At 47.0% G+C, this 141,141-nt stretch overlaps 5 protein-coding genes and 2 long non-coding RNA genes across 11 annotated transcripts; 1 reads left to right on the top strand and 6 right to left on the bottom strand.

The window, feature by feature from the left end:
* Positions 1–9,970: 9,970 nt before the first annotated feature.
* Positions 9,971–13,230, bottom strand: DIRAS3 (DIRAS family GTPase 3). Of its 3 annotated transcripts, none has more exons than XM_072867344.1 (2): positions 13,216–13,230; positions 9,971–11,450 (listed from the first exon to the last, which is right to left on the bottom strand). In XM_072867344.1, the coding sequence occupies exon 2, from the start codon at positions 11,364–11,366 to the stop codon at positions 10,770–10,772; it is 597 nt and encodes a 198-aa protein (XP_072723445.1). In that variant the 5' UTR covers positions 11,367–11,450; positions 13,216–13,230; the 3' UTR covers positions 9,971–10,769. The 3 variants fall into 3 exon arrangements, with proteins under 3 accessions (XP_072723445.1, XP_072723444.1, XP_072723443.1); XM_072867343.1 differs by lacking the exon at positions 13,216–13,230 and adding an exon at positions 12,261–12,343; XM_072867342.1 differs by lacking the exon at positions 13,216–13,230 and adding an exon at positions 11,675–11,772.
* Positions 13,231–24,801: 11,571 nt separating this feature from the next.
* On the bottom strand, positions 24,802–67,595 carry WLS (Wnt ligand secretion mediator). Its single transcript, XM_072867774.1, has 12 exons — positions 67,389–67,595; positions 50,698–50,970; positions 37,630–37,754; positions 36,274–36,435; positions 35,112–35,248; positions 34,554–34,722; positions 34,264–34,361; positions 33,835–33,898; positions 32,823–32,966; positions 31,049–31,132; positions 28,831–28,984; positions 24,802–28,295 (listed from the first exon to the last, which is right to left on the bottom strand). The coding sequence occupies exons 1-12, from the start codon at positions 67,492–67,494 to the stop codon at positions 28,186–28,188; spliced, it is 1,626 nt and encodes a 541-aa protein (XP_072723875.1). The 5' UTR covers positions 67,495–67,595; the 3' UTR covers positions 24,802–28,185.
* LOC140654630 (uncharacterized) lies at positions 56,717–58,123 on the bottom strand. Its single transcript, XR_012043471.1, has 3 exons — positions 58,079–58,123; positions 57,626–57,716; positions 56,717–56,905 (listed from the first exon to the last, which is right to left on the bottom strand). It is a non-coding gene; the product is annotated as an uncharacterized lncRNA (long non-coding RNA).
* Positions 67,596–73,239: 5,644 nt separating the features above from the next.
* Positions 73,240–79,406, bottom strand: LOC140654471 (uncharacterized). Its single transcript, XR_012043424.1, has 4 exons — positions 78,509–79,406; positions 77,942–78,125; positions 77,684–77,831; positions 73,240–73,999 (listed from the first exon to the last, which is right to left on the bottom strand). It is a non-coding gene; the product is annotated as an uncharacterized lncRNA (long non-coding RNA).
* Positions 79,407–94,656: 15,250 nt separating this feature from the next.
* On the top strand, positions 94,657–108,553 carry LOC140654615 (biotin-dependent 3-methylcrotonyl-coenzyme A carboxylase beta1 subunit-like). Its single transcript, XM_072868107.1, has 13 exons — positions 94,657–94,869; positions 95,324–95,654; positions 97,317–97,513; positions 98,650–98,828; positions 99,778–99,858; positions 100,296–100,474; positions 102,028–102,220; positions 103,247–103,338; positions 104,247–104,403; positions 105,167–105,289; positions 105,936–106,084; positions 106,553–106,634; positions 108,357–108,553. Exons 2-13 carry the CDS (start codon positions 95,335–95,337, stop codon positions 108,438–108,440), a joined length of 1,836 nt encoding a protein of 611 aa, XP_072724208.1. The 5' UTR covers positions 94,657–94,869; positions 95,324–95,334; the 3' UTR covers positions 108,441–108,553.
* A 1,427-nt stretch (positions 108,554–109,980) lies between these two features.
* On the bottom strand, positions 109,981–117,837 carry RPE65 (retinoid isomerohydrolase RPE65). Its single transcript, XM_072867241.1, has 13 exons — positions 117,753–117,837; positions 117,226–117,376; positions 116,528–116,635; positions 116,296–116,437; positions 115,474–115,621; positions 115,104–115,185; positions 114,563–114,695; positions 114,301–114,440; positions 113,543–113,672; positions 112,574–112,688; positions 112,374–112,468; positions 112,156–112,267; positions 109,981–110,693 (listed from the first exon to the last, which is right to left on the bottom strand). The coding sequence occupies exons 3-13, from the start codon at positions 116,602–116,604 to the stop codon at positions 110,542–110,544; spliced, it is 1,326 nt and encodes a 441-aa protein (XP_072723342.1). The 5' UTR covers positions 116,605–116,635; positions 117,226–117,376; positions 117,753–117,837; the 3' UTR covers positions 109,981–110,541.
* Positions 117,838–124,713: 6,876 nt separating this feature from the next.
* On the bottom strand, positions 124,714–139,177 carry DEPDC1 (DEP domain containing 1). 3 transcript variants are annotated; one of them, XM_072868429.1, is made up of 12 exons: positions 139,002–139,177; positions 137,838–138,103; positions 137,021–137,165; positions 135,636–135,754; positions 135,067–135,197; positions 134,693–134,740; positions 131,219–131,359; positions 129,860–130,732; positions 129,069–129,241; positions 127,906–128,082; positions 127,446–127,631; positions 124,714–125,415 (listed from the first exon to the last, which is right to left on the bottom strand). In XM_072868429.1, the coding sequence occupies exons 1-12, from the start codon at positions 139,047–139,049 to the stop codon at positions 125,275–125,277; spliced, it is 2,448 nt and encodes an 815-aa protein (XP_072724530.1). In that variant the 5' UTR covers positions 139,050–139,177; the 3' UTR covers positions 124,714–125,274. The 3 variants fall into 3 exon arrangements, with proteins under 3 accessions (XP_072724530.1, XP_072724531.1, XP_072724532.1); XM_072868430.1 differs by having other exon boundaries at positions 129,860–130,705; XM_072868431.1 differs by lacking the exon at positions 129,860–130,732 and having other exon boundaries at positions 124,716–125,415.
* Between the last annotated feature and the right edge of the window lie 1,964 nt (positions 139,178–141,141).

Raw genomic sequence — 141,141 nt, 5'->3', positions numbered from 1 at the left:
ACACTTTTTATGATGCATTTTGACTTTAAGCATTCATCATTTCGTAACAAACCCTCATTTTGTCAGAAAAACATCAGCCGGGTGCCTCGCTCCAACACTACCACAAGCAAAGATGCTTTCCTGAACCTGCGCCTCAAAGCGAGGTGCTGGACAGGCTAGCAGTAGTCAGCAAAAATGAAACACCGATACCCTGCATAAATTGCCCACTTCTTTTGCAAGATGCCCAAAGAAGTCAGCACGGGGGCCCAAACGGGCCGGGCTGGCAGGGGCTGCAGCTGGGCCCCCAGGCCTGGCCATTGCCCTTCTCCTGGCAGGGAGGATGGAGCAGGCAGGAGCCAGGCAAGAGCAGGCAGAGCAGAAAAACTCAGTTCTTAGCTTTTTCCCCTCCTTAGGAAATCCTCAAAACTATGTCATGTTCCCCACCCCCCAAAACCCAGTGATTTTTCCCCAGGATCTGTGCAGAACGGGAATTTTGACTTGGTGGCTCTGCTGAGCGTGTACTTAACTAGAAATGCACAGAAAAATGATCCTGAAAATAGCTGAGAGCAGGCTAGAGCTGGCTCCTGGTTAGGTGCTGGCACGGAGCGGAGGTGGTTGTCAGGTCTTTTGGGGGGTGGGGTGGTCCCCGCTACCCTGTGGGTTCAGCTCACTGGGCACGGGGTCCAGAGTAATAGTTACAGAAAGGTTCTTTATAAATAAACCAGACAGATGTGCACAGCCAGCGGTCAAGAAAGGTTTTCTCTAGAGCAGAAGAATAATCAAATTCCGCATAGACATGCAGGGAAGGCGAACCGGAGGTAGAGGAGACAGCGCAATGTAATTTGCAGGGCAGCCATCCCTCATCGCCTCTCTGTGCAGGAGCCAGAGCCCGCGCCTGTGACCGTGGTCCCCGGCCAAGAGCGGTCCCTGCTCCCCCATCACCGCCCCTGCCCCGTTAACAGCCGGTGTTGGGCCCCGTTAACAGCCGGTGTCCCCTCCCGTGACGGTCCCCGTTAACAGCCGGTGTCCCCTCCCGTGACGGTCCCCGTTAACAGCCGGTGTCCCCTCCCGTGATGGTCCCTGTGCCCTGCTGAGCTGCGGGACACCCGCGCTGCCGCCAGCCGGCTCCGTCCCAGCCGCCCCGGCACTGCGTTTTCTTGCATTCGCAGAGCAAAGCCTGAATTAATGAGCCAAAAAATAATAATAAAAAAAATCAATATCTTGGCTGTTTTGTTGAATAGACTCTGCTAAAGGAGAAAGACCAAGGGAGAAATATTGCAGTTCACCTCTCCCAGCCAGCTCCAGCACAGAAAAGGGCAGGGGTTCGGCCCGCGGGGAGATCTCCAGGGAGGGCCAGCCCGGGGAGCGGGCACCAGGACGTGCGGTGCTCGGGGAAGGGGGTCAGAGAGGCTCCCAGTCCCTTCTGGCAGCAGCAAACGGATAAAGGGGCAAGATGCAGCAGCCGGCTACGGTGTTGTCGGAGAAGAAGCCAGAGCCCGGGCTCCCCTGGCTTTGCTACCTCTGCTTGCCCACCCATGTGCCGAGGAGCCAGCCCCCAGCAATACAGTCTGAACCCTCCTTATGCTTATTTTCCCTTACTATTTATCATGTATTTCTTTCACAAATGAAGGAGTATCTCACTTAAATCCTCATCGCCGGGCGGGTGGACCCAGCCTTCCCTGGAAAAGGCTGTCCAAAAGGAGCATGTGTGATAAATTACCATGTCCCATGCGAAAACCACACCGTTTTACATCGTACGTATTACAAGAGCAACCGGCACCGCACCGCAGACTGAAACCACGCAACGGCCAAGAATTGCCTGATAGGGCTGTAACCTTCCCATGCTCCATCTCACCGAAATCCTCCAACTGCAACGTCGCATGTAAAGAAAATGCAGGCCTGTTAAGATTTCCCCAGACGTTCACAATTTGATAGAATAGCTGAATATATTTCAAATCGCACTGCTTTCCTTTAAGGGTGTATTGCAGTACCCACAGCACTGGCAGGCACACCACGGAGATGGCTCTGGGCCGGCTGCTTCTCACCCCATCCGTGTCCCACGGGCTGAATCCAGCCGGGACCCACAGCCCTGCCCCGGCTGCTGCTGGGGGGGGCCGTGGAAGGAAGGGCTGTGCCAGGCGGCCCCCTGGGCCGTGCTAAGGCTGTTTCGAGCAGCAATGAATGCAACAAAAAATATTAAACACCAAATATCCTTCTGTTACGCATGACTCGCATAATGGACAAACACCAGCTACACTTCAGCATCCTCTTTCTTGTGCGTAAAGACTGTTTTTTCACCTAAAAAAGAGCGTAACAAATCAATGCCTGGAATTATGCCCGTGGAAGAGAGTAATTTCTTACAGTCAATAGAAATATTTTCCATTTTTGAGCCACATTCTGGCTAATCTTTCCAGATAATCAAGAAATCAGCCAATCTCCCTGTTCCAGCTCGTCCAGCTGGTAAAGCATCTGACAGCAGAAATAGCTGAAACAATTTCAGCACAAACATCCCCTTATTTATTAATTGTCTTCCCCTTTCCTTTTGCAGGCTTACTTTGTAGAAATGAAGTGTCAGGACTGCACAGGGACAGACCTGCGTCTTGCAGCTCTGGTGTGCTGCTCCTCGGAGGCAGGGGGAGCAGATTCAGTTACCCCCTCCCCTCCATATTCATTTCAGCAAGCCTATATGCCCCTATATAGGGCTGAGCATTTTACAGAGGTAGGTTTTATCTGCTGGCTGGGGTCTGCTCCATCCCCTGACTGCCTGGGATGCTCCGAGCCGGCGGCAGCGGCAACGGCAGCACTGCAGCCAAGAGCTGTCTGCTCAACAGCAGCAGGACGTGGGCAGCCAACGGTGGCTGAAGAAGCCTTTTCATCGCTCCCTTCTCAGACGAGACCCCGGTCTTGGACCAGGGACTCCACCGGATGGACGGATTTTTCTCTCCAAGGAGGGATTTTCACTGCTTGGGTGCGAGCTGCTCGTCCCTCGCCTGCCGGGAGCCCACGGGCAGCCTGAGGCAGATAATGGGATGCAGAGGTTGGAGAAAACCATGCAGGAACAAAGGAGAAGCGACAACGTAGGAGAGAGAAGTCTTCATACGTCCATCCTTAAATATTTTTAGCCTGAAAAGCATAAATGCATCACTGAGATATAAAAAGAAAGCTCCCTGCTGCTCCCCATGCTGGAGAGTTCGGTGCGGTGCTCTGCCCGCTTCCCACCCCGGCCAGACGCTCACCCTACGGCAGGGTGGGAGCAGGGGCTCTCGGGGGTGGAAGGGAGCCCAGTGAGGAAAGGAACAGCCCGCGCTCGCCCGCCCGCCAGCCCAGCACAGCCCCCTCCGCGCGGGGAGAGGGCAGGCGATCCTGCTGGGGGAACAGCCGGGATGCTGGCAGCACGCAGCAGCACGTTCAACCATCCCTTCTTTGCGGGCAACAGAAACCTTGTATTGACGCACGGGCACAACGCAGCGTTCGTGCATAAGCTTTTCCGATACTGATCCTTGGACAAAAAAAACCCAACAGTAGAATTACGCAGCATAAATCTGTCAGATATGACTGATTTCCTCTTACCTTTATCTGGGCGGGAAAACAGGATGCATTTTTAAAAGGAGAGTCTTCATCAAGATACATTACATCCTTGCCCATGCTGTCATTCTGAGTAAAAAGGAGCAACTTTTTCTGTTCTCCACTGGGAGGAGAAAGATTTTGATTTCTTCTGGCCAGCTCTCCCCATCCGGCTGTGCTGTCTTTTGGTGTCACGGATGTGATCGGGCCACGGCGCCGTGTCACACCGCCGCATACCCTGAACCCGCCCGACCCTCCTCTCTCCTGTAGAAGGGGCTGCAGGAGGTGCTTGTGGGCACCTACAGCCCGCTCCCGCGCTGCTGCAGACTCGGCCGCAGGAGGCACGGCCTGGGTAAAGCTCGCCCAAAAGCTGTGCTGAGCAGTCGAGGTTGCCGTTTGCTGGATTCTGCGTATTTTTGGTTGACAAACTGCAAACCCAACACCCGTGCCTCTCCTGGGTAACCCGGTGCACCGCTGCACCCTCAGGTTGCTGAGCCTTGGCTATCGCAATGACGTTGATGTGTTTTATTTTAGTCTCACCTCTGGGTACGACCAGCTGTCGCCTCAGAAGTGCCTTTCCTGAAAAGCAGAGGTGAAACAAGACGACTCCTGCTGACGCTCAAGATGCCGGGCTTTTACTTCTGTGCTGCCCAGGGGTTTTAGCACCGGGGCAGCATTCACAGGCGTAGGAAAACCATCTCCCTGCAGCTGGAGGAGACATCGTGGGCTCAGCTGGTGAGATGCAGGGGTCTTGTCATGGGTGTGTTAATAATACAGCGTTACCAGTAAAATGTTTTAAATTGCCGTCATTAAAAATAGATCCAACACCTTCCAGGAGGAGACAGTTTCCAACCGGGAAACACAGGTACTTTGCTCTGGAGTTAGCACTGTATTTACTTACACCATCAGTGAGGTTACCTCTGCCTACAGCTGCTCTTGGAGGATCAAATGTTCCTTCATTGATTTGTCTAGATCCACATCTGCCGTCTTAAGAAGCAGCTCAAACAGAAAAGCTGCAGACCTGCCTGGCCATTTGGTCTGGAGGAGCAGCCTAGAAGAGCAGGCCAAATTAATCCTGTGTGTGAAGGATGGTACGAGTGCTACGCCGGCAAACGATGCAGGCTGTGCAGTGCCTTATTCCCTCGGACCTCCTAAAGCCAAAGGGACTGGGCTCTTAAGTCACTTCAGCACTTCTGGGGAAAACTGTGCACAAGGAGAAGTGAGTTTTGGTCGGCTTCAGCTTCTGACTCTTTTGCCAGCACTTGCCCAAGTGCTTAATTTTCACCGGAGCTAAATCGGAGTCAGTCTCCAACCGATACAGATCACTGCATTTACCAGAGCTAAATAAATACATGTACAGAATTGACCCTGAGCAGCTTGAGAAAACCCAGCTTCCTCCTGCAGCGGAGTCTCTGCAGGCTCAGCCCAGGACACCGGGGCTCTGCCTGTCCCTAGAAGCGCTGTCAGCGACGCCTGCCACGTGCCAGGCTGCTGCTTCCAGGGCTCAGCCTCCTGCTGCAGCGGGAAGAGACTCATAATCCCATACCCCTTATCCTCGCCAGCAGAGCTCACGGGAGGGTTCACAGAGAAGCTGTCTTACAGCAGATCAACTGCATTTGCCATCTCCTCAAGAGGCAAGGTCCCAGCACAGGCTGCCGGGAAGTGATGGGCCGTGGTGGTCCCCCCACGCCCACCTTCTCCACCCAGCTGAGGACCGAGAGACAACAGCAGGGTTGCAGGAGCAGGTAGGGATGGTTGGGTTGGAAGACTGGCTCTGTGCTAAGCCAGGAAACACAATCTCTTTGCCCCATTCCTTTCCCCTCTGATTTTCAGACTTGCTAAAAATCTGGAAAGAACTAACAGCAACAAATCGGACTGGACGAAGCAGAGCAAGCCAGACCCCGTGCCTGCTGCGGCTGCGCCAGCGCCGAGCCGTGCCAGCGAGGCTCAGCCGTGCCAGCGAGGGACATCGGGACCTCGCGCAGAAGAAGAGCGACCATGCCAAGGCAGTGCTGGTACTTGGGTCTTTCCCTCCTTCCTCTGCTCCTCCTGTCCTTTTGCATTATTAGATGTATGTTCAAAAAGGGGAAAAAAGGAAACAATTAGGGGTAGCAGTGCTAGCCTAGCATGCGGCAATATCCATTAACTAGGAGGCTGCTATGCTGCAATTAGTTTTAAGTGGTCTTTAGCATTTTCATTAGCTCTTAGATGCTTTTGATGTACTTAATATACGCCACAGAAGCTGTAGACGATGGCAGTCGATGATTAAGAATGTGCTTTTACTCTTCTAGAGTGCACAGAGTACCTTGTAGCTACGGACCATGCATATAAAGCAATATTGCTTATTATTCAGAGCTGTTTGTTACATTAATCATGTGCCTGCTTTGCTCTGGGAAGAGGAATTAGAATATAGCAATATTCTGGCTGCTTGTTTTTAAAATATATGTGTGGGTGGACACTCCAGCTACTGCTCACATTTTTCTCTTGCAAGTTGCAGAAGAGCTGTTCGTGATTCTCCTCCCTGGTATTTTCTCTTGACATTAATTTTGTTGGCCAGACTCAGGAAGAAAGCTGCCTCAAGCCAGTCGACAAGTGTTGCATAGAAATAATAAGTATTACTAATTGAGAAATGTTTGAATTTCTGGATGGCAGAGAGGAAAACTGGGAACAGCTTTAAAATGAAAGGTGCCATAATAATCTTTCCTCCAGCAAAGAAACAGAAGGCCTGCAGTGCTATTATCTTTGCCCATTAAACCTCTTCTGATTTGACACCTTCTAGTCTGAATATTGCTTAGCAAGCCCTCGGGAATAAACTGTGATGCTGTTTCTGAAAATTATTTAAGAGCTCTACAGTAGTAGAAAGCAAGGAACTGATTTTTCAGAGCAAAATTTGAGCCAAGCTTTAAAGCAAGCTTGAGATTCTGAAACACAGATCTAAGGAAAACCTGTATTAATGCTCCACTCATTCCATGTTGCTTCCACCTTAAAGCAGCTGATGGTGGAGAAACTGAGACAGGGTTAAATTAGTGCTGGAAATATGTACCTTGCTGGTCAAAGCCGTCCTCATTAAGTCCTGAGACAGAGGGTAGCGAGCAAACGCAGTGACTTGGCCTGAAATGTCTCAGCCTTCATCCAGCCACCCAGGCTACTGACAGGTCTCATGATTCATTCAAGACGTCGCACAGAGAGTTTTTACAGTCAACCGTGTTCACCTTGTGATCCTGGAAAGACGTTATGGAGGCATTAATAGCAACTCAACAAGTTGTATCAGCGTCTTCCATGACTTTGTCTCACCACCTCTGAACTCATGAAGAACGTTTCAGAAAAACAGCAAGTTCTGAAATTGAAAGAAGTTTAAATGAGAAAAATTAAAAAAAAAAAAAAGAGAGAGAAAAACAACCAACTTGAGAAATAGTGAGTTACCATTCTGCTTGCCAGATATGAACAGCGTGTCAAGGCATGTCTCCAAGCTGAAGAGTTTACAGGATGCATAAATAGCTCCATAAAAAACATGTTGTCACTGCCTCATGAAAAAGCGTGCTGTTGGCAAACAGCAGTTAAGGACAAAGCCTGTAATGTAACACAGGAGCTGTACCAGAGATCAGAACTGCTTGTTTACTCCAGACAAACGATTCTACCTGAATATCTTTCATCAGAATATCTTCTGCTTTTTTTTTTTTTAAAAACAGACCTGTTCACTTTCTTAAACTGCATTTATTCAAAAAAGACTAAAGCATTTACTTCCAACATATACTCCATATGCTACAAAACTCTTTAATCCTTAAAGAAAAATCGTTATTCCTTTAATTCAGCAAAATGCTCCTACACGAGAAATAAAACTTAAGCATGCGTGCAATAAACTCCTCAGATGCTATCTGCAGGAGGCACATATTCCTTCAAGTACGGTTTTAGCAAAAACTTACCCATCAGTGCCTAAAAACGATGGATCTTCAGCTATTCTCCAGAGTTAGTCTGAGGGCCATAATGCTACAGCTACGCCGTCGCTCCAGAATAACGACGTTAGCCCAAGGCTACTGGTTATCAGAGCACAAGTGGAACGATGCCACCGGCTGTCCCAGCACACGCAAACCCACCAGATCCTGGGTATGAGGAAGCAGGTCCAAATACAAGGTTTATGAAGTAACATTCATTTACAAATGGAATGTGGCCGCTGTTTTGTAACGATTAACGAGCATCCCCAAGCAATATGGTATTTTTCACTCTGTTACTAACTATAGTCATTCTCTACATAGCTCCCTGGAAGATCGTGAAGATACTGCCCTTTAATTTAGATTTGTGTGGAACTTTTAATAGCCCACATCTTGACAGGCTTCAATTAAATTCAATTAAAATAAATGTCCCTTCTAATAAGAATGATAGATTACACACACACAAAAATCAGACTAGTTCAGTTTATATGGAAACAAATGTAATTATACAATTTATTTATGAATACAGTTTTAATTTACAATACAATCGATCTACCACACCCAAAACCTAGATGATTTACACAGCATGAAAGGCAGCCACGCCAGGCGTCACTCGTTCCCAGTCTGCTCTAGGCTGCTAGTCTGGGACTTGGGGTGCTGACACCCCCACCCCACCATCCTGCATCGCCACGAGCACCCAAGCATCTCCATCGCCCACGCAGTCCCGTGGGGCTTCCTCCCGCAGCACCGAAGGCAGCCTGGGGGATCTGGCAGGGCTTCTGCCAGGTGCGGGAGGGATTGAGCCTGTTTTGTTCATGTTAGCTGTGCCTTCTGCTCTGCCGGACCCCAGTCCTCCGTGATCTCCACCCCCCGTACAGGGAAAACACCGCAGTGATAATGATACATTACAGAACATCTCGGCTGTGTGAATAATCGCAGATACACGCTGCCCTGCCTTCGCACAGACATCTCCATGAAGGCAGTGGGAGTTGTACAGACGCTATTAGGTCTCATGACATTTTAAAAAGGCTTAAATATAAAGTGTCTTATAGGGGTTTCAAAGGCTGGAATGGAACTGCAATAGTCTTCGCAATAATAATTGCCAGATGCTAAAAACGACCCACAGAGAAGCATTGCATAACTGCTTGGAAATGAAAGAACAGAGAGATCAAAATCCATGCACAAAGTTAGAGAGGAAAAAGCAAGAGTTATTTTCAAGCAAAGCCATTATGGCTGCTTCTACAGCCGCCCTTCAGCCTGACTCACCCCGGACTGCAAGAGAAGCGAAGGTTACACGCAGCAGCGGCACAGAGGACTACACCAGCCAGCACCACCGGTCCAGCACAGGAAGCTCGCGGGACCTGCGGGATATCATCTCCAAGAAGAAAAATCAGGTGTAGAGCCTTTGTTATCAGCTTGGCAAACCCACACTATTTTGGGCAGTAAGGATAACATTTCAGTCAGCACCAAACACTCATGCAGAACTTGCTTGGGTTTCCAAAATCGTAATGAGTGAGATTTTCTGCTGAATCAAATGGCCTGAGGGCTCCAGCTGCAACTGGGGCAAACTCCTCTGGCACACAGGGAGCCAACCAACCCCTGACGTTTGTGTAGGAACAGCCTGAGGAGATGGAAAAGCAGCTCACGGACAGTCATAGGAGACAATGGAGCACCAGGAGCCAGCATGGATTGTAAGAGCTGTTCAAATATGTGAGATAAAGGGACACAAACCTCATGGCTTTGTGTATTAGTCTGCAACACATGAAGAAATAATGGCTGAGAGAACAGGCCCTTCTCTAGCATCTTACATAGAAAACCAGCAGTTATTAATAGACACTAGTGCTTTCAAACTAAGAAAGGGTATGCACTTTCCAGCATCTCCTGTTCCATATTTTGTTCATCTTCAACAATAAAATCATTTCACTAGAGAAGTGCTATAAAAAGAAGCAACTCCTCTCTCCCATGTCTCTTGCGTCAAGACCATGTTGCTGTATAAAGATCAAATCTCCAGTGCAATACTGAGGTCCTCACAGTCTTCTGCTTGGACTGACACATATACAAAGTAGATCTACAGCATAGGCCGATAGCAAACACTTGGGCTTATTTTCTTGAAATCTTTCTCAACCATGCACTGCAGATGAGGCTTATCATGCTCATCTCTTGTTAACAATAGCCAGAAAAAAAAAAAAGAGACAGAGGGGGAGACAAGAGATAGACTAAGCTCATGTCTCCAGTCCTTTGATTTGTGGGAAGCGTCTGCTAAAAGTTTGCATCAGAGAGGAGTTTGCTTTAAACACGCAGCTGCCAGGTTTAGGTGTTTCTTCCTGAAGCAGCGTTACCTGAACTGACTTGTCATAAGCCTCGACTAAAACCTGGGTAACTTGGCTGAAATAAGGGGGGGGGGGGGGGAAATAAAATCTAAGGCAACTCCAGGAAGACTGCAAAAGTAGCTTCTGCCACATGCAAAACCAGCCTGACAGTTGAGAAAGGAAAGGCGAATTGCCAGGATAACCAACCACGACATCAACTGGTACTTACACCAGCCTAGTGACCTTCAGGAAGGAGGCAGCTCTTGCTTAAGGACGCCAGGAATCACCCCTGGATTTGGGGCCAGAGGATGTGGAACCTCCTACCTCGGCAAACAGGGGAAGTCAGAGTAAAGGGAGGAAAAAAGCAAACAGTCTGATTACATGCAGGTATAGCTTTAATCACTCACAGAACTGCAGAAGTCTCAGGAATTGCACAGCACACAGGAAAACTTAACTTTGATCAGGAAAAAAAAAGCGTCTTTGGTAGGCAAGCCAGTCTGTCTGCCAGAAATGTACGCATTGGGACGCAATGTACATATCCGTTCATTTGCAGTGCAAATGCCTAGCTTTGTTAAAGATTTGCTCTGGTCAGTAGATTCCTGGAAACAACTTCTGAAGTATAAACATTATAGATACTGTCATTTCTTTCAAGCTAATAGGCTGGAAATAGTTAAAAACTAGCATGTACTCACAGGAATAGAGATGTTTATTTCTGACTGACATTTTTTTCTTCTGTAAACTTCTTGCATTAAAAACTTCTAGTCACATGTAATTGCTAACATTTAACGTTTATTATTTTAAAAAAATAAACATGCAGAAAGCCATCCTCTTTAAAACCAACACATAGAATAATCCAGCAGAGGTTCTGGAGAAAAGCAATAGCCCTATGAGGCATGGATTTGTCTGAAACCTCCAGCAGAAATGTATTTTCTGTGGGAGTCCGTGCTCCGATTACACCATGCAGTGGTGCGAGTCCAGCCAAAGTCAATCACATAACAGAGCACTTGCCTTGCAGTTTATCTTTCTTTTTCTGCTGCTTGGATTTCTTTCCATCCACCTGGAGACTGACAGTTCTCCTCTTCTCTAGATTCAAGAGCTCCTGGAAGAGCTCCTGCACGTTGTAGTTCATTTTGGCTGATGTCTCCATGAAGGAGCACTTCCACTTGCTGGCTAACGCTTGCCCCTCGCTGGCATCCAGCTCCCTCTGGGTCTCGTCGCTTTTGTTACCCACCAACATTATTGGGATTTTTTGGACGTCCCCTTTAATCTGACAGATCTGTTCAAAGATGGGCTGAAGATCTTCCATGGACTGCCTGCTGGTGACAGAGTACACCAAGATGAAAGCATGCCCTTTGGAGATAGACAGCCTCTGCATAGCAGGGAACTGATGGCTTCCCGTGGTGTCTGTAATCTGCAGGGTGCAGATGCTCTTATCACAGCTGATTACCTGCCGGTACGTATCTTCGATTGTGGGGATATAGGTTTCCCTGAAAGTTCCCCTTACAAAACGGAGGACCAAGGAGCTTTTGCCAACCCCTGCTGCTCCAAACACTACCACCCTGTAATCATTGCTTTGTTCAGGCATGTTTGCCGTGCTGCGATGCAAGTGAAGATTTTAACTGAAAAAGCCCGCGTTCTTCAAGTTTACACACCCCTGTACAGAGGTGGCCTGCGGAGAAGGGAGGGGGCAAAAGGGAAAGAGAGGAGCAGGGGGAGAGAAAGAAATCGTTCACACCATCTCGGTAATATTACGGTACGTTATTGAAACAAGCCATGAACTAAGTCACTCCCTTCCCATCCTTTTTTCTTGCGTTAAAGAGAAATAAACCACTATCCCCCCCAGGCATACATCCCATGCACGCTTAACGTTATGAGAAGTCAAAACGAATTCACCTGTAGCCATCAGCTCCACCATCCAGCGAAACGAGACTAAAATCGCCTACCAGCAGCGGGGAAGCTCTGCCGCCTCCGGCCGGAGCCCCGGCGCTGCGGGGAGGGGAGGGAGGGAACGGAGGGGAGGGGAGGGGAGGGGAGGCTCCGTGCCTGCCCCCGCCGCCTCCCTCCTCCCTCTCCTCCTTCCCCCGGCCTGCGGGGAGCTCCCCCGCTCCCGCGGGCAGGCAGCGGTCCCAGGGCCGTTGCCTTTCTCTCTCTTCCCATGCGCTCCATCCACCCACCGCCTGCGCGGCCCCCGAAAGCGGCAGGAGCTGCCGGGCTGGGAGCGCCGGGCGCTGCGGCGTCCCTGGCGATGGGTGGCAGCTCCCGCAGCGGGCTCTGCCACCTCCCCGGCCGCAGCTCCGCAAAGCGGCCGGGCGGGACGCGGCTCCGGGCGGGACGCGGCTCCGGGCGGGACGCGGCTCCGGGGCTGCCCCTCCGCGCCCTCCCACCCGCTGCGGGCACGGGGAGCCTATGCCTCAAAAGCACCCCAAAATCCAACCTTCCCCATAAAAGCCCCGTAAAAATAAACAAACAGCACAAGCACCTGAATCTGGTGGTTAAAGCCGTTGGAGCCGTTTTGGTGCTCTATCCTCCGTGCACAAATAAACGCCAGTCTCTTTCCCTCCATCGCTCCCCCGCACCTCCCTCGGCCCCTGCACCACAGACCCCCCGGCGCTGACAGGCCTTGCCGGCTTCCACCCAGCCTGCCCGCTCCCCAGCTCACGTTCGGGGCTGATTTTGCTTCAACACATAAAATACGGGGCAGCTTTCCGCCCCCGCTGCCATTAAAAGCGGCAGGGACGGCCTGAGGTACTCCTGCAGCCCTCCCCCAGGGAAGCCGCCAACCCTTCCGGCCTATGGCCGCTAAGGCCCACTGCTTTGATTTGGCTCCATCACACTGGCAAATAAAAGAAAGAGTTGTATTTCATAGTCACAGGTCGTATTTCTCCTCATCGATGAGAAATTTCCCCAAAACACCGTCTCTCCACACACACTCTCTCTTGAGGCAGATCGGATCAGCAGTCCGGATAAGCCAGTCCCTGACAGGAGAAGGCGCCCATGTCCCCCCCGCTACGCCTCCGCAACGGCGCGGGGCCGGCAGAGCCGGGTTCACAGCGGCCGCTCCCGCCGCCCTCAGCGCCCCGCTCCGCCCGAGCCGCCTCCCTGGCCGCCACCGCCGCCATGGCGGGCGGGAGAGGGCGCCCCGCGCTCCGCTGCCGCCTCACAGCCCCGCGGCGGGTGGCGGCCGAGCGCAGCCCCAGCCCCAGCCCCATCCCCATCCCCGGCCCCGCCGCCCGCCCGCCCGCAGGGCCTGCCCCGCCGCGGAGCCCCGCTGAGGCGCAGCCCGGACCCTCCCTCACGCCCCAAAATGGCCGGCCCCCATGGGGGGAAGCTCAGCACCGACGATCCCCGGGCTCAGGGCAGCCACCCCCAGTCAGACCCCGGCAAGGAGCCTGGCTCCTGGCAGAGCCCAAAGCCCCTTCTCCAGAGCCACCCACCTGCACCCCGAGAAGAGCCACGCCGGCCTCCAGCCCAGGGGCTAGGCCTGGCCCATTAGCGGGTTAATATGGACATCTTAATTGGCCAGCTGGCGACGGCAAACCCCCACAGGAGCACCGCAGTGCTGGCCTGCCTTCGCCGGGCAGGCTGGCGGGGCTCGGCTCTCCTCTCCTCCCCGGCTGCCGGCCTCAGAGAGCGGGAGGGCTGGAGGGCACCAGCCTTGGAGCAGAGGATCAACGTTTGTCACGTTGACAGGCATGATTTATGTAGCCCTGATTCCTGGGGAAGCCAATCTCAGCTTGTACTAACAGCAACATCTCCCACCGTGACAATTAAAACCATCCCTGTGTCTGGCTGTGGCTGGGAGGGGGGTGCTGCGTTGCCTGGATGAGAATTCTTCTCTTTTTTTCTCTAGAATGGGTTTTTTTTCTGAGAGCAACCTCGGGCTTGGACGAGAGCTTCCCATCTGGAAGTCCGCAAAAAGCCGTGGGTCCCTGGGCGGTCGTCGGGCAGTCGACAGCACGGAGCTGAGCTGCTGCGGGGGGAGAGGACGGTCCCCGGCCAGCGCGCTCAGACAAGGCCAGGCCCTGGGAAAGCTGCAGCCAGGGCTGGGAAACGAGGAATACGCCAGTTTTAAAACGTGACTAAAGGGCTTTTGTGGTGCTCCGCTGCCGGGACATTCAGCAGGAAGAGAGCACGGGGGACAAATGTCCCTGTTAAGAGCTCAGCTCCCACAGGGAGACTTGAAAATAGGGGTACCCTTGGCCAAGGGGTGTCTTCAGGGTCTGGCTATCTTGTCTGTAACTCTTGTGCTGCCCAAGATGGGGGTGTTTGAGAAACCCTTTTGCAAAGCTTCACTCTTTTATTGGTGGTGTTACAGTTAAACTACAGCAGGACAAACTCCGCAGCCGAAGGGGCCGGTACACCTGCATGGGGACCTCCCTGTACCGCCGACCTCAGGAGGGGACGGTCCAAAGCTCTTTCCCCCTCACAGAAGCTGTAACTGAAAACGTGGTTAAAGACGGTGCCATAGATGTTTCCCCTGATTCTGTGGGCCGTAGGGCCTGGAAGGGGAATAACAGCTCTAAAAGGGGCAAATCAAATACTTCTGGAAGTCTACAGGAACGTGGTTCTCCTCAGCTTCTCCTGCAGACCACCTGCCCTGCCCTGGCCTCCCGTCCAGCCCAGCCACACACGTTTCTGCATGGCCCTTTGGTGGCACGTCTCGGACAGCAAGCTTGCCCGCTCCGGTCCCCTGCTCCTCCTGTGCTCCCCATGCAGATGGGCAGTGACCATTTCTTTCACAGGCTAAACTCCCTAAGAAATAATTGCTCATCCCAACACGTGATGCTTAATAACCCGTGGTTTCAAAAGCCATAATTACATCCTCGTCACAGAAGGGCGATGCTGCTGCTTGTGGTCTGGGATGAGTACGCAAGCTTCTGGCTGGGGCACGCTCAGGTCTGTAAGCCGAAGAGTTAAATCTCTTTGGGGGCATTTGTCACAGCCCTTCCTAGAAAGCTTGGAGCCGGGGAAGTGAAGGATCACGTTGCTCTGCCACATTGACACTAAGGGATCCGGGGCAGCCAGAAGCAGCCGTAAAAGCCAAGTGGAGGAGGTTAAGGTAGCCTGGATTTGAATCCTGCTGATCACTTACAGAGTCATGAAATTAATGCAGTAACTGAAAGAGGAAAGACACACGTAGCCTAGATACTGAGGCAGGTTGTAGAATAATTACAAAGAAGAGTTCGGCAGTGGTGGGAGCCCGTTTTCCCCAGCGAGGACATAGACAAGGAGCTGTGCCGTTGCCCGCGTGGACCGAAGGCGAGTGGCATTATTTGAAGTCTGAGGCTTGATCCCTTGGCTGCTCCCCAGCGGTCTCCCCCCGAGGCTCCCTGCTTCCCTGCAGCCTCTCCAGCGCCAGGGTTGCCTTCGGAGGGCAGGCAGCCATAGGGCGTACTGTGCACGGCACGGTGGGAGAGGGAGGGAAGACCTCCACGACAGAGGACGATCTTGGGAATGCAATTGCAGGTGCCTGGCAAGTTAAAAGCTCTATAAATCTCCTGCTTGCACCTGTGCAGGAGCTGGAGAGCAATATGCTTGTAGGTGGTCTCAGATGAATCCTGGAACAGAGGGAGTGTGCCCAAAAAGGAGAAAATGCTGACAAAAGCACAATTTCCATTGCTAAAATTAATTTTCCCTTATCCCAAAATCCAGTTTCTGCAAGTGTCCAACACACCTGACCCACTGGCCCAGCTTTGGCCATGCCACTGGGAGCAGACCCGGCAAAATCCCTTTTGCTGGGATTTATGAACAGATTGATTTTGCTCAGGGCCAACTGGCTGTGCAAAAGCCTCTTTAAGGCAATAGCCCCCCTTTTCACTTCTCCCCAGAAACCCTATCCTACTTTACCGTGGTAGTTTATTTCCGTGATCACTGTAGGCAATAGACTTCTGCCAGTTTATGCCTGTTGAGGCTCTGGCCTTAAACTAAAGCCTTGGACCTGGCTGAGTGGATAGCCAGCGGCAGACTCTGCAACCTCTTCCTTGGCACGAGGGAGGGCAGCCGGCAGGAGCTTGGGTCTTGGTGCCAAGATGCTGCAAAGCGCTGGAGTGTTTCCCGGAGCTACCACCTCCCCTTCCCGCAGGGCAGCAACCGGCACCAGCCCTTGCACCACCCCACACGGGAATTATTTCTGCAGCTGCTCAGCTGGTGCCAGGGTTTGGTTGGGTTCTTTCCCATCAGCCAAAGGCTGGGCAGAAACAGAAGGATCGCACCGTTCAGAAGCTATGGATGGGTTTCATTCTGGTACCTAGTTCCCATCTGAAGGGATGCTAAAGAGGCTGCGCTGCAGAGGAAAGGCAGGCTCCCATGTCCAAGGGAAGCCGGGCAGGGCTGCTTCTTGCAGCTTCTGCTTCTCCGCTGCTTCTTGCGGAGAAATGTGTTGGTGTGAGCGCAGCCGTGTGTGCAACAGGAGCTCGCCCTTTTCTCGAGGCCTGTGAATAGTTGTCATCCTTCCTGATGCTGGAGGAAGCTTTTGCCCACACCAGTGCCTGCCTTATTGGACGTGTGCCCATCTTTGTTCTGAGCAGCGACTCGGGAAGAGCAGATCTGTGCCAGGAACAGAACTGGCTTTGCATGAGGAGGTGGTTAGCGTTGTGACACCCTTCCCCGTCAGTGCAGCAGCAGCTGCAATTCCCCCCACGGCCTAGGTGCTGCTGAGAAACTACGGAATAACAACTGAGCATCTGCAGATAAGACAGAGACACGTCGGTACTGCTGCTAGTTAGCCACCCACAGCAGGGCTGTGCCATCCCACATCGCCGTCAGGGTAGTATCTGGTAAGTCCAGAATCCGTCGGGACAGGCATGTCCTTGTGTCAGGCCCTGAGACTGCTGCTCATGTATTAGCAAGTGAATTTCTGACAGCTGAAGAGGCAATGCTTCCCCTTCCGGGTAGTCTCTCCTTGCTTTGAGGAGAAAAATACAGTGGAAGGGTCCTGATGGTGCTGAGAAGCTTCCCTGCCTGTCTCTCCTGCCCCGTTTGCCCTCATTGCGCTTCCACGTCTTCCTGCTGTCACATCTCTTGTCTTCCTGCTGTACGTTTTTAGCCTACTGAAAATGAATGCATTTCCTGAACCATTTATGCCTGGGGTCGTATCTGGGTTATATACAACCTCGTCACATCCCGACTTCTGGTGGCCCCAGTTCTTTCCCACTGCACATGGATACTTTGATAGAAAAATTACTGCCTGGCCCAGCCCCAGTATTGTAGCATCTCTTCCCATCTGCTGTGCGGAAGGCTACTGCAGCGGTATCCTTCCTATTTATGTTTCTATCTCTTAGTTAAGCACTTAAGCAATTCCTCTCTGTAGCCAAATCTCACTTCGGGAGGTACAGCAGCACCTAAAGTGTTAGTGAGCACTTGTGGAGGAAACATTTCTCAGTCCTTCCCCAAGCTTATTCTTCCAAAACCATTCGTGGTTTTCCAGGTTATCGTTTCTTATTTCTCTGATACTTGCTGCCTCACCGACTCCATGGTATTCTCCCATCTATTTTGAGTCCACTTCTATCCTTACCGAGCAGCCTTGTAATGCCTGCCTCCTATCCCAGACTGAAAAAAAAAAAGTCTTTGGACCTATTTCGTACTGCTCTGGATTTTTTGTCCAACACAAAAAGCCCAGAGCGTTTTCTCAAGGAGCTTCAATCTTAACATGAGGCCCTGTCAAGTCCTGTCATCATTCACTGCATTATTTACTAGGGGAAAATGAAAGCAGATGCTCAATTTTGGGCCAGCTGTTTGAGACGCAGAAGCAAGCTATCTCCAAGTCAGCTGCTGATAAAGATTAGGGCTGATTCCCAGCTCAGCTGCGTAGCATGTAAGCAGAACACCCAACTTTTACAAGGTACTCCAAAACACCCAGGGTAGAACTTGGATCAAAAGCCATCCAAAAGTAAGGGGAACTATAACTGAGACCTTCAAAAAAGAGCCTCTAAAGCCAGTAAGGTGCCCAGTTGCACTGAGCTACTTTGAAAGTTCCTGTCTGAAAGAATAATAATGATAGACTAATAATGAAGAGAATGAAAATAGGGGAATAAAACAGATCTCTTTAACAGTACACTAATCAACATTGCTTCATGCTTAATACAAAAGGATGGAAATTAGTTCTAATAAACTGTACTTCTGTTACATTAGAGAATTATTAATGCTGTAATCACAGCTGCTGAATCACAACTGTGTGGAGAGCCGATGCTATTCAGGAGATTTCCTCCTGTTGTTAATTAGTCACCTCAATAAGCTCAGCTCCGTAGGTGTAAATACAAGGGGTTGCCCACTGGGTAACCACATAAGATTACGTGTGTTAGACTATGAGCAAAACCGAATGCCTCCTGTAGTGAAACGTCAGGAGGGGCACTGCGGCGGTGGCAAGGTGCCCAGAAGAAGCGCAGAGGACACGCGTGGTCCTGCTTGGCGACGCACGACGTGGGTGCCCGGAGGCCCGTGCGTGCTGGCAGCAGCGTGCTCCCGTGCAGATATTGCTGCACAGGAACTCGTGGAGATCTGCCTGGTCAGGCCAGCAGCAATTTTCTACAGGCTTTCATTCAGCACGCCTTTTCTCTTTGCTTTGTTAAGGCCTCTGCAGTCCCAAAACATCTTAGTTTTAAAATCCAGATGTAATCCTAAAACATCCCACTTCAAGGTATCTGGCACCATCAGCTGACCCGTGCCCATTTCTCTCTTGGCTCTCCCCACCTCCTCTCAAATATTCTCTCTTTAAAGTCCATGTTTCCACCTGCTGCAGCACAAAACCTGCTCCTGAAGTACTTGCTGGGGAATGCTGACTCCCAAGCTGACCACGTTTGCTGTCTGATTTTTGGAGCAGCCATAGTGCTGGTTCCTGAATCCCTCCATCACGTTCCCATCCCCGGCGCAGGATCCACCGTGCTTTGGCGTGCTGAAGGTGCCAAATAGCTTGAACCTATGTTTGCCACTCTTTGCATGTAGTTTTCCATTAAAACCACTTAAGCAAGACCCGGACCTAGTGCCTGTGCCCAAACCTGCACGAGCCTGTGAAGTCAGGGCATTGCAGCTTATCCAGCTTTCCAGGACTGTGTCCTTGGGGGTTCCTAAATCCACAGGGTGCTATAACGGTACCTGGGCTGTCCTGACTGCACGCATTTGGCGGTGAAAGCGTCCTGTGCATTTTATCTCCTCCAGGGATTTATTTGGGGAAATTAAAAGATTTCTCGCCAAGAGTAGAGACTTTCCCTGTGCAAAGGCTTCGCTTCCCTGGGCTATGGCATGAGTGCCTGCAAGCAGCATCCCAGATGAAAAACGTGGCTAGACCATGACAAAAGTTGTCACTAAAGCCCTTTTTAATCCAGGCGATGCTTGTGTCCACTTGAAAGAGTTTCCCTTTCTCACCCGCCTTTGCTGTGGTTTTGAGTGCTGGCAAACCCACGAGCAGCTGGCTGTAGCAGGCGCAGAATCCCACATACCTCTGTCTGTCTGCTGCAAGTGGCTCCGGGGAGGATTTAATCACCTCTCACCTTCCCTTTGCTGGAAAATGATTCCCGTCCCTCATGTGGCTGCTTTTACCGTTCTTGTCTCTCCAGGCGGGATGACTTGCTCAGCCTAATAACCTGCAAGTCGTTCACTTTGCCTGAATCCTATCATTAATGGAGATTTCCAGAGATGATTTGTAAAACATCATTTCTGGTGTTTATGAGGTATTTATTGACCACAATGAAATGCTAACTAGTAATTAGTAGCTTATTCACTATCTCAGCTAGCCACGTTTGCTCAAAGGCAGATATCCCATTTTCAGACAACATTTTACAAGCCTTCCAAGGTTTTGGGTGGACTACCATTCCTCAGCCGCCGTCCATCTGAACCCAATTAGGTGGTTGTGCCTGGGATCTCGCCCTTTTTGGCAGGTCTCTCTCAACCGCGGAGCCCAGCCTGCCAGCTGTGTTTTGCCCGTGTTAGGCAGCCGAGCAGGGCTCTGCTCCACGCAGATCTACCTAGCTGGGCGCAGAACCGAGCCCAGACCAGCACGAGCTAGAAGGCAGCTCTTTCCAAGAGGTATTTGTTTGATAAGTAAGGCGATATGAAAAGCCAACAGGCTGCTGTGTTCGGGGAAGAATTTCTGACTCTTCTCCAGGGAGTACAGTAGGAAAGAAGCTGTGAGTCAAGTTAGCAGAGGCAAAAGAGTGGGAAGGTCTCCAGCCTCCTTGGAGAAAGGATGGAGAGGAGAGAGACGTGTCCTGTGCAGTACCTCTGCCTTGGGTGGGACAGACCGATCGAGGAGGGACGTGGCCATGAGATGCTGGCTCAGTGCCCCGCTGTCAGTCAGGATTTGCTTTGGCTGGAGCTGACAACAACCAGAGAAATTTTAAATGGAAATTTTAAATGGAAATCAGCTGTTGGCGAGAGCCCCTCTGGAAGGCAGAGCACAGAGGCAGCAGGGGGACAGGCACCGTCTGCTGCTCTGCCTGCTCCTGCTGCTGCCCCGGAAAACTGCCTGGGGAATGTCTGGAGCTGCGAGCTGGTGCAGAACAGCGGTGGGGACCTGCAGAAGGGAGGGGTGAAGATGATCAGATCCCTTTTCTGCAGTGATTTTGCCAGAGATTGTTTCCGTTATGTCAGGACTCCCTTGGGACTTGCAGGGATTGCACAAGAACGTACTTTCCGGCTTTACCAAGCCCAGGCAGTGCTCCCCACTGCTTTTCTTATCCGTGTTTAGGGTGGTAAATCCTAGGTGGTATGTTTAGGTGGTAAATCCGTTCCATGTTTAGGTTGTAAATCCTTTCCCATTGCTTAGCAAGCATGGGGGACACCCCACCAAACTTCCTTTATTGAGGAAAGAGTCTGCAGGGTCTGCTCTTAACTTCGTCCTGGAGCTACATGGCTGATATCATGCAGGTCAATGTTTTTGGGATGGAAGGAGAGCCTCGCTTTAGGCCCACACATACAGCCCCCGCCGCTGCCTCCCCCACGCTTGCTCCTGGCAGGGAGGATGAGTGAGGGGTGCTCGTACCTGCGCACGGATGGGGCACCCCAGAAACGGGTTTCATTTAAGGTTTGACAGCCCTCAGCTCCCGTGTGGATTCACACACAACCCGTCCTTACCCAGACCGCAACGGCAGGCAGCAGTCAGGCTGAAACCAGACCAGAAAACAAGCGCTTTGGGCAATTCCCAGTTAGAAATTGTGTTTCACTTCCTGTACCGCTACAGAGGAAGCTCTGCAAACTCCAGGTCTGACCTCCTGAAGTTAAAATACCCAGCTTTTGGGTACCACTGAGGCACGGCACAGCACTAACAGCTCCCAAAGGCCCTCAGGGTCTTGCTGGGGGATGTCCAAGTGATCTGGGGTACAGCAGCGAGCGCAGCACCCCAAGGTTTGGGGATGGGCACCCATCCTGCTTCGTCCTCCCTGTGCTCCATTTCCACTGCTTTTTCTCTGGAGCCCACCAAGGCTTTCCTTTTCTTGTGGGAGACGGAGCTTGATATTCACGGCCAGTACAGCCATCTTCTTAATCTTGCCTTGAATGTCACTGATTCCTGTGGAGAGGTACGAGGCAGCAGCAAAAGGCAGAAAAAGGGTTTTCCTCTGGAATTACATAAATTATTATTAAACCAGAGGATGTGTGTCACTGGTGCATGTTTGTTATCAGAAAGGACGTCTCTTCCCAGTAATGCCAATACTTGGGAGTGCAGTTCAGCCTGTAAAATATTTATTAGAAAATGTTCCAGAATGCTTTATCTGTTTTTGAGACATAACATCCATCTCATGAGCGAGCCTCGTCTGTACCTGGAAGGGTGCCCTTCCTCTGGAAACTCTGGAAGGCTTTAAGCACAACAAAACGAGGATGGAAAAAATAGAAGAAAACACAAATGCCTGCTGTTATAATGGATATGAACTTTCCTTGACTCGAGATAATGAAACAGCCAAAGGACAGGACAATATTTAAACCGCCTCAGCAAGGAATCCACTGCATGGAGCCATCACGCATCAGCTCAGCTGAGGCAGAAACGAACACCCGCCCTGCAGCCTGCCCGCCAGCGATGGGGAGCACGGGCTCTGCTGTCCCCCAGCTCTTGGCACGTCAGCGAGGAGGGACAACACACCCCAACGCCTGCCCCTTCAAAATCCGCAGAGGAGATCTGGGAAGCCGTTGCCAACCAGCGCGATCTTCGGAGAGGCTCCTGCAAGAGGGCTGGATGTCGCGGAAGGGGGACTAATCGCATCAGCTTATCTCAGCCCAGTAATCAAAATTAATGGCAGGGAAAGCAAGCCCTTCCGGCGGGACTTGAAAGAGCAATTCATGGAAATGCCTCAGCAGCGTGTGCCTGAGTAATGGCCGCAAACGGAGGGTCCCCGAGCAGATGCCATCGCAGCTGGGGCTGGGGGGAGCAGAGCGGGCGCTGCTGGAGCAGCGCTGGCAGCCGGAGGTGGCTGAGCCTCTGCCCCTGCTCCGGGAAGGCTTGCCCTGTGCACCAGCCCCAGACTTACCTCTTACGTGTCAGAGATGGAGAAGCAGAAGGTGCCAACAATTATAGCCATGATAAGATCTTGTATTTTATTTAAAACTCTAGATCTAAAGCCTGAAGTGCGTATTGATTTCCTATAATAGTCTCTGACAAGGAAAAGCTCAAATAGCCATCGGCTCTTGTACAGTGGAATGCCAGGTGCTAAGTAGGAAAGCAGACCCATGACACATGTCTGTGTGCCAACCACAGGGCAAAATCCTTCCAAAAATAAATCTGTTGCTGCTTGTTGCTTATTTTACCGCGATAAAAAGGCACTGACTGTGTCTCATGTTTGCGAGCAGGAGCGACAGTCATTTATATCAAGAACTGGAGTGGATGTGAGCAGCAGTCCCCAGCTCTGCACATCTCATCTCCTGCAGCTCAGTCTCCTGCAATTCTTTCCCCGGCGATACAGCCAATGCTTTATTTTCATTGTAATGAAATCCCATACAATAGCCCTGGGCTACAAGATTTGTGGTGGGAGAGGGGATGTGTTTCAGTGTCCCACAACATACCAATTGCCTGGGGAGTGCTGGGAGCAGGTTTAAAAGGGACAAGGAGAAAACACCAGCACCTCCCTCTCCTCAGCCAGTGCTCATCAGCACCATCGGACCTGGGGCAATGTCAGGCCGCTGCTGGGACACTCAAACCCACCCAGTCACAAGTTGCTTCTTCCATTTTTAAGCTGGAAAACACAGGCCAGATGTGTCCCCCGAGCCTTGCTGCTGGAGCTTGTGGCCAGCAGGTACGTGGTGAAGCACAGCCGTTTAACCTTCAGTCGTTCGTCACCCTTCCCTGAGCCTTTCCTAGATCTAGCGTACCCTTTCAGAGGGGTGGCCATGGGTCACAAGCCCAGTTCCCCCAGTGCCTCCCAGAACATCATTGCAAGTATCACAGCACAGACTTCTCGTGGCTCCTTTGCTGTCGATGGGTGCCCCAGGAGGGAGCAAAGGGAGCTCCGGGCATCGCTGGATCCTCATCCACGCTGAGGTTTCTGTTTGAAGGCAGATCAGCCCAGGCTGCACGCTTACACCTCGCCTTGCATGGGCGTGACGGGGAGCAAAGGAACGGCAGACAAGGCTGCGTTGGAGTCTGCTGCAGGGCCTTGCTTTGCCCTTCAGTCACAAACCAGTTTTAGAGTAGAAAGAGACTCTGGGCCCAGACTTCTCCTGAAAAACCGCAGAAAGTGGTCTAGTAAGAAAAAGTCAAACTGTTCCAGCCAAAGACCATTTGCTGACCCCAAGAACCGTGGTCCCCAGCTCACCCACAAAGGTCTGTTGTAACCCCTTTCCCTTCTCCTAACTCGGGCTGCTCGTAGCAACACCAGACAGCCTCTTACAGAACCGCTCAGGTAGTTTTTCCCATTCCTCTCCAGTTCTCTCCGTGTCCCTGCCCGGCGGCACAGAAGCACGAAGCTCCTGGGACAGCTCTGACCCCGAGCAGCACTTTGCAGGTAATAGGAACCTCTACACATAAGCAAATTTCCCACATTTTGAGAGGTGAGGGATTAATTTTTTTTTTGATCTGGCGGAAAGCCGTGTTCTGTTGGCAGCAGAGGGCAGCAAAGCCCTGCCAGGGTGAAGCCGGAGTGGGAGGGTGGCAGTGGTTTTACAGTTGTTTAAAATTCATGAATTTGCTCTTTTGAAATTCATTAGATCCCGAAAGTGCTGTACTGCCTCTAGTTTGTCTTTGAGCAAGAGACAACTGGTTCCTGGTTCCTCGCCGTGGCAGAGAAGCCGTAGCCAACACAGGCTGCAGCAGAAACGGAGCCACGGGCTCTGCCTAAAACTCAGCGGCCCAGCTCCCCTCTCCTGTGCCATTTTATCAAGGCAGCCCCTATTGCAATGGGAACTTCAAACTGTGATACTGAGCTTAATCTCTTGTCATCAAATTCTCCATTACTCCTTACGTGCAAGTCTTGGGAAACCTTTTTTTTTTCCCTGGATTATGGACAGACAACGTGGGGGAGAGCAGGCTCCAAGCAGCAGAAGACAGCGCCTTCGAATACGGCAGCAGATGGAGGAGGACGCCCAACTTGGCACGGCAGTGGGGTAGCAGCCAACGTGCAGAGTCCACAGGAAAGCTGTGACAACTCTGGGACTGGCAAGCAGGGACAGGCAGGTCCCGGGGACAGAGCCCGAAGGAAAACCCAACGGTTGTGCCCTGCCATGGGAGCAGACTTCAGCTGCCCGGGGCGGGTGGGAACGGGGGGCTCAACGCCCCGGTGCCGTGGGCGAGGGTAGCTGTAACCTCTGCGGCAGGAGCTGCCACCGATGCTGAAGACAAGGCAGAAATGGCTCTGCTAACAATTAGTCCTAAAGCAAAGGTTTTAAAGGTCAAAAAGCCATTAGCATCGAAGTACCATGTTGCCGCACCGCAAAGCATTTGGAGAGAGATGCGGGAGAAAATTGTCCAAGCGAGTCAACCGTTTTCCCCAGCAACAAGTCGTGTGACTTGCAACTGCCTGAAGTAAAAGACCAAATAAAAGCAAACAAGATCACAGCAGAAGAGCTATGATTTCTCAGTCAGTGAACCAGGCCGACGACAAATCCACAATATTGTATATTTTATTTAAATTAACAAAACTACATGTTTTCCAGGTTGCTTAGAGCATTCTGTAAAAACTGAACTCAACCTAAACAAAAAAGGATATATTTTAATAAGACCCAGGGACTATTTCTGAGACATATGAGTAGGGCTTAGGAATTAAGAAATAAAAAAAAACACACACACACGCACACGTACACGCACCCCGTAAACAAATTGTTAGTGTTTGACACAAAATTTGGTTTTAAAGCTGCAATTCCCCATTTGTAAGGAGCCTTTACAAAATGCAATGCTATACTAAGCTGTAAAAGAAACCATGGACACATCTATCGGAACAACATAAATATCACGTAAGAACCCAACGTAAAAAGGACGTTAAAGTTGCAAAGTCGAGCACTCAGCCAGGAACATGCTGGAGTTACGATGGTGTGCGTTAATTTAATTCACTTTGTAACTGAACAACTACTGCAAGTAGGAACAGTGCTTGGACCTACAGGCACTTATTTGCCTTATGTAAATTGCTTACAAGTTACATTTTGCCATCCGTGTGGAAGATGCTGTCCCAGCACTTATTCCACATACAGTAAGTGTGCCCCCTCCTTTTTCTTTTTTTTTTTTTCTTTTAAACCACATTTCCTATCAGTACGGGGCTCGGCCATCCCACTTTACAAAAAAACCCCCAAACTTATAACAAGTTATTAGTGTTCAAGTATCCAAAATCACCCAAAGCGACCTCCTTATTTGTGTCCAGCACTTTCTGTGCGACAGTGACTTCACGCACTCAGACATAGCAGCACACGAGGGACTTCACCTGGCGCGATGCATCCAGCGTTCCTCGGCTCCGACCGTGTCCCGGCTGAGACGCTGCCAGGGGCGGGGGGAGCTGGGGATCCCGGTGAGGGCAAACAGAACGATGAACAGAATCCGCTTTAAGAAAATCCTATAGTAGCTCCAATGAACAAAAACAGAGCAGCCCCTCTGTAGACGGGGACTGCCCGGCGTGCCGCACCCTGATCGGAGACCCGTTCGACGGTGCACAACTTGGGCTTCCCAGCAACCAAAAGGATGCAAGATTATCTACTCTACCCTCTCTTCATAGCGCTGAGCTCGAATAAATGGTGTTTTAAATGCTACTTTACAGAGTGCCATTCTTACTGGGATCGCAACAGCCCAGCACCTCCTGGTGCGATTCCTTTGGCGCAGTCAGCAGCCCCCGTGAGAAATCCCCTCTGGGGAAAGGCTGGTGAGGAGACGGGGCACGTGGCCGAGGGGCAGCCGCTAGCCTGCTGGCCCTGTTCCCTGGTGGACTGGGAGAACAAGGAGGAGTTATTTGAACGCCTCACCCCAGCTGAAGTATCGACTTGTCTTAAGAGACATGGGGAATGGAAAGCAAAAAGCAAGGCAAGTCGGTGCTGCATGTGGTTACTAACGTGCTTGAAACGGTGAAAGGGATGGTTGGAGCCGAGCCGAGCTGCAGCCCCGTGCAAACAGCGGGGCGGGTGTGAGGGGTGCACGGGGCAGCCAGGGACAGGCACCACTGAGTACGAGCTGTTTGCTGGGGTGGGAATCATGATGAACCAGCACCTCCTGGTGCAAACCAGAGCCCCAGCTGTATGCCTCAACTCCTGCCCAGAGCCCCAAACTTACATACAAACCCGAATGTGACAGTAAAGCCAGCTTGCAACGGGCTTCAATGGCATGTCATAATGCCTGCATTGGCTAGAGATGGATTAAGGTTTCATAGGTGACCTCACTTGTGGTATTTCCCAATTGTACTTTCAGTTTGCAGCCTTAATACTCTAACAATTGATGTGTAATTTCAGAAGTTTTAAGAATCCAAGGACAGCGTGTCCCTTTTTCCAGGACGGTGCTTCTACTGGTACCCGCGGTCAGTGCCTGCCAGTGGCTTTGGAAGCTTCCCCTCTCTCCCCCATCTCTGACCCTTCAGCAGGTAGCAGATTCTTATCTTTTAGGGACAAAACTGGGAGGCTGAGTTACATGTTACTAGCAGTTAACACAGACATTTACTAGTGCCAGCTAACAAGGCTCTCTGGATCCTCCAGGCCCTGGAAGGTGTGCCCTGAGCAGCACAGACCCTTCTGGCCATGCTTCTTCCCGCACACGCCATTAACGCTTCTCTTAACTGGTCCCCACCACGGTCCAGCTTAAGCCTGCACCCCAAATCAGCTCCCAGTCCCCTCGCACTGCCAACGGCCTCACAGCCAGACCCGCCCGGGCACAGCACGGGGGTGAGCAACCTCATCGTGAGCATGAGCACAGCATGGGGGTGAGCAACCTCATCGTGAGCACGAGCACAGCATGGGGGTGAGCAACCTCAGCGTCTGCTTTTGCTCTGAAAAGCAAATATCCACATTAGTGCGTGACAAGCGGATTTTTTTCAAGTCCGATAATCCCTGGAAGAATCCAGCTCTGCCAAGCGTGCTCCATCCCAGCAGTGCAAGGAGGAGCAGGATTGCCCGGCATCCCCTGCCCAACTCGCAAGCACGGGAGCCGAGAATGCACCATCCCTCCCGTGGCCTTTCTCTTCTCCCCATGGCACGTAAGCAGCATAAAATGAAGGAGCTGTAACAAAAAAGTAAGATGGAGAAGGACAATAAAAGCAAGGGAAGCCAAAGGGGCTGAGAACAGGCAGGAGCTGGCCGCGGGACGGGTACCTCTGGGAACTGGGGACAGGAGCTCCTTTCTCCTGCAACTCAGCTCAGGCATCCAGTTTTTACATTCCCCTATATTTAACAAACAGCTGTAAAACCTACTGAGAAAGCATGCTGCTGCTTCTACTAAAATCTTACATATTACAGTCTACTCCCTTCCTCAGCTGTGTTTCATTCAAGTGACAGAGGTTTGCTGCAGAGCTGCAGGGCTGTACTAAAGACCTCAAACAAGGTTCAATACAATTATAGATGGTGGAATTAAACATTATTATCTGAGGCTTTAGTTCCCCCCCTCAACCAACACCTTGTTTAAAGTTGCACACAAGAAGAGAACTCAAAGTAGGGAATACGTGCTCACCGACGGAGCTCCCTGCACCACCTTTATGCACAAGCACACGGTAGCCAAAGAAAAACTGCCCGACGTCAGCTCTGCCCCCTCCTAACTTCTGAATGTGCGACTTTGCAACCTTAATGCTTTTCTAGCAGGTTTTTACGTGCTCGAGTGTAACACACTATACATATCCCTCCCCCCAGAAATAACTACACCATATTAAAGAGTTTACAAATGTTCTGCTCGGTGTCACTGCTCTGTGAAAATACACTAGATACGGGGTGCTCGGGAAGCAAGTTAGGTCAGAGGGGTCTCCTCCCGGAGCGCGTTGTGTTGTCCTCTGCTCTCCACCCCGGTCTGGGTCCCAGCTGAGGCCATCTCAGCGTTACTCCTGAGCCTCCTTGCGAGCCAGCTTATAAACCTCCGTCGGCCCGTCCACGTGGGTGATGGTGGTGGTGAGCTGAAGCTCTTCCCCACTGTTTACTCCCAGGTCACCTGAGAAACAAAGTGATTTTGTTAGCCTGGTCTCACAATAAAATATTTGACAATTAGAAAGCAAAAGATTTGTTTTATTCCCTCCAGGCTCTCAGGAGCTACCTGAGCTATGCAACATTTACAGAAATGCTTTTATTTACAGTTATTTAAATACAAGCATATCGGTAAAGGACGATTTCTGTGCTACTGAAGACTACTGATAGAGGAAACCAAGAGCTTTGCTATTCTCCACTTGCCCAGATTTCTATTTTCTCCTTTCCTCGTCCCTCTGTTTGAGCTACACAATTACAACTGGGCAATGCTAAAAAGTACAAAAACCATCTAGAAGGTTTTAGACAGCCTTGGCTAAATACTCAAACCTGTCTAGCCCAGTCACTAATTAAAATGTCTGCTAGGAAAACCAAACCATCATTTGCATAACATTTCAATGTGCTGAACGCATACTTCGGCCAACAAAACAAATGCACAAAAGCTATCACCCACTTTATATCGCTTTCTTCCCATGACAGCCTTCAGATTATTTAGAGGCATTTACCGTTCGACTGGTCTTCACCATAATTCTTGTGCGACGGCGCGTACAGGAACATCAGGGCGAAGACGTAGAGGTTCCACATCCCGTAGATGCCGGTGAAGAAAGCGCTGTTCACTTGTATCGTTAGGTCCCCCCACTTCCAGTGGCCTTCGGTCACCTGCCCGGGAGAAAGCAGACCCGCGCGGGTCGGTCAGTAAGACCAAATTCTGTAAAAATACAGAAGCGACCCCCTAAAGCACTAACTTAGAGTAAATCAACAAGAACAGCGTCAGTTCAACAGGATCGAGTAAATGGAGTATAACAGATACAGTGACGCAGAAGTCAGGGTAGGATTCTCCTCTTTAGCCTTAATCTGCAGGAAAAAAATGGTCCTTACAAAACGATTGCATCAGGATTTCTTTAACTTTGCTTTGTCATTCTTAAATGTGACAAAATCTCTCATATTCTGCGATATATCCCTGCCGTAACTGATGTGTTCAGCAAAGACTGCCACATAAAGGGCAGTACCTAGGAGACAACTAGTTACATCTGAAAACATTAGGCTTCTATAAATAGACCTTTTATAGAAGGAAAACCAGCATGAATAATGCGAAGAGCTAATGTGCTGAATGCCTGCTCGCTGCTTCTGTCTTACGAGAGGGGCCTGGGCTGCCAGCATCAGCCTTAGACACGCCGAGATTTGTCAAGATTTATGAAAATATCATCAATATTAATATTACTCGAATCATCAATATTAATATTACTTGAAGACCGCAGACTGTTCACACTGAAATGTTGGCTTTCTGTTAAAGAAAAAGACATAAGGGGGAAAGACAAAAGCTGAACTACCTTGAGAAGAGAAGCTGGCCAAGATTGTTTGCGTTGTGCCCGTACGCAGTGACGGTTACGGTCGTCAGCACTCAATGATGAATCCAATCGCCAAGTAAAATTTCTCAAACCATTGCTTCAGACTAACAGATTTTTAAGAGCAAAATCATCTGCTGCTTTATTTTGCATTGGGACCCACCACGTACCCCAAAGCGTAAGCGGTGCGGTGAGGGAGAAACTGCTCCTGCACCCCTAATTCTGCAATACTGGACTTGCCAGTCTGTACCCACGGCTCTCCTGAAGCTACAAAGCTGCCGATGCTTAGGAATAACCAGGAAAGACATCTTTGAAATGGATGCAATCTTAAAAGCCACTTGGAGTAAACCATCAAAGTACATTCAAGTAGTGGTATAAGCTCATTTGTCCAGAGACTGCATCAGAGATCAGAATAAATAGGTACAGATACTGTTGGAAACAGCAGGGCTGCAAAGTCAACCCAGAGAAGATTGAATTCTGTTATTTCTCTGTGGGCATATGTCCTGGTTTCAGCTGAGATAGAGTTAATTTTCTTTATAGTGGCTGGTGTGGGGCTATGTTTTGGATTTGTGCTGAAAACAGTGTTGATAATACAGAGATGGTTTAGTTGTTGCTGCTGGACTTTTCAGCTTCCCCTGCTCTGCCAGGGGCACAAGAAGCTGGGAGGGGGCACAGCTGGGACAGTTGATCCAAACTGCCCAAAGGGCTATTCCAGACCATACGGCGTCATGCTCAGTATATAAAGCTGGGGAAGAAGGAAGGGGGACGTTCGGGGTGATGGCGTTTGTCTTCCCAAGTCACCGTTAGGTGTGATGGAGCCCTGCTGTCCTGGAGATGGCTGAACCCCTGCCTGCCCATGGGAAGGAGTGAATGAATCCCTTGCTTTGCTTTGCTTGTGTGCGCGGGTTTTGCTTTCCCTATTAAACTGTCCTTATCTCACCCCTCGAGTTTTCTCACTTTTACTCTTCTGATTCTCTCCCCCATCCCACCAGGGGGGAGTGAGCGAGCGGCTGCGTGGGGCTTAGTTGCCGGCTGGGGCTAAACCACGACAGCATACAAAGCCACCGGATTTTTTCAATGTGAACAGAAGATTTTTCCTCTTGCTGAGTTCTCAGAAATGACTAAACCATGGTGGCTGATACTTCAAACAGCACAGCCCCAGGCCTTACCGGGAGCCAAAGGCCTTTGTGAAGGCTTCAGCCTAAGCAATTTTATGGCAGTGCTTCAAATAAAGGAAAACAACTTCTTAAAAAGCAACTTCTTATCAAATCTGCTTATAACAGGCATGACTCGTCTGAACAGCAAGTGAGCCGACATCGTTAGTGGCTAGGGAATCGGAGGGCGATGTTCTCAGACGGAGCTGAGTTTCGTCACTCACCTGGCTCACGATGAAGAAGATGACCGTCATCGCTGCGCAAGCCAGAGTAATGAGCATCAGGAACTTGAACCTAAAAATCAGCCCCTGTTTAGAGAGAAATGTCACTGGTCACATTAACAGAATCCACAAAACCCATTTTTGTTTTTAGCATATACAAGACACAAGTATAAAAAAAAAAAAAGGGCAAAGAAAAAAAAGGGTCCAACCCACGAAACCCCAAAGCAAAACAACCTCCACCCACTCCTCTGCGCCGTGTTCACGACAGCCCATATTCTCCGCTCCCCACACGTCTGCATTCCTCCCGGATGCTCCCAGCGGGGTGTGCGTGTCTGGACAGCTCTTGCTTTCCATTACATTTGCTTTTGTGACTGATTTACCAAGAGTTAACGTGGAAGAGGAGGCACGTCAGTGGAAGCCATGGGCTTCATCCACCAGCCAGCCTGATAGCTCATAGCTTTTCTTAAACAAACATCTGCGGAGAGCTTGCACGGCTTAGCAAGACGAGGCGGTGTTCCTACGGCGCGGGTGCTGGTACCAGACTAATCCTCACCTCCACGGTCTGGCTGGCTGGAAACTGCAGCGATTCTCAGCGCTTGTCAAAACTACGCTGGCTATTACAGAAGAATGTAGATTATAAGACAAACTACGGCTCAAGATCACTTGGTTGGGCTCAAACTACGGCTCAAGACCACTTGGTCTGACTGCATACCATACTTGCTTTCACTAGTTTCACATTTTTACTTACAAATTCTTTTGGGTTTGTTTTTTGTGTGCGTGTTGGTTTTTTTAACCCGTTTCTGGAATTTCGGTGGAATGTCAGTGTGTGTGCAATTACTACGCCACACTGCGACAACAAATGACTATTAATTTAACTCTTCCAGACCAGATTCATGCTTGCTAGATGTTTGTACGTAGAGCACGGCTGCAGCAGCTCTACGACACGAGCTGAAGTCCTGTGCCTCTTGCTAAAGGGAAAGACGGAAAAAATGCTCAATATCTTGTCCAAAGTCTCCCAAGTGCGATTTTCTATTTTTCATGTGCATTCCTGATGGGTGATAACTGGCCTGTTTAAACCAGAAGTGACCATCGTTTAACAGAACAACTTTGGTGATCGATATTTACACACCCATGGAAACAACAGGCACCCTCAGCTTAAGCACTTAAAGTGAGCTCCTCGTGTTTTGCAGCAGATAAAAGACAGCGAGGACAGGAACAGAGAAAATCATGGGCTAAAAACGGGGATAACGAGCTGAACACGTCGCGTTTTGATCCTAGCGGGACAGTTTCCCTCCTGCAACTTGGTTAGGAAAAGACAACCCCAAAAATCTGAATTCACGCCGTGGAAAAACAGGGTGGTCTTAGCACCGCTTGCCATTAAACACAATCATTAATAGCACAGGAGAAACGGCGGTACAGGCAGCTGATGGGCTCACACTCCGTAGTAACTGAAATGGTCGTTTGGCCAATTTTCTTCTATCCCCCAACACTGTTCAGGAAGCTGGGAGACGGCAACTACTCATAGGAAAGGAGAGCTAGCTTACATACCCTCCTGACGGTTAAAAACACTTCACCGGGACTAAGGACCCAAGTAAAGAAGAAACTGGACAACAGTCAAACCAAAAGGCATTTCGGGAATTTGAGCAACGCAAGAAAGCCAATAGAGATGAGATCCTCCAGTTCAGGACTATATGGATAGAGAAGGTCTCAGTATAGACTTTAAGGTCAAAAATGCGTTTTAAAAATAAAGAATCTGTGCAACAAGGAGGGACTTTACCTCGTAATGAAGGCGGCGAGCCTTGCTCATGGCTGGGAGGCTTGACTGCTTTCCGCTGATGTTTCTGAACACTTGGAAGACAATAAAACACAGGAAGAGAAAATAGAGACACAAGCAGATTCCCGCGACGATAATAAAGGCCATCTGGGCGGCACAAGTTAAGAGAAAATGGTATGAGCTAAACAAATAACAGAAAACATTATTCAGGTTGATTCACTTATTTTAATATCATCCCAAAGATGGTAATTAAACTCCTAGCGGGCAGCAATCACTCGGGACAGCAGCCTGCCCGCGAGCAAGGCATTGCTGGCTGAGCCCCCGGCTCGGTGGGGAGCACGGGTTCCGATGTCCCCCAGCGAGGAGGGACAACACACCCCAACGCCTGCCCCTTCAAAATCCGCAGAGGAGATCTGGGAAGCCGTTGCCAACCAGCGCGATCTTCGGAGAGGCTCCTGCAAGAGGGCTGGATGTCGCGGAAGGGGGACTAATCGCATCAGCTTATCTCAGCCCAGTAATCAAAATTAATGGCAGGGAAAGCAAGCCCTTCCGGCGGGACTTGAAAGAGCAATTCATGGAAATGCCTCAGCAGCGTGTGCCTGAGTAATGGCCGCAAACGGAGGGTCCCCGAGCAGATGCCATCGCAGCTGGGGCTGGGGGGAGCAGAGCGGGCGCTGCTGGAGCAGCACCGGCTCTGGGGTTATCGTGATGACACCCAAGACCTAAATCCCCCATGCTTCCCCCCAAATCTCAGACATCTTGAGGAGAAGTTCAGTTCTCCAGTGACTTCCCCAAACACAGCACCAGTCCCTGGTGGCACCCAGCACCAAACCTGCCAGGACTGCTTCTTCCAAACGACACCGGCATGTCCTGCAGAGCCCAAGCCCCACTTCACAGCCCCAGCCTGCCAAAAGGAGGAGGGTTTCCCCACATCCTGCAGGTATCTGGCGGGAGGGGAACAGCCCCTCTCCTACCGACACAGCCCGAGCCTGCCCCGAGCCGGGTGGAAGGATACAGCCAGCTCCGTGCCAACTTCAGTGGTCCAGATGCTGTAGAAGGGGTTCTTCAGCTGCACTCCCCTGCAAAGAGGAGAGAAAACACCGAGCTGCCACAGAGGCCGATGGGCTCAGAGAGCCCCACGTCTGCTCTGCAGCCTGGAAAGAGCCAGCCACGCTGCTTTCCTGCGCGGGCGAGGAGGAGACAAGGTGGGAAGCGTTTCTCTACAGCCCTGTGGGCCAAGATATGCTGCTGGGAAACGCCAGTGTGCTTCAGTGCGCTCACCGGAGCCCCTCCTCGCTTCATGAGATAGGGCTGTGCAGCCAGCCACGGGGGTTAAACTGCTGGTCCCTGCGGCCGGAGGTGGCCGGCAGCCTCTGCTCGCTGCTCGGGGAAGGCTCGCCCCGGGGAGCAGCAGGCACGGGCTGGAAAGCGGCGCTGCACCTACCTCTCGCACATGTCAAAGATGAAGAGGCAGAAGGAGCCAACAGCTATGGGTCCAACCTGCTTCCAGTACCCCGAGAGACGATTCCGCTCATTCTGGTCCTAAGCAGAGGGTCAAGAGGTGGGGAGGAGGAGGAGGAGGAGGAGAAAAAGGAAAAGCAAGTTAGCCTGAAGTCCTCTCACCTGGCGTGAATCCCCACAGCATTGTTTCCAACACTCAAGAAGTACAAGGGAGTTGCCAGGTATCTCTGCAAGTGGGGCTGGCAACCACCTTCCCTTCTGTGTCATACCCACCATCATGTGCTCTCCACAGAAGATGATCCAAAACGACAGGAGCATGGCATAGAAAATGCCTTGTCGAATGTCTCCAAAGAGCAACATCCAAGTCCAGTCAAATCCGATGGAAAACCACTCCACGGGGATGTTAATGAACGTCATGGAAATTCCCAGAGCAAAGATGACCCTGGAGAGGCAGAAACACCATCTCTTTCCAGCTTGCAAGGCAAGGACACAGAGCCCCAGAAGCCAAAGCTGCGCATGAAGAGCAACAGAAGAAAATCTGGCACTGTCTGGGCAGCGGGATGTCACCTCCTGCCAGCAAACCCTCTGGGGCGAGGCCTCTCCGAGCAGCCACGGGCAAATGCAGCTACTCGTTCTCTACGGCTTAAATGCAAAAGAAAAGAGAAGCTATGGATGTCTCCTGCTCCTAGCGTGGCCTGGGTGGAGGGAGGGGACAGAGAAAAGACCATCCCTGTCTCCCCAAACGTGGGCTCTGCCTAGGAGCAGCGACCACCGTGGTCAGGGTCCTCTTGCTCGAGGGTCACCTCACCCAGCACACGAGCCCCTACTCACTTCTCCAGCAGGACAGGAGCACGTGTCATCAGCGTGATCCGTCTCCAGTACCAGACCATGATAATTAAAATGCTGGGGGTGAGGAAGGTCTTCATGGCAAACCACACTTTTGTAAAGCCTCCGTTTTGATGGATGCCCTAAGGAAAGCCAAGGTGGAACGCAACATTAGCAACATTACTCCGTGCTTCTCCTTACAGGAGCTGACAGGAGAGGCACGTACATGGCAGTACACATAAGCACACGTAGACGCAACTACTCTTTGAAAGACGCGGTCTGCCCAACGCAGGAAAGGGAGCAGGTGCCTACTTAGCACCCAGGCCATCTGAGGAGGCTTCAGAAGTCCTGAACACAAATGCCAGCACACGCAGCTTCCACTGCGAGGTAGAGAGCAGTGGAGAGAGGGGCACTCTGACACAGCTTGGAAAAAACTGGCAGAATTGCTCTCAGACAAGTAACAAGATACTCATGAAGCAAAGTCACCACTGGTGGGAAATGCATCCGCCAAATTAATGCATTTCTCCAGACACATGCCCTCCCACCGCCGTCTGCAGCCACCACAGCCGGCTGGCTCGCTGCTTCTGCTGAGGGGGACGGCGGTGGGAGGTTTTCCAGCTGGGAAAAGCACCCATGGCCACCAAGCCTCAAGGGAGGGCAGGAGCAGGGAGAGCCGCCAGCCATCCCAAACATCTGCGTGGCGACAGCCAACTCCAAGACGGACCAGGTCCCCCCTGAACCCTGCTGTTCCGTTCCTCCTTAGCTCCCATCTGCGAGAGGCAGGGCTTCATCAGGCGGAGGACTCTGCGCCCGAGCCAGACTGCGGCGGGGAGGAGAGGACAGAGGGGAGCTTTCGGAGCCGGGGGAAGAGCCCAGCTCTGGAGGTGGTCACCAGGCAGTGCAGGAGGGTGGCACTGCTCAAGGGCTGGGGAGGGCTCCGCGGAAGAGAGCAGTCAAAGAGGGCATCCCTCAGGAAGGAAGAAAGGCACGTTTGCAGGCAGGAGCTACCCGTGATGAAGAGTAGGACGTCTGCTGTGGATCAAAGTGGAGATGGAGAAAGGAGCTGCAGTGGCCCCAGGGGAGACGCCCTTGCTGAATGCAGCATCGCAGGGCACGGCCGCTCTCCCGGGAGGCGGTGAGCGCGGACAGAAGCAAGACGGACACTTACCACGAGGCGGATATCCTTGATTTCCCCAATGCCCACGTTAATGCCCTTCCTCTCGTTCACAGGGAGACGGATGTTGATGAGGTAGTACTTGTGAGCCACGCTGCCGATCTCCATGAAGGGAAGGAAGTCACAGTCGTAGTGACGGCCTTCAGAATCCGGGGTCTAGCGAAAGGGCACAGAGCAGCAAGACAGCGGTCAGCCTCGGACCAGCACACCCTCCACGGTGAGCGTCTGCAAAAGCCCTAACGCTGAACATAGCTGGGACCGCTGCTAGCACCAAGAGCCTGTCTGCTAATTCCAACCTCACCCCGGGGAGAGTCTGTGCAAGTCTGGAGAACATCAGCAGTTCGGGGACGTTTTTGCTCAAGTTTTGGATTGTTTGGGGTCATCGAGTCAATAGCGTTTGACCTCAAGCAGGTTCACGTCTCAGGCTCTTAAACTTATTTAAAGTCAAGGGAGCCTTTCAAGATGAAAGGCTACTTTGGGATCCAAGGTTCCTCCCCCAGCAAGCACAACTTGAGCCAAAACAAAATACGCAACCCTCTCACATGTGTCCTGATGTGGAGTTTCTTAAGTCCTGTTTTACTAGCACTACTCTCCTCTGCACCTCGTATGTATTTACTGCATCTATGTGGCTGCATGGAAGAGTATAGCTGTTACCGGAGACCTAAGTGGGTTGCTGAAAGGGACTGTGAAATGGGAGAACAAGACACAGAGCTGAAAAACATGACACCAGCTTAATTTAAGCACAGGAATTACAGTCTGCAGCACAAAAAGAAACATCTTTATTTAAACAAGATGCTCTATTCCCAACTGCTGGCTGTGCTCTCTGCTCCTAAGCTTTGTAGCTTGAGGCATTAAGAAGTTATTTCAAGAAACTCTCGCCCCACCTCTCCAGGTTCTTTGAGAGCTGCAGTGTCCCTGGTGGGCTTTTTCCTCGCCACTCCTGAAGAACAAGGTTTCGTCCATCACAGAAGCACAAGATGGAAAGGTCCAAGTTCTCCAGGATGGTTTGGGGTATACAGATCTCAAAGCATTCAAGTTCCAGCCTGATCACAGCTGCAGAGGACCATTCTGCTTGCACCTGGATCTGTGTGTTGACCTCACACCTTTTCTTCCTTACAGTTTTAAGTCTACCTTTGACTTCATCCCCTTCTCTTGTATCACCAAACAGAACCACTCGCATGTGGAGCTCATCGGCTTTTCAAAGATTTTGAGCCAAGAGAAAGCTGACACATTTGAAAGTTATGATCGAACAACTCAGAGCTTCTAGGAAGCACCAGGAAGGAAAGGAAGAGGACAACTCCCACCACACTCCCACACCTCCCCACCTCCAGCATCATCAAAACACCTTACTTTTGGTGAGCCAAAGGTGCATTTCAGCTTCCTGATCTCTATTGCATGTGCTATTTCTTCCCAGTCGTCAAACACGTCATCGCGATACGCTAATGACACATCCAGGGTAATTTCTGCGTTTTCTTCTGCAAGAGTAAGGAAACATCAGGCTTGTTAGAGAGGAACGGTACAGAACATCAGAAGGGTGGGAGAGCCTCTAGACACTGAAAGGGCCTCCGAGAGGCACGCAGCTACAGAGGGGAATGGAAATTTTTGCATTCCAAACAATACAGATCAAATTACCTTTTTCAAAACATTTATCTCCTCTCCAGTAGAGAAGAAAAAACTTTTACTGGTCATAAAGGGCTGATATCTTTCTAACATATCGTGACTTACAGCTTACGTTACGGTTGTGGGCGAAGAGCATTATTTGTTCGTATAACATCGGTAACAATAATTCATATAAAACGGGAACCTGGACAGCTGCAGAGACCGACAGTAAGCCAGAAAGCCACCCAGCAGCCTCTTCACCACGGGCTGGCAGAGGGACAACGAGACAGGCGTCAACGTAGACTTTCTGCAGGTAACGCAAAGGTGTGCAACAGGTCCTTCCGCTTTGGGAAGCGACTGTACTGCATCACAGGATTTGCTTTAAATTGACACTGAAATAGCATTGTTACAGAAAACCACAAAAAAGATGAAGTATACAACTGTATACATAGTCAGAAGAACCGTATAAAGGAGAAACCATGCAAGTAATGGTACATTTTGTTTGTTTAAACATGACAGAAATCACCTATCACTGTAACCTTCGGTTTCTTCTGGCTGTAGGTTCGCCATTCATAAACGTTGAAGCCCAACATCTTGAATAAAAAGATCCAGAACACACCCCTTAACAAAGATGTTTTCTACCAGAGAGATTTTAAATTAAAGAAACAAGAAGGGGAAAGTCAACATGCATCACCAAAAGTCCAAATCACTTCACAATTGCCCGTACCTAGGATCCACTGCTCTTAAAAGATAAGCCAGGGTTCCCAGAGGAATAAGAAAACATTACACAAAGCTCTTTTAAAAAGAAAATAAAAGATTGAAGTTTAACTATGCTGGCCTTGCCGGAAAAGGGAATGGCCCATAACCTCAGAAATGAGGATGGAGTTGATGTTTTCTACATATAGGGGCCAATTGTATGAGGTTCAGTTAAACATGTGTTGTTTAACTGAAGTCATTCTACATAAGGGTTTCGAAGCCCTCCCCTCCCCATGCACACCCCACAGCAGCACTGGCTTGTTTCTGCCTTTACAGATGCACCAACGTGCACGTCAGTAAACACACAGAGAGTTTATACGCCCAGGTAAGGTCACCACATCAAATCTGTGTGGAAACAGTCAGCTCATCTTCTCCTGGACATGTTTCACAGTAGGAGTATGGGGTGTAACTGCTTTTAAATATACTTGTGCTAGGATGCTGCCAAGAGTCATAGCTGCACGAAAGAAATGGGGCTGGAACAGACTTATTTAGGTGCCATAACTGAGCAACGTCATGAAATCGAGAGTTACAGTTGAAGCCTGCCAAGCAGCAACACGTAAACATGCCTTAAAAACCCCAGGCAAGCCTGTACCAGCTCTGCCAGATGTAAAATCCTCCTATTTACCAGGCACAGATCCCAGGGAAGGCTCTGAAAGAGGAACACGATCCGAAACAAGCATGTACGTGCTACAACCTAGCCTCTTTTCATGGCTCACCAAAAACTGAGAGCTGCAGCTGTTGGAAAAGCGTTGGAAGATGGCTACAGAACCACCTGCCATGGAGAAGCATTGGAAGATGGCTACAGAACCACCCACCATGGAGAAGCGTTGGAAGATGGCTACAGAACCATCCACCATGAAGAAGCGCTGGAAGATGGCTACAGAACCATCCACCGTGAAGAAGCGCTGGAAGATGGCTACAGAACCATCCACCGTGAAGAAGCGCTGGAAGATGGCTACAGAACCATTCGCCATGGAGAAGTGCTGGAAGATGGCTACAGAACCACCCACCATGGAGAAGCGTTGGAAGATGGCTACAGAACCACCTGCCGTGGAAAAGCGTTAGAATATGGCTACAGAACCACCTGCCGTGGAGAAGCATTGGAAGATGGCTACAGAACCACCCACCATGGAGAAGCGTTGGAAGATGGCTACAGAACCACCCACCATGGAGAAGCGCTGGAAGATGGCTACAGAACCACCCACCATGGAGAAGTGCTGGAAGATGGCTACAGAACCACCCACCATGGAGAAGCGTTGGAAGATGGCTACAGAACCACCTGCTGTGGAAAAGCGTTAGAAGATGGCTACAGCACCACCCACCATGGAGAAGCGTTGGAAGATGGCTACAGAACCACCCGCCGTGGAGAAGTGTTGGAAGATGGCTACAAAACCACTCACCATGGAGAAGCGTTGGAAGATGGCTACAGAACCACCCACCATGGAGAAGCGTTGGAAGATGGCTACAGAACCACCCAGCATGGAGAAGCGTTGGAAGATGGCTACAGAACCACCCACCATGGAGAAGCGCTGGAAGATGGCTACAGAACCACCCATGATGGAGAAGCGTTGGAAGATGGCTGCAGAACCACCCACCATGGAGAAGTGCTGGAAGATGGCTACAGAACCACCCATGATGGAAAAGCGTTAGAAGATGGCTACAGCACCACCCACCATGGAGAAGCATTGGAAGATGGCTACAGAACCACCCACCATGGAGAAGCGCTGGAAGATGGCTACAGAACCACTTGTGCCGGTGTCAAAGTACCACGCTCTCACCGCAAACGGCTCACGCTTGCAAGCTCCCCGGAAGCGCACGGGGGCATGCCCCCGAGCTCAGGAGGTCAGAAACGCCTCTGCAGATCTAAGCTGACACACACGCACATTCCATAAGGGCTGCGTCACTGCATAGGCAGACACCGTATGTGCTCTGTCCTGCAAGGATGCGGAAGGCGTACGCGGGGCCAACGCCCATAGCTTTTCACCAGGAGCAGTCTGTATGACAACAGGGCTTGCCGGCTCTCACAGCAGCAGCCCGCGCATGGGAACGGGCTACAAGGACACATCAATACTTGATGAGCTTTGAAGTTCAGCTCCGAAACAAATCTGGTCTTCATAATTCTGAAGGGAGGCTGTTTCATATCTACAAGTAAGCCCAAGTCTTTCAAGCGCTGCGTGTCCCATATATTTGTCATCTTTTTCAGTTATATTTTTGTTGGGAATATGTGGCGGCATACTCATCCAAAATGATGGGAAGGGGCGTGGATGGTATCTGTGGTTTCGACTTGCTATTTATACAGTGTTTGGAGGTGGCTCTGGTCTGCCTTCATGTGGATGCATCAAGATTTTTTTTTTGCACACGTGATCTATACCATCCAGATTGATATCAAGTTCCTTTCCACAGCAGCCATTAGTTAGGTTTCCATGAAACATGAATTTGCCATCTCAGATCCGCTATTTAGAAGACCAGCAAAACAGATAAATGGGAACATAAGGTTAAACTTGGCCCAGCTAAAAAGAACTACAAACTTCATTTCAGAAGCCATAAAACCAACTGGAATGCTTGGGATTAAATCCAACAAAAACAGCTTTCATTATTTCATCTCTGCAATCCAAATGTTGCTGCTGCCATCGAGTATGAAAACCAGAAGGCAGAAGATAGACTAGCGTGTGCCTTTCCAGACCAACGGATCAGAATCTCCCTCTGAATTTCCATCAGTCTCTGCGTCGGGGTAACATCTCCCCTCGGAACAGAGTTTTGTACAAAGACCCTTCAAGACTGTCAACGTAAAATACATATATATGTATGCATACAGACAGACATACCCACACACACATATATATATATTTCAGCACAGCAGGCTGATACTCCTACGCCAGTCCACTCTCAGCCTTTCATTAGCAGTCCCCATTGTCCAAGAGGAACAAATAAGGACCGCGACACGCTGTTTGGCAGAGAACGGAATTTTAAGAAGATTCGTGGCTTATTCACATTAATGTCAGGTGGTGAATAGACCATCTGGGGGTGCGTGCCCTTTTCGTGCACAGCATTAACGCTCCTGAAGCCCTCTGAATGCTAAGGGCAGGCTACGTGCCTGGGCACGCATATGTGCGTGAGGGGAAGGAGAGAAGCAGCAGCTTATGTTCCACCGTGCTTGGCTTTAAGATAAAAGAAAGGTGCTTTAAAAGTGTTATTTACCATCAAAACAGCGGATGGGAGGAGCGAACGGGAGGCAAGCGACTGACAGTCAAGCCAGCTTTTACTTCTGGAAGTGCTGAGAGCGAGCAGAGTATTTTAATTATTCAAGGCTGAGCCACAGCAGAAGAGGAAGAATACGTGCAAGGGAAAAAGAGAAAAAGCTATTGCAAACCTGTGCTCAGCTTCCTGATGCTAACATGTTCAAGGACAGCACTTACTCAGTTCCTCCATGCATGTTAATCAACATTCTCCAGAATTTCCCAACAATAAAAGGTAGAAAGAAGTTGGTAGAAATTTCTGTGTTCTTCACTACCAAGAGATGAAGTTGCCCATGCCAGGAAACGTCCTCTCACAAGGACCATGTCGAGCATCTCTTCATGGCATGCTCCAGATTAACCTTGCCTCCACAGATTTTGTAGATTATGTCTAGATAATTTGGAGCCTGGTAAATCCCCTCTGGTATTAGCAGCTCAAGCGCTGAGTGACCTCACTAGTGTCAGAGCATTACATTAAAAACCCTACAGAAATAAGACAAGTTTGTTTAGAAAATTATGCGTTCCAGGGATGACCAGCGAGGAGAAGACACACTCCTGCTGGGGTTTCCAGCTTTGAGCTTTCTCAATGACTCTCCATTCACAGGGCTAGGAGATGCTCCGAAGCAGGTCAGAGCCATGATCCCCCTACAGCGAGGGTCTCCCCAGTACCTGTCATGCTCCAAGCACCAATATATCATAGAACCACAGGATGGTTTGGGCTGGAAGGGGCCTTAAAGACCCTCCAGTCCCCCCCCCTGCCGTGGGCAGGGACACCTTCCACCAGACCAGGTTGCTCAGAGCCCCATCCAGCCTGGCCTTGAGCACTGCCAGGGATGGGGCATCCACGGCTTCTCTGGGCAACCTGGGCCAGTGCCTCACCACCCTCAGAGTGGGGAATTTCTTCCTTAGATCTAACCTAAATCTCCCCTCTTCCAGTTAAAAGCCATGACCCCTTGTCCTATCACTCCAGGCCCCTGTAACAAGTCCCTCTCCAGCTCTCCTGTGGGCCCCTCAGTACTGGCAGGCTGCTGTAAGGTCTCCCCGCAGCCTTCTCTTCTCCAGGCTGAACAACCCCAGTGCTCTCAGCCTGTCTTCACAGGAGAGGTGCTCCAGCCCTCTGATCATCTTGGTGGCCCTCCTCTGGACTCGCTCCAACAGGTCCATGTCCTTCCTGTGTTGGGGGTCCCAGAGCTTAACGCTGTACTCCAGGTGGGGTCTCATGAGAGAGGAGTAGAGGGGGAGAATCACCTCTCTCAACTGCTGGTCACGCTGCTTTTGATGCAGCCCAGGATAACATTGGCTTTCTGGGCTGCAACTGCACACTGACCCACCTAGTGGATGATGGGAAGGCTGTGGATGTTGTCTACCTGGACTTCAGTAAAGCCTTTGACACTGTCTCCCACCCATTCTCCTGGAGAAACTGGCTGCTCATGGCTTGGACGGGTGTACTCTTCGCTGGGTAAAGAACTGGCTGGCTGGCCGAGCCTAGAGAGTTGTGGTGGATGGAGTTAACTCCAGTTGGTGACCGGTCACCAGTGGTGTTCCCCAGGGCTCAGTTTTGGGGCCAGTCCTGTTTAATGTCTTCATCAATGATCTGGACGAGGGGATCGAGTGCACCCTCAGCCAGTTTGCAGATGACACCAAGTTGTGCGGGAGCGTTGATCTGCTGGAGGGCAGGAAGGCTCTGCAGAGGGACCTGGACAGGCTGGATGCATGGGCCAAGGCCAATTGTATGAGGTTTAACAAGGCCAAGTACAAGGTCCTGCACTTGGGCCCCAGCAACCCCATGCAACGCTGCAGGCTTAGGGAAGAGTGGCTGGAAAGCTGCCAGGCAGAGAAGGACCTGGGGGTGCTGGTCGACAGCCGGCTGAACATGAGCCAGCAGCGTGCCCAGGTGGCCAAGGCGGCCAATGGCATCCTGGCTTGTGTCAGCAATAGCGTGGCCAGCAGGACGAGGGCAGTGACCATGCCCCTGTACTGGGCACTGGTGAGGCCGCACCTCGAATGCTGCGTTCAGTTTTGGGCCCCTCACTCCAAGAGAGACCTTGAGGGGCTGGAGCGTGTCCAGAGAAGGGCAACGGAGCTGGGGAAGGGTCTGGAGCACAAGGCTGATGGGGAGCGGCTGAGGGACCTGGGGTTGTTCAGCCTGGAGAAAAGGAGGCTGAGGGGAGACCTCATCGCTCTCTACAGCTGCCTGAGAGGAGGGTGTAGAGAGGTGGGGTCGGTCTCTTCTCCCAGGTAACAAGCCATAGGACGAGAGGACATGGCCTCAAGTTGCGCCAGGGGAGGTTTAGACTGGATATTAGGAAATTTTACTTCACCAAAAGGGTTGTCAAGCATTGCAACAGGCTGCCCAGAGAGGTGGTGGAGTCACCATCCCTGGAGGAGTTCAAAAAACAGGTAGATGTGGCACTTCAGGACATGGTTTTGAACCTGATCTTCTCCTACAGCAGGTGGTTCTTCATTGTCGCAGTCCGTGCCTTTGCCTTCTGCAACTTGGGCAGTGTGGCTTGAGCACTTGCCGGTGAAGACTGAGGCAAAGAGTCATTGAGTGCCTCAGCCTTCTCCATATCCCAGGTAACCAGGTCTCCCGTTTCCTTCTAGAGGGCCCATGTATTCCCTAGTCTTCCTTTTATCACCGATGTACCTATAGAAGCTTTTCTTGTTGCCCTTGATGTCCCTGGCCAGATTTAATTCTATCAGGGCTTTAGCTTTCCTAACCTGATCCCTGGCTGCTTGGACAACTTCTCTGTATTTCTCCCAGGCTACTTGACCTTGCTTCCACCCTCTGTTGGCTTCCTTTTTGTGTTTGAGTTTGTCCAGGAGCTCCTTGTTCATCCATGCAGGCCTCCTGGCGTTTTTGCCTGACCTCCTCTTTGTTGGGATGCATCGCTTCCGAGCTCGGAGGAGATCCTTGAATATTAACCAGCTTTCTTGGGCCCCTCTTCCCTCCAGGGCTTTATGCCATGGTACTCTACCAAGCAGATCCCTGAAGAGGCCAAAGTCTGCTCTCCTAAAGTCCAAGGTAGCGAGCTTGCTGTGCCCTCTCCTTGGTGCCCTAAGGATCTTGACCTCCACCATTTCATGGTCACTGCAGCCAAGACTTCCCTTGAGCTTCACATTCCCCACCAGCCCCTCCCTCGTTGGTGAGAACAAGGTCCAGCATAGCACCTCTCCTCCTTGGCTTCTCTATCACTTGGAGAAGGAAGTCGTCATCAACACGTTCCAGGAACCTCCCGGATTGCTCATGCCCTGCTGTGTTGTCCCTCCAACAGACATCAGGGTGGTTGAAGTCCCCCATGAGGGCCAGGGCTTGTGAACATGAGACTGCTCCATCTGTCTAGAGGGCCTCATCCACTCGGTCTTCCTGGTCGGGTGGCCCATAGCAGACCCCCACTGTAAAGTCACCTGTCCCTGCCCTCCCTTTAATCCTGACCCATAAGCTCTCGGTCAGCTCCTCACCCATCCCCAGTGGAGCTCCGTGCACTCCAGCTGGTCATCGACATAGAGGGTGGACACCCCCTCCTCATCTGCCCTGCCTGTCCTTCCTGAAGAGCCTCTCTCCTTCCATTCCAACCCTCGGGTCACAGGAGCCATCCCATATTTTTTTCACATTGGTATTTTACTGCCAGACGTTCAGTGCCCAAGCCCTTTTCCATGATTCACTTTATAGTGCAATATTAGCAGAGGATATCTTCACTCGCATTACAATAGCCTAAAAATAGAGAAGTTGTTTCAGAAGATGGCTCCGTGCCAGCTGCAGGCTAATACAGCTGCCTGGAAAGAAGCGTATGCAAGCAAACAGAAGTGCTAGAATTATTTGCATTACACTTCCATGCTTCACCAGCTCTCTAAAATTACAAAACCTACCAAAGAGACCAAAACTGGATGAATTTGAACAGGAGTCTGCAGTGCTTGGCCATCCGACTGTACACAATTATTTCCAACTGCAAAGAAACCAGAAGTCATTCTCACTTACGAACATTTTAAGTTCACTAGATATAAAAAGATAAGAAAATAAGTTGGGTTTTTTTTTTAGACTGAAAATTTGTAAAGGCCCCTCCGTGCTGTTATGCCATCTGATAAATAAAGGCGTCATGTTCCAATGCGCAGCACAGCGCAACCATCACTTTGTGCTCCTCAGGACACTGCATTCCCAGATGTCAATTCAATATTAAAGCAATTTCAGGTTTACTTTTCCACAAGGTGAAACTGAGGCAGGAGGAGCCCCGCTCTGGGGGCTGCTGAAGCCCAGGGCGGCCAGGGAGCGAGCAGCCTCCGGGTCCCTGCTCCAGCTGAGGACGGATACCAGTGAATTATTTCTTGGCACGTAGAAGGTCGTGCTGCAAAGCAGCTCAGAGAGAAGGACTGATGTACCCTGTTAAGAACACTGCAGCTTGCCAAATGCAAATGGCCCAGACCCAGGGCAGCAAACCAGACCAAAAAATAAATTTTAAAAAAAAGATAAATCCCCTCCAAGCTCACAGCACATCCTCCCACCCTTCTCCGAGGTATCCTGCCTGTGAGAGCCCAGCAGCAAGATCTGCCAACGAGCGACAACTAAAGCAAAGCAGGAATTAATTTTTAAAGTGAATCTGATGTGCAGGGAACAGAGAGACAGCCGCCTAACCTGCCAAGGAAAGGGGATTTGTACACTCGCTACCAGCAACCCTACCCACGGCCGGCCGCACCGCTGCTCTGCTCTTCAGGGGTGAAGGAGAGGTGGCTCCAGGAGCCGGCTTGGCCGCCTGTCCCGTCTGGGAGCAGGGACCGTCCTTCCGAGGGCCGGTGCTATTTTGGAGAACAGTCCTCAACGAGCCAAATGTCCTTCATCCCTCCCCTGACAGCGCCCGGCGTTCCTCAAATCCAACGATGGAAACCGGACCTAATTGCGCAGCGACGGAGTAACACTTCAGCCTCAAACCGAAGCCTTTTGTGCACAGGAGACTTCTTAGGGCTGGAAACCAGAGGATGGCCACCGCTGCCCCGGGGACGTGGCCGGCAGCCGGCTGCCCGGCGGGTGGATGGCAGGGATGGTGGCTTCCCGCGGTCCCTGTGAACAGGGCATTTTGCACCACGGCGGGAGCGGGTCCTGCTCTGCAGATGTTGCTGTCCTTGAGAGGCACTCAGCTTTCCCGATTGAGGTACGGGTGGGTTTGAGATAACCTCATCTCATCTCTGTCCGCTGCCTTTCCCTGTTCTGGAAAGGGTTTTTTTAATAATTGAATGCACAATGCGTCAGAAAAGGACAAGGACAGCTTGGGCACAGAAATAGCCTCTTCCTCGGAGAAACAGCAAGTCTCGGTCTCTCCCAGCTTTCTGTGAAGCATAAACATGAGGGAAGCAGCTCAGCTTCTAAACATCTGCATTTCAAAGCCCATTTCTAAACATCTGCATTTTGAAAGTCCAGAGCAAGTTCCCACGGCAAACGTGATTAAGGCTGCTTCCTCCTCCGAAGGGCGCAGACCCCGCGGGCCCTTTGGGACGCCCGACCCCTGCCAGGCTGCGGGCGGCTCTCCCGCTCCCGGGGCACCTTGCCAGGGCTGCCCCTTCCCTCCGCCCCGGCAAAACCCTCGCTGGCCGGCGGAGGAGGGCTGACGCACGGGCCCGACGCCGGCGCTTGCCCTCACCTCCGGAGAGGGGGCGAGGCTGCGGCAGCCAGCACCCCCGGAAAACCCGAGCCCACAGACTCGCAGCGGATGCAATTTCTTGTTCCGTGCGTCGGCCTTGCTTACGGATTGCAGGGGAAGAGGATGACCGCGTGCCTCTGCGGAGAAAAGCAGGCGACGGTTTGAGATGTGGGTCAGCAGCGTCGCCGGTGAAGACCAAGAAGGGGAACGCAGCCGAGCCCAGGACCCTGCGTGGCTCCCGTTGACCTTAACGCCTCCGGATCACGCTGCGGGGTTTTGGGAGGCACCAAGACCGGGATGTTTCCTCAGGGAGCCAGCTTCTTCAGGCAGGTAAGAGCATTTGCAGTTACCAGGCGGTGCTGCTTCCCCAGGCAATCCGAGGCAGCTCCACGACGGTCCTTCCAACAGCGACTGGCAGAGGCTTCAGCAGCTGCGACGCCTTCCAGGAGCCGTCCCCGGCTTGGCACCAGCCCTGTTGGCATTAACTACAGCAGGGTGACTGCTGTCTTTGAGGTCTCGGATTAAAGTTTGCGAGAAGAAACTTGAATTGTTGATTTAAAGGAAGAGATGAGGTTATTTCACACCTTTAGTGTTGACTCTTGAGAAGCTAATTCCAATTGTCTGATCAGTGAAGCTCTTAACACTAGCAAGATACAGAGCACATATGCAATTATTTTGGCTTAACAAGATTTATTTTTATTTAATCTGTTATGACACAATCTAGCAAGCAAGAGATGTGTTACTCACTAGTTTCTTAGATTTTACACTTAATTTACATCTGCCTTCGGCTTGGCACAAAGTGTAGGAAAATAGCATTTTAAAATACTTTCTTCAGTCAATGAAAGAAAACCTTCACAACGTGCCAAGTAAGCTCACACCATAAGTAGTATTAGTGTCCCTCGTCTCCAAATGCTTCGTAGAAACAAAACCCACCAGCAGCTACCAAACCGATCATGGCCAGAAACGGAGTCTTTCCCAGAAGCGGTACAGCTCACCCCCAAACCTCGCTTTTATCACCCAGAGGGTGGCCCAAGACAAGCCCTTCTGCTTTTACATCTCAAAAAAGTTCCCACCTTTGAAGGACTTGGTCACTGAACGGCACAAATAAGGACCTGAAGAAAAGGCTCTCTGCCCTTACAGGAGAAATCACCGGCCAAAGCTTGTTTAGCATTTTAGCGACCTGCTGCTCCCAGGTGCTCAGCCAGTTACTGACCCCAGCTCAGCGGCTTGACTTTAAAAACCTTGGAACAAGGCGTTAGTTCTCTAAACGCAATCATCTACTGCGGTCTAAGCAGTTGAGGCCTTAATAAAGTTACAAAGCTACCCTCTCTGTATTTTAGAGGTAATTATAGGGATCAGAAAACACGTGTAAGCTTTACACAATCTCCTTTTTAACTTATCTTAATGATGACACATTAACTAGCTAGGAAGGAGGAGGTCCACGCTGAGCAGGCAAGGCAGTAAAGGCAACGAAGCTGTCACGAAAGCTTCAGCAGATCTGCGCTGACCTGGCTGCGGTGCCGGGGCTGCCGGCTGCCCCCGCACCAGCGCGCGTGCCAGTCCACATCCCCAGCCCAGCGGCCGGCTTCTGGAACGGGTCTGCTCCCTGAACCGATCCACCACACGGCCGCGTGAACGCTGGAGCCAGACCGACAGACAGGCTCCAGCCAGAGAAAGAGCTACAGAAGCTCCAGGCAGACCAGTCTGAAAAAAGTCACTCGTGCACTCGTCGTCAGGTTATAGTTGTTAGGGAGAGGGACTGAGCCCAAACGCTTGAACGCACGCAAACAGGCATACAGCTCTTCTTTCAGTAAAGGGCAGATCGGTCTTGCCCTTGCTGCTCCTAACGTCATTTTGCAGATTTTTTGCAGGGTTATTTTTGAGTTTGGGGGGTTTTTTTATTTGTTTGTTTGCTCCCCCCACCACATTTTATCTTCTTCCAGGTACTAAGGGTGAATCCCAGTAAGACAGCTTCTCCCACGGCTCCTGTACCTATACAGTTTTTCCAGTTAATTTGGACCACTGTAGTTTCAAGGCCAGAAGGTACTTTCCATCTGCAGGTATCAAACCCTAGCAAAAAAATGTATCTCAACGATTGATGGAAGATAGGGCAACTATTTCAGTTCAGCAACAACAAACCTCAAACTGAAGAAGTTAAAGTTGTTATTATGACAAAGGCTCAGTAAATAAACATCAACTCCTCTGCAACCCGTGCCCAATGGAGAGTGCGTGTTTAAAAACTCAGACGTGAGCATTCCTTCTTATGAGCTCCTCATGTAACCTTATGGATCAATAATTTCCTTTACTAAGTACTTTGGCTCACGGTTTAGAAACTCATCACACAAAAGCATTTGGCTAACGTGGAGCAAAATACCACGGCTTAAAGTCTTCAGCACTGGGAAACTAGTAACCGGTTCAAGTCTTTGTATAAAGGATTTTTGGGGCAGAGACATTTATAAAAATAAAAGCAAAAAAAAAAATCTCACGACTCTGCCTTTCACCACCTCCACACAGACTGAAGCATCCAAGCTAGAGCACAGCCAGGTGATGCAGCTGCTCTGGCAGATGTGCTGCCTCCAGAAGGGACGTCCCCGCTCCAGCCGATCTTCAGCGGTGGCCCTGGCACTACCTCGCACAGCAGCAGCCAGGTCAACCCGCTAACGGCTCAAACTCGCCCGGCCAAACCCGAGTATCTGCGGAGGAGGCTGCAGGAAGCCGCTCACCACGCGGCCAGGCACGCGCCGAGCCAGCACAAGGGCAGGATGGGCACGTGTAGAGGCAGGAGGAAAGCAGCAGCTGAAAGGGCTGGGCTGTACTAGCGACTGCGAGTGACTGCCGTGGACTCAGCATCCTGGAATATTTTAGAAAACCGTATGAAACCCAGGAGCGTTTGCTGTGAAAGCAAATTGCTGGATTTAAACCGGTGTAGTTGCTGATGGTCTATGTACTTTAAAATGGGGAACCTGCTCATCGTCTGCTTAGCTACTCGCTACTGCGGCGAGAACAGGTCTCCCTGCAAAGACAGACACTGAAACGTCTCATTACTGATTCCCACCTTTAGAACGTGCTCCTGTATCACCTCGCTGTATGGAGGCACTGTAGCACTTCACACACGGTGCAGGATAATAGCACCTTTAAGAGAAACACATTGGGAAACTAGACCGCAGTCAGCATCCACCAAGTGACAGAGAGTGACTTACTTAGGTCGTTGTCCATCTTGAACGCGATGTCCAGCTGCATGATGAAAAGCATGAACTGGAACCAGGGGCTCATCTCCTTGTTGGGAAGGGGAACGTGCACGGCAAACACGATATCGTTGGCTTCGATCTGCCTGCTCATCGCCTCGTCGAAGTCTTTGAGCTTCTCGCAGTGGTTGGGTCCCCAGGGCATCAGCCACTTGGTTTTGTGGTGGTTTTTTCTTACATCAATGCACTTCACTGATGTGTAAGGAACAGCTGTAGTGGGGCTGGGAGCTGCAAATGGAAGAGAATCACGTTTTTAGCATCTTTAGGTATCTTATATAGTGGTTTCCCCATCAAAATACGCAGCGCCCCATTCAACTATTTGAAGGCAATTTAAAACAAATGCATCAAATGTTTCTCCTTCACAACTCCTTGATCTTGCAGTTCAGTAATTTAGTTTATTATGTCTACAGACATACTACTGACTTTGTAGTGGGATCAAATTAGGATTAGCTGAAGCAGTGGGAATCTGCCGGCTCAGTCTCAGATACCTCAGTTACACCAAAATCACACAGAAAGTTACTGGCATCTTTTTGTGGGCATACACTCTTCTAGTTTGCTCACTCAAGCAAATCCACTTGCAAAGCACGTGGGTATCACAAACCTAGACAGATGAACTAATCCCAGACCTCGTGGTCCTGCAGAGCGGGGCAAGGCTTATCGCAGTGATTCGAACCACACACAGCCACCCGTTTCCTCGGGCAGGAAGGCTTTTCTCACTGCTGAACCACGCAATTCTTTTTTTAAAAACACTAGGGGAATAAAAAAAGCTCCCAGCACTGATAAACTGGATATTGCTGCGTTAATTCTTCTTTACTTACTTGCACGCCCACCAGTGATCCGGTCTGGAGCACGGCAAGTGAAGAAGGTGGTGCAGCCCTCCCTGTGCTGTAACTCTGCCATCCTCCCCCGGAGAAGCCGGCCCTCCCCGGAGGGACGACGAGCCTCACGGCAACGTGGCACCAGCATCACTTCCACTTCACACTCCCTCTTTACGTGGAGGTACACCCTCATCCCAACATGGCTCAGATTAGTAAGGTAAGCAAAACACCTTCGGAAAACCAAGTTAATGCAAACAAGTTTCTACCCTGTGAGGTTATCGCCCGCAGGCACCATCGCCAATGGCCCGATCTCGTGGATTTTTGCCATCGCTGCTGGAGGCGGCGGTGCTGTTTTGAAAGACTACCAGTACTTTTGCCGCTTCTCTGATCACACCGCTAGCGGAGCCGGTCCTAGCTCCATCACACAGTGGCTGAGGGACCGTGCTCAAATAAGGGATGCAAGTTATCCCGAATCCTTGTCGCGGGGGAGAGCAGCACCGCTCGGCACCTAGCCCAGCCCAGGGCCATCACCCGCGCCCGCCGTCTGCAAACGCTGCGGGAGCCATCCCAGCCTCGCCAAAACTGCCTACGTGGAAAACAGCAGGTTAGCTGCCCACCTCCGCGATGCTCCAGAGACCCTCGCTCACCCGCTGCTGCCGGCTGCAGGGGAACATTTTGCATGAAGGTATTTCTTCTTTTGGCTGTAAGTCAGGTGTGAACTAATGACTATTACAACCAAAGATTTGTCTCTCTTTTTCCCCTACCCACAGGGGGTTTTTTTGAGATACCGGGAGAAAAGAAGCTGCTGAATAGAGGTCTTGGCTCCGAAACTCTGCAATGCCCCCGGCACCCACAGCAAGGGACGAGGCTTTGTGCATGTGCACCAGATACTCATTTTCATTGTACCAGGATAATGTATGACATCCCAGATGAGATAATTAAAAGTATGGAGGATTATACTGCTCAGGCTTTACATCGATGAGGAAACAGTCGGAAACTCTGAAGTACAAATGGGGATGAAAGCAGAAAAGAAATGCATTCCACCTTCAGCCAGAATTTCAGCATAAAACACCTTCAAATCAGAGAAAGACAAGGCTTTCAAAAACTCAAATATATTTCCAACATAGTTGTTCCATGCAAAGACTTCTTATGACAGCAGTTCTGCCCTGTTTCCAGTATCATTTGGGAAATAAATATTTTAATGCTGTTTTAATGCATCACAGAACTGGCAAAGCAGGGAGGCGAGCGGAGCTGGAGATGCTCCAGTTCCTCATCTCCCCAGTACGATCAGAAGGGCTTCCGCGGGTCAGAAAGTCCAGCAACCAGAAGGTCGGTAATTCCCCTGTCCCTTATGGCTCTATTCCCTTTTTGTCAAAGAAAGAAGTATTTTTCTGCACAGCAGCCAGCTCAACACATTTTAACGCCCAAGATGCTTCCCTGCAAATAAACCAGAACTGTCCTATTTTCTGAAGTATTACCAGGAAGGTACATCGGGCATGCTGCAATGAATTCCTTCCAGCTTCACAGGTTTTGGGAAGCAGATGGAGCAGGTTAACTCTTTCAGCTGTTAAAGAGTTTTACTTTATTTCTGTTTTCACTAGAATTTGAAGAAATTAACATTATGGAGCACAAGTTTCTTGTGAAATGACATTTATGAAAACCCCCAAACTATCCAGCCCTTTTAAAAATGAAAATAGGGCTTGAAATTCAAAAATTTAAGCGCAAATTTAACCTAACAATGTAAAAATGCTCTAATGCAAGTGATAGGCATTGAAGTGTTCCTATACTGTGAGTTAAAACAGAAGTAGCATATAGAATAACAGATATCCAGGCATATAGAATAACGCATGACTTGATGTCAAAGTCTCCAGAGAAGAGAGGCCGAGGTGGTCACGTAAGATGAGGGCTAAGCCGGCCAGCCCGCGGGCTCCTGCGGAAAGCTATTTTCACGTGGTCACCATCCTCATTCCGACAGATGGTCCAGGACTTCCCAAACAGATTGCAGCCCGCTAAAAACCTCCAGCAGCCAGCACTAACACCCCACCTGCAAACTGCAAGTATTTCAAGGAGGAAAAAAAAAAAAAACCAACACAAAAAACAAAAAACAAACCCAGGCTGAGCAAACACCCACCCAGCCACCCCCAGCCCCGGCCGGGGCAGAGCCAGCCCCGGGCTCCCCAGCGGCAGGAGGGCCGGGCACGCCGACGTCCGGGCACGCTACACCCGGATGATTCAGCCCTGGCTCCCTTGTCGTTTGGGCACAGCATCGCAACAGCAGCTCGATTGCTTTTTGGGATCCACGCCAGGAGCTCTGCGTAGCATCCTCGCTAACGTGCCACCTCGTTAGAAAGATGACATCCCCGCTCCTTCCTACGGGCAGGGGAGAGATGACTCAACGTGCGAGTTGGGAGGAAGTTATTAAAAAGCAGTTGTTTAGAAACTGCCTTTTTTTTTTCTTCAATTTTTTGACAGCAATGTTTCTTCTAGCTGAAAAGCAGCAGCGATGCTGGCATAAAGCAGGGGGCTAAAGGAAAGGGATTTGCTTAAGCAGGAATACTTCCAGACCGGTACCTGCTCTCGCTATCAATCCACAGCCTATGTGCATCACAGATACGTCGCACCGCGGCATCTCAAACCCTCACTGCACCCAGCAGTCCTCCGGGAACCACAGAAAGCTCCTACGTTACCGCAGCCCCCAAAAAGAACAAACCATTGATATGCCAGAAAAAACCCCAGCAAAATAGAATAAAACAAAGCATTCAACAAACAAACAAGAAATCTAACTGCAAGTCCAGGATTACAGAATGCTTTAATGCCGTGCTGTAAGTGCATAAAACGGTGCAACGTTCCTTTATCATGCCTCGATGCAGAACCTAGTAACCGTGGCTAAAACTGCAGCTGTAAGAGACTATTAGGAATATTGTGAAATAAGCCACACATTCAGGCCAAGCTCTCAGAGCTTTTTAGCTTTGACAGCTCTTTGTGTGATTTAAAAGTAAGGATTTCTGAATTAAGAGACATTGTTACTTCTACAGAGAAGACGAATGTTTCTTGCTTTGATGCAACTCATTATAGCCATAAATACATGTTTTCATCACCGACTGATTATGATTTTAAATACTTGGCATGCTAACTCAAGTATCCCCTCCGCCAAAGTTACAGCTTTGAGGACCAAGAGACAATTACTATATATATTCCTTGTCAGGAACTGCGCACCAAACAAACGTCGGCACTTGGCTTCCATTACTTGTTTGGCTCCAGTCCCATTAAATTCAAGTGAGTGTTGAACCAAGTGGAAGAAAATGCTTTGTGAAACTGCAGCCAAGTCAACTAACAGCATTACAAAGTGCTATGCAAAACAAAGCTAGCATCGAGGGATTTCAGTTAAAACGCGGTGCCAAGCAGGCTGCTTTGTCGTTCTGCCTGTGGGCTGGTAGATGGTTCAGCTTTCTATATTAAATGATATATGTCAGCCTGTAAATAATTAAAGAGCCGTTTGTGCATCATACAGCGGATAAGCCTCAGCCCGTGTTCCAGTCTGCGTGCTGTGCCGAGAAGCGCGGCAGCGATGCGGGTACCGTTCGGAGGGGTTCGCAGGGTAACCAAGGCGCAGGGCTTTTAGCAGGAGGGTTTTGCAGAAGCTGGCCGGGAGCGCGGCTCTCCAGGAGCCGGCCCAAACAGGAGCCGGCCCTGTGAGCCTGGGCTGGGGCCGCCCGCGGAGCCCCCGTGAAGGTGCCCTGGCTCCAGGGGCCGTGGGCAGGCATCGGGCAGAGACCCCTCGCTCCGAGGGGTTACACCTCGGCAGCGCTGGATGCCGAAAGCCGGAGGCAGGAGGCCAGCGGAGCTGCTAGTGCTGTCGGTGGATACTTCCAACCCCCCTACTTAAGAGAAAAAACTTCCCACAGACAAGTTTAGAGACAGGATGATTCACAGCAAACGCTTTCAGAGCAACAGCCATGATCTCCAAGGAGCCGGCGTGCCTGCGCCCGCGGGAAGCGGGCAGGAGGTGACCGTCACCGCCAGAGCCCTCCTTAGCTCTGATGGCACAAACCTTCATTAAATCTTCCTTAAAAACCCAGGCAAGCACAGACATGAAAGTAAAACCAGCAGAGCCTGAGCAACCTCTCTTTTGCAGCTCACTGGTTTCCATACCAGTTTGGGGAGTGAATACAGTTTACCCGCTTTGAAGCTTGTTCGCATATATGCTATAAACACGCTCGCCGTAAAGGTACGCGGCGACCGGCTGGCACAGCCGTCCGTACGCCGCTGGGGAAGGGGGAAGCCGCCCGCTCCATCTCCTCCAGAAGAGGCTTTGGAGGGGCCTGGCTCACTGCAAAAGCCCCGAGGTTATCCCAAAGGACACGGGTGACAGCAGACCCCGCCACGGAAGCGCGGCTCCTTGCAGCAGCTTTCGCCGGCGAGCCCCCCGCAGAGCCAGGGGCCGTCAGCAGCGTGGTCACCGCTTCCCGGGGAGGGCTTCCGACGCCCTTCCAAAGCCGCTTCCCCTATGTCTTGCAGATTGAAGCAACTCTTGCACGTAATTTCCAGCAAGGCTTTCAGTGAGCCTTCCCTCGCTTTTCCTATTGAAAGCGGCATATGGTACGTTGGCTCGAGCATATGGATTTTCTCAAGGTACGTCCCCAAGAAACAGCAGCAAAGAGCAAGAGAGACATTTAGTGCGGGGGGGGAGGGACAGAAGTTGAATTGCTTTCAGTTTTGAATGATCCAAAACTACTCGGTCTCATGTTGAATTGGTAGTGGTATTTCACCCAAAACTAAGATGACAATGTTATAGGGTAACTCCAAATAAGTTGAAGGAGACATCTCAGCATACCTTACATCTACCGGTCAGAGAGGTCAAAAGATCTCATGACCTGATTCAGCAAAAGATGCCATGATTTGGTTTCTCAGCACTGGTGACCATCCTCATTGCCAAGACACAGAGGATCTCCCTCCGACATCTCAACTGGAATCGAAATTCTTTCACTTCACATACACTAAACAGAGTACACGAGCGGAGGCAAAGAGCTGAAGCGATTCATCACACGGCCGAGACACCCCAAGCCACCCGATGCTGCTTCTGCCCCCCTATATTCTCCATAGCAAAACCCCACAGCACTTGCTGAAGAAACTGAGCATCCTGCCCCAAACACCCAGCAAACCCGTACACAGCGGGGTGCTCCAAAGGGACCCGGGGGATCCAGGCCTGTCCGTCACTGCTGTCTTGCTCTCCGGAGCCACAGGGTTAGATCCTGGTTGCCACCATGCTCCCAAGTCTGGCTTTGGGAAATCCTCAGAACGGCAAGTTTTAATTCCCTTCACGGTGAGTGCAACGCTGGGGCCAACTAAATGAAACAAATGGAGTATTGGGGCGGGGGGGGGGGGGGAGTTGGCAAAAGTTTCAGTTGAGACTTAACCCTCCTAGTTTGGTTACTTAAAAAGGAAAGTAAAACCCATTCCCCCAGTCAATACAAGCATAGTTAAGCACAGCATCCCAACCTTGATTTTGTTAACATAATTTTTCAAACAAAAGCTGGCGTTTCAAATTACAGAGTTACGCTTCCTTGGACAGCATATTAAAAATGAACCCGTTCAAAGGGAACAGCACCGTCTGACGCCGAGGAACCAGCGTTACCCTGGGTGGGACGGGACCTGGGGAGGTCTCTCGTCCGACCTCCTGCTGGCAGCAGGGCCAGAGCCGGGTGCTCGGGGCGTTATCCCACCAGGTCTTGAAGGTGGTTGCTGCTCCTGGGATGCTGACGTGCTGCTCTCGCTGTCCCCTCGTCCCCATTTCTACCACTTCACATACAGACTAAATATTAAGTTACTATATAGCAGTCAAAGTTGAGCTCGCAGGTGGCAGAGGTTACTGCCAGCTGGACCACGCGCACACACCAGTCCCAAGGAGCATACGCTCCACTTCAGATTTTTAGCCGCCACTTTCCTCCCTCTCTCCTCCAAACATCCTGAATCTCCGCCCTATATCAAATAGCCACGTTTCATTCCTCAAAACGGTTTTTAATGCTGTTTCTACAAGCCAGGAGATCAGACTGACAAAGTCTCACCATTCTGCGAAATCCCGTGCTGGATCGAGGGGGGCATCGGGAAATCCTGCTCTCGCCTGCAAGGGGGAAGCCTCCCCACGCCAAGCCGCAGCTGCATTTAAAATCCACGTACGCAGTGACTGCGTGAGCGCGTCCGCATGGAGCACGTCGTACGGACGTGACAACGCGACCACCAGCACCGTTCACTTTTCATCTTGGAAAAGTCACAGCTGGTTTTCCCGCGAGCTCCCAGTTCTCCTGGGTGCTGTGTCCCAGGCCTTGCTCTTCCCTCACCCCCGTAGATGTTTCTGCTCTTCTCCACCCAACTCCCTCCCTCCCGCTGCCGGGTGCATTTACAGCTGATGCTCGGCTGCCCCTCCAGAAAACTTCGGGGCTCAAAGCTTAGTTGAGGTAGAATACAAAAAGAGAGAGCAAAACCCCATAGAGTACGGAAGCTTTTTGGTGACAACGAACCTTTAACGAATCTTCAAACACGGGAAAAAGTACATTTCACCGTCAAATTTCTACAAGAAAAAGCAAAGTTAAAGACCTAATGGTTTTAAGAAAGAAATAAATAAAACCTACTTTCTCCAAACAGCTCTCAGTCTTTAATAAATACCTTTTCACATCTTTGTGCCCCAAGCAAAACTTGTCCCTGCCTCTCTTGGGCTCTCCTCTCCCGCACGGCGTGGCAGCGACGGCGCGCGGGGCTGGGCGAGGGCAGACGGAGCAGAGCCCTGCTTAGAGAAACCCCAGCACCATTTGCAGCCCGCTGGACTTACCCTGAAAGATGGTAGCACATGGCACTGAGCTGCTGGAGAACTAGGGGTTTTTTAAATTCTCGAAGCCCCAGTTCAAGCCTTGATGGGGGTGAAGTCGGTAACGCTTTAACATCTCTCTAGTACGGCAATAAGTGGCTTTCCTTTAGTTTCAGCCGTACTGTCCTCGAAGCAATCTATCTCCATTAACATGTAAGCATTCGTTGCCCTTCTCTTTTCTGAGAAGAAAAGCAGAAAATAAGATCTTGCCTGTAAAGGGGCTTACCTCAGGAACCATTCCTCAGAGAGAAAAAAAAACCCCACCGTTTCACTGTATTTAGACTTAACTCTTTAGGTTAAAAAAAATTTACATGAGATAAGTGAGCTCAGTTTTTCAATATTTTCATTTTACAGTATCATGTGTGCCTCGATTTGCATAAAAGCCACCATCGCTCAGTTTATCAATTCCAATACATTAAGTAGATCCTTAAAAAGCTTCCTTCTTCCCTCCTCCATACTCCTGCAAACACGGCATCCAGCCCCGTCCCGAGAATAACAACCCCTCTCTTCTCCCACAGGAATACTTACCCCTACGATATACACTTTGCACCTTCTCATCTAGAACACCTACAGCATTTCAAATTAACTACTGACCCTTGCTCTCGCACTATAAACAAGCCCTTTAGAAAATCTCACTTGCATTGTGTCTACATTGATTAAAGCTTGAATCCTACTGACCTCATGTGGCGTTACCTTCTCCCATGCAGCAGGAGCATTCTGCTGCTCTCCTCAATTACCCCCTTCCGCGCAGGGCCAGCACTACCCAGCGAGCACACACAATGGGCTTCTGCTTCATTACCCTAACCAGCAGCAGGATCGGAATAAACAAGCTAATTTATCACGGGACAGACGGAGCTTTTCCGACTAGAAGAGTGAGAACCTGAATAACATTACATGTACTTATTATTTATAAATATATATTTATTGCAGTGCCAAAGTTCTCTTTCCTGACCTTGATGCCACCAGTTTAACACGTTAATGAGAGTAACCACTAACGCGGTCTTTAAGTTACTATTTTTTATTACTAGTTACTCTTTCACAAGCTACGTGAAAGCCTTTTTCCAAACACTGCAGCAGCTTTTATATGCAGAACTGCTGTATGTTTAAATAACCTAATTCATCTTTTAAAAAACAAACAAAACCCCAAAAAACCCACTACCTGCTAGAAGCCCACATCCCTTGGGAAAGGTATTCCTTTCTTATTGCTTGACTTTGAGCTTTACCAAGACCACAGTCCTTTAAAGCCCCAGGGCACCATTTCCATCCCTATTTCCAGTGGGAGTTGCCAGACGCTGTATTGTAGCTGAACACCCTTACTTCTGTCGTCTCCAACAGATTTTTCAATACTGCAGGTTTCTGTCTTTTTTTGCTTCAGATCACGAAAATGAATGTGTCCAAACCCCCAAAGCCTAGTTTGGGAGATTCCTGACCCAAGTTCATGTTCTGCATCCAGGTCTCCCGCTTCGGACGTGAACGAGCTGGACGGGGCTGTGCACGTACCTCCTCCAGTGACCGCGTTGGCTTGGGCAGCGCTGGCTTTCCCCCAGGTTTGGAGGGCGATGGGAGTCCTGACCCAGTTCGGGGTACGGCTGGATGGAAGATGATATTTGGCGGCACAGACGGCAGCCCAGACCTCTGCCAAACTCAGACCTACCGCCTTACAACAGGCTGGGGTGGGACTGGAGCTGCCAGGATTTGGAGGTCCGTAACCAAGCTCTACAGCCAGCAGAACAGTCTTGCTGTGGTTTCGAGGAATTCCCATGCTTTCTTAGCTTCCTATAACCACGCAGCAGCCAGAGATAGGTGTGCGCATTCATGTTGGAGGGGCGGCTGCTTATTTTGCTCAAGGTTTGCTCTTCAACGCTACTTTTGCCGCCTCAGGCCACGCTAGCAGAAAAGTTGCCCGTGCAGCATGGCCTCTTTGGAGCACCACAAACTGGAGATTTTCTTCAGTGAGGCAGTTCTTATTGAAGAAAAAAAAAAAAAACAAACCACAGGAGCAGCTGTGCCAAGAGCCTTTAAACCTGAAAGTGCAGCCAGGGTCCCCGCTGCAGGAACAGGAGTCCAAGCACCCTGCAAGGCTGCTGCCACCGAACGCCAACCAAAGGGCTGCTGGGCAAGCCTTGCTCTCACAGATAAGGGATTATCGCCTCAGCCCCAGGCGAGTCACAAAGCAAGGAAGCCTTATGAGGCAGGAGGGCACAAGTACCTTTGCTGGAGAACCGAATGAACGACCTCCACGATTCACATACATATGCGACAGCGGCAGCAAACGCAAACGAAGTGAGCGCTAGCGGTATGAGTTCCATAAATGCAGAAATATATCTTCAACAATATTTTATTTAAAAGAAGGGAAAAAACCCAAAGAAGGTAGAACTGATTTACTAATTGCCATAGAGTTGGATCTTCTGCCAAGTCGTCCTTTGTCAATTTTCGACTCGGATGAAATGTATTTCCTGCGACGCCCAGCCAAGACATTAAATCCCTGCAAACAGAGGTCTAAAATAGCAGTATGACCCGACGTTATCCAGCAGCTTTTCTCCTGAGCGACAGCCTGAAACTCTCCAAGTCGACCACTACAGATAACAAGACACCTCGAAACCGCCGATACTCAGAGATGTAAAGAATTCCATCTGCATTTGAATAGGGGGATCAGACCCTCCGGCCCTTCCCCAGGCTGGGGCCAGCAGCAGATGGACACCTCGCGCCCTTCAAAGGCTTTCCGAGGCTATCGGAGAGTTATAACTTGACTTCAAAGACCATAAATGTTCTTTACGAACAAAAAGACTTCCTGTTTAATCCTTACCCCTTGCGAAGGGCAGAGAGGCAGCAGGACCACCGCTTGGTAAGCGTTCAGGTCACGCCGAAAGCCAAGCCTGTTTAGTTAGTATCGACCCAAAAGAAGAGAGGAGCGGCAAGAGGATCGTCCTCTTTCCACCAGCTACAAGGCACCGAGCTTCCCCGATGCCTCTCTCCCAGGTTAACCGTACTTTGGAAGCCATGCAACTGTAAGAAGAGCAAAAAAACCAGCGCCTTGGAGGATTTACAGCCTCGCTGCCCGCTCCTCAGGCCCCCAGCACGGACATTTCTGCCTGGGAACTCTCAATTTCTGGCACATTTGCCCATTCAGCTACAGTTGCAGCTCTTAAAAAGAAGAATTGAGCGGACCTAAACTAAATAGACATGACCTTTCATGTCTGCTTTTTCATCGGCTCCCAGCGCTTCTGCCAAGGCTGCAGCACTGAAGGAATGTGCCTATACAGAGGAGTCTATTGGCATTCACGTCCACGGTACAGCACCGACCTATTCAGCACGGCTTGCCCATCTTCTGGAGAGGCCAGCGATGAAAGAAAGTCAGGCACATGAAAATGGTCTTTGTCCTGCAGCCCCCAGACACTCTTCCCTAGCAGGCTGCATCCACATACCTTAGAAATCAGAGCCTCCCTCCTCTCAAGAGATCGGTTCAGCCCTAAGAAGGTAATGAAATCCCAGGAAAGAAAATTAAATCCTGGAAACTCTCTGCTCAGGAGCCAAATCAGACATTTAGATAATGAACTGGAATTGTTGATAGCTGCTCAGCCATTTATACACATGACTCATTATCTCTCCGGGCGAGACACACAAGTAAGAGTTTTATTTGCTCCAGTCAAAACAATTCTGTTTTTTCAACCTTAAGCCGAGGCACAGGAGCAGTGAACCTGCACCTTCTTAAATGCATCCCCCTCGTCCCAGGAGACTCATGTGCTAAATAAATACCTCCACTTTTCCAATCAGTTAAATTTGTAAAGGGTACGGCTGGGCACCGGGCTTGCCGTACTTAACTGTATGTATGCCTGCCCCTGGACTTTGTCTGCGCTGCAGAGAGGTTCTCCTGCCTTCGGTCGGCTCATTTGAACCGAAACCAAGATAATCTGTGACTTGGGACGAGGCGTCTTTGGAGTCCTAGAAGCAATTCACGTAAAATAAGTTCTCGAAAAGTTGCCAATAACTTGCCTAAAGGAACAAAAATCAGTTTTGAAGCGGGGATATTGCCCCACAGAGCTCTGTTCTCCGCTTTCCTCCTGCGCCCTCCATTTCAGCCTGCCCATCTGCCCGGCAGCTTTGCTCTTTGCTACAGCCTCCCGCGGTACCGGAAAAACCAGGGGCAAGATGCACATCGCTTTGCTTGACTAAAGTAACGGAGAGAGAAAGCCGCAGGGAAGGTGGGGTAATTTCTTGACCCGGGTCGTTAGAACAGACCAGACCATTCAGTGAAGCACAAGCTCGCTTAACGCCAGACCAGCCAGCGTGCCAGAGACGGACGCTGCAGGTTTGTACGTCTGCCCAGCTTTTGCGGGGATCGGGCAGCAGCACAAAGCCCACCGAGACGCACGAAGCCCTGCCCGGGCGCCAGCAGCACCCAGGAGGCTCAGCTACGGGAGCTGCAGAGCTACGGAGCGTTACGAGAAGTGCCCCACACTTTGGGACTTAACACAAAATTTCCTGCTGTCTCCGTGAACTCTGGACAGATTTGAGCAGTAAAGCCTGTTTTCTTTCTTTCCTTTTTTTTCCCCCTTTTTAAAATACAGTATATGTAAAAGTGTTCCAGGATGCAAAGGAAATTAGAAAGAGGGACACCATCAACAGCTTCCCACAAGGTTGATGGGAAAAAGGAAGGACAGAGGAAGATAATTTGCAATCAAGGAAGAAGATATCTACAGAGGAAGATAATTTGTACCCAGAAGCTTTGGTTTAAAGAAAGCCAAGAGGCATTAAACCCACACCAGGGTCAAGTCAGACAGAAGGAGAGGACGCAAGGTGTCCTGGCTCTCCTTTGGCCCTAGAGCTGCAGTTGCGGGGCGACCTCCGTTGGAACGCCCCGCTCAGAACTGCCAGGAACAAGCACGGCCGGACAGACGCTGCAGCTGCTCCAGCTGCGGGAAGGTTTGTCCTCGTGCCGAGCCCAAGGCCGTCACCGGCTAACCTGGCCCCACGCGCTGCCCAGCGCAACTCAAAGCCCGTACAAGCCTGGTGGCACCCCAGGAGACAGCCGGGACGCCAGGCATGTGGCTGAACCCGCACCGTGCACCGAGGAGGCAGAGCGTACACATGCACGGAATGCGAGGGCTCCTGGGAATGCCCGCGTGACTGTGAATTAGCGTCAGCCTAATTTCTCACTAACATTAATGCTGCCTTGAATGATAACAGAAAGCATTCCTGTTTGATCCCACTCTCCTGTAATACATGTACGCTATCGCTCCTAGCAGGGTAGTGAAGACGAGGTTTTATTATGACTAATTTTATGGATCATGTTTTATCTAGCACTGACACATCCAAACTGAACACATAACACACACAGTCCGGAAGCGTAACCTTTAAACAAGACATTTACCACGGAATGGAGCAGACACCAGAAATTCTGCAGGGTTTGAAAACAGGACGGTTTGAAGCAGTGACAGTCCCAGCTGTCTGGAGCCAACAGTTCATTACCATAGCATGACAACAAAGAAACGGCTCAATAAAATTCTCCTTTGAGGCGTTTTCTCACTCCCTAGCTTTGCAAAGCTCCCTTAGACCGCCACAGGAGCTTCACCCCGGTAAGGGAACGACTCCCATACGCGTGTATCTCATGCTTTGCCAACACACAGTTCTAAACAAAATCCATGTGAGAGCTGATAAGACTCCTGCTTCTAAATAAAAGAGCTGTTGGAAACGTGCAAGCCGTATTAAAACTCAGGCATTATGCAGCTGACTGCTCAAAAAGTAGCTAGAGAACCACCACGGGCAGAAACCCCCAATTTCAGAAAAATGAAGCTTTGTCGTCGTCATCATATCAGGTACCAATGCGCTGCATTTGTGTATTTTGGACTTGCACAAGTAATCTGTTAAAATAGAGCACTTAGTCATTGTTTTGAAATATGACCTAACTGACTGCTAAAGGAAAGGCTGGTTTAGCTTTGTAGCGGTGTTCCAGTTGTGTACATATTTTGGTTTGTCTAGACCTGAATAAACTAAAATAACTAGATTCTTGGTGTCTGTTTGGTGCGCTGAATCAAACCAGACCAGGAACGCTATTTCAGTGACACCTCAGCTCCCATCCCACCTTGTGTCACACCTCTCGGAAGAGCAGCAGTCCCCTCCCGCTGCTGCCAGGGCTATCGGCAGTTCGGGTACTCGCAGCACCGCTTCGCTCCCCACCCGCCGTCTCCAGGCACGCTGCAGAACAACGCCGGCCACCGACCCACGTCTCCCCAGACGCCTCTTAGAAAACGCCACGTGCCAGGGACTAACTAAAGGGACAAGGACCCCGAGCCGCGGGCCCCGGCTGTTGTCCAAGGGATGGGTCACAAGCCACTGGCTCAGAGCTCCCAGGGACACGGGGACCCCAACGGCAAGGCGTGCTCCAGGGCTGATTCCTGGGGAGAGTTTCACGCAGACCCCCGGGCTGCGACGCCCTGCTTGTGCCGGGTGTTGGGGACCACACCTGGGTTACACGTAAGGACGAACGGTTGTTTCACAGGCACCACGTCCACGTAGGCTTCCCGCTCCCAGGAGGGCCGGCCGGGAGCTGTCGGAGCCCGGCAGCGCAGCTGCCCCACAGCCACTCCAGTGGAGAGGGGGACGAGCCCCTTAACTCCTTGAATGCATCAGAAGCGGTAAACACCGCGGAGGAAAAACCAGTTTGGGTGACTGATTAGTGCAGTTTTATCTGCCAACAGATCAGAAGTGGGGGGTTGCAGCAGCTAAAGAGAGTTTGCCCACAATGACCCCCCAGGACTCGCCCAGGATAGAGGACGCACTCGCTCCTCACTACGAAGTTACTCTGAGCTGGTGCAGGACTCGGCCCCGATCGCTGTCTCCGTTGGCAGAAGAGCCGCTCGGCCGCAGCGGGCCCTGCCCAGGTGGCTTCCCACCCCAGCAGCAGCTGGGGCCCCCCACCCAGGACGGGGGACCCCCCACCCAGGACGGGGGACCCCCCACCCAGGACGGGGGACCCCGCCGTGGGTGCCCAGCGGCAGCAGCCGGTACGGCAGGGCCTAGGCAAGATGGCAGACTGAACTAACAGCATCTAAGTTCTTTCATCTCCCAATCCCTACAAATCTGAACAGAAAACGTTTCTGTTTATTCCCTCCAAAGCTAAACACGAAGATAGCTGTTTATCACGCTTGCCCCCAGGTGACAACGGAAACGGGGCTTTCCGATCAACACCTTCCTTTTGTACAAGCAACTTAATTTTTTGAGCTTAGAAGCAAGAAGCTACTAGAAGAACACTTTTAAAATGAACACCGAGTCTGGCTTCTCTGCACAGCACAGGCCAAGGCATTTTATCTAATGAATCAGCCGTGGGTTCGGTAACCTGCTCCTGAACCAGCTCTTAAAGAAGGGGGGGGGTGGTGGAAGGAAGGAAAAAAGCCAATCCTGATAATCTTCGGTGTTGGTTCAGGCCCACAAGACCAGAAAAATGGGGTTTTAATCCAGTGTTTGCCACAGACTCCTTTGTGATTAAGCAAAGACGAGGAATTGAAGCAAGAGAACAAGGGAAGCTGAAGTTTTTGAAAATTCTGTTCAGTAGAATTCCTATGGCTCTTAAGAACAGATAATTAGGCTACAAATGCAAAGCACTAATGTGCAGGAGGAACACCGAATTCCTTCCCGAGGAATGGCTGCAGATGTTTCTCCAATCTCTCTCGAATAAAGCCCACCGCGAGAACAGCCCAACTCCACTCTCCCAGCTAAAAAGTGCAACAAATTTTCCCGACGCCCTTTCAGAGCAACGTAACTTCAGTCACCCGCAGTCCCTGCTGAAAATCCCAACGGCCCCAAATGCGAGCCTGCACCCGGGGGAGGGGGAGAAACCCTCGGGGAAGAGCAGGGGGGGAAGAGCAGGAGGGGCTGGGGGGGGAGTCCCTCCGCAGGCGGCACAGCCCTTCCCGGACATCTCGAGGCTGGGAATGGCCAAAGTAGCCAGATATATACGACGATCATTACAGGGAGCCGGCGCATAACTCAGCTGCTTTCTAGTAAAAAAAAAAAAAAAAAAAATTTCCAGGGACTGCCCCAAACCCCTGCTCTCCTCCATCTTCCTCCTTCCATCCCCCAGCTCCTTCCCCAGGCAAAAAATCGCGGCCCGGCCGCGGCGGTGACACCGCTGGGACCCCCCCCCCCCGCCCCAGGGGCTCCCCGGAGCCGCAGCCCCCCCGGGCCGGGAAGTTTGAGGCTCGCCCTGCCTGCGCGGGCCGGGCTGCAGCCACCCGAGGAGCTGCAGACGCGGGTGGGGGCCGTGCCCGTGGCGGGCGGGGGTGGGGGGGGTAGGGCCCCCCCCAGCAGCAGCCGGTTTCCCGTGAGCAGCCACGAAGCCCGGCCCGCGGGGTCTGCAGCGGCGGCTGGAGGCGGAGGGGGGCGGCCCGGGGGGTCCCCCCGGAGAAACGAGACGCGGGGGGAGCGGCTGGGGGGGCCGCCAGCAGCCGACCGCGCCCGGACGGTCCCGCGCTCCCCCGGAGCAGCGCCCGTTCACGTTCCTTTTCTTCCTTTTTTTTTTTTTGTGATCGTTGCCGCAAGCGGCGAGGTTTCCTCCCGCGGTCGGTTCGGAGGCCGAGAAACGGGGAGGGGCAGAGGTACGAAAAGAACGGCGGAAGAAATTTATTTTTTTTTTTTTTTAAACGAAATAGACAATTAAAATATTTTGAAAAAGCCAACTTTGCCATGCAAGGCTTCCCGGCGCGATCGGTCGCCATACTGAAGGTTTCCCCCCTTCCTCTTTCTTGGAGCACGGGCTGAAAGCAGGCCAAAAAAACTTTTCTCTGCCCCTTCTTTTCTCGCAGGCACTGGAGTGAAATGTGCACAAAGAGGCCCAGGGAGCCGTGTTTTCTTAACTACAATAGCGGGGCTAATGAGATCATGGGAGCGAGTCAGCGATACTGTAACAAGTAGCTACACGACGCGAGCGAGGAGAGGCGGCCGGGAAAGTTGGCCCCCTCGGCACTCACCGATCAGACCTCCCACCAGAAAGGCGATGACTTGGACAACCAGCAAGATCCCCCCGACGATGCACAGCTTTTTGGTGCTCATGTTCTCGATGATGGCCCCGGCCATCTTCGCCCGGCGCTAGCCCCCCGCTCCCCCACCGGGGGGCCGGGGAGGCGGGCGGGCTCCGCACTGATTGCCCGGGCCAGCCGCCGCCGCCGCCGCCGCCGCCGCCCTCCGCCGCCGCCCGCCGTGATTGTGGCCGCCGCTCGCTGCATGTGGCTGCTTTAAAGGCGCTGGCAGCGGGTCACATGACGCCGCCTCCGCCGCCCCTCCCCGCTGCCTCAGCCCCGCCGCCTCCCCTCCGGGAGGGGCCGCAGCCGCCCGTCCCGGGCACCGGCGTCCCGCCCGCTGCCCCCCGCCGCCGGGCGGGCAGGCGGGCGGGCAGGCGGGCGGGCAGGCAGCCCCGGGCCGGCTGCGCGGGGGAGGGCGGGGGGGCGGGAGGCCGCTTTATACCGGCAAATACCAGCGCCGCAGGTGAGCCCGGCCGCTTTGCACCTCGAGCGGGATCCGCCGCCGCCGCCTCCCCGCCGGGACTCGGCGCCGGGACGGCAGCGAGCCCCGGGGCTGCGCCGCGCTCTGGCAGCCGCCCCGCTCCCTCCCGGCCCCGCAGCGCCCAGGCTACGCTCTGCCCTTCCCGTCGCGCCTCTCCCACGCACCTCGGAGGTCAGGCGAAGCGGCGTCCGGAGTTTCGCTGCCCCCGTCCCTCTCCACGTCCCGGGGCTGGGAGCGCTCAGCAGCGCGGGCGCTGCGTCCCGGTGCCGCTCCCCGGCAGGCGCTGGCCTCCCGGCCAGAGCCTCTCCGTCTGCCCGCACGTTCCTGTGCGTGACCCGGGAGGCGTTCGCTGCCCCCTGGCATCGCCTCTGGTTTTCAGCATCGGTGCCTTCCGGCTGCCGTGGGACGCCGCAAGGATCCGTGCCGGGCTGCCCCGGTAGACATGCCGTGAACGACACCGAACACCGTCGTGTACAACTGGAACTGGACGGGGAGCTGCTGAACGCGCTCCCCGAGGACAAGCAAGCCATGAAAGGAAACCAGTGGTGACAAAAATGCAGACAGGAACGATCAACGTGAAAGATGGGTCACATATTTAGAGGCGCAAGCCAGTCACAATCTGAAGCAAAGAGTCAGTGACGAGAAAAAACGCTTAGAAGAAACAAATGCAAAAAACCCCAACAGAAAACATAGTAAGATTGCAGAACCGTTGGCAATGCAATGTGGTAGCCCGATAGCCGAACCTACCGGGCTTCCAGCAACGTGTTCGGTTTGTTCAGGGTGCGGACAAGATCTGTGTGCTTATTCGCCTCGCCTAGCCTAATGGGAGCTTTGTGCGCTACGACGACGCAGGTAGCAGCATCAAAAATGAATCTAGAAATTCAAGGAAGGGCAGAGAAGCAGGGGCACAGGGTTGGACTCGTAAGGAAAGACTACGGGAAAGGGTATCCAAGCTTTGACCGTACACATACAGTCAACGCAAGGAGGTGAGCGCAAGTACTGTATGTGCGGGGTGTTTTGCCGATAGATGTTCAGGAAGAGGTCCCCTCCTGACAGGGGATGTATGTGCCCCCGCCCAAGATCAGGCCTCCGTCCCTGCCACTAACTCGTCTCTTTTTGCACCCTTTCCCTGACCAGAAGAAGGACCACAGCTGGCAACCCCAGCCACATCGGCAAATTCCCCTCCTGAGCCTAGAGCCCAGCCCTCCCCGTTCAGTGCATTCAAAGGAGCGTTTAATGCGTCGGACCCCCCGGGGTGCCAGAGACGTGCCAAGACATAATGCTGGAGGCCAACCAACGACACGATGAGGTATTTTGGATGACGTAATAAGATGTGATACTACGATCAAGATCCTGGATACAACAGAATCCATCTGAAAAGGATTGCAGAACTGATCCCCAAACGCTTACGCTGGTTTTCTAGCACTAAGTCTTTGGCTTCCAAAGTTGGTCTTGAAAAATGAAAGGAAATCAAGCTCACGAGCTACTCTGGTGTTTTACTTCTGTGATCTTTTCTTGATTTGCAGGGCTAACAAATTCTCTTCCTCCGACCATCAGGCTAATAATGTAAGTTGGAATATAGGCGTCAGGGATAACTTTAGACATTTTGTGACTGCGGGACAGTTTAATTCTCTAGAATATTGCAAGTTTTTAGTTTAGTTTTAGCTTTACTTTTACAATACAGTCATGACTTCATTGTTAAAAATAGCTCTTAATGGACAAGTCCTTTGTACCCATTATGAACCCACTGGGATCATTCACACAGATGGGCTTCCAAAATCAAAGCCTGTTAGTGGCCTTTTGCCAAGACAATTAAAAACTTAAAATACCAAATACTTTATACTGAAATTTTTTTAAAAACCCCACATAGAGCAATTGCTATTAAATTGCTATTAAAAAGGCTTATTTTGAAATATCTAGTACAAATCTTGAAATATCTAATACTAATCTAACATTTGATTCCGAGTGACAACTTTTGCTACTTCCTCTGTTGGAAATGGCACAAGCTTTTGAATTACGTTGCTTCCCTTACAGTCTGCAGTCACCGCTGGCTAGGAGAGTCTTATGAGCCCAGGCCACCTTTCGAGGTCCCCCAGTTATCCAAATGCAAGGACCTATATGACCGAACATGTTGGGAGCCAGGAGTGCCACTAAATCCAATCTACCTGAATGACTCTACAAAAGTTAAATGGTGCAATCTTCCCTTAAATGTCCCATTTGTTCCAATCAATTTATTTCTGGGACAAAAATGTAAGAGGAAGAGCTAAGATCCTGCCATAATAAAAAAATCCCAAGTGAAAAAAGTAAAATAACAAAACCACAGGAAACAATACTTCACATTTATAAGGCACTTTCCATCTCTACCACATTCCTACATCTTTAATACCGCAAAGTTTAGGGATATTAATGACATGTGACTTTTGACACGCGTCCAAAGGGCGTATAGAGCAAATAGCATAGGGAGCTGGGACCTCTCTTTTGCCAGAAAGTGACCACACAGAAAATCACACACGAGAGAAACTGGCCCAAAGCATATTGGAAAGTACATCTCCAGCCATCGCTTTTCCTTTTCAGCTGTTTACAAATCACAATTTCTATCTCTGTAAGGTCTCCAGAATCAATCATCTGGGAACTCATCTACTTGCCGCTTATTACATGATTTTTTTCTGACTGCTCTAGGCTGTTTTGAAAGCCTCAGCTATTAAAATAGCTATCCTACGGGCAGCCCCGGGCAGGAGGAGGAGTCTTTCCACAGAGAACTCTTTGCAGGGTTGGGCCCGGAGCCCAGATTTTCAAAGGGGTTTAGCTGCCTACAGATGTAGGTAAGGGCTCAGCGGGGTTTCCACAACCTCCTAATTTTTGGTGCTACATGTCTGTGCTACGAGTTACTGCAAACGTTTTGAGAAAACTTTCTTTGGATGCTCAGTTTGCACAGAGATCAAACTCTCTGAAAGCTTCAGTGTTTTTTCTCCTCTGTTGTCTCATTTCAATTGGGCAGTTAATAGAAATAATTTGGAAAAAAAAGCTAGAGGTGTTTTAGATTTAGAGGATTTAGAGGATTTAGAGGTATTTTCCAAACACAACTGTAAGAGAGGTACATATGCTACAAATACAACGGAAAGGCTTGACAGAGGAACATCTATGATCTGGATTAGGATCAAATGACATGATTGTAGTAATAATTTCTAGCTTTAGAAAGCTAAAAAAAACCCCCAAACAACCCAAACCACTCCAAAATCAACCCCCCCGCCACAGTTATTTGGACTCATGTTCCTGCACAGAAGTCCAATATTGAGCTGCTTCACTTTTGCTTTACAGAGGCAAGGTTTTTTAATATTAGTAGCACTGGTGTTTATACCAGCACAACAGCGGACCCTGACCCCATATGGACAATACAAAGTATAGTAGTGGACAAAAAGCTGATTAAATCACGGTCATCTACCACCAGATACAATCTTCTGAACTCTTGTTTGTACTTGTCTACTTTATTTACAATATAGCATGCAACGTAACAACAACAGACCTGTGGGGATGAAGCTTTGGCTCTGGTCTCCAGTTTGTAGGCTACATTTTCCAGTGTGGGTATTGGCGCTGCGTGATGCTATGACTGCAGTTCCTTGTTTTGTTTGGAACACACCTAACGCATTACAAAGTTACCCCTAGTAATAAATAATGCGTAGTTTGCTGCTACGGGGGAAAGACGGTTAAAAGCGTTCAAACCCACTGCTTACTTCTCAGCACTCCTAACTGCTTTCATAGGTAACTTTCTGGTTTTGTTCTCTTACAAATACTGATAACATGGAAAATTTTCTCATGGAACAGGAAAAGGGCGTTTTACGTTATTCCTAGTGCACAGACGGTGGGAACATTTTATCTTTGTAAGAAAAACCTTTTCTATGGTTCGTAAAGATACTCAAATGTAAAACTTAGTGCGGCACACATCAAAAAAAAGCGGGGGGGGGTTGAGATGGGTGAGTAGACAGAGATCTACAGCTGGTAACTGCCCATTGCGGTTAGGATTAGCAAGAAAACCGGCAGGTATGCAATATTTCATCTCAAGCAAGCCCCGCTCTAGAATGTAAATATTTTGAATTATTTCCAAGCCCCGTTGTAGTTCAAGGCTAACCATTCATCCACTTATTAGGAACCAGGAAAGTTGAATTTTGCCACTGTTTCTACATCTGGGAATTCAGAGCTAGGCTTAATTCCCCCCCCATGACATCTTTTACTTAAGTGCCACCCAGCCTGCTAGATCTGAGACGCCATGCTGTTCTTCAGGCTTTACACGTGCAACCCGAAGCTCCATCTCTGCCGGGAGTCAGGGACGCCTCGCCTAATTTCTTTGATGACAATATGGCAAGAAAGAAAGGAACACAAACTTAGCAAGGGAATTACCCAGCCACCCAGATTTTAATCTTAAAGCACGCGACGACCGCAAACATCTGAGAACAGAAGACCTATACGGTACCCACCCAAACGCCCGCTCCCAGCCACTCTGTACCTGCTGGGCTCCTCAGCAGCACTGGGTGGGTGGCAATGCCCAGCTTGGGTCCTTCAGAGCGACTGTCTCCACTCAGCTGTCCCTCTGTCCTGTGCTTCCTCACCAAGCCCTGCCTGTCTGGGTAAGGAACTGGGCAAGAAAAGCCGTAATTCCTTGGGTGTGGACCAGCATTCGAAAAACATTGAGAGAACAGTCCCAGATAACTCTCCTGATGGCTCTTCTCTGATATGCCTTCAATCAGATGACAAAGCCTTCCTCGCATTAGGATGAAGCTTCAATAGGGGCATCAAGGCTTCCGTTAAGCATGTGAGACAAAACCCAGCTGATAATTTGACAGAGAGCACATTTTAGCTTGTCAGACTGAAAGTGCAGACTTGTGATATCCTGAAGGAGGGGCCAATAACAGTGCATTAAAATAATTTATTAAAGACTGTTTAAACTAGATTTTTAAATTTTATTTATAGTCTTTACAATTACCATGTGATTAAAAGGCTCAAGCCCTCCAAAGCAAATCTGTGGAAAGCCTTTTATTCGAGTCTGCCAAGCTGTCTCTTTCAACCATTAATCCAATCATCAAGAGGCAGAGTTTCTGCAACGGGATATCTGAACAAGTCTAGGGCAGATTCATCATTAGTCTGTCACTAAATTTCCAAGTTCTTCCATCCAAACCTCTTCCATAACATAATGATCATCTGGCAGTAAGGACAGCTCCACTCGAATCCTTCTATTTGATTGATGGAGTAATCATCCGGAGGCCCAAAAGACTTCTCTCATCAAAAACATTCCTAACGCCCCCCACCCCCACATGACTACCTCCCACCCCTACAAAATCCATTTTAAAAAAGCCACAGTTCAGAAGCCACACAACTTGGGTCACTCAGAAGGTTTTGCTAATCCACAGTTGAGGGCTGACGATATACCATGCTGGCCTGGTCTAAATGCGTTGTATCAATTCAACATCCCTGATGTTTTTGACAAGTGTAAGTTTGTGTGCGCAGTGTGCAGTGGACGACGCATCGTCAGCCAAAGTTGTGCTCAGCTTCAGTTGTGCTCAGCCTCTCACAACTTTCCCATGGACCATTTTGCTACTTCTTGCCTCTTCTCAGTCCTCAGGAAAATGCAAGCTCGGAGCTCTGCTCTTTTAGTCTCTCTTAGGACTCTCTCTATAGCTGGGCCTTTCCTCAGCTACCTTCCCTCAGACTGAATCTCCCACATCGCATCAAACTTCTGTGATGGCTTTTACCATGGTCGCTCCATCTCTCATAGGGCTTCTCGCCTTGTGTTGAACCTCCACATCAAACCCTATCCAAAACTTGCCACTTCTGGCATCTACCGTAATATCATGGCTTTCCTTTACAAAGACCCTTCCAGTCTGGCATTTCTCTACCTACATGTCTATGTCTTCGTCCACTCCAGTGATGGACGTCATCGATACCAGCTCAAACATGGCGCAGTTGGGTTAAGGGCCTCCAAGGAATTGTATATCCAAGTAGGTGCCACATGCAGAAGCAGTGAAACATCAGAATGGCTTCAAGCGGACATCCGTCCTGGGAGACTGCCTTTCCCCAGCTTTGTAACCTTCTCAAAAGCAAGCAAAGTTGTATTACTAATAGACATGGATACTTCAATATTAAAAATGATGTCTGGTATGCTATCTTAGGACAATAAAGATTAGCAAAAGTAAATCTCTTCTGCTAGCTGAATTGTACAATTGTTTATAGTAAAATCTTCATGGTTCCATCGCTCCTATCAGTGTTCAGAACACAAAGAATGAATTCCAGAGGGTTTTTTGACAGCCTTTTACCATTTCTCTGTTGAGCCTTTATATTCCCATGAATCCAATCCGTTCTAAGTTTAGCGCTGGAAACCGAATTAGCAGATGCAGCTAAATTTAAACGAAAGCCATTTTTCGTAGTCCCATGAGAAGTGAACAAATGCACACGGGCTGAGCGTTTGTAATGGTGGTACCTGCTTCAGAACTGTAACACCAAGCCACATGCCTTAATTCAATTTTAGTAAAAGCTGATATTAGTTAATTAAGATGGCAGAAGCACAAGAGATTTAATCAAGTTCCAGTGGTAACAGTCCTGTAACATCAGATTAAAAAGTTGACAAATATGAACTAGCTTTATCACTTGATTCTTCTGTTACATTAAATAACATGCAGTTTCATAGGTTAGCTGTATTGGTTATTGTAAAAAAAGAGAATCTGCAATTCTCAATGTTTGCACTGTGTGTACATACAGAATGATCAGTTAATACAATTCGAATACTGGGAAGTCTTGAAAAATTAAAAATTTAAAGCTAAACTAAAGGAATATATGCACCCAGCTAGTGTCCTTGTGAGACGCTCTCAAAATACCACCTAAAACCGAACATAAAGCATGTATTAGTTTTAAGGATCTCCTAGAAAGAGACATCTGTTTTGGAACAATCACAAAGGGCTATCGCCAAAACTATCCCGTAATAGTTATGAGCTGTAATTTGACATTTTAGATACACATTCCTCTTGCCAAATAATATCATATTTTTGCTCTTGGCAGAGAAAATAAAGAGAAGCATATATCCAAGTTGAGTAATTTAGTACAATGTAATCAAGGCAAGCTGCCCCACAGACTAAGGACTGAATTAGAGTTAGCAAGATAGGTTTTATTGTCCTCTTAAATAAGTGTGTGTATTATACAGGGGAAAATTTAGAAGGAAAAATGGTTTTCTTGTTAATCCTATTTTCCATCTGAGTCCAAGTGCAGGCTTTTATTCCAAGAGCAGATGATTAGAGGTGGGGTGGCTGAAGCAGTTATTGCTGTGAGCCGTGTTCCTTGGAGGCTTCCATCCCTGTAGCTACACATCCCAGTCGAGGAACCTTCTGCTCCGCAGCTGTCCCAGTTCACAACCCAGCATATTTCTGTTAACCGTCACTGATTTCAAATTACATCGCTATCTTGGGCTGTGAATGGAGCTGGCCAAGAAGCACAGCCAGATCCCAAGCCTGCGAGGAGGTGACCCATGGCAGAAGAGGGCAGCTGGCAGTACTAGCTGCCTCAGTTGTCACAGATTAATCCACCTGTAATTAGGAGTGACGGCTCTACGTCCCTGCGCAGGGAAGTGCCTCGTAGCTGGAGCAGTAAGTTGCTGTCTCTGTGCCACTGGCTATTCGAGCATCATTGAACTGAGCTAAATAACAACAACATTTACTGCGGTCAAAGGACTTTGCAGCACTGAATCGTGCCATCCTCATTTTACTCAGAGGCTAAAATAGTTAATGGAAGAGATGGCTAACTTAAGGGAAAACTAATCTGATGTCTCTAATCTTAATGCAATGATTCGCATTCACACACAGCAGTTTGGGTTATTAGTCAGGCCTCTGCCTTTCTGCTCCCAAATGCACAGTTGGCAAAATGACTGCATCTCAGCTGCCCCAATTAACAGTGCTGTGTTTTTGTGCAAACCCACCTAAACCAGCTGTAAGGCAAGTTCATGTTACATTACGATAGAGAGATTAGCTAGAGCTTGTCTCTCAGCGTTCTTTGAGCTCTCTGCTTTAACTACAAGAAGGAGTGACCCAGTTACTTTTTAATATTGGCTTTTCTCACGTTCTGGTTTTTTAAATTAGAATCATTTCCTTAGTTTGCTATCAGGCTTTTCTTTAAAGTAAAAGTAACTGGTATAAGCATGGATCTTGAACTCTGACATGGAGTTTATATGTTATTTAAGTGCTCATTCAGTTTTCTGAGAACATATACCTTGTAGGGAGCAAATGTATTTGTTAAACAGAGTATTATTTTTAAGAGGTCTTACGGTATATTCAAAATGCATCAATATAAGCAAAGGAAGCAGATTACTAATGAAATTATACATCTAAATGTAAGTTGTACTGCAATTAAGCTAATGCTTCCCAAATGCTATAATATACGCTCATGCAAATCACTGTAGTTATTCTACAATGGAATCACAGACATTTCAGCTGGAAAAGACTAATTTGGTTATCTTGTGCACTGCTGTCACTGCAAGATTTTATCCACGTGTATTCACCCGTTCAAGCAACGGAAAACAATGAGATGAAAGGGTGAGAAAAGTCAACTCTATTCCTTAACTCCGGTGTTGCTCATGACTTAAGAGACTGCATGAATTTTTAGAGGGAACCCTGCTCTCACAACAGCCAAAAATGATGCCCATCTCGTGTCAAGGACTGATGACAAGAATGGAAAAACAGGGAGAAAGTTGTAAGAACATACACTCCTTCTTACAAAAATAAAAAGGTAGTATATTTTCAGGACATCTGATTCTGTAACAGTAATAAACCCTGTCTAAAAGAATAATGCAAACCATGTAGAATGTGTCACAGTAAGCCACGTTTCCTCTTAAGGCAAAACAGAAACCTGAAATCATTGTCCTGGAATGCACTGAAACCTCTTAGCACGAGTTCCTGAAATATTCATGAACATTAAGAAAATAGCAAACTTTTTGGAGAGCGTGCTATTTAGATGTAACTTGCTATGTACATGCCATCCTCTAAGCTCTAAAAATATAAAAGGAAGGCTTTTTGCAGAAAGTAAAAGAAGTAACGGGGACTCGGGAATTTTATCTCCTGGCTGCCACAGACCACACAATGTTGATTAATTCAGCTCCTCAATTACTCATCCTAACTGGGAAAATTCTTATGTGACGGGGTGTTTGCTAGTGTAGGTCAGTGAGCAGCTCAGAATTTTAAGATGAGAAGATACACTAAACGTGTAAATTATTAGTAAATAGTAGAGGAAACACGGAACTGTAATATAACCAGCTGAATTGAGATTTAACATTAACTCTCCAAACTTCTCCTGCATTTTTGTTACTTTTGGAAAGTTCAGAGACAGGCACCTTTTAAACCTCAAATTCTTATGTTAACCACTGCGGAAAAGGAGGAAGAAGGAAAAAAGAAAGGAAAAAGAGAAATAAGGAGACGTAAACTTCAATTGCAGGTATGCAAACATGCAGCAGCGCAGCTGTCCCCGTCACCACTTCCCGTCACTGCTCTGTCTGAGTTTGTTTCTCGTATTATGGGGCTACGTGCCTCTGGTTAGGCAAGTCAGGAGCTCACCCAGTGTGAATTAGTCACGTTGAAGGAGGTTTAGGAGCATGGAAACAGCAGCTTCACATTAAGTGCTGGAAATAATTGCTACAGAGACCACTGTTGAAATGTTTATGTATTTTGCAAAGACGTCAATATTTGGAGAATAGCAAAAGGCACTGCTTGGCATAGGCAGACAGAAAGCATTTTACCTGATTCCTTGGCCCCAGTTCTGGACATTGCTGTTGGCAGCAGCATCAGCTCAGGCAGCCTCTCTTCTCCCCAGCCCTGGGCATACGAATAGCCCTGCTCCATGCTGGTAAAGCTGTGCGGTACAGTGAAACCAAGCTAAAAGCCATGCTGCAGAGAAAGAAAGGAAGAAAGAAAAAGAGGTGGAGCGGAAATTGTTTCCAGGTGTAGCCTTAGAGTGTCTCACATTCAAAGGCTGGGTTGCTTCAAGAGTAACTCACAGGGGTGCTTTGTCCTGTCTCCGCACAGCACGGCACAGCACAGACTGAGGAACTGATCTGGCTGGGAGATGATTTTTTTGTTGGAACGGGGATGTAGATTTTTGTTTCTCCAGCTGGACTGATTTCCCTTCCGGTTCGTCAAGAGGCTGTGCAAATTCTTGTACAAGTGTTTTTGCGGGGTGAACTGGATGAGGAATTCATCCATGTTAAAAATAAACAGGGGGGCGGTGGCGTTAGTTATTTTAGCACTTCTAACCTAATTCACAGCATGGCTACGCAAACGGTTTTACCGATATCACATTCTGACACAAGGAAAAGCAGGAGAGCTGCGTAATCGATCACTGTCGTCAAAGGCAATGCCCCTCCAGCGCAGCCACCCTGCGATGCAGCTGAGCGCAGTGGCAGCAGAGCCACCCTACACGCCAGCTCGGCCAAACCATCCCACCCTTCAGAGCCCGGGTCTCTCTTCTCCTGCTCCCTTTGTGCAGCCGATTTTACACATGGAAAGCTACCGTGAAGTCCTCCGGTTCTGCTTCCTGAAAGATGTCTTTTGACTCTGGCACTTACCCATCCTAAAGCCCTGGACCCCTCTGTGAGGATCATCCTGCCTCCAGGGCCCCTCTTCTGCCTGCTGCTGCTGGGAAGATGAAGATGAAATGATAATTCGCCAGGTCGCTCCAGACAGAAGAATCCCAGTTCCCCCTGCTAGAGCTAGTGCCGAGGACGTTCACAACCCAGGTTCCTCCTCGCTGGCCGCTGCAGACAGCATGGTAGATGGAATCAGCTTTTTGTGGAGCTGGAGATAACCCAGCTGATCCTTAGGTGCAGCTAGGCTTACAAGCCCGTTCTGTCCCCGGTCCTCTTAGCCCAGGCCCTTATACGATATGGGATGGCAACAGCCCAGTGGCCAGGGAGGGCCCTCACCTGCTGGTTTGGGCCAGCCTAAAGCATCACCTAGACACCAGGTGGCAGCAACAGATCCAGATCCAGACTTCACAGTTGAGTTCAAAAAGAGATTTGTGTCTGGAGGACCAGTTTGTTGAGCTACAATAAACCCCCCACGTACTGCGGAACACGTCCGCAGGTGAAGCTTTCCTCCTGTTTCTAATCTGCTAATTTATAGTTGCCTAAATGCAAGTCTTCTTGGAATGAAAATACAACCTCATAAGGCAAAGGCAGAGTTAGCGGCCATTTCCCTTCAGTGAGTACGTGACACTGCTATGCCCTCTAAGAACGTGGAGGATTTTTTTGTTCTCCATTGAGTCGAGTGGCTTTGCTTCTTCCGTATGTACTTGAAGACAAAATCCAGGAGAAACTTTGCACGATGACTGGGGCATGAACTGTTCCGAGCGAGCAGGAAGCAAACGCCGTGTACGCTCACCATGGCATGACTATTTCTAGCAACGCTCTCTCACAGATATTGATCGCAAGTCTAATGTTGTGAATAACATTCTGAGCTGGAGGTCTGTCTGTAACTGCTATTTTTATAGGTGTAGCAACTTATTTTGGATTCAGTTATTTAAAGAAAACCAGCAGCCAAGCTTCCTAAACTGTGCTTAATAAAATTATTTGAATATATATATATATATATATATAATGTCGAGTTACGTCCTTGTATTGTTTCCAAGAGCTTGTTGCTGCCCAGCAGTGTTAGGATGATTAGAACCGCCCCTGCATCTGCAATGAGGACTGCTGCTCAGGCAGCAGGAAGCAAGAATTGCTCAGGAAACAGGACTCCATCTGACAGAAAGGTAGAGAAGTCACAGAAATAAATATTCCATCTTGTGCAATGATGTTTCTAATGAATTCTGCATGTCTGTCCAGGTATATTCCCTACTGGTGATGCTGCACGGTTCAGCATGGTGTCTATTACAGTTAGTTCATTAGATCTTCTCAAATCAAACTTAGCACTAATCTTTAACCCAAATCAAACTTAGCACTAATCTTTAACCCAAACGTCTCATTGTATGCCATCATTGATGTGTGCAAAAGAAATAGGAATAAGGGAAATTTATTTCTTTACATACATTTTTAATGTTTCTGATCATTTAGTGACTGAAGGCTTCACCTTCTGAGACTGTTGTCAATACCTATCTCAGTTAAAAGGAAGAAGGAAAATTAATTTTTTACAGTGGACATTCATCATCTTTAAAACAGAACTGTCATTAAGACAGACCCCTGTCGAAATATCTGACATTTAATGTACTTAAGATACATTATTCACGAAACTTTCACAAGGAAATAGATATAAGAAGCCAAAAGAGGTCTGTTAGACAGACAAGGAGAAATAAGAACTCTCCTGTCCCGTTTGCACCATCAGTTGAGTTTCTGTGGTTGTTTTTAGCTTGCTGGTCCCCTCGTCCTGCACCAGTGTCCGAGTTTGAAAGCCTGTTCACTTTTTCCTAACCTGTTGACTGTTCAAATTTGGAACATGGTGGGAGGTTCAGGGTGAAGTTACATGAGATGGAGGGAGCTGAACTGATAGCTCTCTGATCCTTACAGGGGGAGGAACCATTCCTCCTCCTCACAGCCATGCATTCCCGAAGCTTATCATGTGCTGGCTCTGATGCTTGTTGGGCCCCTCTAACTGCTAACCAAGCAGAAAGCACACTTTTTATCTTGCAAAGCTAAGTTTCTTGCCAGATGGGGAGTTAAATCAGCTCACCAGAAGGTCTAATGAGTGCTATACTTTGAATGGTAGAGTGGAAGTGGAACCATAAGGCTTGGACTAAAGGAAAAGCAGAAGAAAGAGGGAATACAACCTCCTCCTTTTAGATTGCTCATCAAATCGCACACAAAGTCTTTGTATACGTGTGATCTGTAAAAAGAAAAATTAGTGAAAATTAATGACCAACACTCCACGGTCCGACTAGCACAGCTATTCTGCCAGCTAGGAGTAGTCAGCACTGCAAAGAGATTGAAATGCCTTCAACCAAAATACTTTCTAAAGAGGGGTTCAAACCTCGATTTTGGTGCCTGGTAAGACAAATGCAGCCACAGCTCCAGGATGGAAACACGGTGTAAGCAGTCCTGACAAGGTTCTGAGGAATTAGAACTGCTCCTGCCTCAGAACAGGTTTTGTCAAAGTCTAAACTCCAGATTTTCAGCTGTTCTATTCTTGTGCTTTGGCAAAGAACAGGGACCATGACTTTAAAGAAGCTTTACGATTCCTATATGCTGTGCCATACAAGGTTCTGAGGTTGTTGTAATTACACCGGAGCCCCAGCCACAGAGTACTGCAGGGCTTTCCAGATATCTCTGCTCCTGTCGTCTCGTACACCCCACAAACGAGTGCAGGACTGGTACAAATCCCTTACATGAGTTTTATTTGACTGAGAAAGCTTCTGGTACAACTGGTATTCTCAAGTGGTGGTTTCCACCCAATTCAAAAGGACCCATATAAACGCAGATGGTTTTGATTACAGAATGCCTTGTTTGTGCCAGAGGTCTGAAACCTCCATCCTCCCCTGCCGTGTTAGGAATCAGGGCTGAGAAGAAGGGCAGGTCCCCGAGCACACGCACGGCGGGCAGCCACGGGGATCGGGGCTGGGTGGGAGACGGATGCAGCCTCAGGCATCAAACAATGCTCAGCAGTGAAAAGGTTCTCAGCAGAAAGAACCTTTAGGAGAAACCAAGGAGAAAGCAGCAGCACAATAAGCCTTGTCTCTGCTGCTGCATGGCTGCCCACCACTTTAACAATGTAGGGATCCCTGACTGATCCCTAATACACCCCCAGAGCAGCTCCCATAACTCGTGCCAAGGGCTGCAGAGGGGTGATCTGACAACTTCTCATTGCAGACTGCCTGTTCAGCCAAACCCATCTGCCCTCCATTTTTTTCACCAGTTCTTATCAAAATACTGACCTGATACGGGGAAGATCTTACAAAACATAACAGTCTGCTGCTGCCAAGGAATGATTACTGCTAGCATTTATTTTTCCACAATTATATTCAGGGCTGTTGAGGGCTCAGTTGTCCTTTCGAGACAGACCAGATCAAGGAGTGGTGCGTACAGTACATCATCCCAGGATAAATCCGGGGAGGCTCTATGACTCAGAAATGAGTCACTGCTCCTCCTCTGTTTCTTCCAGACTCTTGGGGGCGTACTAATTTATTGTCGGTCTGTATCTGCAGTAAATTATTACCCCCAGCTCAGCTATCCTGCGCAGAAGGAATCCAGACACGTTCTGCTCGTTCCTCGCCTCTCGGGAGGCGTAAACAGGTGAGCAGACACACTGTATGACTGCACACCGAGACCCGAGGGTTTGGTAACCCGTGCAGAGATCTAAGAGGAAAGCAGAAAAATGGGGGAGTTATTTTTTTTCTTCCTTGAATGACATGCTGTCCAGGTTAATTATTTGGAACTAGATTGTTCCTACCAAACCCCCAAAATCCCAATTACTAAACTAAGATTGACCTTTCAGAGAGTTATTTCTAAGAACTTGGATAAAATAAGATAGTATGACTCAAACAACAGGAGGAAAGTGTCTGCATCACAGTTAAGCCACACAAATTGCTTTCACTGTCAGAATCAAGTATTCTAAAAAAAAAAGCCAAGAATGATTAATCTTCTTTTCTCTTTAGCAAGACAGATTGAAGTATCCCAGCAGAGCTAGACAGGAAGTGTTTAAACAATGCCTACTTAGTCTCCAGCAAGTCTTTACTAGTAGGAATACAAGCTTTAGGTCGGAAAGGAAAACAGTAACTAAAATAACAGATTTTTACATATGCATGTACAAGATGAATATATTCAGAGAATCACAGAAAAGCACAAAAAAGTACTGAATAGCAAATAGGCTTGTTCAGCTCTTCACATCCAAAGTTCAGGAGCCTGAGGACACTGAGGATACAGCAGAAATGCATAAAAATACAATTTTTCCAGTGGCAATGCTGATTTAAGAATTTCTTCCCCCATGTCATTCATCTTCATCCCCCTGCTCATTTTCCCACCTCCCTCTCCCCGGGTTGTGTTTCATGAATCAGTTTTTAATAGCAGCACTGGCTTAAGGTACAACCCCTTTACCATCTCCGACCGCTTATCCCCAGCCTTGTGCCACCCTGGCACAACTGTTTGCATGGCCAAGTGGTAAATGCTCTATCCTGCAAAGATAGGTGCTGAAGTGGACCTGAAATGGCCTTTCAAATCGAAGAAAGAAAGGAATAGTTGCAGAACGGCAAATAGCAATGAAAGAGAATGACAATTTTTGGAATTATATATGTTAAAATGTAAACAAATCCCCAGATCCCAAATTTCTAAATAAAGGCTTTTAACATGAGTATACTACTACTTAAAATCATATGTACTTGTGAATTTAATTAATCATATTATAAATTATATTACAAATAAATTGATTCTCATATTCGTAAAAGATCGCATAGTAGGTTTTGCCACATTTCTGATTAGTCTTGGCACAGCTGGCCCTTGAACGTAAATTGTCCTAAAAGCAATGGTTTCCAATTTTTTCCCCTTCCTTAACATTTCTCACAGACCATCATTATTGTATAGAAAATCATTCTGCTGGCCAGCTGCAGGCCGCTGACTGTGATGTGGCAGATCGCTGGCAGTCAGCACAGCAGGGGATTACTGGGGATCGCTGTCTTCATGGAAGGAAACCTGTAGGGACACATTTCCAATACTACTGCAGACCTAATGAGTGCCCAATTTTACAGTAAGACCTAGCAGCGAGGCTTCCAGACCACTGCTTCATGCTGTGCTGTTCTAACATTCATTTATCACAGTATTTCTGATACTTATTTACTGTTTGCAATGCAGAGGAGCACTCTTCGGATAAATATGCTACAATAAACAACACAGGCTCCCACCCAGTGACTCCTATGTATGATCGCAGCACAGCTACGTAATGGTAATACACGTGGACAACGCTGTGGGGGCTGGAGAACAGAAGATGATGAATACATATAGTAGGATTCTGTGAAGAAAAAAAAAGGAAAAATTCAGCTCTATCAGTGGGTATTTTACCACTGTGCAGAACTACAACAATAAGTCGTAACTGAACAATGACATCCTAGGGAAAACAGAATTCCCCATAAAAAGCTCCTTAAGAATAGCTTCCCTGTTATATCATGGAAACCTCAATAGGAAATTTAAGATCAGAAGAACAACTCTGAAGTGGCAAGAAGATGGGCTGTCAATAAATTCTCCCATCCCCGGTTTCTGTGATGCTGTGGCCTAATGTTCAAAAATACCTCCATTCTCGTTTTGTCTTAGAGAATTTGGTAACTCCTAAAAACAGATCAAAAGCTGGAAGAGCAAGGTGTACTTGAATTTGGATTCCTCCCGCATCTAACCTGGCAGAGGGAAGCGGCACCGGAGCTACCAGCTGAGGCCAGTCCATCCGCTGGAATGCAGCCGCTGGAGCCAGGCTGATGGATGCTGACAGCCCCGCTTTCATCTGGCAGTGTCCCCACCACCAGCTGCGCCGGGGAAAGAAAGAGCGTGCAGGAATTCACAGCATTCCCCCTCTGATTAATCCCCGGCTGTCCCGCTGCGCCTGAATGAATTGGGCTAGGGATTCGTAGCTCTGCTGGGGGAGATTTGCTGATTTCTTTGAGCCCCCTGGGGGGAAGTGATATAGAGAGCAAATAACCAGTGGGCAGTGCCGAAGTGATGTAATGTGCCAGGGCATGAAAGCCCCTCGCCTCTGCTCTACCCACGTTTACTGGTCTTTTCTCCAAATGCGACCGGGAGTGGGTGCAGAGGAAAACTTCACACTGCTGCCACATGCTGTAGCTTTACAGGCGATTTATAAAGCACACCCCGACTTCCCTAGCTGAGTTCTATGCAGATTGGCCAAGTTACAAGAAAAGGCATAAATAACGTTTAAGCCAAGATCTTGGGAGCACAAAGACAGCTTGGTTGCAACTGGCAGGTGATCTGAGAATGAAGATAGGTAAGTGCCAGGGTGCAAGGCCCTGTGGCCAGTCCGGCCGCAGCCCTCAGCAGCCGTCCCAAACCCTCCGCCCTGGCTCCCTCCTTCTTTCCAGGCTGGACAATAATATCAAATTAAAGTGTCATCTTAAAAATGAGACCTAACATAGGCAGAATGGTGGGAAGGCTCTGGAAGTGTTACACTTCAGAAACTAACCCGAATCTTAGAAGAGAATCACTGAGGGATCCGACTGATTAACCAGGTACCTAGGGACTACGTGAAAACGTGCACGTGAATTCCAACTATAATTATACCGGCCTTGCTATCAAATAACATCACTGTACTATCCTGATGCTTGAAAGAATTGTAAGGTCTCAGATGCTCGTAATTAAGATGAAAAGAGTTTGTAAGTATGCGCAAAGCTTTGCATCTCTCCCTTTGTTTCCCTTGCAGTGCGCCCTTGAGCCAGCTCCAGTTTCTATTTTCAAGATCCAGAGGAAGGAAACGTGACAGATGCTCTGTTTTTCCCACCTGTGTCATTCACACATAGCTAGTAATCTCTGTCATCTATAAATCAGCAAATACTGCAAGATTTTTTTTTACTTTAGTTTTGTTATTGTTTTGTGCATGTTTTGAAATCTAGTATGATAACTCTGATAATACTTAGATATTACATTTATATATATAAATGTAATAAACACAACTAATAAATAATCACAAAGAAAACAGAAACTGGCACCTGGATTATTTGGCCAATCATAAATATGAAACCCACAGTTCTGAATACTGTACTGAAAAAATTCATAGCAGATAACTTACGATCATGTTGTAGCAAGGAAAGAAATGAAAATACATAATTTCAAATACTGTTATAATTCAAATCTATGTACAGACAAAGCGGACTCGCTGGGTAAGCCATTCCCTGAGGATTAATTACTTAGCCCAGCCAACGGCTTGCACTTTTGCCTTAGTCTTTTCTGTGAAGTGGTGGAGGGTGAAACTGTTACCCTGAGCGGCTGTAACTAACCCCATCCTGTGTAAGCTACCTGTTCTGCAGTGCAGCCAGCCTGCAGGCTCCTGTTTGCTCTTTTTTTCATATACTGGTCTTGTTTTAGATTCAGATTACATAATCTTTTTCACTAATTTTGTACCTTTACAAACGTTGCTCCTGTGTTCTGAAGAATTAGAATGCTGCTGCAGTTCTGGTATAAAAACTCCTGATGCGATAGCCACTCCTGCAGTAGATAATTATTACTCTGGCATTAATGAAGCTGTTAAATACACTGCTGTTGTTCTGCTGGGGCCAGAGGATAATGGTCAGAGACCTAAAAATGAAAACGTTGGATTATATTTTCAAAGCTAAAAACATTCCAACTGGAAATCTCTTTCAGGTTTTTGTGGAAAAATTCACTCCGCTAACTGCATATCCCAGTCATGGCTTCTTGACTTTCTATAACATCCTCCCTATTTCAAAGTTCCCTGTTTACAGCGATTGTTGGGTCACCAGTGTGGACTGGATTTACTGGAGGGGCAGGGAGGACTACACACTCAGTCCCCCAGCTCCATCTGCCGCAGGAAGCACTCGGTGCTACCTGCCAGCAGAAAACCTGTTGCTCCATCTCTCCGTATCAGGGGTACGTTCAGCCTTACTCACAGGTACTTCGCATCCCAGCATCAAAACCAGAGGAAACCAAGACAACGTAATTAAGCGATGTACTTACTGTCACAAAGCAGGGCCAGGTCTGGAACCAGCGAGTTTCCACTTCCAGTGACAGAGCTCCTTCTCTGACAGTCCTGATTTTACAGTGTTGCTATATATATTGGATTAAAGTATCTTGCAAGGACAAAATTAAAATTTCCTTCCATTTCTTTAGCACTGCTCTTTCAGTTATCCAGAATAGCTTCTTAAAAGTAACAGGCTGCTTCCAATTTGAAAGCCTATGTTCCTTTTTTACTTTATTACTAACAATACCAGCTAAAAATGACTCCATTAGAATTGAGAACCCACTGTTAGGTGTTTTTTGTCATCTTAAATGATAAAACTGTGGTCATGAAGGATGAATGCTGAAAAAAGGATCTTGTCAGACAAAATGGGTGAAATCTGAAGGCCTCTTTTATGCAACAGCGAGGCCGAGAGCTGCAAAGGAACCATAGGTGACCCTAGTTCAAAAAGATTTCAAATCAAAAGATCTATCCAATGACTTAGAGGTTTCAAGAAGGCTTTATCCATCGCTGTGTTTTAAGGGCTGTATTGAACAACCTCTGTGAATCTTAGAGCCCTTACTTTCTAGCCCAGCTGAAGAGCTCCCCCGCAGCGTCGGCGCCTGCAGTTGTTGAATAAATGTTTCTCACACTACAGCTCAATTAAGTCAAGGATATTGGGGGGAAGATGATCCAAGTAATTCACTAGCCTGTAAAGTAGAGGCTGGAGAATTCATCAGTCTTTTACAATGTACCTTAAGACTTCACAGGGTGTTTTGACTCTGATTTTTCTTTCTCATTCTTTCTCTGGAGTGGTTAGTTGTTCACTATGTTTCACAATCAATATCATGGAGCATACACATAATTTGTAGTGCACCAAACTAAAGATGTTACCGATAACTAAAATTCTAACAAAGCAGTGTGCCATGATATAATATTGCAAAACATTCAAACCGAGTATAATACACTTCCAGTATGAAGAGGCAACAGAATTTGCTGCAAAGATTTGCAAAAATATAAGCATCGCATAAAAGGATCTGCGACAACTATTCATTTTTTATCACCGTTCCATTTTAGTTGTAAATATTCACATAGGTGGTTACCAGCAGGAGAAATGTAAGCTATGTGATGTCTAAGTCCATTGCTTCTTAAAGATGGTGGTTTTCTAGCCCTGATGCTCGCCATAGATTTAAATGCTAAAGTGGCTTTTCAGAACACCGCTTCTCATGGGTGTTGGTGCACTCTGTTCTTCTGTTACTGCAAAATGTTAATTCACGTTACCAATTACTGGATCTTTGACAAAACAAGTAGCAGCAAGAAGAAACCCCTGTGGTTTTTATGATAATAGTAAGTAGAAGTCAAGTTAACATTGCATGCCAAGTGGATCAGGAAAGCAGTAACTGGAGAAGGATTTTATGGTATCATTGCAATGTCTTGTTTGGCAATAGCTTATGTAATTTTCTATGTATTGTTGCTTAATATTCAGTTCCTTGCTGACACTTTGCACCAAAACTCAAGGTAGAGATATTCTACAAATCATAGATGGTAAACTTCACAGAGTTCAAAGCTCAGACATGAATTTTTTGTCTTCAAAAAATGTCTTCCATGATTTCAAAACAATCCAGCTTTGCTGAGGAGCTAAATTTTAGCTTTTTGAGAGAGTGAACAGAATTACTTTTAAAGCTATGAAAAGAAACATTAACTTTTCCAAATTTTTGAGGCTTACATGATGGCTTTTACAGCAAATGTCAGTGGCAGAATGGGGCCAAGCATTTGGGAACTGGGGGCTGGAAACTGTGAATTAGGTGCACGTATATGCATGCACGCACATGAAGGGAATGTACTAACCACACTTCCAAAATAAATTTTGATCTTTCTTCCTTCTGAACAAAGGAATTATTACAAATAAAATAAACACTAGGGGACTGGAGAACGCATTTCAGCACATATGCATATATATACACATCATATATATATATATATGCATGCTTTTTATCTCAGTTGCAACAGGACGATCAAACATCTAATTTGTCTTCTAATTAGGACTTTTTAATGGTTAAATTCTCAACACTGTAAACAGGAATGAATAAACCCTTTACTCAGATGCACACAAACGTGCCTCGGTTCCTTTTCCTTCCCATCACAGCTGACGGCTCCATCCGCTGAAGGATGGAGCAGGCTGCCCTGGCTAATGGGGTGGCCCCAGCCCAAGCACCCACAAGGAACCTAAGGCTCTTAAGCAGATTTGGCGTACCTACCAGGATCCTGAAAAAGTGCAAAAGAGAGGACAGAAAACAATTTGAAGGGCTTTTCTTCGTGATTTTGGTACTATATCACTCCCTCCTCTTTACGTGGCACACAAGTCACAGTAGATGGTATTTTTAGCCCTTTCTATGTTACATGGGTGCAAAAATTGCTGACAGAAACTGCCAACATGCTCCACTAATAACTATAATGCTGTTTCATTGGCATAAATGTGTTTTTACATTTATGCAGACCATTTACTTTAGGAACTTTTAATGATGCAACTACACTGACATTTAAAGCAACAGAAACTTCTCTGAAATGACCTCAGATTAGTGGATCAAGTTCTAAGGGGATATGTAAAAAGAACTGGGGTATGTCAAAAGCCAACAAGTTGTTAATAACGAGTCTAACCGAAGCCAACGTATGCATCGAGAAGGTGTGGATATGCAGATTTGGACCTACACATTTAGACTCAATTCTTCTTTCAAGTAACATTTTCCCGACAACAGAAAACAAACACGTCACATCTGCCACAAATGTGCTGTACGTAACAGCAGTTCCTACAGCATCGATATTATATTTACTTAGTGATTCATCCCCTTCCTCTGTATGTTTATCTAACTACCCTAACCACATCCAGTTACCAATTACTAGCTAGAAATGGCCTTACAAAACCATGTTCAAGGGATTCTAAACAGTCAAACACAGAGGCTTTGGTGTCACCACTCATCACCAAACATCTGCATAGGAGAATAAATCAATCAGCACTTCCCTAGAACAAAATAGCAGCAAGCAGCCTAACTATTTGCAGTTGAATCTCCATCCCCTCTAACCAATAAAAAGCTTTCAGATGACTTCAAGAAGACTCTCGATTAGGCCTTTAAAACAGAGGAAGCAACAGATCTTCGTATAGTTGTTGCATATTGAAACTGTAAAACAGTTTTTCAGAAGCCGTTCAGTGATTTCAGATAACTGTAAGGTAAAATCAACAGTTGATTTGCCAGCTCTGCCATTTCAACCCATGAAAGTCAAATGTATTTTTCTTCTGATTTGGGTATCACCACCAGTTACCTGGATTCTCAGAATCAAATTCTGTTCTCTTCAGCTCGTGTCAGTGCAATTCAGGACAGACTCTGGTCCTGCAATGGGGAATTGTATACACTATTCGATTATGCCTTAACTAGAATATAATTTTGCTCCTTTAGTTCTGTGCATTTTACAGGAATAAGACAAATCAGAAGCTCATATTTTTCAGTAATGCAAGCAAGTGTACACACTCCTTGTCTTCTCCAAATGAGCTACGTTTCCGCAACTGTAATTATTTTGTAATTATTCATGGTTTTGTAAGCTCTTTGTGGCAAGAGACAAATGCCAAATCCAACTGCCACGGACCGGCCTGTCACTCTCATCTCTCTCCCTCATCCCCTTTAATCTCTCTGCCAGGAGTTTGGTCTCCCAACACTTTTAGAAGAGGGGCAGAGTCTGAGGTAGAAGAGCTTCCATGTACGAATGGAGTTGCATAGAACTTCACCCTTTTGGGAATTTCTTTTTTAAAGTATTCCCAACACATTTGTAGGCCTACATAATAGTCTTTTCGCTTGAAAGATAAATTACAAAGTCCTAAAAACTCCAGCTGCTGAAATTCAGAGCCCAAACCACATACAGTGGTCTCCTTCAGTCTCTCACTTTTCCACAGGACATTCCAACAGCAGATGACATTTCTCTGAATGAGAAAGAGAGGTGGCTACCTTCAAAAGCTAATTTCAACTCCACAGGAACAATCTCCTGATGCTCCCTCTGCAGTCAGTGGAGAAACGGGCACTTCCATATGCCTGTCACTGGCTACCTTCCTTTCTACTCCCCTCTCTCCTGGGACTGCAGAGGAGGTTAGTCCTAGTGGGCTGTGGGAGCACCCCAGGAGTTAACCCTCTGGAGCACCCAGACCTGCTGCTTACCCATCTCTCCTTTCTGTACAGCTGTGGTGGCTGGTATCTCACGGCACTTGAGCTAATGCATCTGTCCTCAAAAAACCAGCAGTGAAGTGATAGGAGTAGCCCAGCGAGTGGTCCTGGACTGCAGAGTAGCTTCCTCCTCTCACAGCTTCGATATGCCTTTATGTTTTCACGTGCTTTTCCTGGGGACTGACTGAGCGTCTGGGAAGGTGAAACTAGAGTTAAAAACCACTGTGATCCTGTGTTTAATTATGTGATAAATAAATATGGATAAGGGTTTGATGCTAATAGATTTTTTTTTATAGGTATTGTAATACAGCTACTGTCTCATATAGCTGCCATGAACAAATGTGAAGAAAACTTCCATGACTCAACTGATCATCCTCAACTATTCACATAGTTTGTGAAGGCATACCTGGCTCTTCACATCTCTCTTTATGTGGGGATTTATAAAACCTCAAATCATCCAGAATAAGAAGCTAAATAGTATGGGAGCAGCCCTTCATCTGATATACCCTCAGTGGAACTTAGTTACTTACGTTAACTGAGGATCTGGCTCCCAACCTTTCCCGCATTTAGTCTCACATCTTCAGACTAGTTCATTTAACTCCTTGTGTTCTCATGTATCTTCCAGCAACGAAAATAAGCTTCTTAATATTTCATACCAATTCCAGATATTACGCTCAGCATACCTGCCAAGGCTCAGCTGTTCCTTTTGTATAGATGCAAATGCATCAAGGGGGCAAAGAAAATTACTTTTTTGTCAAATTTGTTTTGAATCAATTGAATCTATTTTAGAATGATGTAAGCCCTGAAAAATGTTGTGGGACTGTCTGAGTCTGTTAGCACTTTTAAGTAAACAAACGAAACCTGCTTTAATTTAGACAAATTTCCAGGCCACAATTGTCAGAACACCACTAAAAGCTCTTGGGTATTAAAAAACAAAATCTAAATAAGAAACAGAAGCTACATAAGGAGGAGGGCTCTGTGGGAACCTTCCTGCCTTTGGTCTGACAATCCAAAAAGTGTGTTCTGGTTTCCCCCGGCATCCGGTGCACTCCAGCAAGCTTCTAAATAAAGTGGAGTAAAAACTTCACTCAAAGCTTTAGTGTTCCTTAAATGGCATGTCTCATCTTTGCTGGCAGAGCTGCAGCTCATGTTAAAGTAAGCAACCACATTAACATTTTTCCTAAATGCTACTCTATATATTCTAAATGCTCAGCTCAAAAGTCACTAAAATAAGCACTTAAAATAACAACTTCAAACACTTGCACTAGGCTGCATCCATTCAGAAGAGCTATTTTTTCTTACCTCACTCAATTTCCCTTCAGTGTTCATTAAACAAAGGATGCTCCGTGCCATGACAAGGGAGAAAGGCTAGATTTCAGCTTGAGGACTAACGTAAGTCAATTAGAATCTATTGGCTCCTAATTACAGGATTTGTTATTTATCCCAGGCTGCCTCCCAGTACAAAAAACTGGTGACTGACGCCTTCTCTTCGTGATAAACATTCACTGAGATACATGTGGAGGCTGAAGTGCAATGAAGATTAAGTGTTCCTTTTTCCTTTACTCTGAGCAAGCAGTGTTCAGCTTTCATGAGAATGTTTAATCCCCTTTTAAGCCTAAGTAAAAGCAACCTGTATTACATACAGCATATTCTGATTGTGAACACAGATTTTATCTACTGGAAAACCTGTAAATATAAGCCAATGCATTAACTGCAAAAGGTATTTAAGAAAAATTCTGCAAATTAAGACCACATAAAATGAGACTGCTATGCAACACTAGCATTTTAGAGATAATGAGTCTATGAAAGTCTAACACTTAATTATGGAAAATGAAATAAGAAGCATGAAAATTATGATTGAACAGTAGCCCCTCTGACACATTCACACAATAGAGTACTAAAAAATCTTATGAATCCAGGGAAATGATATATGGGTCAACTTAAAAAAAGCAACAGAAACAATGGGAAGCCTAAATCTCACTTTAAATACATATTCAAGCATTTGCATCAGCAATTCCTTCTTCAGCAAGCTGAGCACCCAGCATTTTCACTACCATCAACGCCTCTTTGAAGTTCAGACCTCCTCAAATGTATTCTCCTGCTTTACATGAATTTCTGTCACCACTCTTTCCTTCCCCATTATCACCTGCACCACAGAGAGCACAAAAATTCAAATAAAATCCCACAGGAAATGCAAAAGATCTATATAAAGCTGCGAAGTGTCTTCTGTCTCTCATCTTCAGCTCTTTACAAGTTTCTTAAACTGTTGGGAGAAGAGAGTTCTGGTTACACCATGGAAGGAGGGAAGACGTGAACTGAAATAATCAACAACCACCACCACGAATGCCCCAAACCAGCCTGAATGGTGTAGCAGGCTGCTAACTTCATACGCAGCTATACCGGGAAACTCTGCGTGGCTGCATCAGTGCCTACAACACGTGTCCGGATCGGGGGGGGTTGTTCAATAGTTTCATTATCAGTAACAAATGCCCACCACTTGCCTCATTCTGGCTGGCCCAGAATTAATGAGCATTTTAGGAGAGTGCAAATCAGATCTGGGATCCTATTTTTTTAAAGGGATTCTTTACAAGTGCAGACATCCCCCCCCCCGCCCCGACTTAGCATGTGCCTCTTCTACCCCTGGAGCATCTGTGTTGCCCTTGAGTGCTACGTTTGCCCTAAAAGAGCAGCCCTGCCTGCTCCTCCCTGGGTTCAGCACGGACCTTCATCTCCCTGCCACGGGGTTTGGGACAGCAGGTGAGACTCTGGAACATCCCAGGAGGACAGAGGACAGCTGAAGCCACCCAGGGCAGCGGCACCGCTTCCCACAGCTCCACCTGTGTTGAGTTTCTTGATACAAGGGAGCACAATATCCAAGACAGTCCTACCTGCTTTAAGTGTAAAAGGGGAAAAAAAAAAAGATTATTTTAAATTAGTATAGCTCAGTGAATCTTAATTATTATTGTCAAGATTTTTTAATAACATATATAACTTATTTACCTACAAATTCTTTCTCCTGCCTGTGCTGGATACTTACATTCACCAACATATTAGTCATTGCTTAATTATCACTACGAAGCCTTATTAATATGTATGGATAAAGAGCTCTCTGGCAGGAATGCATTTTAATGAAGTCACTGAAAGGCAGCAAGCAGTAATTTCTAGAAGGTTATGCCATGACTAACAACAGCCAACTGACTGAAGCAGCCCACGGGCAGGATGAGGTATGGAAAGAAAAAAAATCAAATTCATGTTAATATTTTAATGATAAACTTAATTAGAAACAGTTTAGGCATTTTGACAGAGCAGTTACAGCTTTGAACGGCTTACAACTATTCTTGAGAGGAACGGCATCGCTCAGAATGTCGTCTGCAAGTGCCCAGCAGCGTTGTCGCTAGGACATGCAAGATGCCGCATGAAAGGAGGATGTTGAAAAGGAGACATTTTGTGGCCGTCCTGTATTTAACGGTGAGCAAAGCACCAGCGCCTTATTTTTGAGGCTACAGTTGGGTCTGTAACATTCTATATTGCCCAACAACATGCAATTTACAAATCAAACACATATGCTGTGTATGTAATTGCACTTATTTCCTAGAGCAGCAATTCCCTTTGCTCCCTGTGTTATTTTTGTAACGTTTGCCCTTCCAAGGCCAAGTTACCACTTTCGCAGCGTTACCCAGGCCTTCCTTGAGGGCAGAGGCCCAGCGTGCACCATGCCGAGGCACCCAGAGGGGACTGAGGCGGCGGGAGACCCCGGCGCGGAGGAGGACGGCTCCGAGAGGGGACCCGGGGCGGTGGGTGGCAGCACCGGAGCCAGGGCACCGCCGAGGGACACCCGGGACCGAGCGGAACCCAGCCCAGCACGTCTCCTGTGGGAGGCAGGGGAGGAGGCACAGCACGACCCGGCTCCGGCTGTGTGGGGCCGCGGGCGGGAAGCTGCAGCCCGGCGCGGCCGGGCCCGGCCCGGCCCCGGGGCGCAGCAAGGCCCCACCAGCAGGCCCGTCCCGTCCCGGGCACCCGGGCAGAGGACACCCGGGGGCAGAGGACACCCGGGGGCGGGCCGCCGTGTGGGTTGCGGAGCCGCCCCGAGAGGCGGGCCCGGACCGGACGGCTCAGCGGCGGCTGCCCGAGTAAGGGTCGGCGGGGCGCGGGGCAGGCCGCAGCGGGCGCGGGGAAGGAGGGAGGAGGAGGGGAGAGGAGAGGAGAGGAGGCAGCGGCGGGCGGGCGGGCCGAGGCGCAGGCCGGGGAGCCCCGCCGCAGGGCCCGCGGCCCCGCGCTTCCTGCCCCGCGAACGGGCGCCGAGGGGCCGCCCGGCCCCGCCTCCGCCGCGCCCCGCAGGCCGCGGCTGGGCCCGCTCCCGGCCGCTCCTCCTGCCCCGCTCGGCCCCGGAGCCCCGCGGGGCCTCGGGGCTCTGCCGCCGCCTCACGGGGCTCTCCTCCCCGGGCAGCGTGCGTGCTGCGAGGCGGGAAGCGGCGGTGTTCCCTCACGGCCCCGAGCTGAGGTGTGGCGTCTGTTTCCCCTCGTCAGTTGAGGGAATCTGAAGTTTAATTTTGGGCAATAAATGCTGTTTTTTTCTCCCTTCAGCTCTTAGGGTCATGTGGAACGCTGTCACTTTGTGCTCCCTTGGCAGAGTGCCCCCCAACACCACATCTCCGCTGCTTTCAAGGTTACAAACCTTCAGTCGCGTGTTCGAAAGAAAGTATAAGGACTTGTGTCATGGTAAACAACCCGCACACATACTGCAGAATCAGGGGTTGAAAAGGACACGCGACATGCTGCCCTGCCGTTTAGTAAGTAATAAAGCAAAATATAGACGGTATGCAAAAACTTACCCGGTTTTAGATGGATGTATCCTGTCTGTGTATCAACATGTGTTTGAAGAAAATTTAAGGAACAGTGAGGCTGTTATTAAAAGGTAATAAACTGGTTTTGTGGTGTTTTAAAAATGTTGCTGCTTGTGAGATGATGTGAGAGTTACTTAGGGGCACTTTTAGGAACTTTTAACATAGGAAGAATGCTAATTAAAAAGTCCAGAGACTAAAAAAAAAAAAAAAAAAGTTGCTTTTTTTTCTAACCATTTTGCAGCTTAAACTAGTTTCCTTGCTGCTATTTTCTTCGGTAGCTTCTCTGCAGAGTGAATTTTGCAAGGATCAGCACTTAAAAATTCCAGCCCCCCAAAAGAGGTGCCTAAATGTTGACTGAAATGCCTAAACCTGGTGCAGACTGTATTTAAAATAGTGCCACGTGACATTGCTTTGCATAGATTGCCAAGAAGTATTTTTTCTAGACCTTCATAAAATTTGTTTCGTGTTTTGATTTTGAATGCGAAGACATAAACGGTGACTCACGCATTTACAGATCCCTGCTGAAAGAGTAGGTGGCGGTTATTGCAATTAATCGTGATTCGCTGATAGGAGCAGGAAAATGTATTTTATGTGTTTGTCCTTAAAGATTAGATGGCAAAAATTCAAAGGCCTTTGTTCAGAGGAATGATACATGAGCTGGAAGCAAAGCTGCGGAAAGCACACTGTGCCCTCCTGTGGTGGCATTTATGACATTACTAAAAATCCTTAGCTTTTTTCTCTTGAGGTTTCTCAATCTCTACAGTCTGCAGGAAGCCACAATAAGATAATGGAGTCACGTACAAAGTGGTGCGTAAATAGTTATGTCAAACAGTATTTTTAGTTAAAGATGATGCACCTTGGCAAAAAATATTTTACTTTAAATATATTAAGAACCTGGTTTATTTAAGACCAAAATTATTCAAGTTACCACATTTGTTTAGAGTTTATTCAATTCTTTATCTGTACTTGACGCTGCCCCGACAATAACATTGGTAATCACTTCCTCTCTTGATGATTGTTACACCGCAGTGTTCACTACTTTTAAAGCATATCTTCCGTGCTGTAGAGTGTGCATTTCTTCTAGATTTAGTAATTTATTCTACTTAGCAGTTACTGATTTTTGTCAGATAAACTTGTTGAGGGGAACTGAAGGCAGAAGCCCTTGACTGGTTTCTTCCCTAGAGTAGTTGGAACATGAAGGTAAATGTCCATGCTGAATTAGGACTAGCAAATTATGATAGCCTTATTAATAGCTGCACGTTTATAGGCTAACGTTGTTGTAGGGCAGTATCTCTCAAAGTCAGCTTTGGTCGCTGATGATCAGCCCCTTCTCAGTGCTCCGCTCATGGGGCTGCTGGCAGAGATGAAGTATGATCAGATATTGTGAAATGCCGTGTGCTGGGTGTATACGGGCCACACCCAGGGGAGGGTATGGATTTAATAACTCCTGCTAGCAATGAACATAAACTACAGAGAGAATATTTATATTATTTCACTCTTTTTTTGTCTTTATTAAACAATTTCTGAATAATGAAACTAAAATGCTTGCTTTAAGTAACAAACCTTTGCTTTTTATTACACTTTGTAAAAAACAATAATGTGAAAATGCGAATTCATCTTCATTCTCATACCATTGATACGAAAACTGTGCAATACATTTAAGTACTGTGTTAAATCTACTAACTGTAAGTAAAGGTGGTTTTCATTAATTGAAGCTTTGTTTTTTGAATCAGATACTCAGAGTTGCTAGAGATGGTCAGTAAAGGAGGGGGCGAGAATGCCATCTTGCGTCATACTCAGAGAAACAAGAAGCTGTTTGTTCGTGAACGCCTCAAGTTGCTACTTGATGATGAGTCTTTCCTTGAGCTGTCTCCGCTGGCTGGCCTCAATATGCCATATGGTGATGTCCCTGCTGCTGGGTGCCTTACTGGTAATTGCTAGCAAATGTAATATTAGATGTAACGGGAAAGTGATGAAGTTCATTTGTTTCATTGCTCATATCTTTAAGTGTGATTCGTATTAGATCTAAAGCTGGATGTGGGTTGAGGGTATTGTTTTGAGCAGCCCATGCTGGAGATGCAGCCGGGAAGGAAGAAGGGTTTTGAACCAGCATGATCCTTAATATAATTTGAGAGATGCTGTTTGGGTGCAGTGGTGAGTAAGTGATTGTAGGCAGTGTATATTAGTTGTTGTCTGTGTGTGCTGCGCACCTTCCTATACTAACCAGCCTTGCTCGCTGAAGGTAAGGTGTTTGTTCTTACTGGGAAAGGAAAAAGGATGCATGTAATCAGGTTTACGGAATATTTTAGTATCTTAAGAACGTGCTTTCCTAGGAAAAGTGAACATCAGTTCTACCCAGTAGCAGCTCCCAACATGAAAGAGTTCAGCCACTGTTGTATTACTCTTCTGCAATCTTTGCTGGGTAATCTGGAGAAACTTTTAAAGAAAAAAAGTTCTTTCATTTCTTCTAGATTTAGTCATTAATTCTACTTACCATTTACTGATTTTTTGTCTCAAAAAATTTAGAACAATGGGTCAAATACACTGTTGTCTGTTAAAGGAAAGGGGACAAATTACTGTGTGACACAGGAGATGTGACATTTCTTTTGTAATATTTTTCAAGCTATAGATAAGGCTTTTCACTGCATTTTGAAGAGCAGTTCCAGTTTAGAAAGTAACTAACTAGAAGAACAGAATATGAAATCCTATCTTTTGTCACAGATTGTTACATTTTTCAGTTTTATATAGGTAATTTTTAATTGCCTTCCCTGTTATCTCAAGAGTTGGAAGTCAGACTTTGTATTTTTTTCTTTTATATTGTCACCAGGATTAAGTAAGTTTATTTCAAGTTCTGTCTTTTGTCATTTAGATTTTTTTAAAACGTTATTGGCTTTCAGCTTGTTATTCCAGAGAAGAGCTATAGATTTCTTGCCTGTGTGGTATTTGCAACTTAATTTCTTCTTGATACAGTGTTACCAAAAGAACATCCTAGCTATAATTTGGCCCCCTTCTTTTGTCTATGGTATTTTAGAGAGGCCTGATAAGTATCTGTGGCACCACTTACAGGAATTGGCAAAATCTGTGGGGTCTGGTGTGTCTTCATGGCAAATGACGCCACTGTGAAAGGGGGAACTATTTACCCAATTGGAGTGAAGAAACAATTAAGAGCTCAAGAAATAGCCATGCAGAACAGACTGTTATCTGTGTACCTCGTTGACAGCGGGGGAGCATTCCTACCACTACAGGTAATACCAGAACCATTACACAGAAGAAAATGCCTACGTTTATTTTAATCATACTCATGTTTAGCAATAAACCTCAGATTTATGTTTTGTTTTCTTGACTGGTTGACTTTCATTGTCTGTTATACTTAAATTGAGTTTTGTCCACAAATCGGAGTCCAGGAGATGATTTGAAGATATGTAACAGTGGTGATCACTATGGCTAACCTTGCACCTAGCATCTAATCAAAGTTGAGAAACTTGAATATCAGTGGGGGGACAAAGTGCTGACCAAGCATGGATATTCCTCAGTGTGCTGAAATGCTTTGGTGTCTTTAATAAATTAGTACATTGTTTGAGGTTTCTATTTTCAACTTCAGAATCTATAAAATTACTCTGTAGTTTACTATAGTGTTTGTGATAGTGATGCAGTAACCTCCATAACCTTTAAAAATGTAGTTTTTGAAATTCTTACTGTAAAAGGAGAATTTGCACGGGTTACTTTCTAATGTACAGAGGTCATGTTATCATAGAGACTATGGTATCTTCTCCAGACTGAAAGCAAACACATAGAAAAAGTTTTTAGTTGACTTGAGGAATTGTATTGAAAACTTAAGTAAAAAGGGAAACTGTGCTGAGTTTTTATCTGTGCATACTTATTCACAGATAAAGTATGAACATGATCTTCCCCTTCTCCATGTTTACAGTCTCTGTGTAGAATAAATTGGTTTCACAAAAATTACAGAACTTACCTCTGCTTTTGAAACACATGGGTATTCTTGTGGAACTGCACAATGTATAAGGGGAATAAATACCATTGCGAATGCTGTATATGAAAGTTTCGGGTATGATTGTTAGCGGTGACCTTCCCAGGGTCGGTTACGATGCGTTTGCGAATGAAGGGAGTGAAGAGCAAGCATTGGCTTTTGTAGTTAATATTGAAACTCACTTTGTCTTTTCTCTGTAATGTCAGTCAGAGCTGTTTCCTGACAAGTCACACGGTGGCAGAATTTTCTACAACGAAGCAATAATGTCTGCCATGAGAATCCCTCAGGTACAGTGTCATTTCGAGTACAAGTAAGTGCAGTATATGTGATCAGTAGAGTTCTGAAAAAAGTTTTGTTCTAATATAGATTCTAGGAACAACTCTCCAACATGCAAAAAATTTTCTAAAGCTCACCTTCTCTATTTTTGGGGAAGGGAGATTCAAATAGTATCTCACATAACAGAATACTTCAGCCTTAAGGATCCTCTAAGCGTTTACCGACTGGTCGTGATGAAGAAGCATCAAATCACTAGGTTATTTCAGAGTAAACATCGAACTCTCTCAAAACCAGCATTGTTGTTTGTGCTGGTATTTATATCTCTAGCTCATTGTTCCCCAAGCTGCGATTTAGTCTCTTGAACGCTTCTGAAATAAACGTAATGGTTTTGCCTTTCCATTTTCCTCTCTCCAGCATCTTGGTTTGTTTTGGTTTCTCTGTCCTTCAGGTGGCAGTGGTATGCGGCTCCTGTGTAGCTGGAGGTGCTTATGTTCCAACCATGGCAGAAGAAGCTGTGATTATAGATAAAATTGGTACGCTGTTCCTTGCTGGCCCACCTCTGGTAAAAGCCGCTACAGGAGAATATGTCTCTCCCGAGGACCTAGGAGGAGCTAAACTTCACTCTAAGTACGTGAAATAAGTCTTAAAAATAGGAGAGAATTCAGCAGACTTAGCTTTAAAGAAACTGTCATTTTATCTTAAAATAACGTGGATGAAGCTACTCCAGTGACAGGATACAATATGGTCCTCAAGGACTGAAAAACATGCAGTGAAAAATAGTAGAAATGATCCATGAATTATTATAAAGGTTGGTGGCATTCAGTTATATACATGGGAGTATGATGGGGCTAGATATAGCTCTTTGAAACGACAGAAGTAACGTGGCATTGTAATTTCAGCTTTACTACTGTCTACGGGAACTTTCCTATATATATATATATATATATATATAAATATATATATATATAAATATATATATATATACACACACACACACACACAGAGATACAAATCTCACGTAACTACAGAGGTCAGGATCAGGGCCGAAAGTGGAACCTGTGGCCAGCCAAACACTGCAACAGCCAAAACCACTGTTTGCTTTCCTTCTCAGGTGTGGGTTTTTTGTTAGATTAGCCAAATGGAAGTAAAATTAAGTGATGTTATGGGGTGAAGCAGGGACTGGACAAATCTGGATTTGGTTCCCCATTCTTCCACACACTTTCTGAACAACTTCAGGCGAGTCAGTTCCTCTGTGCCTCAGAGGGACCAGCTATAGAAGAGGGATGGTATCGTTTCTTTTCCTAATGTAAACATTGTCAGGATACAAATATTAAAAAATAATTGTGAGTGTTCAAATACTGCGATGATGGGGAAAATGCATAAGAAATTATCTTTTCTTCCCTAAACTGATGAGTGGGGAGGTGGTGTGACTTCTTTCCGTTTGTCTGCTTCTGAAGACACTGGCCTAACTCGCTGCAGAGAAGAATCTGAATGCTTGTAAAAGTACCTGAAGCAAAGAAGAGAAATGGAAAGCCTGCCTGCCTCTGCTGTTATGAGGGCTCGATAGCAGGAGATGAGCAAACAGGAAATAAACCTGATAGTAGCTATCTAACCATTTCTTTAATGTTATTTTTCTATGTCAGAAATGTCTGTAGTTGTGAAAATAGTTATTCCCTTCTAGATAGGGGAAAAGGGTGGCATTGCTTCTTTGTTCTTGGCATTCTATGCTGTGTGTATGGTAACCAGATTCCATACCTTTCTCACAAAAACAAATGCTAGTGCGATGGTCAGCTAACCGTGTTACACCTGATAAGTTACTGTCTTTATATCCAGGCTGGAAGTGCTTATTTTGAAATAATTTTTAAAGTTTGTTTTCCCTTGGTTATATTGTTGGCAACAACATCATCACGAAAATAAATTCAAAGGTCTTTCTTTAATATAGGTAAACACAAAGGTCACAGGGAACAACTTTGTACTGTGAATTTGTTTTTGGGTTGGATTGCACAGGAATTCCACTGACTTAACTGCTTTCAGCTCCTTCGTACAAGAACAGAATCACATGATATTTGCAGGGAGTTTGGAGAGTCACAGTATGGATTAAGGTTTTTCCTTTAGTGGGTTTTCTATCAGAATTCAGATTTCATTAATTCAATTCTAATTAATGTTGCTCTCTCTCCTAGAGTCAGTGGCTGTAGTGACCATTTTGCATCTTCAGAAAAGGAGGCCTATGAATGTATTCGAAATGTTATCTCTACAATAAATTATGATCCACTGCCAGAGGAGGTCATAGAGCATGACAGTCCTCTGTATAGTTCTGATGAGCTCTTGGGACTGGCACCGCGAGATTATAGGTGTACTCTTCCTGTAAAATTGGTAAGGTGACAGATACCGTATTCCTTCGTCCTTTCAGTCTGCTCTGTCTAGTAGCACCAGATTAACAGGCAACAGGCTGTTCTCTCTTGGAGAATCCTCAAGTACCTGAGATGTTCTGTATTATTACCTAACCAGTTGCCAAACTGTCTTGAGTCTGCAACAAAGCAGAATGGCAACAATTCTGTAGAATTATAGAAAATATTTAAGCTGAAATCCTGCTATAAGAAATAAGTTAGTTACAGATCATGCCAGCTGATCCCCCTCTGTTTCCATGCACTGTTTGCGATGCTGTTATGTCAGTATGCCTTGTACTGTGTTGGCTGCCTTGAGAATGTGCACCCCTTTAGTGTCCTGTTTTCCTCTCCTCCTGCCTTGTTTTCCCCCCCCTCAAGTAAAGACTCTATCTTGTAACTTAAACGCCTAATGAAAATACTGACTGAAAAACCAACAAAGCTCAAGTTAAACTTGTTTGAGGCTGGGACAGATGCTAATACATAAGCAGAGACATGCAGAACTGCCCATGCTATTTTCCTTGTGTTGTTCTAGAAGAGATTTGGCCTCCAAGGATGTGAATCCAGTGTCTTGTCCAGGGGTAAATTCCTACAGTTAAGGGGATTGACTGTAGAAAGCAGTGTAGCTTTGAAGGCAGCTTTGAAGCTGTATTTGAAAAAAACATGAGCAATATGCTGCTGAGTGTTTCTTACGCATACAAACTGTAACTGTGCATGCAGCTTTTTTACAACATTTTTATGCACATGAACATCTGTGCTCTGCAACACTGAAATAATTTTGGAGTTGAACTTTGGCCCAAAATACATGGTTGATAATCAAACATAAACACAAATTTTGTTTTGTGCATATTGAGTATTTAGCAGAGTGTAAGACATAAAAGGGCCTCTACGCTCATCTAGGTTGACTTCTTGCATTGTACAAGTCTCCTTACTGTTTGAACAGGGCATATCTTTTAGCAGAACTAACCTATTTTCACTTAAATTTCTGTAGTAAAGACTGCATATTTCTTTGCAGATTCTGAGCCGTCTGATGGATGGAAGCAGATTCCAGGAATTCAAGGCTAATTATGGAACAACATTAGTAACAGGATTTGGCCATGTGGAAGGGTAAGGCTATAACATTTCATTAACATAATGTATGGACATGTTTGTCTAAATAGCTTTCATATCATCATGAGGTTTTATGGTATGCCAATAACAATGTTTATGAAGTTCTGAATCAATCAAGAATTGGAATAAAATACTTCTAGAAAGCCTGATCTTCTGTCTCTGAGCTCTGAATTCACCATGTCTCAGGCCAATAGAAGCAGAGAGTGATTACAAATGAGTGGTTTTCCTGACTTTGTGAAATGATTTGTTTGTTCACAAAAACTACTAGCCAGACAGTTGGAACATTGAAGTCTCAGCAGATTCCTTAAGAAATAAGAAACAGCGTCTTTAAAAGTGTTCCTTCCCAAACTGAGTTGAAAGCTATCATCCCGTCTCCCATGCGATGGAGATGGAATAATACCCGTACAATAAAACCTTGCATAATTCAGATCAGACTGTATTATTAAGATGTTCATGAAGCATACAACATCCCAGTCAAATAATATTTAAAAAAAAAAAAGTAAAATATATTTTTAGAGCCTCTTTAGGTTGACAGTATAAACTTCTCAGATTGACTGTTACGTTGTATGTTACAGGAATTAGGGAGAGCCCAGAGTCCTGGCACCTTGTACGTTGTCTTGCAGTGTAAACTCTGACAGGTCATCTATAGCTTTACCTGCCCTCTGGGTATGAGTCCATGTTAATACTTCCATGCTTTACATCCCAGGAGTGCTGTAAGACTTCTTCTTTGTTAGGTACGTGAGGGTCCTTGAATGAAATGACATGTATAAGTGCATCCTTTTTACATTCTGAATTTCTGTAAGCGGGCAGATCTGTGCGTGTGTGTAGGATATTTATGCTTCCGTCCCTCAGTTTCATGGTTTCTGGCGTTCAAAAGTGAAGATGTTCGCGTGTCTGTTTCGTAGGCACTTGGTGGGGATAGTGGCTAACAACGGGGAGCTGTCTCATGATGCTGCTCTCAAGGGTAGCCATTTTGTACAGCTGTGCAGTCAGCGGAGCATTCCCATCCTCTTTTTCCAAAATACTGCTCCACATACAGCAGAGCCAACAAGCATCTCGCAGGTATGGCATTTTTAGTTCAATATGCTTAATTCAAGTAAAGCCTAGTTCTTGTTCTAAGATTACATTTTGAAAATTATTAATTGTTGGGAAAATAATTTTTTTAAACCACTCTTGATGGTTTAAACCAAGAAACTTCATAATTACTTTGTTCTTAAACCTTTCCACTAGCATTCTCACTTTATTCTAATTTTAAGCAGGCCTCTATGCTTATCTAAAATGGTACTGTCCGGCTAGAATGCAAGCTGTAAAACTTGGAATTTATAGGGCTTTTTACGTTGAAATACAGCCTATTGATTCTTCTGATACCACTGCACTCCGCAGAAAAATAGATTTCTCTTTTAGAAAAGTGGAGGCATTAAAGTACAGTATGTTTTGTCCTGGGCTACAGAGAGCCTCAGAGTAAAACCTACATTAGATTCTCTCAGCAGGGGCTGTTTCTGCAGCCCTGTTCCTCCCAACTGTCACCAGCACTTAAGACAAAGCCTGGCATAATTGCGTTGTATCTGAGCTTTGCTGATGCCTGGGAGAGCTAGGGTTGCACTGTCTTGTAGGTTTTTGCACGCTGGTTATAATTGTTTTACTGATTTACATTGTAAAATAAGTGCATATTAGGCTATGGTGGTTAACGATGCTGTCTTACTGTTGTGGAAGAAATGACCATACAGAATTGTGAAGAAATAAACGTTTTGGAAATGCAAGTTTGGTGGAGCAGAGGGAAACTAGAAGAAAGACTTAAAGGATCTAAAATGTTTCTTCATTTCAGGCAGAGGCTCACTCCAACAGATTAAAAGCCCAGGCCTCCATGATGGCTGCTGTTGCCTGTGCTGCTGTTCCCAAAATAACCATTGTAATTGGTGGCTGTTACGGGAGCGAAAGTTATGTTATGGTACGGGTGGCATAAATGTCAATGGGTTTGGTAACAGACTTTTTACACTTTACCAAGATTTCACAGCACTTCATTTTTAAAACAGAGTCAGCTGTTGTTACAGACATTTAACTCAATTTGTACGTTTAACTCAATTAATTATTTTAACTACTTTTAAAGTAAGATGCCTCACAAGAAGTGATTACAGAAAATTTGGTCTGCATCTAAGAACCTAGAGCCAGTTCTAAAAAACCAGGTTATCTTAAAACGTCCCTACTCGGAGCCAATCCTGCCTTTTTCTCAGCACATGCTGTTTGCTTTCAGTGATCAAGGAGCACGTCTCCTTTAGTTGTGCTACTGTTGTGCTGTTCACACTGCTAGTAAGTGCAGTAGGGCTCGTTGTTTGCTCAGAATTAAACATATAAGTGCTTGGAGGAAAAAGGAAATGATAAAATAGCAATATTGAAGGCAGTGGGGATTGTGATGGTTGCTACCGCAGGGTGCCTGTACTGATACAGGAGCTGTAGCTGTAATGGTAAAGGAGCTGTATCATTAATGCTTTACAAAGTAAACTGTATTACGTTCTGCCTTGAACTTGATTGTGTCATCCTACAGCCATCTTTTTGTGATTAATTTCGATGAGTTTGTCCTGTGCATTTTTTTGTAGTGCGGGAGATCGTTCAGTCCAAACTTTCTGTTCTTGTGGCCTAATGCAAGAGTTGCTCTTGTGGATTCAAGACATTTCTCCACAGTCCCACACACTGGGGACAATGACTGTACAGGAGATGAATCAGAGCTAAAACATCTGAAAGAAAAGTAAGGACATTAAATATAAACCCTTGCAGTTACGCTGGGATTTAATTAAATTACCTACTTTTGTTCATCTTACTGATCAACACATCCCAAACAAATAAAGCAAAGCTGAATCTACTGAAAAATATTTTCAATTTCCATGTAATTCCATGTCTGCTCTTAGGATCTTCTCAAAGAAACACAAATATTTGACTTAAAACCAACCCGGAAACCATATAACCCCAAATCAAGATATTCCGCTGTATATTAAACAGTGGCGATCTTCTGAATGTGGAGGATGGTCTGCACTGCAGAATGATCAGATCTGTTATGTATTATTTGCTGGATTCTAACTAATTTTGACAGTAGTACTGCACATTCACTTGAGATGGAAGTATATGCCTTTTTTATCTGTGATTTTGTGTTACTGGCCTGATGTGTTTTATTACATTTTTGTGCTTTTAAGCTTGTTTAATACTCTGTCTTCCCCAGGCTAGAGGAAGAAAGCAGTGCATTTTACTCCTCTGCCAGACTCTGGGATGATGGTGTAATTCTACCTCAAAATACTAGAAAGGTAGGGTTTTTCCTTACATGTTCTTTACAGTACATTTTATCCTCGGATCTCAAAAGGATCTTGCCACAAATGTGCAAGCCTGTGACTCGCTCAAGGTCAGCGGCATGCTGATTCCCAGAACCGTGTCTGCCACTTCTCACTCCATTTTCTGTGGCTTTTAGCTTTGCAATTCTCATCTTTTCTCTTCCCCATTAGTCTATCCAAAAAGTTTCTCTTGAATTCTGGTTACGTTCTGGTGACTTGACTACAGCATTTCCTCACTGAGCCTCTGAATTGACTTTACCATTTGATTCTGTACCCGAATCCTTTCTTTTTCAGCCTTGCATAATCACCCGTATCTTCTGTCTTTCAAGTTCAGGCTCTTCACCGTTCACATTGTTTCTGTTGTTTTGTCCTAGGATGTTTCTTTGTGCTACTTTCTCTTCGTGCTTGTAGTTTGCTGCTTGTATTTGGGATGCCCCCCCACCTTTTTATTTATTTTTTTAAGTTGGCAGGCATCCACTCCATTAGATTCTTTCTGAAAGCTGCTGCCTTTGTTCTTTTATTTTTCCTTGTTACGTTGTTTATTAGCAATACTTAAAATGTTCGTTGCGCTTCTGAAGGTTGTTTACTTAACGATCACAAATGCAGCCTGCTATCAATTAATCCTTCTAAATATGGTACATATTTCTGGTACTACGTAGATGTTATTTTCTGTGGAGTTTATGGGAACTTTGATAATGGGAGAGCACTGAGAAGTATTTTCTAGTACTAGAGCCCAGAGACTACATCTCTCTAGGAACTACACGTGAAAAGAAAATATTGAATATGAAAGTATGAAAAGTTGAATCATTGTTACGCTCAGGTCATTTTCACCAGCACAACACAATTCATGCCTGCATGTTTAGCTGTTTTTTACAATATTGTTTTGCTACTTTATCCCAGTTCTTGCCAATAGATGGAATTTGTTTAGCTTTGTCTGAACGGACAGCATGTGCTCATTCAGATCCTTAATGTGCCTTTTTTGATAGGCTTTAAAAGACAACGCGTGCTCCAGTAGCAGTGGAATACGCACAGTGAAACTAGGAAAATGCTTACCGTGACTCTTGCTTTCCAACAAGATACGCAAAAGGTTTTGGCAAGGGAGTTTGGCAAAGGTTTTGGCCTATCATATGCACCATATGATAATAGTTAACAAAATCTTAACGGAGACTTATCTTGTTTTTAAAGACCAAAACCAGTTCTGTATTTTCAGTCCCTGTTGTCACAAGACACCAAGAAAGATGACTTCTTAGAAAAAGAGGGATGCGGAAGAGCAGGATGTTCTGCTGATTTTTGATGTGTGATTGGGAATCTTAGGAGCACGGCTATGTAATAACAGAAATGGATTATCACATAATACATTCTCATTGGAGCTTTACAGCAAAATAGCTTCCCAGTGTTCCAAAAGTAATTATCTTGTCACCACAGTGACTTTAAAATGCTTTAGTGGTCTCTGGATGCAATGCATAAACTTTGGGATCCTGAGGACGTTTCTTCCTTTACATTTCTCCTGCCCCCGTGGTACCGTACACTGACATCTGTGTCCCCTAACGCTACAGCCGACAGCTGTTCATTTTAAATGCTCATTGTTTTGCACAAAGTAAGAACGGATGCATTACGGAATGAGTGCATAACTAGTAAGTCTTACTAATTTCTTGTTTCAGAGGCCCATTGCTTACGTTGTCTTTTGTTTTTAATCAGGTAATTGCACAGTGCTTAGAGATTCTAGAACAGCAGAAGCACCAGGTCGTATCTCCGTATCAATATCCTGTCATCAGAATGTGACTGCAGCCGTTTCCAAATAATCAGCCGTTTAACGTTAGCACCGTGTACTAGAAATCTTTAATGTCAATGATTTTCTAATTCTTTGATACCATTAATAAAAATGTTAAACCATTGCAGACAAAAGAGAATCCTGGATTTTAAGTCTATTAGCAAGACGTTTGTATTTTGAACCACAGCCTCTTACTACATTAGTTGAAAATTTATTTTATGAAAAGGAAGGATGAAGTCGAGAGTCTATAGCACACTAAGGAGGCAAATTCACCCCAAGCAGTAATACGTGCTTGATTTTTTTCATACTCGTGTTTTAGTATGAAATCCAGGACTCAAGAAAACACATGTTGACAAAAGAAAGGGGAAAGAGAAGACACATAAGCTAGTGCGTGCAGTTTTCAGCCTTAGTAAAGGACAGAATGCTGCCTGCTACACAGCCTGGGGCCTGCCAGTTCAGATTTCCAAAGCAGCTACGGAAAGGCTCCACTTGGATTGCTCTGAGGATACCTAGACTTCAGTAAAGCCTTTGACACGGGTTCCCACCCATTCTCCTGGAGAAACTGGCTGCTCGTGGCTTGGACGGCTGTACTCTTCGCTGGGTAAAGAACTGGCTGGATGGCCAGGGCCAAAAAAAGTGGTGGTGGATGGAGTTAACTCCAGTTGGCGGCCGGTCACCAGTGGTGTTCCCCAGGGCTCTGTGTTGGGGCCAGTCCTGTTTAATGTCTTTATCAATGATCTGGATGAGGGGATCGAGTGCACCCTCAGTCAGTTTGCAGATGACACCAAGTTGTGCGGGAGCGTTGATCTGCTGGAGGGCAGGAAGGCTCTGCAGAGGGACCTGGACAGGCTGGATCGATGGGCCAAGGCCAATTGTGTGAGGTTCAACAGGGCTCAGTGCCGGGTCCTGCACTTGGGCCACAGCAACCCCATGCAACGCTGCAGGCTTGGGGAAGAGTGGCTGGAAAGCTGCCAGGCAGAGAAGGACCTGGGGGTGTTGGTCGACAGCCGGCTGAACATGAGCCAGCAGCGTGCCAAGGCGGCCAATGGCATCCTGGCTTGTATCAGAGATAGCATGGCCAGCAGGACGAGGGCAGTGATTGTGCCCCTGCACTGGGCACTGGTGAGGCCGCACCTCGAATGCTGTGTTCAGTGTTGGGCCCCTCACTCCAAGAGAGACCTTGAGGGGCTGGAGCGTGTCCAGAGAAGGGCAACGGAGCTGGGGAAGGGTCTGGAGCACAAGGCTGATGGGGAGCGGCTGGGGGACCTGGGGTTGTTCAGCCTGGAGAAAAGGAGGCTGAGGGGAGACCTCATCGCTCTCTACAGCTGCCTGAGAGGAGGGTGTAGAGAGGTGGGGTCGGTCTCTTCTCCCAGGTAACAAGCCATAGGACAAGAGGAAGTGGCCTCAAGTTGTGCCAGGGGAGGTTTAGATTGGCTGTTAGGAAAAATCTCTTCACCGAAAGGGTTGTCCAGCACTGGAACAGGCTGCCCAGGGAAGGGGTTGAGTCCCCATCCCTGGAGGTATTGCAAAGCCGTGTAGATGTGGTGCTGAGGGACATGGTGCAGTGGTGGGCTTGGCAGTGCCAGGTTAACGGTTGGACTGGATGATCTTAAAGGTCTTTTCCAACCTATACCATTCTGTGATTCTATAAAGGAATGACTATTAAATCAGTAATACTCCAGTATAGGCTAAACATTACCTCCTCTCAAGGCACGTAACAGAGCACAGAGACTGTTCTGCATAATGTTACCCTGGGTACAGGTTTGAGTTTACACTGTGCCGTTTCATGCATCTGTAATTCTGCCGCAGCTGCAAAGTTTCGTTTTGTGAAAACAGAAAACTCCTCCCCACCACCCCAGACTCGCGGTGTTGTAACTGTATGGTGTTTAGCACTGTACATCTTGAAATTGTGCCAAAGGGTGTGTTTGAAAAATAAGCTGGTTAAGTGTTGTGAAGAATCACGAACAAAACTGAAACGCTCAATCTTAATTAGGTAGCCTTACAAATACAATGTGATATTGAAGGAATTCTAGGTAATTTGAGTGCTTGTAAACGGAGACTGCACCTTTTCGGAGCTGGAAAAAACCTAACGCGACGTGTTGCAGGCAGCGGTCACGCTCTTTTGAAGAGTCCGTGGAAAGTCACGGGGATGTTCACCTCCACTTCAGCCCTGGCAACCTCGCTCATGTCTTTGGCGTTCAGGATCAGGAGGTAGGCGGGCTTCGGCCCCGCGCCCGGGCTGATCACGATGCTCAGCACGACCCCTGGTAAGCGAGAACAAGAAGCAGCGTGTCCCAGGCGGGCGCTGGCTCTGCCCTTCCCCTGGGCTGGCCAGGGTAGGAGCAGCCGCTCGCACCCAGGCCCCCAGCAAATCCCACTGTTATTGCACGGTCGTCAGTTCTGAAGTAGTCTGAGGTTATTTATTTACTTCTCTTGCTGTTTTGGGTTCTTGCCGTCATCACCTTGCCAGCCTGGGGTGCTGCGCACCGTAGCTCCTACAGCCTTCCTTCTTAAAACTGAAACATGTTTTTATTCTGAAAAGGAACTATGAAAAGCTGTCGCAGGGGCTGGCGACAAACATCACTTACTGGAGTATGTATCAAATTTGTCCATTAATTTTTTCAACATTATGAACTACTTTAAAAATTTATAAATTATAGTTCTGCTTCTGAGGTTTAATGGGACAAGATACCCATTTCTGGATCCTGGCATCCCTGTGTGGAGTGGATGGGCCGTCCTAGCTCTTAGGGCGGTGGTTCGTTTGTGTGCTCCGTGGGTCAGTCTCGGCAGGAGAACAGGGGAAGGGCCACGCACCGCAGTCCGTGACAGCATCGGACACAGCCTTGGGGGAGATGACGGAAACGTGAGCACGGAGCCCGCTGTTAACTCGGCTTTCGGAGAGTGCTTCTGCAGGGGCTTAAGCCCCAGGAAGCGAGAGAGACTTAAGCATATTCCTAAAATGCACGTTGTCTACTTCAGTTAAGGAAAGCTTTTAAGAACAAGCCTAAAACCTTTTCATTTCAGTGGGACTTAAGCCCCTGCATGAGCACGTTCCTGAACTGGGAACAGGTCATATGAAATTTCGCTCTGAAATATGAAACATTTTGGCTATGAAACACAAACCTCTCACTATAAACCAGTGAGAGCTGGCTCTTAAATTCAGCAGAGCCAAGACTTCTCCCAGCTTCACGTAGTCCTTTTTAGAGATGAGGGATTTGGGGAATAAGTGGTCACCCTCTCGGGCCGAGTGCTGCCTCTCGCCTCCAGCAGCAGGCACAGGGCCGGGGGTGGGCGAAGAGACGCGCGAGGGCTTGGCACGAGTACAGCGACGTGTCCCGAGTGACAAAGCCCGAATTCGCTCCGCTCCTGCACGAGGAGGATGGGTTAGGAATAGAAAACACGCTTGGTTTAGGAGAGGTTTAGTTTTACAAAGTTCTGCCCACTGGAATTCTTTAACTATTGCAATTCCTGATGGAGAAAGGCTAGGAAATGAGGACAACAACAGATCATCTAAACCTAGAGGTCTTTCTCCTCCTTTGTTTTCATTCTTTCCTTCATTTGAAGGAGCTTCCCACCAGCGCTGGAAGAAGGTGGGTCGTGTCTGGGAGCTGCCTGCGGGCTCTGCTCGTGCCCGCCTCTGGCACAGCCTTGCAGACAGCCCCCGGGGCCAGCAGACACAAGCTTTTCAAATCACCATGCCATCGACCAAAATAAAATCAGTATTACCGTCATCTTCCTCCAGGGCATCTGGATGGGAAACGAAGATCGGCTCCGACGGATACGAATCCGGCTCCTGCCACACCCAGGTCTCCTTTGTTTTAACATTCAGCTTACAAAGCTAAAGGTGGAAAAAACCAAAAACCCACGTCTCAGAAATGCTCTTTCTTGTCCTTAAACTGAAAGCTCATCGAAAAGACGTGCCTCACCCCTTCGTCGATAGTTACCCTGTCTGGGACAAAGTGATTCAGCCCCAGCCCATACGTATACGTGTAAGGTTTCCCACTGTATTTCTTGTAATTGATCTGTGGAAATTCAAAGGCTACAATAAAAAAAATACATATACGCATAAGGATTAGTGGGACGCGGAGTGAGGGCAGGGGGTACTCGCGTTGCCGCTGGCTGTGCTTCGGGGTCGTCACCTCACCGTGGCGCGGCCCTGAGAAAATAACTTCTGGCTCCAGCCAGATGGTCTCGTCGCTGCGCAGCGTTGCCGTAGCCGTCGTGTAGGGCAGGGTGACCAAGTTCTTGCCCGTGTCAGCCTGGGACAAAGAAAAATACCCGAGAGACGCGGAGAAACAGATTTCTTAGTCCATTTGCAGAGGTCCGTTGCAAACGGCATTGAACAGTGAAGGCAGCGATGCACGGCAGAGCCGCATCAAGCTGCAGAACTGCGATACGCTCGGCGACGGCTGCTTCTCCCATTTCCTGAGTTAGCAGCAAGAGTGCCTGTTGCTAAAACCAGCCTGTCTGCCAGCCTTCCCTGGGCTCATAAACACAGGCATAACTTTTTCCCCCCTCCTTAAGACATTCAGCGGTTTTAATTAAGCACTGCCACGTGGGGTTGCACTTTTTGCCTGATGGGCAACGCGAGCAGGGGTGCCTGTGAGCTCTGCAGCTCCGCAAGCAGCTCGGCTGACCTGCGTCCCCCCGGCAGCCCTCGGCCCACCCGCCGGTGACCACGAGTGGGGCTGCTGGAAAAAAACCCAGCGATTGCAAGCCAGCGGGCTTTGCACCAGGCTGGCTGCTTGATGGACCTCACACCGTGAGCTGGGGCTGGAGGATTTAACTACACGTGCTCGGGCTGTGGCTGCTCCCTTCTCCACTCCCGGCAGCGGCACGCTCTGGGATTAACTGCTGCCCCACAGTCTCTGCTTTGAACAGCAACGTATGGGAAATAAACAGAATAATGTTGATCAGCTAAAGAAAATAAAAACTTTCTCTGAAGACCCATACTTTAAGTTCGCTCCCCCACCTTAAGATATTTAATTTGAATTAAAAGGGGTCAGGCAGAGCACTAGCGATGCTCGGCCGTGAGCCCTGCAAGGGAGTGGTGCGGACACCGGCATCTCCGAGCCCCGCCGGCAGCTGCAGCGGCACGGAGCCACGCCGGTACCTTGTCGATGTGCAGGGGCAGCACGTATCTGCGGGCTTCGGGCTGCGGGGCTTTCTCTGCCTGTCGCTTCACTTCGTCCCAGTTTGCTCGTAAGTTGGCTAAGTAGAGGTAATTGTAAACAAACTCGAACCTGCGCAAAAACGGGATCAGAGACGGAAACAAAGATGTCATTTGCAAGTGAGAGGGTTCAAATGCAGCTGTTTTTTCCTAAAATTCAATGGAGTAAGGCGAGTCCTGGTCCAGCTCCTTGGCGGAAGCGAGCTGTGCGTGCACACCACTTCCCCTGCGAGGAAAACCCGGCAGCTGCTGGTTTTCGCCCCGAGCGCCCTGCGGCAGCGGCCAGGACCACCTCAACCCAGGGTGTCCTGGCTGCGCAGCCAACACGGGGCTGGGCGTCACCGTTTCGGTGCCACGTTTCTCTGCGTTAACACGAAAAGCAGCATTCAAACCTCAACCGCATCCTGCTCATTGCAGCCCCAGGAGCCCAAAGAGCATCGGCCCTTGGGTAGCCACTAGCATTTATTAAAGGCAAAAGAGGTCTTGGAGAATGAGCTTCCACCAGGCTCTCTGCACCTCTGGGTAACTTCCACGCTGCGTAGTCTGTGTGTCGCCACGCGTGAATATTTAGGTGGGTTGGAGGGAGCCGGTGCCATTCCGACGGGGAAGGGCGGTGCCGGCGCAGGGACCAGCCCGGCAGGGGAGGCGCGGTGCCGCAGGGACCCTCAGCCGCCTCCAGGCTCGGCACCGCCAAGACTCACCCCTTCCAGGTGCAGAGGTCGACGATCAGAAATCCGTTATCTTCGTAGGTGTTGATGTGATGGAAAAGGTTGAAGGCTGAGGTGCGGTATTTGATGTTGAGGAGCCTGCCTTTCTTTTTCTCTGCCACGTGAAGCCAGACCTGAAAAGCAAGCAGCTGCTTGGTGTAGGCTCAGAGAAATGAAGGTGAAACTGCTACGATGGGCCTCCCGGGCCGGGGCTGGCTGCCCAGTACAGCCCAGTTTGGTACAACCCACCGCTTACCCCCATGGTTTCGTTGGACTCGAAGCAGTCCATGTAGTTGGCTCCCCAAAGGCTCCAGGAGGAGAGGAACTTGAGGAGGTTGATTTTCACCGGTGTTTCAACAAACACTATGTAGTTTGAGGTCAGCCCAAAGCTGTTTGGAAACGTACAGGGAACACATCAAGCTCGCTGTAGTTAATTTGGACAAAAACCATGGAGCAGTTTGTCTTAAGCACTGAATATAGCAACGCAGATCATCGCTTAAAATGACAGGAATATAAACAGGTGATTTACCAAAATCAGGATAATTTTAGTTGCTGATTACGTGCGAGAACAAGGCCCGCGTGCCAATTCTGTAGAGCATGCAATGCCAGCGACGCTGTACGTGCGTACCCCGCCTTTGCGTGCTTGCAGAAATGAAAGGGGACTCTCTCTGTCCGCTCTCACTGCTGCCGGGCTGGGGGAACACCGGGGGAACGCCGGGGGAACACGGCACCCGCGAGCGGCATCCCTCTTTTCAGCCGACCGGCGCTGTCGGGCTGCTGACCCCACGAAACGGTACCTGTGAACGTAAGAGGGCTTGAACCTGTCGCTGCAAGGGAACTGCACCACCACCTCCGACTTGTTCATCGGGTCTTCCTTGTCTGGAACAGGACAGTCGAGGGGTTACGGAGGGTTTCACCCATCCTTGCTTAGTCTGTATTTGTAGAGTTTACCCAGCAAGTTTCTGCCTTTAACGCAAAGGCAGTTCATGATTTAGAAACCACATAAATAATTGTTTTAAAGAGAGCATTTCTGTTACTTAAAAAAGCTAATAAAAACTAAAGAAGATTTTTAAAAAGTAACTTGATGATGAAACTCAGTTGAAGGATAAAACCAACGATTTATGGGACAAGATTTTCTTGGTTCTCTCAGAGGTGGGATTAACTGACCTGCCTGAAGCGGAGGAATCCGTATGATGTTATAGGCGAGCGCAAAGTTTTTTCCAAAGCAATTGCCGATGTTGTAAACCGTCCCGTCGTTTTCAACGTGGGGATGAGCCGTTGCCCCGTTGACGGACACGTATTTGCAGAGATCCACCTGGAAAAGATGATGCAGAAAGTCAGGAGCTTTCCTGGCAGGAGATGGAAAGTCACCAGCTCTGCAAGGCGTCGCAGGTCAACACGGCATGGAAAGTTCTTCTCTAAGCCCAAATCGCCGTCTGTTCTGTGAAAAGGAGAAGAGCAAAGCCAAGCAATTTGAGACGGTCAACCATCTGAGACGGTCAGACGGTTACAGGGAGAGGTTCGGGATCCTGGGGTCCAAAAGGGAAGGCTCCACAGGCTGGACATTGGCAACGCAGCAAAGGAAAACATGCAAACGCGCATTCTGCGTGACATGCAGCTCTGCAGGCTGAACGTTGCTCGGCTCCGATGTAAACGAAGGCAGCAGCAAAGCTCTGGTAGGAGCCCTCCAGTTACGGCCCCCTTTGGCCAGGCTGCCATGTCGCTCCAGTTTGCAAACCCCAACCCAAACACGAGGACACGGACCACGGACCCCATCGCCTCCTAATTAAACGTTACTCAGAGCAGCGGCAGCGCATTCATTTACAAGCTCGTTCCGACTCTGCTCTCATTAACCCCCACAAGCTGGCTTCGTTTCTGCGTCATCTCCCTGACAAACCCCAACTCTTGCCTTGTTGTAAGGGACTCATTAAACATTTTCATTTTAGTTTTACTCCTCCGCGTATTTAGAAGCACAGTACAAAGACCCACCTGCTTAATTGTCTCCAATGTATCCGGGTTAATTTTGGTTATAAAGTTGGTCTCGGTACAGGCATAGTAATCTTCGCCAACAGGGTAGACGTTAACGAGAGCATTATCAGTGACCTCCACACCTTTGAAGTACGAAAAAAACCTGAGCAGAGAAAACGGACAGGCAGTCAGGGGCTACTCGGAAGCGGGAGCACCGTAGGACATTGCTGCAACGTCTACAACCCCGAGGTACCTGGAAAAGATGTTCTTGCACGGGTCTGGGTACGCGTAGGTGCCAAATTCTGTTATCACGATCCTTTTCTCGGTCATCGCTCTCACGTAAGCATCAGTCCTGACAAACCTGGGGAGGGCGAGGAGGCACGTTACAGGTACAGCCATACTACCGCAGCGGGTACGCAATTAAAATACGAAATCTTCTTGCGATGAGCCTCATGAGACCTCCGAAAGCTGCAGGTCCCCGCAGCCCGACATCGCATCTGGAGCACGTGGGGTCCAGCAGCCACCCCCCACCGCGGCACTGGAAGGGATGGCCGGCAGAGAGCTGAAGCTGGTGGGAAACACAGCGCTTTGTCTAAATGTTCCGCACCGAACACCTGAAAGCCGATAGCTCGGCAGCTTCTAACTGAAAACACATTTCATTTTTCAGAGATGTTGTAATTCTGTCGCTGGCTGCAGCGACATCCAGCCCTCCCTCCTCTCCCAGATGTTTTGTAGTCCATACAAAAAGTTGCATTTCTGCTAACTATGAGTAAGTTTCAGTTATTTTCAGCTGCCTTTCGTGATCTCACCGTTAGAGCTCTTCCAATAACCGCATGGACTTGAAATAACCGGCACCTCCCACGTGCTGGGCAGCAGAGCCCGTCCCCGGCACTTACAGTCGAGCAAATGCTTTGTTATTTATTTTTTTTTGCTTGGAAAATTGCCACGTACCTTCGGTGATAGGTGACGTGCCCCTCCTTGAAGTCGAACTTGTGGAGGAGCGCCTGGCCATCAAAGAGGTGATAGAAGGGCTCGGCACCCACCTCGAACAAGCCGGGACCACATCTCAGGAGGCTTCCTCGCAGCCAGGTGGGAATCCTGCCTGCGGAAGGTGCAGCGTCGGTATGTGCACAGCCCACGGCAAATCAGACCAAGTCATTTTTATTGTGTCAACAAAAAGAACAAAACTTCAAACTATTTTTTTAAAATGTTTATTATACTTGGTTTTTAAACGTGCACGAGCTCTTTAAACCATGCCGTTTTCTTCACCTACGCACCTACTGTAGGCCAAGACGTTCAGTATTGAAACGTCTAAAGATGCCCCATCCAATCTGTCCTTCCTCTACCCCAAAACGCACCAGCCCTGCCAGGTCCTTTACCTCCGCCCCTGTGCTCCAGCCCTTGCAGAGCCTCCGAGCTCTGGTGGCCCACAAGAGAACACAAGCGGGGCAGGAGGAGCTCAGGGAGCCCACACCAACCTGTGACATGGGCGGTCACCGGAGAGGACAGCTCCTCCACGGTCTCAAAGAGCTTCTTGTAGCCTCCAGCAGGATGCTCGACTCTGAAAGGGCCAGCAGACCTGGGGTTAGCCCAGTTTTGGGACAGTTTTGGACCCCCCTCCCTCCCCAAGGCGGGGGGTTTGTTTCTGGATGGACTGATCTGCGACTTGCAAATAACTTGAGAGATCAGGAGGGAGAAGCACCAGCCTTCGTGGGAAAGGCTCCAAGGGCTCTGACCAGCTACTGCAGCTGCCTGCGAACCCGCCTGGACCCCGAGCACACGTGGAGGAACGGGGAATACCGACGGGACAGCCCGTGCCGCAGCCCTGCAGCAAACACCCTCACCCAGCAGACAAGTTCAGGATAACCTGAATCATCAGGAAGCAAAATCCAACGTGTAGCTCCCAGGTCTTGGACGAGCATTTTTTTTTTTTTCCTTTTTTCTTTGAGCAAAGTGTACTTGAGCTGAGAATTATTTGTTCGGTTCCGATTTTGGTCTACTGCAGAGCCCACGGAGACACACCAGACGCAGGCTGTGCGGGGCACTGTCCTTCCCCTCCAAAGCACGGACCACCCTCTGGTACTCGGGGCTGAGCCTGTCCTCCCGCACCAGAATCACGGCGCTGCATGGGATGTACCAGCAGAGACCCCCACGCCGAGAACCCCCCTTCCTCCCCGCTCCGGACTGCGCTGACCCCCAGCCTCACAGCAACCCCCAGCCCACGCCGCACTGCCATGGCCATCGGTGAGTTGCTCCTGCAGAGGAAAGCCCGCAGGAATACTCACTGGCTGTACATTTTCTCCCCGACGAAGGACCTGAGCCTCCGGCAGCCGAGCGCGCAGTGAGAGCCGTGCGCTGGGTATTTATGGGGCGCCGAGCCCTGCCGAGGGGAGCCCTGCTCCCGAAACCGCCCCCGCCAATGAGCGCACCCCGGGAACAGAGCGGGCTTTCACCACCAAAATCCTCCCCGGGCTTTGAGAGGTTTTGTCTTGCCGTTCACACAAAAAAGGGCTTTGAATGTTTTCCTGAGACCTAAATTCTTCCCAAGCAGAAGTGATTACAAAGAAAAAAAAACAAGGAAAAAAAAAACAAACCAGAAAGGACTGAAGCGGAGCGTGCTGGAGTCGTGCCGGGTGACATGCCGGGCGCTTGGCACGGCCGCTCGGCTCTTCACCGGTGGGCACAACGCCGGCCCTGTGCCACAGGGAGACCTTCCCAGCTCCAACACAGACCGAGGGCAGCAAGAAACCGCTCCTTCCTGCAAAACCATCTCCACCCCGTGTAACAGAGCTCTCCTCTGCCCCTGCCCGCCTGCAGAGCGAGGATCAGTGCTCCACCTAGAACGACATGACATTAGAGATACTAAGAAATAAGATGTCAGCGTCAAATATTATCATTCCCACCTCCCGCACGCATCAGCCACCAGCTTTTTCCCCCGTCCTGGGCTTCTGTGGCAGACGGTCTTTGGAAGCTTCAGCACGTTGGTACGAGTACAGCAAGACTAAACCACTACCCGCCAGCCAGGAGGGCATCAGGGAGCATCGTCGCCCGTGATGGCTGCTCTTACTGTCGCTGGACATCGCTGTCTGCCTGCAGCCATCGTTTCCCCTCTGCTCCCCTTGCTTTACTTCAGCGTGTTTCAGTACGGTGGCATGTGCCAGCAGCCATAGTTGCTGCATAAGGCAGATTTCTTAAGTCTAATGCACGTAAGGCAGTATTTTTACACGGGGTGTTAACAGCCCTACACACTCAAAAAGATGTCAAACTTGAGCATCGTTTGTTTTATACGCAGCACAGCAGTCGCTGTCAGAGACAGCCCGAAGATCGCTTTAAACCCCCCCCCCCAGTGAGAGTAGACGTTTATGAAAACAACGGTGCTGTAAGGAGTAATTGCAAAGATTAATGAGATTAGAAAGATTACTGCTCTCCCCGCCATGGGTAGCCCATGGTACAGGATGGAGACATTTCATAACACCATGTACCTTCGGGCACTCCTCCCATACAAACCGAAGCGATCAAAACAGTGGTGAAAGGAGAAAATTAGATGTTAAACAGCCCCCGTGTTAGATCTGCTACTACAACTATTAAGTGAAAAGTTAGCTTCTTTCTCTTGTGCTTTTTTTTCTTTCTTTCTTCTCTTTACAAGATAGACTATGTCCTTTTGGACTGGGGGTTCATCTAAGGCTTCTAACCAAAACCCAAGGTACTCAGTTGAGCCTTCATGAGCTCTTTGAGGCCTTGCATTAACCCTTCATATTAAACCACCTTAATTATATGGTAATTTGTCTGCGGAAGCACCCTAGCAATAAACATATTCAATATAAACTTCAGTGCAAACTCAAGGCCTCTTATCAGTACAAATAACACGGAGATTTTTAATTAACCCCAGGATAAGGACTCAAAACAGTGTCCTCATCTTTGATGTCATGAAAATTCAGCATTTCCATGGTGACAGCGTCTTCCCAGGCCCCGTCCTCCTCCAGTGGCTCAGGAGGCAGAGATCCAAAAACATCCCTGGCCCCACACACCAGCAGCCAAGTTTTCCTCCTTCGGCACCTTAGCAGCACCAAGCACGATCCAGCCCTGCGGACTTGGCGGCAGCGGTTAGAAGGAGAACGTCCACCACAGACAGCCTCTGCCCAGCCCCTGCGGCTCTCCCTTTTCTGGGGAGCCCTCCCCAGAGCCACGGCCAGAAGCGATGAGCTGCTCACAGCCAGCTGCGGTCTTGATGCTTTAGACTGGTATGGGAAGATAAAATTCTAAGAACACTCTGGTATTACGCTTTGTGCTGTGGAGCTTGGAGGTGTTCGAGACTCAACAGTGCTCCCAGTAACCCGATTTAATTAGATCTGTTTTAAACAGGGTTTGGATGAAATGACTTCTGAAGGTCCCTTCCCACCACAACTATGGTCCTGTGATGTTCAGTCTTCCCCCCCCCCCTTAAAGTATTAATTTTGTCACTTCTGTCTGCCGCCCACACGCAGTTAAATTTGGAGTACACAGTTGCATCATGACTCAACGCTGACATCAACATTTTATCCACGTCACCTCCTGGCTGTTTGCTACCAGTTGCTTTCTTGGAATCACCAGGTGCCACTGCACACCAGCCAGCGCCAGACCAGGCAACTCGTCTGGTTTGACACCAAGAACAGCGTAAGACAGCACATAACCTACCAACACATTACAAAACGGTTCTTCCTTTCAACAAATACAACTACGAAGAAGTTATTTGCACTAATTAGCAAAAAAAGTGCTGCTAAGCACAAGCAGCAGCATCTCATCCTGCCTTTCTGTGCAGGAAAGGGAGGCAATAAATTTATTTACCTCCGATTGCCAGCAGACCAGGTGGTATTGCAGATGGCAATCGCAAATAATAGCTCTAAAACACTTAAGCGAAAGAGAAGAGTTCTGGATCTGTGTGTGCAAAGCAGTCAGTACATATTCAAAACCCGAATAGCCTTCTGTGACTGCACCTGAACCGGCTGCGTGCTGAGTGAACAGCTTCTGATTTGCCCCAAGACTGTGTTTATGAGAGCGAACCAGAGCTGGAAATTACATCTCTGCTGAACGTGTTTTTAAATAACTGTAGTCCTTTTCAAGTGAACTAAAATACTAAAACCAAAATAAGGGTTTTTTAAAAAAAAGAAGTGTGAACAGTTTCTATGAGCTTGATTCTCGCATAATAGAAGTTAAAAAGCCACAGTGCATGCAGTCTTTTATAAGTGAGAGACTGGAAATTGTGAACCAGCCCCTAAGCCCCTCGCCCGCCCCACCGCCTCAGAGCAGAGCGAGGGAGCAAAGCCCAGTAAAGCCGTTCCCTAAGCCCCCAGCGCCGAATCCTCACCAGCCACGAGGTTCAGTGCTAGACCACGACAGCATTGTCTCCTCTCGAGTCAGTGTAAAACAACCATGAATCCTTCCTGCAGTGCCAGCTGTCAGAACAAAGCTGTACTTCGGGGACCGGGCAATTCTGCTACGCCATGCTGTACACAACCAGTGGATTACAGGCAACTGCGAATTCACTTTGGATGAACCGCTCCCCATACAGAATTGTAGTTTTTGCAATATGAAAAAATCATAAAAAGCTTCCAGTAAAAAAAATTTCACTCAAGAGAAAGTGATAGCTCAAAGGAAGGTTTAGATTAAAATTAGATTTGTATCTGTCATTCATTTGGAATGTTTTAATTGTCCCATAGCTAGTCGATTTGTCTATTTATCCACATTTTTGTTAAACTCTGTCAAAACCTTAGAAGGAAACATTAAATAACATCGATTAAGAACTCTGAATAATGAGGGCAGTCCTTTGAAAGCTAAATCCTAAAGAAATGTGAGCTTCTCGCCTAGTAAGTTGCTTAACTGGAACACATAAATAAATAAAGCATTTACGCAACACTTAACAGGTTGAGAAAAATTAGAAGCAAGTTTAGGCAGGTACCGGATTTTTCAAGGTAGTTGACTACAGGCATTACAAAGGATGAACATCTGACACCTATTATGCAAGCATGAAGTTATCTACAGGACATCGGAGCATTACTAATGCTGGCTAAAACTGGGCTAAATCTTGGTTTCTCATTTACAAAGCCTTCCTTCTTGTAAGGAAAAGAGCAAAATGATATATTGCAAAATAGGTATCGTGCCAGATATATCCCAGTTATCAGAAAGAAAATTTCTGCACCAATCCCCCACCCCTGTAAGCTAACTTAAGACTAATTTGGTATATGTATAGTTGTACATATACATACACAATTGAGTGTCAGACACAGAACAGAAAGGTGGTTTTGCCTCATTTTTTCCAGGGAGGAGAGAAAAACCTGAAAGAACTGAAGTGCAGTCTCATGGTTGCAGACCACGGCAGTTACATACTAAGATGTCAAATATAAAAGTGACAATCCTCAACCAAGACCCTCATTTGTAACACCAAAGTATCTGACACAGCGAATGAACTTGTACAAGACTACTATGGAGCCTCCTCATGAGATGCAAAAACCCTCCCAAACCAGGTAAAGAGATGAGTAATTGAGATTTGCTTTAATTTTGATGACTGGTTTTATGACAGTTACTGAAAGAGTCTGCATGTGCAGGCACAACGACAATTCAGTTTCTTGTCCTAGGCACGGGCAGGACATGACAAAGCAAAATGGGTATGCCTGCGCTGCCCAGCTCAGAACCGTGTAAGATAACCGAACAAGGTAACAGACAACCAAACAGCTCACACAAAGGAAAAGCACTCATCTCTAAAATAGCCCATTCTATAAAGCACAAGAGTGCTTCACAAAAAAACCCTAAAGGGAAGACAAAGGTGGACTTCAAACATACCTTCTCCTGCAGTCCAACGCTTCCAGTGCATCCTTTCCATTTTTCTGCAAATACAGCCAAAATAAGCAGATAGTTTAAGATTTATCTAGAAACAACATTACAACTGAGATGCAACATGGACAAATTCCTCACAACAAAAAGCAACTTCGACACCGTTCCAAATGCAGAACGGTTTCAGTGTGTGGCACGTTATTGATTGCGATATCATGAGCTTAAAGAAACCTTTAACTGAAGAGCAGCGTGAAAGTATTATGCAGCGAGAAGTCCACCTGAATATCAGCTTAGGTTATGCGAGGGAGAGGTCACAGCTTGGACTGTGGGCCCGACAACCAAGTCGCCCGACAAATCTGAGCAGCTCAAGCACAGCAACATGCAAACAGCTAACATTCATGGCCCTGAGCTGCACGTATATGGCTCATAAAACCCAGTGCAACTAACGCTTACATAAAGACGACATACGTTGTTCCTTACTGGTAAGGAATAGTTTTGGCACAGTATTGGAATATACAGAAAAAATACTGGATATTAACAGGAGAATTTACAGAAATTGTATTTTAACATGGTGGCCTCGTTCCCTCCAGGGACCTTTAGCTGCCTTATATCAAAGTAGTTCGCCTGCATTACTTATCAACCAATCTCCCCGCTTTCTAACCGCCCACAGATGCAGCTACACCCTTACCAGCACTGTTTCTAACCCCCGTTGTCACGTTCTCCTCTCCTGGACTGAGATGACAAGGTGATGAGCGCTGTGTTCAGACTGAGAGGCAGATCCATTAGTGCTCCTACTTGCAGGACACGCTCTGTGAAAACCTTATCATACACGTAACTTGAAATCATTCCAGTACATAATGGTCCCGTTCCCAGATTACCAGCAGCAATATCCATAGGTCTCATGGCAGAGCTCGTGCTTGGCATGTCAGCTGACTGAGGTACAAACCCTATCTTTCCAAAATGACAATACTTTTAATATAAACAATGTTTCACTGAATCCTTAAAAGTTCATCCATCTTTTTGCTACACCACACGATTTTTACCCTATTAAGAGGAAAGGGATTTTTTTTTTTTCCCCCATCAAGTCTTATTTAAAATTCCCTTGACTGCCCAGGCTTTACCCCTGCATGCTATCAGTGTCTGTTTGGGAGAGCAAACAAAAGGATTTCAGGCTGCTTTTTTGATGGATACAAATATGGGGGGGAAAAAAAGCATCCCTTTCTCTCCAAGCCCAGCACTGAACACTAACATCATTCACCACTTGCGATTTTTTAGTTTTTTGCCTGGAGCATATCTGTCTAAATATTAAGCTGGGACCTCCTTTATGAAAACACCGACTTTGAATTGTTCCCTCACAGAAATACTCATGCAGATTTATATTCTTGTGGGGAGCCTGGGCCCCAATCAGAATTAATAAGCAAACCCCTAACTCTGGAAACAAAAATAGGGAAATGTAGTGTATTCGGATTCTATTTGTTGTCACTTCACGTATCACCCATCACTTCTATTATTTTGAGAAGTATCCAAGAGATCCAAAATATGTTTTCCATGAAAATGTCAGAAATATATCCAAGACTTTTAATGTAAATAACTATAGAAAAGCCTATGTGAATTTTACAGATGAGATGAACAGAAGTATGTTATGGAGTCAGATAATAATTTATTTATGGTGAATTTCTGGCTCCCTTGGAAACAGTAGAACCAACTTTTAAATTAGTCCCAAACTCAAAGAACATTGTTTTGTTTAAAGACAAATATTTTGAGAATACAAGGAAGGCACTTATTCACAACATACATACATTTAAAAACCCACACAAACTATAATATACAGCACAAATTCCTGAACAGACATAAAAAAGTTACAACAATATGCATATCATTAGTTTTCCATATGAAAACCATATATAAATTTTTGGTTACTAATAGCTTCATGCTTATGTTCACATTTATTATACTGAGCACGATATATTGTAATAATTTGTAAACAGATAAATATTTCTCTCTTAGCAGTCATTCAAAAGTTGTCTGCACACACACACAAAAAGTTATTTCGGCACCTTTCAGCAGAGTGTCCACGTAAACATTTCTTCCTTCTACACACACAGGCACCATCAAATTTCTGTAGCAAGTGCCCTTTGGTGAATCATTCATACATACATCCATCAAATAAAAAGCAGCTGAAGTGTGGTGAAATCAATATCTTAGGCTACGAAATCTTGGTTTTCTTAGGCTAAGCATCGGTTGTTTGATGGTAGGTTTGTTCTCAAATAGCATCGCTTCATTTTCTGTAGTTGGAAATCTATTCTGGTAGATTAGAGGGTATTCCTTCTGAAACTAGAAAACACAAAAGCAAAAAATAAAGTATCAGACTCCACCAAAAACTCCAGCTGTGCAGGACTTGAGCATGAATCGCCTCGCAAGGATGCGTATCAGCAGGAGGAGCAAGACTATCAGCATGTAAAGTAACTCTGCTGTGACACTTGACCAAAGCTGTAGTCCTTCATGCTTACGAGTTCACAACTGATAAACAACAAGTCAAACAGAAGTTTTGTCAGGCACTTCATCTTTTGAAATGAGAAAAGCTTCTAATCACATTCTATTTCCAAGGATTTTTAGCTGTTGTGACTGGAACAGCGCTCTGAGCAAACACCGCGCTGTTCTAGCTGCCTGGATGTCCATTTGCAACGACAGCCTGCAGTTGCTCACCGTGTTGGTCAGCAGCTGAGTAACAGTAATGCTGCGCGTTGTTTGAACAGCAAGACCAGCTTTCCACCCCCAAGCAAGGCACGGTGGCCACCCACGCGAAGCCACGCTGTCCAGGCAGCGTTGGCATCGCTTCTGTTTATGGTTGGAAAGCTGTCTTTCCAGAATCACAATGATGAATGTTTTACCTAAATGGAAGTTAAGATTCAGCAGATTTTGCAGGTATTCTCTCAGGAAAGCTAACTCCCTTGGTTAAGTAGTAATTTTTCAATTCCTGTAGATACACAACTAAACAAAAATATCTGGCTTCAGAGACATGTTATTGACATTTTGCCTGTTTCCTACGTAAGGCCTCAGGAAGGAATAATGGTACATATATTTATGCATCAGCCAAAGCTTTCTGCTGATTGATTCAGCCTACGGAAAATGGCACCATTTGTAACTTTTGGTGGTGGCCCAAGTTGGACCTAACCCTCTAGTAAGCACCATGTATTTGGCTTTCCCCAATTCAAAGTATCAAAACTGAATAATCGCTCCAAAAAGTTGTGATTTATCACACCACTAGCTATTCCAGCACAAATGGCAAGACTGTAACAATATGGCTCTGTGAATTTTAAAAATAAACTTTGCTAACATGCGGCCCTTACAGTACAAGCTGCTTCTGGACTTTGGTGGGAACTCATCAAAAATTTAAGCATGCACTTCAAGTTTTACTATTAGAGGATTTTAGTTTATCTCCTTCCTCCCCACTTCACCTGCTTAAAGTGCTGCTGTGTATCACTTCTCACCATTTACTTACTCCAAGTTTTAATCGACTATAATTAACTACTCTTCTTTACATGCAGGAAGTTTTCACAAACTTAAACAAAGGGTCCAGACTTCGCTTTTACAGGACCAGGAAGTTTTCGCACCACACATGAAAGTCAGTGTTGCAGAAGCTGGGAGAGGGGCACTAATGAGAAAGAAATGTGCTTGCTCTGAAAAGCTGCTTTTTCAAATTTGAGTCACAAGACTCGCTTAGGAGATTCTAGGACAAGTACAATACTATTCAATTTGTCAGAAATATTTGCCAAAGGTTGTCCAAAAAAGAAAAAACCCTCCAGTATTAAATCCTGCCAGAACTGTAATTTAGCTGTAGTATTAGGGAATATGTTAGTAGGCCATAGAAGTGCCAGATAATCTTGAGCAAAATACATGTTACAAAACACAAAGCTAAGTCCACAGAAAAGAATGTTTCAGAGTTGTGAACAGATAGAGCTTGACCCCTTAAAGCAAAAAAATCACTGCTTTTAATGCCTATTGATTTTAAGCCCACCTATGGCGTTTCAATGGTAACTCGTATAGCCAGTGCACCACGAGAACCATGCTACAATTCACCGTGTATTATTTAACGGAGAGCAGTATCTCAGGATAATTTTATACTGGTTTTAAACCACTGTTTCAACACCGTTGCTGCCAGACAGTATCAAATGCTGTATGAGACACTCTTTAAAATCCCGATCAGAGTATGCAATCAAAAAACATTCAACAGCTCTCTTCTAAAAACCAAGCATTTCTCTCCATAGAGTCTGCTCTTGTTCTGTACCAGGGTCTAGTGACGGAGATCCTTCCCACACAAAGGCATTTTCATAAACAGATGAAGTATCAAGCAAGTTTCTCACCTGTTTTAACTTTTTCTTTTTGTCTTTCACAGACAAGTTTTTATCTTTGATAATGTTCTCCAAGAGCTCTGCCACTGCAGCTTGAGAAGTAGAAATCTTTTGTTCTTCAAACTCCTGAGGAGTTATTTGTTTGCAGTATGAATACGTTGGCAATATGGTGCAAATTTCTTCCTTTGGATATTTGCACTGAAACAAAGGTTGAAGAAGAGGTCTACATATAGTAAAATGATTATGTACTGTTTCAGTCAGAAGCTACCTAACTAACATCCAAGCATACTAACTTACAGCGACATCACAAGTTGCAAAACATTATAATGTAGCTAATATCTATGACTGCACCAACAGTTTAATAAGAGTTTGCATTCAAAATATAGTGGTTTTATTTGCAGTTTTCCCATCCCGCCTTCAGAAGTAACAAATACTCTGCAATTAACAAATAAACATCTATCATGCCACCAACCTGAGACATCTTCATGTATTCTATGTGATCTCGCACCGCAACCTGCAGGTAAGTTGGTACTTTAAATATTTCTTGTTGATGGTCCATTAGAAATGAGACTAATCGTGTAGAAAGTAGCTCATCGAGATCTACTTCTTCTGCACAGCATAGCACGCACCGAGAAAAAGTCTGAATCATCTAGAAGCGTTTAGCAGATCATTAGTATGCACAGTTGAGGGATTTGCCTTCTTTCCAGTCTACACAGTGGCACAATGAATTCTCCAATACCAACTTTCATTGCAATCTCTCTTGCCTGCACCACTGGTCAAGAGAGGAGGAAAACTGATTATAATTTTTTCCTCATCTGAAATAAAGTAACTTCTTATAACATTAGACTCGTACTTCTTCTGAATTGAACAGTACTTTCAATTAAGAAATACATATTTTAAAGAGGTAATAAGAAGAAAAAGTCTTCCCCTGTAGAAAAGTGTACATCTTCAGTTAGCCATCTTGAGACAAGCGAGATGATAAAAAAACCAAAACCCTGCAGAGCCAACCTAACCAAGACCTAATGCACACCAAGATTCAGTTTCAAATAGCTTTAAAAAACCACATTTTTACAGCTTTCATATTTCCAGCTTTTAGTAGGCTTATTTTAAATCAGCACGTGCAGGTACTTTGTTGTTTTACCTAAGCTTGTTTGACAAAAATCTTTAGTCGTTTCAATGAAAGCTTGAATTCAGACCTTGAAGCTAGTCTTTAAACTCACTAGGCAGTCAATTTACTTCTTTGGAACTGTTTTTGTCATAACTTCACATACACAAATGTTTAGCCCGAGAAAGGTTTTCTACAGACACTTTGCCAACACCTGTTAAGTTAAATGGCAGTTGAGTACGAAATCAGACTAAACAATCATTTGCATTCTTTTAAGAAATTATTTCCCTTCTCCTCCCAAAGTAAACAAAAGCAACACCAATATTTGAAATATATTAGGATGGAGACAAGAAAGTGCTTGCTTCAAGTCAGATTTTTGTGAATATTCTGGAGATGAAAAATCTGCCCGTTGATCACTATTTAATTGCAGTGAGGCAAGAATCTCAGGTACAGAATACTGCTAATATTCTCAGTATTACTTCAGCCATGTTCTTAAAACAAGAGATATGCTGCACTCATGAATCTCTTACCAAAGAACGTGTGCCCATCGCATCATGCAGTCGTGGCATATCAACATTTTCACTGATCCGAGAGATCATACGCATTAGGAGCTGAATCTTTCTACGATTTGGCGGTGGAAGCAACAAACAACATATCTGTAAAGCTTCAACAGCAATTCTTTCTAAATGAGGCTGAAGGAGATCTACAAGTTAATGGTAAAGATAGCTATCGTTAAGATTTGAACCAACTTTTATCTCAGTACAAGAAATTTCATTTTTTTCCAATGATGATAATCTATGTTTCATAGAAATCAGCTGTAACATAGATGATAATGTTATGTGGCCTTTTTTTGTGTGGTCATCTTCAACTTCCTTCACTGTGATAAACTGCTGGTACAATTAAGACCATAATACAATTAAGAAATGACACTAATGTTATTCCCAGAAGTATTTCCAGAAAATGTGCTTCAAAGACCAGAAAAAGACATCTCCTCCAACAGGCAGGTCTGTGCAAATTCCCTGCCTCACTCTTAGACAGTGTCTAGGCCAGAATTACTTATCACTTACCTGAACAGAAAGGTGAATTACTGGCACATCACATTTAAGCCTCCAAAGATACTACACGCTACTATTTGTTAGCAGAGGTACAAAGGGCTACCTTTAAACAGTGCAATTTAGCAACCGGAATTTTTTTATAAAAACCCACAGATCATGTTATACGCATATCAAAAAACCTAGCAACAGTGCCAAAGATTAAGGAAGCAGAGATTAGTTAGTCAACACAATAAGCCAATACAACATGCTTTAGAAAGCCATCTTACTTTGCGTGCCAGTCAACATATAAGAAGAGTGAGTGAAAGAGTATTCTGAGAGTTCTATGGTACTTTTGCAGCGTCTCTTTTTGATGGTGATATCGGAAACCTCAGTCCTGATGTCCACTGAAGTAGCCACACCAGAGGTATTTGGTTTTCCTTGCCCACAAAGTTGAGACCTTGGCTTTACTGTGATTTCAGCAACTGGTATATTAATGCTGGCACAACTTTTGGAGTTCCTCTTGCCAAGTAAACTCAGAGGCCTGCATATTTGCTTTGACCTGCAATTTTCATTAAACAGCTCTTTATCCTGAAGAGTTGAGGCAGACACTCTCCCGTGGGTTTGTTTTAGACATGTGTTATCAAAACCAAGCTCCAATACAGAATTAGCTTTATGCTCACACGGTAGTGATTGCTTTCCATTTCTTGTGCCCAGGATGGTGTTCACATCCCTTTGCCTGAGGAAATCCGATTCTCCTTTATTACATACGCTCGAGGCAGTATCTCCAATTCTTTCCAGAGAGTAACATCTCGTTCTAAATTTTAGAGGTGGATCTTGTTCATTCCTGAAACCTGAAAGATTCTGACAACTTCCTCCTATTAGATTACCAGCACTGCCTTGTTTACATGTCAGTTTACATTGCTGCAATTTCTTTGCACATTGTTTTTGAATAGTTAGCTCTTCTGAAGACGACTTCCTGGAAGCTTCATATTCTTTCTTTTTTTTGTCAGGCTCTTTGCGAAGCAGGCTTAGAAGAAGACATTCAGTTGACTTGAAAGAGTTCAAGTGAAGAATTTTTGAAGGTTGTGGGTCACATTTCTCATCTTGGACAGAATGTTTTCCACTGCATATATCTGGAATTGTGATGTAGCCACACATAACTATCAGAAAATGAAATATAAATTAAGATGCAAGTGGTATGAAAATGAACCAGTTCAGAAAGAAATAAAGTTGCTAATTGAACAGAGAAGACAACAAATATAAGACGCTAATTTATAGTTGACTCCATTAGTAAAATGAAGAAAAATTTAGCTCAGTCCAAAAGCAATCTAACAAGATAATTGCAACCAACATGCAAGAATAAAGTTAACACACTCCAATAGTGAGGAACAGACAGGAACAAGCACGTATTTTTAAATTATGGTTATTGCATATTTAGAATGTTAGCTCAGCCAGCAATTTATATAGGATGAGACACAACTGCATTTCAATTAATACTGTAATACAGAATGATAGCATTGATGATCTTCCTCAGATTCAAGCTGCCATACAGATTAGGGGGTCAAGGTCTGCTTTGAATTACAGATTTGTTCCCCAGTTGATATAAACTTATAGCTTGCACTGATTATTTCTAAATTCATACGTACCTAAAATATTAACAAAAAGTTCATAGTATTCAAAAGTAAGTAATGGTTCGGGGAGATTGAGAAAGTAATCAGCAACCGTTCTGAACACATCCCGTTCAAACCCACTGTAAGTTGGTTGGCTCATGTCATTATTTCTAGGCCCTAAAGAGAGGTGAAGGAAGAAAATTTACAAAAGAGTTTCACAATTCCATTATAAAAGAAATTTTAAAAAAAATCAACATAAGTTTATTCTTGTAGGAATGAATCTTTCACAAGAAAAGAATCACATCAGCAATATACAAATATTTTGTTTAGTTCAGCACTGTACCATTTGTAAGCAAAACCAGGGTCAAATATTCTATGTAGCCACTGAGGAGCTGTGCTCAGTTTCAACAAGCTGTTCCACACCAAGAAAATAAATGAAAACCTCATTTATGCCCTTTATAGGTTCCTCAGCAAAATAATAACAAACTCTCAGTATTTTCCTTCATTTCCAAACTACAGTAATCCCAGTTCTCCTACAGGGAACTCCAGCTTCTAGATCAAGAAGAAAAACTCATGCTGTAACCAACTTTGAAGAATGTGCAAGCTGAGAAGCCAGCCAATACATACACGTTTCTTTATGCATAGGCCAAAGAGAGCTGGTTGGTGTCTTCCCTTTGTGGGGACCCTCCTCTTTTCAACTCCTCTATTCAAATGGTTCACCAAGAGAAAGTTTTGTTCACCACTCCTCCCATGGTGAATCCCAGCTACACTCAACTAATTTTCTTCAGAAGTGGACAGATGAGCAATCCAATAATCTAAGAGATCTGGTTAATAAACCTTGCCCGTGTTGCTACAGTCAAGAAAAGGCATGAATGAAAGGGGTCCTGATAAGAATAAAATTTGACCTTGTGTAGATCTTTTAACCCTAACATTATCATACTCCACTGAACTCCTACAAATGAAATAAGCTACCTTACAAAGGCAATTCTAATGAATTAGGAGATGGCAGTTATAATTACACATAGAACCAGGGAAAATTTAACTTTTGATATGATCAAACTTTATAATCATAATCACATTACCACACACTACACTAAAAATATAGTAGAGCAGTATTACCCCTGCCAGTGTAAGTACTTTTAGTTTTCACTGTGCAAAGTAACTACTGCCTTAATCATTTGGTTACAGTATAGCTAGCAGATGCCGAGATAAAATCTCCATGTGAACTAATTAACTCAAATTAGATATTGAGAATCCAAAAAACCAGAAAGCTTGCTTGCAGCTTTCATCTCATGAATACAAAGACCTATTAGTTCTAAATACAGGACTGATGTGGGAATTAAGGTGCTGAAACACTCAAAGACCAGTGCTCAGCTATATTTTCCACTTCAATTGGAATCCACTCACCAAGCTCTTCCCTGTCCTGCTCTTCCTAATAGTGCTCTTCATGTAAGAGGCTCTATGCTTTTGGGAATGCAGTTGAAGAAAAAGGGTCATGTTGAAGGAAAAGGAAAGGGTCATTTTCACAAGAGCGTATGCTGCAAACATCTTCTGAAGCCACACTAACCCTGCATGGACCCCTACCACAGTTCCACTGAGCAGCTACAGATATATGCAGACGTATAAACGCACACCATCCAACCACGTTATAGCTAGGACAGCTTTGAGGGGAGCTAATGGAGGAGACTGCCAGGAATAAGGGCAAGAGTTAAACAACAGAACAAGGACACATGTAGAAAGAGCTCATCATCTCCGATTTCATTTGAGAGGCACTCCTCTAACTCTAGCATGCCCTGTTAGGCATTTAAAGAGGCAGTTTTATAAAAAAAAAGAAAAAACCCAAACAAAGTCAGTTTAATTGTCCCATGCTTCTCCGGTTTCTTTTCAAAGCCTGCTTCACAGAGATGCACAAGCTTACACAATTGTGATCTGTATGTGTTTGTAAACACAATTTCAAATACGTCTGACAAAGGAAGCCTCAAAAGACAGTTAGGTTCTGTGAAGTTTCATAAAAATCAATGGCACTGTAAAGGAGAAAGACTATAGGTACCACACAGGTCTGCTACAGTACATGCTGAAGAACAAAACCACTCCTTCATTAGCAAGAGAATCCACATCAGAGTGAGCCATTAGAAACTGAACTTCGTTAGGTTCACTGTGAAAGTACTTCCCCCGCCTCAGTGTGTGAAAACCTGTGTTAATTGTATTACTCCACAGTGAATACTTTGCCAATAGTTCCAAGGCAGCTGCTCAAGTACAGATAACACTGATGACTTAGGTAACTGATTCTTCTTTTCTGAAGTTTAAGATTTAACTTCGTACCTTTCTAAATTTTACATTTAATCAAATACACAAAGAAAACAAAACAGAAGCACTAAGTTTTCTCTAAGTTGTAACCACTTTCAGTTTTGCTGCTTGATATTTCATACATTAATACCAAAATGAGGGGTGAGTGCAGACTGACTCCCGGTCTGCAGACAATGAAAGTTCAGTTGTCACAAAACACGTTTAACAGCTAAAGTGTCTGACTTTAAAAATCCATCTCATCTACTAGGCAGTGATTCATAAGACATTGAAGGCCTTCATTTTCCACAGCTGAACTGTCACTATAAAAGGTGCCTTACGGGGTTTTAAGCATAAGATTTTTCTAGAGACCATTTGGAGAAAAAAGGTGGGGAAGCAGATAAGGAGGTACTAGAGGAGCTATACTCCAAGTCCAGGATCCAGAACAACTGAGTGGAACTCTTCCTACTGGTGTCATGACAAATTTAGTAGACTATAAAGCTGACTATATAAGCATGCTTTTATCTCAAAGCTGTTGCAAAATTTTGTTTGATTTCTTCTAAGACAAATAAAAAAACCTAACTGGTTTTCTGTGAATTGGCCTCCCCAGTTTAATATGAAATGTAGGAACTATTTCAGTCCAGCTCAAAGGAGTAACTGGAAAAGGAACATCCCTTTACTCCTGAAAAACTACTTTAGAAGAAACCACACACAGGTTTTGCCCAACCACTCAAGTTTTCTCCCTGCCTGACTCTTTGTTAATAGCAGTTATTTTCATAAAAAACAGTCCTTAAACTTTTTCACGGCCTTGGACAGCATGCTACCACGGAAAGCTTACAGAGTTTAATTAATTTTCCTGTACATTTCATGGATTAAGGAACACTGAAGCCCCTCTTCCTCGACCAATTTAATCTGTTCATGTTGCCAAATTCATACACAGAATCAAATGATGCAGCCTAAAAGCAGGATAACTAGCTGGACTACTAAAGGACTGATAACTTGATTAACCTGAAATCCAACATCTTTAACATGCGTTACCTTTTTTAGGTTATGTTTCTGTGCAATAATTTGATATGGATTGCTGTAATTGCTTCTTAGTGTATCAAGGCACTTAGATTATTTGAATTTCCAAAATGAAACATCACCATTGATCTTAACATGCAAGTATATTTCACTTTCAACTCTCAAAGTAGGTTTCTGGAACTTAAAAGCTATTCAGTGACTTACAGTATGCGAGGCATTTCATAGCTGACAACACCCAGTGAGGGAGGTCTTCTAGAATAAACAAACAAGTACATTTTTTATACATAAGCCCAAAGACTTAATAACTAATACAAATAATGGCACACATGTATTAAATAATACCTCAAATACAAAAGGTCAAATTTAAAACTAATTTTAAATATTGCTACACATGTAATTTAAAAGTGAATGCAATACATCTACAAAACTTTCTAGACAAATACACTGAACTGCACTGTAGTTTGGGAGAAAAGTGTAAGAGACAGACTATGAAACATATTACTTTAATTATGATTTATTTTTTGTCGTAATTACACCATACAGAATCTTCAAGCAAAACCAGGAAAAAAAAATCTTACCCGCTTTGTTCTGCAAAATAACAACACCATGTTTGCTCGTGTTAGTCATGTTGTATATGACATACTCAGGAACTATCTGTGTTGGCTGCAAAACTTCTTCCAAAGATGGGAGGCCTAAAATGGTTTGCAAACTGTGGGGAGTAAGAGAGCAGATGTTGTCTGAAAGGTTTGCTAGTAATGAATGAAACAAGTTTTTTCCATATCTATTCAAACAGCAGTTACTTGATAAGCCAGTTTGCTGTTTAATAAATTCTCACTTCCAGAAGGACAATTTGAGGACACACTTTTTCCTGGGACAAACACCAAAAAATCAGTAAGAAAGAGTGTCTACGGGACTTAAAATATACTTCAACATCAGCAACAATAAATTTCAATACATTTCTTAAATGCAACAATCCAATGTTAATAAATACATTGGAAAGCATATGTAAACAATAGTTAGTAAAACTATTCAACTTAAAACATAATTTTTAAAATTTCCAAAAAATTTGCAAGCCAAAAGCTTGATCGGGCCATTACATACACAAAGCACATACACAAGAAGGTGCTTTTTATAATGCATTACTTACTGTATTAGAATGATATTTCTCCAAGTTTCTTGCACATATTCCTGGCTTATTTCCTTCCTATGCAGTGCGTCTTCCTTGTTTTCTTCTATTACATCAGGTTTTGTTTTTTCTAAATTTTCCTGAAAATGAGTTGTTTATACCGTAAGATAAACAAGTCTCTTAAGATAATTAACAATTACTTAATTTTGAATTAAGTAATTTAATTGAATTAAGTAATTTTGAATTAATTTTGAATTAAGTGATTGTTCTCAGAAGTATAGGGCATTCTGTGGAACATTAAATTCCAAAACATGATCCAGGGAGTAACAGGTCTCAGCACTGAAATGTAAGCATACCCAACCGAAAAGCAAAAGAGGACACTATGAAAGAAGGCCTGATCAACTCAGAAGTCAGCAATTTAAAAGGCAGAAACACATCAAATCCAAATGTATTACTAAGTGAAGTATTCTCCTTTAGGATCGCAATCTAAATTCAGAAAGTACGCCCACACACAAATCTCAAAAGAATAAAGGGCCAAACACTCGCATTCAATCTTTTTCAAAAAATAAGTAGAACAGTTAAATAATTTGTGCCTTTTATTTGTCCTAAGCAAAAAATATATTAAGTTTCAAAAAGGACATACTGTCCAGATCATTTCTGGAACTCCACCTTCCAGCCCTCCCAATACTTTAAAATACTCTAGCAAGGGTAATTCTGCACTGAAGGAGACAAAACAAACAAAACAATCCAAAACAAAACAAAACCCCTCCCATACCGATGGCCTAAGATGCTCAATTGCTTACACATATGTACACAATTAAAACTCTATGTAATCTTAGATCATATCGATGCAAAATTAGCCCTATACTGCAATGGTGGGGTGTGCGTATGTGTGTCAAATGACCTTTCTTTCTGATTAAGTCACATGGCTGCATTAATAACACTCTACCCTCCCCATTTCTCTTCCCAACAAACTATTACCAATAAGTTTAGAAGAAACAGCTTCATGTAGTTTTAAGAGTGTACTTAATTTCTTCTGTCAAATGCATAATCCCTTTCACTTGCTGCCAGTGTTTCAAAAATGCCATATTACAGTTACAGCTATGATTTTACATGTATTTTGTTTGAATATTTACAGGTTATTTAATAAAATCTCTTTTTGTATATTGAAGAAGAGAAACAGCACACATCACCAAGACACTTCAATATAAAATATAGCTGTATCTTTCTATTATGCCTATATAAATATTCTATTTCACTGTCTAGAAGATCTACCAATTTATTTCTTAACTTAGAAGGAAAGATGACTCCTTCTAGTGTTTTTTTTGTTTTGTTTTTTTTTTTTTTTTTTTTAAGAATAAAGAAAATACATGGCAACTGTAATTATGTAAGAAACAAATGTTTACCAGATAACACTCATGTTTTTTAAAAGTTCTTCTGGGTAAATGCGGCAGTTTAAGAAGTCTTTCTTTGTCTCTAGAGAAGTTTTCCAAGTTCTCTTTTGGTGGACATGAGCTTGGTAGAGGTTTAACTGGAGATGTTGAAGGAAATCTGTAATGAATAGGAGAGATGTTAAATACATTTAGAATAGATTAGAAATATAAGAAGTCACTAAACCAAAACCATACCGGATCACTGAGATTCCATAAGATTCTGAAAAGCTTCAGGAAAGCAAGAAGAAAAATGCCGAAATTTTCTCCTTCGAACACTGTTTAACATTATCATACTATAAATTAGCTTTGGGCTACTTTTCTTGATTCCAAAGCCAAGTTGAAGATACCCAGATATTTATACAGCACCAAGAGCAGAATTTGAGAAGTGAGGGCCATTAATACCTTTAATTTAAGAACTTAGGAAAGACCATTTCCCACTTAGACTTTCTGTAAAATGTACAAGAGAAGTAAACACAGGACTGGTAGCACAGCATGGAGCTACAATAAATTCTCCATGGCTCCCCTCCAAAGCACTTGAGTGTAGCACACATGCCAGTGAAAAACTTGGCTAGACAAGAGCATGGGAGCAGCCCTCAGCATACAGGATGTATGGTCCATACTGCAAGTCAGAGTAAAGTAAAACAGTGAGGGGAGTAAAATGGTGCTAATAATTAATTTTGGGCCCAACTGCTCAACCCAAAGCAAAATATTTTTGAGAATCTGAGCATTAAGATTTTTAAATAAAGTTCTCAACCTGAAGAGCTCTGTTAACTGGTCTTCATTTCAGTACCTGTATAGTGCACCATTGTCTTCTAGATTTTCAGATCCCCATCTCCCTTTTACATCTTCAATTACATGATTCTTGAGAAACTTTCGTAATAACTGGACAGTCTGATGCCTAGTAACTTCAGGACCAAAGTTACTGTTATTCCTTAATACTTCATGGAGCCAGTCTACAGCTTCTGACGCGGTAAAACAGCTTCCATGTTTTTTGAAATGTTGCCTGTGTTTCCTTAATGGCATGCCTGCTCGGAAATACTTTGTAATTTCATTCCACTGCATGGGAAACAAAACAGCAAAGAATGCAAGATGAAAGTGTGAAGTTGATCACTGTATCAATTAAAACAGTCGTATATTAATAAGCATATAAATGAAACCACAACATTAATACTAACAAATATTGATAGTTATACTAAATAAGGTAGTAGTATTAATAAAGAAACATTAAAGTTCAGATAAAAAAAAAAATGTAAACGTTTCATTTAGGTTTCTAGCTCATTCTTCTATAATTGAAAATAAGGTTAGAGTTTCACAAACATAAGGAGTTTTATTGACCCAGCCTGCACATGCCCAGCGTTTACATCAACTCATGGTTCCCTGAGGCACCGTCAAACCACAGCCTTCAAATTCGGAGCTCTCGGCTACGAGATGAACCCAGCTGTCAGGGTACAGAAGCACCAGTTTTAAATTTTAAAGCATTTTCTTCCTTTCCTATTCCCTCGCACGAAGTCCGATGACACACTGTAACGAGCAGGCTCCTCTTCCTCAGCTGCCGCCCCGTCCCGAGGCGCAGGGCGCTGCCACCGCCGCAGGCCCTTCCCGGAGAGGCCGCAGGCAGCTGCCGTGGCGGGACGGCGGTGGCGGGGGCAGAGCCGCCCCGTGCCCCACGGCACCCAGCTCTCCACCCGTCGCATTCAGACGGCAGCCACCGCCAGCACCCCGAAAGCCCGGCGGCCGCACGCTGCTCCGGGAGCGCCGGAAGGCTACCTGACGGCGGGGGCCCAGGAGGATTAATATTAACTTGTGCCTTTCCCCTGAGGGAGAGCCCCGGGCGCCGCGGCAACGGCCGACTCTCCTCCTCCCGCCCCACAAGCCCGCACCGAGCCAGCCCGAAACCAGAGCCCCCCGCCGGGCTGCCCCGGCCGGCTCCGCACCCCCGGCCCGGCGTCCTCACCAGCTTGGTGGCGCGGTAGGGCCCCGGGGCGGGCGGGCGGCCCTCCATGGCGCCCGGCGCAGCCCCTCCGGCCGCCGGGGTGGGTGGGGGGGTGGGTGCGTGGGTGGGCGCCGCGCCCCTGCCCAGGCAGCCCAACGGCCGCGCCGCAGTTTGAATTCGCTGCGCGAGCCGCCCGCGGAAGCGGATTGGGCGAGCCGGGCGGGCACGTGCCGCCTCACGTGACGCAGGCGCTGGGGCGGGCGGCGGCGGCCTGAGGGGAAGGGCGGGAGGAGCGGGCGGGCGGCGGCCGTGTGGGCAGCCGTGCGGTAGGGCCGGTGGCCTGTGCCCTCCGCGTCGGAAGAGAAACGTCTCCCAGGCAGCCGCCGAGGTGTTGCGGCGTTCGTCAGGCCTTTTCCGGTGGAGTTTTTAACTCACTGCTAAACTGTCCGCAAGAGGGCCAAGCTGCTTCGCTCGCTTTGGCCTTGCCCGATGGCAGCAGGGTGACAGCCTGCACGGGAGCTGCTCAGGCGATGGCTGTACCCCTCAGCCGAGGGCCGAGATACCTGCCTTCCCTGCAGGCACGGAGTAGCAGAGCGTGGTAGAAGCCACGTATGTACACATAAAACAGCCACAGGTCAGTCCTCAGAAACTCACCTTGGTTATTTGTTAAGATGAGGAAAAAAGCCAACTTGTGTTGCATGACTTAACTCGGTTTTCAGAGTGCTTTCACAGACAACACTTCAAGAGGCAGGTATGGCTGAACACATTGCTTAGGCCCTGTGAGACTAGCACATAGCTTACACACAGCTGCCTGAACACATGCTAACTGCTGTCAGAAGAAAGCACATTCAATTACCCTGTCACATCCTCTGGATTTCCTACAGATACAGATGTAATAGAGACACCTCCCCATCCCCCCAAAAAAAACCCAAACAAAACCAAACCCAACAAACAACAAAATAACATAGCTTTTGCAGTTTGTTGTTGTTGTGAGTTTTTTTTAAGTGTTCTTTCTCAGGGCCTGTAGACCAAGTATACTTGCAACCTGGGACCTATAAATACCCCATGAGCATTGTATCACATTTTGACATAGCCATCCATTGCTCAGACATTTTAGGCTCATTGCTTAAGCTTCTCTTATAGTCTGTTAATAAAGACACACAAATACCTCAGACACTTTTAGAATAAGGGATAAAAATATCACTGCTGTGAGAAAACACACCAGCATAACAAGTAGATTTAAGCAATAAGACCCACAGCTGCAACCCAGGAAAAAGAACAGAAATAGAAAGCCAAAACACACAGCAACCAGGCAGTGCCTCCTAGCATGCCCAGAACTAGAGCAGCACTGAGGAAACCAATTCCTCAGCTACATGTCCTACTAAGGGTAGGACGGCTATTCTGCTTTTATGTGCTTAAGAAATTAGTTGCAGGAGCCAGTCAAAGCTGTCTCCTAATAACTTCTATCAGATCTGTGAGCTGTAGCACCTGCTGGTAAGCCAGCAGTTGTTGACTTAATGAGTCAGTATAGCAAACAAGTCAAAATTCAGTGAAGCTGTGTTATTCCACTTACTTTTTGCATCAGATTAGGAGAAGAAAGATGTGGATTTTCTCACTAGATTAAAAAACTTTAGAGATGCTCTTCACTTACATATTTCAACAACTCACCTCCTGTTTTCCTTTCTAACAAAATGTTTGAGGAGCAGTTGCCAAGATAGAAAGTGGTATTGATTTTACCAATAACCCAGGCTCTAAGCCTCTTCAGGAGTATAAATCAATTTACTGATTATCTTAGGGAAATCTCCACAAGTAAAACCTGCAGAAAGTGATGACTACAACTGTTTCACTATGGATTACTTCCCGTACTCCCTCTCTCACGTCATTTAAAAAAATATGATGCTTGATGTATTTGCATTCAACCTACTGCCTATAGATGATCTAATATATTTTGTAAAACTTAATATCTTAGATAAAGTAAAGAGATTTTAGGGATATGTCTGGCAAATACAGTAAAAGTGGTAATTGGGATAGTCTGGGGAACATTACAGTCCATCTTCTTCCTAGGGTAAGCAGTGTTATACTGTTGTAGCCTAGAGTGTTTTAATTAATTTCCTAGGAGACAAAAACTAGAGTTCTTTCTGCTTTTACAATTCAATTTCAA

Source organism: Ciconia boyciana, chromosome 7, assembly GCF_034638445.1.
Source record: "Ciconia boyciana chromosome 7, ASM3463844v1, whole genome shotgun sequence".
NCBI classification, from domain to species: Eukaryota; Metazoa; Chordata; class Aves; order Ciconiiformes; family Ciconiidae; genus Ciconia; species Ciconia boyciana.
This window is presented reverse-complemented; position numbering and strand designations above follow the sequence as displayed.

What these genes read in the sequence shown, in the direction of transcription:
- DIRAS3 (XM_072867344.1), bottom strand. Translation starts at nt 11,366, where the DNA reads ATGCCTGAACAAAGCAATGATTACAGGGTGGTAGTGTTTGGAGCAGCA.
- WLS (XM_072867774.1), bottom strand. Translation starts at nt 67,494, where the DNA reads ATGGCCGGGGCCATCATCGAGAACATGAGCACCAAAAAGCTGTGCATC. An exon ending in AAGTTGGCACGGAGCTGGCT is followed by an intron (nt 32,967 to 33,834) that starts GTATCCTTCCAC and finishes TGTGCCGCCCAG; the next exon opens with ATGGCCTTTATTATCGTCGC. An exon ending in CTCGCCGCCTTCATTACGAG is followed by an intron (nt 31,133 to 32,822) that starts GTAAAGTCCCTC and finishes CTCTCTAAACAG; the next exon opens with GGGCTGATTTTTAGGTTCAA.
- LOC140654615 (XM_072868107.1), top strand. Translation starts at nt 95,335, where the DNA reads ATGTGGAACGCTGTCACTTTGTGCTCCCTTGGCAGAGTGCCCCCCAAC. An exon ending in GGAGCTAAACTTCACTCTAA is followed by an intron (nt 100,475 to 102,027) that starts GTACGTGAAATA and finishes TCTCTCTCCTAG; the next exon opens with AGTCAGTGGCTGTAGTGACC. An exon ending in TACCTCAAAATACTAGAAAG is followed by an intron (nt 106,635 to 108,356) that starts GTAGGGTTTTTC and finishes GTTTTTAATCAG; the next exon opens with GTAATTGCACAGTGCTTAGA.
- RPE65 (XM_072867241.1), bottom strand. Translation starts at nt 116,604, where the DNA reads ATGACCGAGAAAAGGATCGTGATAACAGAATTTGGCACCTACGCGTAC. An exon ending in GACCTCTGCACCTGGAAGGG is followed by an intron (nt 113,673 to 114,300) that starts GTGAGTCTTGGC and finishes GTTTTTGCGCAG; the next exon opens with GTTCGAGTTTGTTTACAATT. An exon ending in TTTCTCAGGGCCGCGCCACG is followed by an intron (nt 112,469 to 112,573) that starts GTGAGGTGACGA and finishes TTTTTATTGTAG; the next exon opens with CCTTTGAATTTCCACAGATC.
- DEPDC1 (XM_072868429.1), bottom strand. Translation starts at nt 139,049, where the DNA reads ATGGAGGGCCGCCCGCCCGCCCCGGGGCCCTACCGCGCCACCAAGCTG. An exon ending in CGATGGGCACACGTTCTTTG is followed by an intron (nt 128,083 to 129,068) that starts GTAAGAGATTCA and finishes AAACGCTTCTAG; the next exon opens with ATGATTCAGACTTTTTCTCG. An exon ending in AATACATGAAGATGTCTCAG is followed by an intron (nt 127,632 to 127,905) that starts GTTGGTGGCATG and finishes CCTTTGTTTCAG; the next exon opens with TGCAAATATCCAAAGGAAGA.